Source organism: Erythrolamprus reginae, chromosome 1 (assembly GCF_031021105.1).
Source record: "Erythrolamprus reginae isolate rEryReg1 chromosome 1, rEryReg1.hap1, whole genome shotgun sequence".
Classification (NCBI taxonomy): Eukaryota; Metazoa; Chordata; class Lepidosauria; order Squamata; family Dipsadidae; genus Erythrolamprus; species Erythrolamprus reginae.
The window spans coordinates 222,147,306-222,291,484 of NC_091950.1; positions in this window are offsets into that span (position 1 = coordinate 222,147,306).

The window sequence follows — 144,179 nt, forward strand, 5'->3', positions numbered from 1 at the left end:
CATGAGAAAGGGAAGCTGCTGACGTTCCCGGCGCTGCTGAGTGCCCTCCACAAAAGGCTGGGAAACACAACTTTTTAGGAGTCGCGCATTCTGGGTCCCCCCACGAGGGAGGGGGGGAGCGAGGGACGGACGTTTTGTTTCCTTCTGATTGACCAGCTACGAAGGAAAACATTCTACTCCCTCCCTCCCGAAACCCGCCGGCCCAACTGGGACCAAGTTATCTTGCCAAGCGGGCGGCGAGGGAACCCCGTCGTGTTGGGGATCCTGGAAGTGGACTTGGCGGAGGCTCCCCACGCCGGGGACGGCGCCCCAGAGACGGTTGGCGGTGCCCCTCAGCAGGCGGCCGCTCTTGCCCGTGAAGGTGGTGAGGTACTCCATGAGGAGCTGCCGGGATTACATTTCGGATAATGAACAAAATTTTCTCTGGCTGTTCGGTATCTGAAGTTTTGTTCAGATACCGAAGCAAATTTTTGCCGAAAATTTTGTTCGATATCCGAAATGTACGAGAAAGGAAGCGTTCGAGTACCGAGGTACCACTGTACCACGATCTCAATATCCATTACCTCGAATCAAGCTGATTATTAGCTGCTCTTCTTGCTTCCCCTTTAAATGTTGGGCAGCCACGTCTCTGGATCGGCACAAGCCGATCTCTTCGGCTCCGGTCCTGGGCGTATCCCCGCACCCCCGGGAGGTTGCCTTACCACTTCAGGGGTTGACTTCCCCTTCAAGCTGCAAATCCCTCCGGTTGCAACTGCCGCTATGGCGACCAAAAAGAACCGAAAATGGAGAACGATCCCAAGAGCCCTCGGAGACCACTCCACCATGACGTGACATCAAACCGGAAGTCTCTGAGACTTTCTTAACACTGCAACCCCTAGGGAACATTAGAATACTCCAACACCAAAGAGACTTCTGACAACTGCAATTCCCTGTGGACATTTGATTACTCCAACACCAAGAGACTTTGAAATTCCCAATACTAAGCGGTCACTGAACACTCCAATACTCTTTTTCACTGACACACACACAAACAACAACAAACACACACATACACACACATACACAACTTGAACCAGACCAACCACACACATGGAAGAACAAGCAACAGAAGTCATTGTAATCTGCAATTCATGCTCAATGTACACTCTTCTACCCACTGACCTCCAAAGTCTTCAGAGAGGGGCGGCATACAAATCTAATAAATTACTATTAATTATTATTATTAAATGCACCGTGTAAACTGATCTATCTACTGGAAGAAAAAATAGAAAACCGAGAACAGGAACTGAACACCATTAAACATAACAACAGCAGAAATTACCATGCTACCTCCACACGAAACACTCCCCCAGAAGACAAAAACAGCTGGACACATGTCACCCACAGAAAAAAGTATAAGACAAACACAAAACCTACAACAAAAGCAACTTACCCACATCCAATTCCACTAACTACAAGCAACCACTACCAGGGACTCCCAATAGAAGAAAACAAACAGGCAGCTGATGAAGAAGCATCAACTATAACCCCCAACAAAACGACACCACCAATTACCACCATGACAAAAAATAACACCCCAAACACCCCCAACCAAAAGGAAAAAAGGAGAGTGCTCGTAATTGGGGACTCAATTCTCAGGGGAACTGAACCTGCCATTTACAGGCTGGACAATCAATCCAGGGAGGTATGCTGCCTCCCTGGAGCTAAAATTTCTGACATAACAGAAAAAACAACCAAGATAATAAAACCCACAGACTACTACCCCCTAATAATATTCCATGTGGGAACAAACAACACAGGAAAAGACCTAAAAACAACAATGAGGGACTACGACCAACTGGGCAAGAAAGCCAAAGACATGGGTGCATAGGTAGTTTTTTCATCCATACTACCTACAAGAGGACGGAACCCAACAAGAGAACGAAAAATTCTGCAGTTGAACCACTGGCTAAAAGGTTGGTGTTGCCAAATAAATTTTGGATTTTTTGATCATGGACTACTTGATAGGCAGTAGGACCCAGGCTCTCTTAAATATCGATCCATCTTCAGAATAGTAACAATCTCTGAAAGCTTCCATGTCTGCGGGATATCATGAGTTAACAATATATTATTAAACAGTTTCCCCAGGTACGGCAAAAATACATTAATATAAGTTTTATAAAATTCACCTGTAAACCCATAATCTCTTTTATAATTCCACAAAATTTGTCCCCCATATTTAATTCCTTACATAGTTTGTATAAATAGTTTTATAAACATCTAATTCTCAAAATTCCCAATTTCCTTTTAGTAACAGTAGCAAACCCATATTGATTTCCAAAATCTACCAAAAATATTCAATTATTTTTTGTAGAATATTTTTGAGTCTATCTTCATAAATATTTGCCAAACTAATAGGATGGTAGGATCCAGGCTGTCTTAAATCTCAATCAATCTTCGGGATGGTAACAATCTCTGAAGTCTTCCATGTCTGTGGGATATCATGAGTTAACAATATATTATTAAACAGTTTCCCCAAATGTGGCAACAATTCATTCATATAAGTTTTATAAAATTCTCCTGTAAACCCATTTGGGCCCAGTGCTTTGGCTTGTTTTAACCCTTTAATTACTCTAGCAATTTCATCTTGTGTAATTTCTGCATTCAGTATTTGTTTATCTTATTCACTTACTATTTTCCCAACATTGAAGACTCCTATATTTACCTGTTCCTCTTTATACAAATCCTCATAATATTTTCTCATTATCTTCTCTAGCTGCTCTTTACCATATCTAACCTCTCCACTATGGTCTCTCAATGCTAATATATGTTCTGCCGAGCTCTCTGATAGGAGCCTCCCGAAAATTCAAGGATACAAATTTCAGACACACACACGTTTGAAAATTCAAAACAAAGTTCTTTATCACAAAGCTCAAAATAAACTAAGCACTCTTTTTTATTGCAAAGAGCACTCTTCCCAAAACAACCCGGTAGTCTGTACAATGTCCCTTAAGCAGTCATTAAGTACTTAGCCAGCAGCTGTGGAGAAACTTCACACCCCTTCTTCTTCCAACGAAGGGAGACACACACACACATACACTGCTCTGCTTTAGTTTCAAAGGCGTGAAAAAGCAACAAAGTCCAGCACACAAGATTCCTGATGAAACTGCAAGATATTCTTCCACAATGGCCAAACCCACATGCTGCTATTTATAGCAGCAGCAGCAGCCCTAATTACTGGAGCCCCACCCAAACACAGGTGGCCTCCCTTATTTCCTGTAATATGTTCTTACTTGGTCTCTTCTACGCATAATCCTGCGCTTGCGTGGGTCCAAAATGTCATCATCTGAAGCTATAGAAGATAAGGAAGATTGACTGCCTTGGCTATGTGCCAAGCCCTCCTCTGCCGAGTCACTCCCACCTTCTTCTTTGTCCGAGGAAACTAAACTCTGAACTGATTCTGTTGGCAATAACACAGGCCTGTGACATGTTGTTAGCCAGCACGTGTCCTGAAAGATCTGTCTGCTCAGACGCTGCTGGCAAGAAATCAGATGGACCGTTGAACTTACCTGAACGGTCTTCTCGATGCACTGCAAGGAGAGTCCAGGATGGGCTATTCTCAGTCTGATTGGCTGGGACTGAGTTTAATTTAAATATTTAAATATTAATCAGGCACCGCCCCCCTAGCCCTCCAGTCTAATAAGTACGAAGGAGCAGTAATGCAAAAAAACCAACGATTTATTCATCAGAAAAAACAACTCCCAAGTTCCAACGAGAACAATAACGAAACTGTGACCCTGGTCCCAAAAGAACCGGGCAGGTCTGGACTCTCCTTGCAGTGCATCGAGAAGACCGTTCAGGTAAGTTCAACGGTCCTTCTCCAATGCACTTGTAAGGAGAGTCCAGGATGGGATATACCCAAGTTATGGTCAGAGGGAGGGAGAAGGTTGGACCAGGGGCGCTGAAAAAGAGCAGACCCCTTGCAAGACCCTCCTTCCAAAAGCTGCTTCCGAGGAAGCAAACGAATCAATCTTGTAATGTCTTATAAAGGTGGATGGAGCTGCCCATGTGGCTGCTCGACAAATGTCCTCTAGTGAGGCCTGAGTCCTCCAGGCCGATGACGTGGCCGCACTCCGGGTAGAGTGAGCTGTTATCCCTTGTGGAACTGCAGTGTTCTTAGCGGTGTAAGCCTCAGAAATACAATCCCTCAACCAACGACTGATTGTAGGAGGCGACACTTTCTTCCCCATCGTCCTAGTGGAGAAAGAGACGAAGAGACCCTCGGAAGACCGGAACCCCTGAGTCCGATGTATATAAATTTTTAAGGCACGTCTAACGTCCAGTTTGTGCCACCTCAGTTCAGACGGGTGGCTACCATGGGTGCAGAAGTCTGGCACCACAATGTCTTGTGACCTATGAAAGGAGGTGTTCACCTTTGGAATAAAGGCCGGGTCCAATCTCAGCACAACTCTGTCCGGATAAAATTTACAGAGGTCCTGCCGTATTGACAACGCTGAGATTTCTGAGACTCTCCTGGCAGATGTAATACCCACCAGGAAGGCAGTTTTGATGGATAGAAACCTCAGGGAGATGAGCCTTAAAGGTTCAAAAGGCGGACCTGTCAAGGCATGAAGAACCAAGGACAAGTCCCAGGAAGGAAATCTATGAACCGCCGAGGGCTTCAAGTTGTTCGCTCCTCGCAGAAAGTCTCTGATCCACGGATGCCTCGAGAGGGGCCGACAGTGGTCTTTGACGAGGACCGTTGATAGGGCAGCGACATGGCGTCGAAGAGTATTTGGAGCGAGACCCCTGTCCATACCCGCTTGCAAGAAAGAGAGCACCATCAAAGGAGTGGCTCCCTGTGGGTCCACCTGCCGCTGCTTGCAGAAATCGGAGAACGCCGCCCAAGTCGCCTGGTAGATCCACCTTGTAGACGGTCGGCGAGCCGCTTGCATAGTGTCTATGACCGCGTCTGGCACGAGCTGGCTCTTCAGATGTTCCCGCTCAAGTGCCAGACGGTCAGCTGCCACCAATGAGGCTCCGGGTGACTCATTGCTCCCTGCATGAGGAGTATTCGATGGTCTGGAATTCTCCAGTGGGCCGAAATCGATAGTTCCACCAGATCGGCAAACCAGATGCGCCTCGGCCAATAGGGAGCTAGTAGGAGAACCTCTGCCCGTTCCTCCAATAGTTTCCGGATCACCTGCGGTATCAGCGGAATTGGTGGAAAGGCATAAAGTAGGCCCGACGGCCACTGTTGGTGTAACGCGTTCACTGCCTCCGCTCCCGGGGAGGGAAAGCGGGAAAAGAAACGGGGAAGCTGGGTGTTGTGGACTGTCGCAAACAGGTCCAATATAGGCAGGCCGAACCTCCTGACCAGCTCCTGGAAGATCGTGGGGTCCAGGCGCCACTCCCCGGGATCCAGAGTCTCCCGACTCAGCCAGTCCGCGCATACATTGTCTATCCCCGAGATATGTTCCGCTGAAATAGAGGCTAAATTGGCCTCTGCCCACCGTAATAGGGACTCTGACTCCTCCATTAGGTGACGAGATCGTGTTCCGCCCTGTCTGTTGATATGGGCCCGGGTAGACACATTGTCCGTGAGGACCAGGATGTGATGCCCTCAAACCCAGGGGGCGAAACTCCGGAGGGCCAACGAGACCGCCTTCAACTCCAGGAAGTTGATGTTGAACTGTTGTAAGTCCCAACGGTCCCACAAGCCCTGGGCCAACTGGGAGGCCAGATGGGCCCCCCATCCCGACAAACTGGCGTCTGTCGTCAGCGTGAGATGGTGTTTCGGCAGATAGGAGGAGCCCTTGTCCAAAGCTGGAGAAGTCCACCAGCGAAGTGAATTGCGAACACCGCCCGGGAGCAAAATCCTCCTGTGCAGGTGGCTGGACTTTGTCCTTTGGAAAGGCAGCAGGAACCACTGCAACAGTCTCAAGTGATGCCTGGCCCACGGGACGACGTCTATACAGGATACCAGGGTCCCCAAGACCTTTGACAGGAATGAGAGTCTTGGGAACCGCTGACCGTCCAGATCTCTTACGATCCTCCTGATGGAAGACCTCCTCTCTGGGGAAAGGAACACCATACCCAGGGTGGTATCGATGGTGGTCCCCAAGTGAGCCAGCCTCCTCGTGGGTGTCAAGTGGCTCTTGTCCCAGTTCACTGTGAAGCCATGGCGTTCGAGAGTACTGATGGTCAAGTGTAGATCCCGATGTGCCTGGTCCCTTGTCTTTGCCAGTATAACAATGTCGTCTAGGTACGCCATGAGGCGTACCGACTGCTGCCTCAGAGAAGATGTGAGAACGTCTAAGAGCTTTGTAAAAGTTCTTGGAGTGGACGAAAGCCCAAAAGGCATTGACCTGTATTGAAAGTGGGTTCCACCTAGACAGAACCGGAGGAACCGCCTGTGCGGTGGAAAGATGGGGACGTGTAAGTAAGCCTCTTTGAGGTCGATTGATGTTAAGAAGTCCTTGTGCCTGATAGAGGCGAGGATGGTTCGCAGTGAGTACATCTTGAAACGTCTGTACTTCACATAGATGTTCAATTGACGCAGGTTCAGAATTAGTCTGACCCCTCCGGAAGTTTTGGGAACAAGGAAAACTAGGGAATAAAACCCCTTGCCCCGTTCTTCCAGAGGCACCTCTTCTATGGCCCCTATCTCCAGGAGATGGGAGACCTCTTGGTAAAGGAGGTCCCTCTTTTGAGCATCCAAGGGGACCTGGCATGTGACAAATCGCTGAGGGGGAGGTGAAGGAACTCTAGCCTCAGGCCTTCGGCCACAGTAGCCGCCGCCCAAGCGTCTGAAGATAACATGGCCCATTGTTCTGCGAAGTGGGTGAGCCTGCCCCCCAATGGAATGGAGATGAAGGAGTCATTTGTTTTTCCTAAATCCCCTCCCAGCTCCTCTGAAGGGTCTGCGTCCCTGATAGGACCTGCCGCGGTCTTGAGTAGCTGACCTATCCAATCAAAACGACCCTTGGTTGAAGGATCCCTGGAAGTAAGGCCTCGATGCCTGGGCGGTGCTCGAGGAGGGCCCTGAGCGAAAGGGCTGGTGCCTTTGGTAGGGGGTGAATCATCTTTCCGGCTTTTTGGACCTTGGCATGACTTTCTTTTTGTCCTTATCCTCATCCAAAACATCGTCAAGGACTTCCCCAAATAGTTTGCCGGCCTTAAACGGTGCTGAGGCCAAGCTCCATTTGGACTTGACGTCCGCCTGCCAGCTGCGTAGCCATATGAGCCGGCGAGAGGACACCGACGAAGCCATGGCCCTGCCCGCGAACTTGGCCGCATTGACCGTCGCATCTGCCGAGAATTCGGTGGCTGCTAGAATTTTATTCAGATCCTGCCGAAGGCGTCCATCTTCAGGATCCACCCGTGATTGGAGCTCCTTAATCCAAACGAGAGTTGCCCTGTTAAAAAACGAGGCCGCAGATGAGGCCCGAGTGGCCCAGGCCGCCATCTGGTGGGTCTTACGCACGATATTTTCGGCCCTCTTGTCCTCAGCTCTGAGACCCTCCTGAGACTCAGAGGGGACCAGGGCATTGGAGACTAGGCTGGTGACCGGTTTGTCCACTACTGGGAACGTTAACAGGTCCTCCATTTGCTGGTCAAATGTGTATAATTTGCGGTCCAGGTTGGATGGGCCCTGTGCAGCTGCCGGATTTTCCCAGGGCCTCTGGACAGTCTCCAAGAACAGATGGGAGGAGGGGATGTCCACTGTCTCTTGCTTCGGCAGTACGAAAAGGCCCGCCTTAGGTTGGGACGAATTGGAGTCATCCGGCTGGCCGCCCTCTCCTGCCTGCTCAATAGTGAGTTTGGCCTTATTGAGTAAGACCCTAAACAGTGATGACTTAAAGAGACCTGCGAAGGCAGGTTGTTCCGGAGGGCGTTCATCCCAAGACAGGTCATCCTCACGATCACTGTAGTCATCCCGAACGGAGTCCTCCTCTTCCATAGACCCGGTCATGGACTGTGAGGCTGGAGCAGCCCAGGGTTCTCTGGATCTCGGTGGGGGATGACCCACCATAGCTTGCTGTTGAAGTGCCCCCGTCTCAACGCCTTGGGAAAACACATTCGTGATCAAATCTTGCAGAGCCTGTGGCATGGTCTGCCATGAGTCCTGGGCGTTGCGCAGCCCCGCAGCTGTCGGTGTAAATGTGGAGGACTGTGCTGGGGCATGCTGAGAAGGGATGTAAGACTGAGGTCCCAGGTTGCCAGACCACATGGCCGCTTGTCTGCCCCAAGGAAATCCCTCTGTAGGAGTAGGCAGTACAGGCTTCTCAGGGGACCAGTCCCGTTCCGAAGCCGAGCCTGCTACCCCTGTTGGAATCACGGGGGAGGCTGGCGGGGGTGTGGGGCCAAATCCTTTAGCAGGCAGAGAGGTTTGTTTCTGTGTGGCCTCCAATTGCCTTTCCAGGGCCCTTATCCGTTTTTCTGCCTCTCTGAGCGAGGCGCCCTGAGAGGATTTGGCTTTTTGGCTTTTTTCCTTAGGGGTACTGGGCCTAGCAATGGTGGTGGCCTCCTCCCCTGCGTGGACTGGTGTTTCAGCCATAACTGTATTTTGAAATAAACTCACGGTCAGGCAGAAAGAATGTCCAAAAAGCGAGCCAGAAATCCCTATCGTTGTACTTAAAGCAATGACGAAGTACAGATGAATTACTGAGACTCTACTGCGGCTGCGTATCACCAGGGCAGGAAAGAGTCTGAGGAAGAGCTCATTATCGGCCTGGCCCAGCCTCTGCGCTCTCCTATTAGCTCCAAGGCATTGTAGCCAGACGTTGCCATGACAACCCTCAGTCCTGAGTGACAGCCGCCTCGGCCCTAATAGGAAGAACGGCCGGGCGCAAATAAGCAAGCAGGAAGTGGGCGGGGACTCCTCCTCCACCCTTGCCTGCTGCAGGAGGGTTGGCCCGTCGTCGTTGGCCCATCGTCGCCATGACGACCGCCCCAGCGGTCTCGACGGGAAAAAAAAGGGCCGTTTTAATCAGGCGGGAACTCTTCCATCCGTTCCCGCCTTTATGCCCCCCCCAAGATGGCGACGCTCGGTGTCGGGGAGACAGGTTTGATCCTCCGACTGGCCTTTGACAGACGCTCGGCGTGCCGGGGGGGGGGGCGCGGGGCTCCTTTGGGGCGCAAGGCTTCTTCCATCTTCTAGCGGCATATCCGTCATGGGGAGCAGGCCCCCCATGGCGTCAGCCGACCGCCTCTCCACCGGGCGCTACCGCGGAGGCAGGCAACCCGGGCGCTCCTCTCAGGACCCTCAACGAGCCTCCAGGCTTGAGGACCAGTCAGGAGAGGAGCTGCAGCATAGGGGGTTAATTCCACTGAGGGAATTAACCCACGCTGCCAACATGAAGCCGCCCCTTGGTGCCTGAAAGAAAGGAACAAGAAGAAAAGCATTATAACATATTAAAAAATTACACATAAGATTTATTAAAACCAGAAATTTACCCTATTAAACCAAGTTTAACAGGAGCATCAAACTCAAAATCCCATTACTGTGACTGAGTTTTTTAGACTGGAGGGCTAAGGGGGCGGTGCCTGATTAATATTTAAATATTTAAATTAAACTCAGTCCCAGCCAATCAGGCTGAGAATAACCCATCCTGGACTCTCCTTGCAAGTGCATTGGAGAAGAGACCAGTCACGAATATGCTCTTTCAAAATAATCTATGTTTTACATGGAAATTTCCAGCCATGATCCTGATCTTCAAAGATGCCAAGACTTACTTTGCAAGTTCTCTGGAAGACAGAATGCAAATGCTTCGACAGCTGGGAATAAATCCGGATATAAATCAGCAGGCAATGTCAACAAAGGATGCAACTGGAGCCGAAAGGGGAGAAGCAATAGGAGAAGCGATTCCTCTGTTATCTACAGGAGGTCCTATCAGCCAAGAGAAGGAGGAAAGAATCGTTGCATTAGAAAAGGAACTAGCTTTACTCTGAGAGAAGGGAAAGAAGGAGGAGAGACGTGTCACACGCCAAAAGAAGAAATAAGCACTGTATTGTAGAACTGGTGTTGTTGTTCCCAGCTGATTAGCTTTTTGGGTATTCTTTTCCCTTCAATACTTAATAAAGGGGAAGGAAGGAATAGAGGGGGGTGGAGGGTTACTATTTGTTTCTTAAATGGGCAATTTTTTAGAGCCTACTTGAGGGATAGCAAAGCCATGGGTGCCTCTCGGAGCCAATGGAGATTTTTTCCATTGATTCCCCCCTGGGGGAATGTTGAGGGAGGGGCACTTGGGTGGGGGTTTAAGATTACAAATGAAGAATCTTCCAATATGCTTCGCTTTACAGAGGAGAGAAACATATCTGAAAGGAATGGGTGAAAAGGTTTTGATGTCATTAAATGTGAATGGATTGTCGTCACAGATTAAACATTATAGAATTATGAAACTGGCTAGGGATAAAAAAGTAGATTTCTTATTTTTATCAGAAACACATAAAGGGAGAAAAAGAGAAGATAAATTAACTAAGTGTAAGGACTGGGGAAGGGTATATGAGTTCAGGGGCAATAATAAAAGCAAAGGAGTAGCGATACTAATACACAAAAGAGTTCCCTTTGAATTGATTCAGACTAAAAGGGACAGGGAGGGAAGGAAGTTATTTATTAAAGGAAAAATGAATAATAAGGTAATAACATTAGCAGTAATTTATGCCCCAAATGCAAATACAAAGCAATTCATATTAAATACAAAGCGTAAATTGAATAACTTTGCAGAAGGTACAGTGATTTTGGCAGGTGATTTCAATATTGAATTGATAGCAGGGAAACAGGAAAAAAATAATTTGCCTTTAAATAAATTAGGTATGATGGATCTTCATGCCGAAGCGACAAATAGAGCTACATTTTATTCAGCTAGGCACAATAAGTTTAGCTGCATTGACTATATATTAATGAATAAAACTGGGAATACACATCTTAAAAGAGCTGAAACTGAAAGCATTTGGTTATCAGACCACGCCCCATTATTAGCAGTGATTGTATTTGATTCAAACAATAAACAGGAAGAGAAGAAGATAAATTGAAACTCCAAAAAGAATTGACTGAATATTTTAAAATATATGATACGGGAAATATGAAGCAATCAATAATTTGGGATGCACATAAGGCCTTTATGAGAGGGAATTGTATTAGTACTGAAATCTATATTTTTAAAAAATGTGAGGTAGAAAGGAAAAAGTTAATTAAAGATATTGAGTTAACTCAAGAAAGATTGAAAATTACAAGAAATAGGGAGTGGAATAATTTATTAAAAATAAAAAAAGCAACTGAGACTTATGGATCAACAAATATGGAATAATATGAGATTGATTGTAAAGCAGAAAATTATGGGATGGGGGAATAAATCAATGAAACAAATGGCAAATTATTTTAAAAAAAGAAAAGAAAAATCTTGTATTGTTGTATTAAGGGACAAAAAAGGTGTAATAAAACGTAGTAACGACGAATTGCAAAAAATAATGAAAGAGTTTTATGAAAAGTTATATAAAAAAGATCAGATCATTCTGCAAAAGATAGAGATTAAGGAGAAACTAACTGATGAAGACAAACAAATATTAAACGGGACAATAACAAATGATGAAATTATTAGAGTTATTAATGGGTTGAAATCTGCCAAAGCTCCAGGCCCAGACGGACTTACGGGGGAATACTATAAGACTTTTGTGACTCAATTATTACCTTATTTGGAGAAACTATTTAATAACATACTTCAAACCTTCAATATTCCACAGTCATGGAAGACATCCAAGATCATCACTATCCCAAAACCAGATTGTGATTTGTTAGACCTGGGATCCTATCGCCCCATCAGTTTACTAAAGCAGGATTATAAAATATTTATGAAAATTATAGCAAATAGGATAGAGAGTATCTTACCAAAAATAATTGGTGAAGACCAATATGGATTTGTTAAAGTTTAATGTGTGGTTAAGGCAGTGGTGTAAAGCTGAAGGTTTTGGCTATGTAAGTCATGATGTCAGTCGGTGGTCTAATAGGGAGTTGTTTAAGAGGGATGGTTTGCATCCATCATACAGAGGTGCTCGATGAGGAATTCAGAACTTTTTTGGACAGACATTTAAACTAGGTAAAGGGGACAGAGATGTAACTGATGTGGATGATTCCTGTCCCCGACCAATGAGGATAAATCAGTTTCTGGAAGCTTATGAAAAGGGAGCTGTAAATAGAGTAGATGTAGTTGTTGATGATAAGGGGCAAACTAATAATGAAAATAATGTTCTTCGGGTAATGTGCATGAATGCTCGAAGCTTGAGCAACAAGCTCTGTGAGTTAATGGCCATAATATCTAGAGATAATTTGGATATGGTTGCCATAACTGAGACATGGTTTAAGGATTCTAATGAATGGGAAATATCCATACCAGGATATACACTGTATAGGAAGGATAGAATAGAGAGAAAGGGAGGTGGAGTAGCCATTTATGTTAAAGAAAGTCTAAAAATGAACACTAATTCAAAATACGTGTAAAGATCTGGAGACTCTCTGGATTTGCATGCAAAATAAAGATGGTTCTGTCATTAGAATTGGGGTGATCTATAGGCCTCCAGGGCAATCTGAGGAATATGACAACAAGATGGTGGATGAAATTACCCAAATCGCAGTAAAGGGAAATATTGTGGTTATGGGTGATTTTAACATGCCTGATGTTGACTGGAATATCCCCAGTGCCCTTACATGCAAAAGTAAGAATATAGTAGAGGCCTTTACAGGAGCAGCTCTGGCACAGCTGGTTAAGACACCTACTAGAGGGGAGAATATTCTAGATTTAGTTTTTACGAATGGGAATTGGGTTTCAGAGGTCAAGGTGGGAGAAAATTTAGGTTGCAGTGACCATCTATGTTTGTGGTTTGATGTAAAAACTGATTGTGAGCAATCCTATACTGCAACCAAAGTATTGGATTTCAGAAAAACAAATTTTAATGCAATGGGGGAATATTTAAATAATGAATTAAACGGGAGGGATAAAATGGCAGGAGCGAGCACCCAGTGGACTATATTAAAAAAGGCCATCTTAAAAGCCACAGGACTGTATGTAAGGTAAATAACTAAAGGTAAAAGGAAGAAGAAACCGCTATGGTTTAGCAATGATGTAAGGGCTATAGTCAATGCAAAAAAGGCTGCCTATAGGAGGTATAAAGAGTCTGGAAGTATAGCTGATAGAGAGGTGTATAAAATGAGACAGAAGGAGGCGAAACAGATAATATATGCTGCTAAAGCCTCAAAAGAGGAAGAAATTGCCAAGTCTCCAATGCACTTGCAAGGAGAGTCCAGGATGGGTAATTCTCAGCCTGATTGGCTGGGACTGAGTCTGCGGAGAGGGGCGGCATACAAATCTGATTAATAAATAAAATAAATAAATAATTTAAATATTTAAATATTAATCAGGCACCGCCCCCTTAGCCCTCCAGTCTAAAAAAACTCAGTCGCAGTATGGGACTTAGAGTTTTCTCTCCTGTTAAACTTTGCGTTTAATAGGGTAAATTTGAGTGGTTAAATGAGATATTAATGTTTTTTTGTCTTTCTCTCTTTTGTTTCAGGCACTACATGGGGCGGCTTCTCTTTTGCAGCATAGGTTAGTACCCTCCGAGGGTCTAACCCTCCTAGCTGCAGCTCCTGTGGAGGGGCGCCTCACAGACGGTCCTAGGAGGAGTGCCCGGGTTGCTGGCCTCCGCGGCAGCGCCCGGAGGAAAGGCGGTCGGCTGACGCCGTGGGGGGCCTGCCCCCCAGGGCGGAGATGCCGCATGAAGATTGAGGGTCATGGAAGCCTCAAGAAGCCCCGGGACCCCCCCTCCCGACTTGCCATGCTGTCCATCGGAGAAGGATTCACCTCAGAGAAGCTGCTGACAGGGCGCTGCCATGTTGGAAGGGAGGGGGCATTCGGGCGGGAAGAGGAGCAGTTCCCGCCCGTTTTTTCCTTGGGCTGATTGCTTCGAGCCGCGACCGCAACTGCTTGGCAGTTGCACATGAGGTCGCCATGGAAACGGGGCCCTGCTCTTCAGAGGTATGAGGAAGAGCAGGAGGAACCCCTGTCACTCCCCTCGGCAGGAGGGTGGAGTCGGCAGTTGAGCCGGGACCGCAGTTGCTGGGCAGACGCTCAGGCGGTCACCATGGCAACCAGAGGAGTTGCTTAGCCCACAGCCACTCGATTCGCTGCTTGTCGGAGCCCTGGGGCCTTGTCAATCTAGGCCCCTATCCTGCCCTGGTGACACGCAGGCGCAGACAGGGCTAGTACTCAAACTGTCATTTTGCCTTCGTGATTACTCGGTTGAGAGTTTTCTTGTGGTTTCCAGGCTTCCCTTTTCTGCTCGAAGCGTGAGTGTGCATAAGTAAAGGTTATGGCAGAAACACCAGACCAGGCAGGGGAGGAGGCCACCGCCATTGCTAGGCCCAGCACCCCTAAAGAAAAGGGCCAAAAGGCAAAAACCTCTCAGGGCTCCTGTCTCAGAGAAGCAGAGAAACGGATAAGGGCCCTGGAAAGGCAGTTAGAGGCCTCACAAAAGCAAGCCTCAATACCAGCTAGAGCCTTTGGCCCCACGCCTCTGCCAGCCTCCCCCGTGATTCCAGCAGGGGTAGCAGGCTCGGCTTCTGAAAGGGACTTTTCTCCTGAGAGGCCTACACAGCCTAACCCTACGGAGGCACGTACTTGGGGTAGGCAAGCTACCATGTGGCCTGGCACCTTTCTGCCTCAATCCTGCACTCCTTCTCAACATGGCTCAGCGCAGTCATCTACCTTCACCCCGACAGCAGTGGGTTTGCACACCGCTCAAGACACTTGGCAGAGCATGCCACAGTCTCTGCAAGATCTGATCGCGAATGTGTTTTCCCAAGGAGTTGAGACCGGAGCACATCAACAGCAAGCTCTGGCGGGTCACCCCCCACCGAGATCCAGGGACCCCTGGACTGTCCCAGCCTCTCATTCCATGACTGGGTCTATGGAGGAGGATGATTCCATTCAGGGTGACTACAGCGATCGAGAGGATGACCTGTCGGGAGATGAACACCCCCCGGAACAACCTGCCTTCACAGGTCTCTTTAAATCATCCCTGTTTAGGGTCCTCCTCAATAAGGCCAAGCTCACCATCGAGCAGGCAGGGGAGGGCGGACAACCAGATGCTTCCACTTCATCCCAACCTAAGGCTGGCCTTTTCGTGCTGCCGAAGCAAGAGACAGTGGACATTCCCTCCTCGCATCTGTTCTTGGAAACGGTTCAGAGGCCTTGGGAGAACCCGGCAGCGGCACAGGGCCCGTCTAACCTGGACCGGAAATTGTACTCCTTTGACCAGCAAATGGAGGACCTGCTAACATTCCCGGTGGTGGACAAGCCGGTCACCAGCTTAGTTTCAAACGCCCTGGTCCCCTCCGAGTCTCAGGAGGGTCTAAGGGCTGAGGACAAGAGGGGCGAAAATATTGTGCGCAAGACCCACCAGATGGCGGCCTGGGCCATTCGGGCCTCGTCTGCGGCCTCCTTTTTTAACCGGGCAACTCTCCTCTGGATTAAGGAGCTCCAACCGAGGGTGGATCCTGAAGATGGACGCCTTCGCCAGGATCTAAATAAAATCCTAGCGGCCACCGAATTCTTGGCAGATGCGATGGCTAATGCAGCCAAGTTCGCGGCCAGGGCCATGGCCTCGTCGGTGTCCTCCCGCCGGCTCATATGGCTATGCAGCTGGCAGGCGGACGTCAAGTCCAAATGGAGCTTGGCCTCAGCACCGTTTAAGGGAGGCAAGCTCTTTGGAGAGGTCCTCCGTGACGTGTTGATCGAGGATAAGGACAAGAAGAAAGTCATGCCAAGGTCCAAGAGATCGGAGAGGCGATTCACTCCATATCAAAGGCGCCAGCCCTTTCGCTCGGAGCCCTCCTCGAGCACCGCCCAGGCATCGAGGCCTTACTTCCAGGGCTCCTTCAACCAAGGGTCTTATCGGTCAGATAGGTCAGCTACTCAAGACCGCGGCAGATCCTATCAGGGACGCAGACCCTTCAGAGGAGCTGGGAGGGGCTTCAGGAAGAGCAAATGACTCCCTCGTCCCCTTTCCATTGGGGGACAGGCTGGCACACTTCGCAGAACCATGGGCCAGTTTATCTTCGGACGCTTGGGTGGCGGCCACTGTGGCCGAAGGTCTAAGGATCGAATTCCTTCACCTTACCCCTCAGTGATTTGTCACCTGTCAGCTCCCCTTGGACGCGCAAAAGAGGAACCTTCTTTACCAAGAGGTCTCTCATCTCCTGGAGATAGGGGCCATAGAAGAGGTTCCCCAAAGGAGAACGAGGTACGGGGTTTTATTCTCTGGTTTTCCTTGTACCCAAAACCTCCGGAGGGGTCAGACTGATTCTGAACCTGCGCCAACTGAACATCTACGTAAGGTACAGACGCTTCAAAATGCACTCGCTGAGAACCATCCTCATGTCTATCCGACACATGGACTTCTTGACGTCAATCGACCTCAAAGAGGCTTACTTGCACGTCCCCATCTTTCCACCGCACAGACGGTTTCTTCGGTTCTGTCTGAGCGGAACCCACTTTCAATACAGATCAATGCCTTTTGGGCTTTCGTCCGCTCCCAGAACCTTTACAAAGCTCTTGGATGTTCTCACATCTTCTCTGAGACAGCAGTCGGTACGCCTCATGGCGTACCTAGACGACATTATTATACTGGCAAGGACAAGGGACCAGGCGTCTCGGGATCTGCAATTGACCATCAGCACTCTCGAACGCCATGGTTTCACAGTGAACTGGGACAAGAGTCACTTAACACCCACGGTAAGGCTGGCTCATTTGGGGACCACCATCGATACCACCCGGGGTATGGTGTTCCTCTCCCCAGAGAGACGGTCCTCCATCAGGAGACTCTTGAGGGATCTGGACGGTCAGAGGTTCCCGAGACTTTCCTTCCTGTGAAAGGTCTTGGGGACCCTGGTATCCTGTATAGACATTGTACCGTGGGCCAGGCATCACTTACGGCCATTGCAGTGGTTCCTGCTTCCTTTCCAACGGACAAAGTCAAGCCACCTACACAGGAGGATTTTGTTCCCGAGCGGGGTTTGCAGTTCGCTACGCTGGTGGACTTCTCCGGCGTTGGACAAAGGGTCCTCCTATCTGCCAAAACGCCATCTCACACTGACGACAGACGCCAGTTTGTCGGGATGGGGGGCCCACCTTGCCTCTCAGATGGCCCAGGGCCTATGGGACCGTCGGGACTTACAGGACACCAACATCAACTTCCTGGAGTTGAAGGCGGTCTCGTTGGCCCTCCAGAGTTTCACCCCCAAGGTATGAGGGCGTCATGTCCTGGTCCTCACGGACAATGTTTCTACCCGGGCCCATATCAACAAGCAGGGCGGAACACGATCTCGTCGCCTAATGAAGGAGTCGGAGTCCCTGTTACAGTGGGCGGAGGCCAATTTAGCCTCTATTTCAGCGGAACATATCTCGGGGGTGGACAATGTTTACGCGGACTGGCTGAGTCGGGAGACTCTGGATCCCGGGGAGTGGCACCTGGACCCCACGGTCTTCCAGGAGCTGGTCGGGAGGTTCGGCGAGCCTATACTAGACCTCTTTGCGACCGTCCACAACACCCAGCTCCCCCGCTTCTTCTCCCGCTTTTATTTATTTATTTATTTTATTTATTACTTAGATTTGTATGCCGCCCCTCTCCGAAGACTCGGGGCGGCTCACAACACGTGGAAACAAATCATAAATAATCTGACAATTTAAAATATTAAAGATTTAAAAAAGACCCCATATACTAACAGACATACACACAAGCATATCATATATAAATTAAACATGCCCAGGGGAAGATGTTTCAGTTCCCCCATGCCTGACGGCAAAGGTGGGTTTTAAGGAGTTTACGGAAGGCAGGAAGAGTAGGGGCAGTTCTGATCTCCGGGGGGAGTTGGTTCCAGAGGGCCGGTGCCGCCACAGAGAAGGCTCTTCCCCTGGGGCCCGCCAACCGACATTGTTTAGTTGACAAAGTCCGGGGCGGAGGGAGTGAACGCTTTACACCAACAGTGGCCGGCGGGCCTGCTTTATGCCTTTCCGCCGATCCCACTGATACCGAGAGTAATTCGAAAACTTCTGGAGGAACGAGCGGAGGTCCTTCTTCTAGCTCCTTATTGGCCGAGGCGCATTTGGTTTGCAGACCTGGTGGAACTGTCGATTTCGGCCTACTGGAGAATTCTGGATCATCAAATACTCCTCACGCAGGGGGCAATGAGTCATCCGGAGCCCCATTGGTGGCAGCTGACCGTCTGGCACTTGAGCGGGAACATCTGAGGAGTCATCTCGTGCCGGATGCGGTCATAGACACTATGCAGGCTGCCCATAGACCGTCTACCAGGAGGTTATACCAAAATACTTGGGCGGCGTTCTCCGATTTCTGCAAGCAGAGGCAGGTGGACCCGCAGGGAGCCTCTCCTTTGATGCTGCTCTCCTTCTTACAAGCGGGCCTGGACAGGGGTCTCGTTCCAAATACTCTTCGCCGCCACGTAGCTGCCTTGTCAACTGTCCTCGTCGGTGTTCACTGCCATCCCCTCTCAAGGCATCCATGGATCAGAGACTTTCTGCGTGGGGCGACCAACTTGAAGCCCTTTACGGTGCATAGGTTTCCCTCTTGGGACCTATCATTGGTTCTTCATGCCTTGACAGCTCCGCCGTTTGAGCCTTTAGGACACATCTCCCTGAGGTTTCTGTCCATAAAAACTGCCTTCCTAGTGGCTATTACATCCGCCAGGAGGGTCTCTGAAATTTCAGCGCTGTCAATCAGACAGGACCTTTGCAGATTTTATCCGGACAGAGTGGTGCTGAGATTGGACCCGGCCTTTATTCCAAAGGTGAACACCTCCTTTCATAGGTCACAGGACATTGTTGTGCCGGACTTCTGCACCCATGGCAGCCACCCCTCTGAACTGAGGTGGCACAAGCTGGACGTTAGACGTGCCTTGAAAATTTATATACGTCGAACTCAGGGGTTCAGGTCTTCCGAAGGTCTCTTCGTGTCTTTCTCCACTAGAACGATGGGGAAGAAAGTATCCCCTCAAACTATCAGCCGTTGGTTGAGGGATTGTATTTCAGAGGCTTACACCGCTAAGAACACTACCATTCCGCATGGGATAACGGCTCACTCTACCCGGAGTGCGGCCACATCATCGGCCTGGAGGACACAGGCCTCACTTGAGGACATTTGTCGAGCTGCCACGTGGGCAGCCCCATCCACTTTTATAAGACATTACAGGATTGACTCTTTTGCTTCCTCGGAAGCGGCTTTTGGAAGGAGGGTTTTACAGGGGGTGTGCTCATTTTCGGAGCCCCTGGTCCAACCTTCTCCCTCCCTTTGACTCTAACTTGGGTATATCCATCCTGGACTCTCCTTGCAAGTGCATTGGAGAAGGACCGTTGAACTTACCTGAACGGTCTTCTCGATGCACTGCAAGGAGAGTCCAGACCCACCCGGTTTGTGGGGACCAGGGTCACTTGTTTGTTGATATTCTGGTTGGAGCTTTGGAGTTGCTCCTAGTTTAATAAACCTTAATTTTTTGTATTACTGCTCCTTCGTGCTTTTTAGACTGGAGGGCTAAGGGGGCAGTGCCTGATTAATATTTAAATATTTAAATTAAAACTCAGTCCCAGCCAATCAGGCTGAGAATTACCCATCCTGGACTCTCCTTGCAGTGCATCGAGAAGACCGTTCAGGTAAGTTCAACGGTCCATCTGTAAAGAAGGGGGATAAAACCTTCTTCAGATATATTAGTGATACGAAGAAGAAAAACTGCAGCATCACGAAGCTTAGTACCGGGAATAATACATGCATTGATGGGAATAAGGAGATCGCTGACCATTTCAATAGCTACTTCTGTTCAGTTTTCTCAAAAGACACCTTACAAAATAGTACTATAGAGGGATATAGCATTGCTTCCAGCTGTACAGATTCAGCTCCAGTGATCTTAGAAGCCGATGTCTTAGAAGAACTTGAACGATTAAAGATAAATAAGGCAATGGGTCCAGATGGCATCCACTCCAGAGTTCTTAAAGAACTCAGATCTGTCATTGCCTCCCCCCTGACTGATTTTTTTAACCAATCCCTGTTAACAGGAGATGTTCCTGAGGATTGGAGAATGTCCAGTGTTGTGCCTATCCACAAGAAGGGCAGTAGAGAAGAAGCTGGTAACTACAGGCCAGTTAGCTTGACATCAGTTATAGTTAAAATGATGGAGACTCTACTCAAAAAGAGGATAAATCAGCACCTAAAAAACAATAACTTATTGGACCCAAATCAGCATGGCTTTACTGAAGGCAAATCATGTCAGACTAATCTCATTGATTTCTTTGACTATGTCACAAAGGTGTTGGATCAAGGTGGTGCCGTGGATTTTGCCTATCTGGACTTCAGTAAAGCCTTCAGTAAAGATACGGTTCCACATAAAGAGCTGATAGATAAATTTGTGAAGATTGGACTTAATCCCTGGATAGTTGAGTGGATTTCAAGCTGGCTGAAGCATAGACATCAGAGAGTTATTGTTAATGGCGAGTATTCTGAGCAGAGACAGGTTACAAGCGGTGTGCCACAAGGGTCTGTTCTGGGTCCTATTCTTTTTAATATGTTTGTGAGTGACATAGGGAAAGATTTGGTAGGGAAGGTTTGCCTATTTGCCGATGACTCTAAAGTGTGAAATAGGGTTGATATTCCTGGAGGGGTCTGTAATATGGTAAATGATTTAGCTTTACTAGATAAATGGTCAAAGCAATGGAAACTGCAGTTTAATGTTTCCATATGTAAAATAATGCACTTGGGGAAAAGGAATCCTCAATCTGAGTCTTGCATTGGCAGTTCTGTGTTAGCAAAAACTTCAGAAGAGAAGGATTTAAGGGTAGTGATTTCTGACAGCCTCAAAATGGGTGAGCAGTGTGGTCGGGCAGTAGGAAAAGCAAGTAGGATGCTTGACTGCATAGCTAGAGGTATAACAAGCAGGAAGAGGGAGATTGTGATCCCCTTATATAGAGCGCTGGTGAGACCACATTTGGAATACTGTGTTCAATTCTGGAGACCTCACCTACAAAAAGATATTGACAAAATTGAACGGGTCCAAAGACGGGCTACAAGAATGGTGGAAGGTCTTAAGCATAAAACGTATCAGGAAAGACTTAATGAACTCAATCTGTATAGTCTGGAGGACAGAAGGAAAAGGGGGGACATGATCGAAATATTTAAATATGTTAAAGGGTTAAATAAGGTTCAGGAGGGAAGTGTTTTTAATAGGAAAGTGAACACAAGAACAAGGGGACACAATCTGAAGTTAGTTGGGGGAAAGATCAAAAGCAACGTGAGGAAATATTATTTCACTGAAAGAGTAGTAGATCCTTGGAACAAACTTCCAGCAGACGTGGTTGGTAAATCCACAGTAACTGAATTTAAACATGCCTGGGATAAACATATATCCATCCTAAGATAAAATACAGGAAATAGTATAAGGGCAGACTAGATGGACCATGAGGTCTTTTTCTGCCGTCAGTCTTCCATGTTTCTATGTTTCTATGAAGGAAGATATACGAACCAATTAGAAATGTTGTTAATGTGTTACAACATGCTACCACTACCAAAAAGAAATTATGCATCTTGAAGTTAGATGTGGATAGCTAAGCATTTGATAAAGTTAATTATAATTACCTGTTTCAACTTTGTAAGGAATTAAATATGGGAGAAAATTTCTGTCAAATTATAAAAGAAATCTATAAGGATAATACGGGCCTATATTAGGGTAAATGGAAATAGAACAGACAAAGTTAATATCCAAAATGGAACTAAGCAGGGAAGCCCACTTTCCCCCATCTTGTTTGCAATGGCAATTGAGGTTCTAGCAAATAAAATTAGAAATGATAAGGACTGGAAGGGTTACCGAATTGGAAAACTTGAATTGAAATTAAATCTTTTTGCAGACGATGCCATAATATTGTCTGAAACCCCCATTGAAATGATGCAAAAATTAATGGTTGTACTTAGAAACATAGAAACATAGAAGTCTGACGGCAGAAAAAGACCTCATGGTCCATCTAGTCTGCCCTTATACTATTTTCTGTATTTTATCTTAGGATGGATATATGTTTATCCCAGGCATGTTTAAATTCAGTTCCTGTGGATTTATCTACCACGTCTGCTGGAAGTTTGTTCCAAGGATCTACTACTCTTTCAGTAAAATAATATTTTCTCATGTTGCTTTTGATCTTTCCCCCAACTAACTTCAGATTGTGTCCCCTTGTTCTTGTGTTCACTTTCCTATTAAAAACACTTCCCTCCTGAACCTTATTTAACCCTTTAATATATTTAAATGTTTCGATCATTTCCCCCCCTTTTCCTTCTGTCCTCCAGACTATACAGATTGAGTTCATTAAGTCTTTCCTGATACGTTTTATGCTTAAGACCTTCCACCATTCTTGTAGCCCGTCTTTGGACCCGTTCAATTTTGTCAATATCTTTTTGTAGGTGAGGTCTCCAGAACTGAACACAGTATTCCAAATGTGGTCTCACCAGCATTCTATATAGCGGGATCATAATCTCCCTCTTCCTGCTTGTTATACCTCTAGCTATGCAGCCAAGCATCCTACTTGCTTTCCCTACCGCCTGACTGCACTGTTCACCCATTTTGAGACTGTCAGAAATCATTACCCCTAAATCCTTTTCTTTTGAAGTATTTGCTAACACAGAACTGCCAATACAATACTCAGATTGAGGATTCCTTTTCCCCAAGTGCATTATTTTACATTTGGAAACATTAAACTGCAGTTTCCATTGCTTTGACCATTTATCTAGTAAAGCTAAATCATTTACCATATTACAGACCCCTCCAGGAATATCAACCCTATTGCACACTTTAGAGTCATCGGCAAATAGGCAAACTTTCCCTACCAAACCTTCCCCTATGTCACTCACAAACATATTAAAAAGAATAGGACCCAGAACAGACCCTTGTGGCACACCGCTTGTAACCTGACTCTGCTCAGAATACTCGCCATTAACAATAACTCTCTGATGTCTATGCTTCAGCCAGCTGCAAATCCATTGAACTATCCAGGGATTAAGTCCAATCTTCACTAATTTATCTATCAGCTCTTTATGTGGAACCATATCAAAGGCTTTGCTGAAGTCCAGGTAGGCAATATCCACGGCACCACCTTCATCAAACACCTTTGTGACATAGTCAAAGAAATCAATGAGATTAGTCTGACATGATTTGCCTTCAGTAAAGCCATGCTGATTTGGGTCCAATACGTTATTGTTTTTTAGGTGCTGATTTATCCTCTTTTTGAGTAGAGTCTCCATCATTTTAACTACAACTGATGTTAAGCTAACTGGCCTGTAGTTACCAGCTTCTTCTCTACTGCCCTTCTTGTGAATAGGCACAACACTGGGCATTCTCCAATCCTCAGGAACTTCTCCTGTTAACAAGGATTGGTTAAACAAATCAGTCAGGGGGGTAGTAATGACAGATCTGAGTTCTTTAAGAACTCTGGGGTGGATGCCATCTGGACCCATTGCCTTATTTATCTTTAATCGTTCAAGTTCTTCTAAGACATCGGCTTCTAAGATCACTGGAGCTGAATCCGTACAGCTGGAAGCAATGCTATATCCCTCTATAGTATTATTTTGTACGGTGTCTTTTGAGAAAACTGAACAGAAGTAGCTATTGAAATGGTCAGCGATCTCCTTATTCCCATTAATGCATGTATTATTCCCGGTACTAAGTTTCGTGATGCCGCAGTTTTTCTTCTTCTTATCACTAATATATCTGAAGAAGGTTTTATCCCCCTTCTTTACAGATTTGGCAATTTCTTCCTCTTTTGAGGCTTTAGCAGCATATATTATCTGTTTCGCCTCCTTCTGTCTCATTTTATACACCTCCCTATCAGCTATACTTCCAGACTCTTTATACCTCCTATAGGCAGCCTTTTTTTCATTGACTATAGCCCTTACATCATTGCTAAACCATAGCGGTTTCTTCTTCCTTTTACCTTTAGTTATTTGTCTTACATACAGTCCAGTGGCTTTTAAGATGGCCTTTTTTAATACAGTCCACTGGGTGCTCGCTCCTGCCATTTTATCCCTCCCCTTTAATTCATTTTCTAAATATTCCCCCATTGCATACTTCAGGAATTTAAAGACCAATTAGGTCTCTCAATTAATATTGAGAAATCAGAAATATTTTGTTTGAATCCAGGTCCCAAAGAGCAAATCGAGATACGAAAAATTTCAGGATTGAAATTATGATGTAAAAAAAATGAAATATTTAGGAATTTGGTTATTCAAAAACCCAAACAAAATTGCTGAGGCAAATTACAATTTAATATGGAAAAAAATGCAAAAGCAAATTAAAAAGTGGAAAGATAAAAGTTTGAGAAAAATGGCCAAAATAAGAGCTCTTAAAATGATGATTATTCCAAAAATGATGTACTTATTCCAAGTTTTACCAGGTACCTTCCCAGGAGTAAAACTAAGGGAATGGGACAATAAAATGAACTATTGGATTGAAGGAAATAAAAAACCTAGAACAAGGAAATGATGGCTGATTGCCAGAGAAAAAGATGGACGATGGGGGTGCCCAAATTTAGAATTATATAGAGAAACATTTCAAATAGAAAGATTAATGGAATTACAATCATTGACAGAAAAGAAGTGGGTGAAACTTGAAAGGGAGATTAACAATGTTAAAAATAAAGAGATTTTATTTTAAAAAATGGAGTAAAATAGAAATCAATAGATTATTTATTATTTATTTATTTATTTATTACTTAGATTTGTATGCCGCCCCTCTCCGAAGACTCGGGGCGGCTCACAACACGTGGAAACAAATCATAAATAATCTGACAATTTAAAATATTAAAGATTTTAAAAAGACCCCATATACTAACAGACATACACAAAAGCATACCATATATAAATTAAACATGCCCAGGGGAAGATGTTTCAGTTCCCCCATGCCTGACGGCAAAGGTGGGTTTTAAGGAGTTTACGGAAGGCAGGAAGAGTAGGGGCAGTTCTAATCTCCGGGGGGAGTTGGTTCCAGAGGGCCAGTGCCGCCACAGAGAAGGCTCTTCCCCTGGGGCCCGCCAACCGACATTGTTTAGTTGACGGGACCCGGAGAAGGCCCACTCTGTGGGACCTAATCGGTCGCTGGGATTCGTGCGGCAGGAGGCGGTCTCGGAGATATTCTGGTCCAATGCCATGAAGGGCTTTAAAGGTCATAACCAACACTTTGAATTGTGACCGGAAACTGATCGGCAGCCAATGCAGACTGCGGAGTGATGGTGAAACATGGGCATACCTAGGTAAGCCCATGACTGCTCTAGCAGCTGCATTCTGCACGATCTGAAGTTTCCAAACACTTTTCAAAGGTAGCCCCATGTAGAGAGCATTACAGTAGTCGAACCTCGAGGTGATGAGGGCATGAGTGACTGTGAGCAATGAGTCCCGATCCAAATAGGGCCGCAACTGGTGCACCAGGCAAACCTGGGCAAACGCCCCCCTCGCCACAGCTGAGAGATGTTTTTCTAATGTGAGCTGTGGATCGAGGAGGACGCCCAAGTTGCGGACCCTCTCTGAGGGGGTCAATAATTCCCCCCCCCCAGGGTGATGGATGGACAGATGGAGTTGTCCTTGGGAGGCAAAACCCACAGCCACTCCGTCTTATCCGGGTTGAGCTTGAGTCTGTTGACACCCATCCAGGCCCCAACAGCCTCCAGGCACCGGCACATCACTTCCACCGCTTCGTTGACTGGGCATGGGGTGGAGATGTAAAGCTGGGTATCATCCGCATATTGATGATACCTCACCCCATGTCCTTGGATGATCTCGCCCAGTGGTTTCATGTAGATGTTGAATAGCAGGGGGGAGAGGACCGACCCCTGAGGCACCCCACAAGGGAGAAACCTAGGAGTCGACCTCTGACCCCCCACTAACACCGACTGCGACCGGCCAGAGAGGTAGGAGGAGAACCACTGAAGGACAGTGCCTCCCACCCCCAATCCCTCCAGCCGGTGCAGAAGGATGGTCGATGGTATCGAAAGCCGCTGAGAGGTCAAGAAGCACCAGGACAGAGGATAAACCCCTGTCCCGGGCCCGCCAGAGATCATCCATCAACGCGGTTTCCGTGCTGCAACTGGGCCTGAAACCCGACTGCTGGGGACCTAGATAATCGGCTTCTTCCAAGGACCGCTGGAGCTGGAGTGCCACCACCTTCTCGACAACCTTCCCCATAAAGGGAAGGTTGGAGACTGGACGATAGTTGTTAAGCACAGCTGGGTCCAGGGAGGGCTTCTTGAGGAGGGGGCGCACGAGTGCTTCTTTATAGAGTGATGGAAAAACTCCCCTCCCCAAGGAAGCGTTGGCAATCTCCTGGGCCCAGCTCCGCGTCACCTCCCTGCTGGCCGAAACCAACCAGGAGGGACACGGATCCAGTAAACAGGTGGCAGAACTCACAGCTCCAATGGCCTTGTCCACTTCATCAGGTGTCACCAGATCAAACTCTTCCCAGACAGGTGGTCAAGTACGTGCCCCAGTCACCTCGACTGACTCGTTGTCAGTCGACTCTGTTTCACAATTGGAGTCAAGGTCGGCCCGGATCCGAGCGACTTTATCAGCGAAAAACGTGTTAAAATCCTCGGCACTACTCTGCAAGGGCTCCCCAACTCCCCCCCGGTTAAGAAGGGAGCGGGTCACCCTAAACAGAGTGGCCGGGCGGGATTCCGCTGATGCAATCAAGGCGGCATGGTACACGCATCTTGCCGCCTTGAGCGCCACTTTGTAAGTCTTAATAAAAGTTCTTACAAGTGTTCGGTCGGATTCAGACCTACTCTTCCTCCATCGCTTCTCTAGACGTCTCTTCTGGCGTTTCAACTCCCGGAGCTCCTCGTTGAACCATGGAGCTCTACGGGGTCTAGCGCCTCGGAGAGGTCGCAAAGGCGCAATCCGGTCAAGAGCCTCCGCTGCGGCCTTGTTCCAGGCTTCCGCAAGAGACTCTGCCGAACTGTGGACAAGTGCCTCTGGTATAACCCCAAGCACCGTCTGAAAGCCCTCTGGGTCCATGAGGCGTCTGGGGCGGAACATCTTAATTGGTTCTGCCTCCCTGCGGGGAAGGATTGGAGCCAGGAAGTCAAGCCGTAGTAGGAAATGGTCTGACCATGACAAAGGCAACGCATCTAAGCCCCTTAGTCTCAGACCATTACTCAGTTGCTTGGAAAGGAATACCATGTCAGGTGCGTGCCCTCCCTCGTGAGTCGGACCCTGTACTACTTGAGTCAGGTCCATGGCTGTCATGGTGGCCATGAACTCCTGTGCCAACCCAGAGGTTTCGCCGAGTGACGGCAGGTTGAAGTCCCCCAGGACAATAAGTCCGGGGAACTCCACCGCCAACCCGGCTACCTCCTCGAGTAGCACAGGCAGGGCTTTTGACACGCAGCTGGGAGGCAGGTACGTGAGAAATAAGCCCACCTGAACCGCTAAGTCCAACTTCAGCAAGAGAGACTCGCAACCCGCAATTTCCGGAGCAATGAGTCCACGCAGGCAAAGGCTCTCCCTGGCTATAATAGCCACTCCTCCCCCCCTTCCCTGGGGTCAAGGTTGATGCCATATCTGAAACCCGGCTGGGCAGATTTCAGAGAGAGGAACACCTCCCTCCGGGCCCAGCCAGGTTTCAGTAATACATGCCAGGTCGGCCTCCTCATCCAGGATCAAATCCCGGATGAGGAGAGCTTTATTTACCACCGACCTGGCATTAAGCAGCAGCAACCTGAGCCCAGGGCCAGAGTTACACTCATCACCAGTACCCAAGATTGGGCTCACAGAGCCAGAACAAGGGACCGTTATTAAGCAACGATCCCTTGTTCCCCTGGAACGGCTAACTCTGTGGCCCCCGCCATATCTGCCTCTCCCCAGCAACACTGGAATATTCCGACCCTCTGCCACCCCAGAGATCAGTGCCCCTTCCTCTCCTGTCTCCCGAGCGTCAGGTGGGCCAAAACTCCCATTCATACTATTATCAATCAACTCATCCATACCATAACCCCACCCACCCCCACCAACCCAGTTATACCAATCATTCCATTCATACCCACAAGTATACTTATCCCAGTCATCCATTACTTAACACCCCAATTATATTAAAAAACAATTAGATTAATAACAGTATAAAATAGCAATTGATAAAAATTTAAAACACAATAACATTAAAATTATACTTATATAAATATAGGATAAAAATTATAAATTAGTAAAAATTGATTTTCTTTTGATGGTATAAAATCAGATCTTAAAACATTTTATAATCATCAGTAATCAAACAGTCAGTCCAGGTGCGGTGTTCCTCGGTCTCCATGGTCTAAGGTCTTAATCTAGTTCAGTTCAAGGAGTCTTGATGTTAAACCTCCTCTCTTTCTGGTTGTCTTTTAAAATCAGACCACAAGGGGGCATAGTTCTTCAATCCATCCACAATCCACATTTCAGAGGAGCAGCGGACCCACCATACTCCTCACTGCTCGCACCGGAACCGGAAATGATAGAAGCTTGCCTCCAAACACACGTCCAAAGAAAAGCACATTGTTAGTACTGTATGTATAACTAGTTGGGCTTTCCAATATATAACCTAAGCCAGCAATGTATGGTTAAAGGAGTTAGCACACTACTGCTTTAAAAGCTGGTATTGCAGTCAGCTATAAGAGTGAGTCAGCAGTGTCTCTCTTTCTCCAATCCTTTGAAAGCAGCTCTAGATATTTGGTCAAAATGGCAAGGGAAATTAGCCAATAGGAATTCAAAATTATCAACGTTGCACGTTTTGAATATAAATAATGATGTTAATCTAGGTAGAGTTATAAAGGAATTAAATGATAAAGGCATAATGAGAATAGAACAATTATGTGAGACAGATGGAAGAGTTAATAGAATTCGCCTCGAATGGTGGTTAGGCCAACAAAAATGGTTGCAGATTAATGCAATATGCAAATATTTGAATAAAACTGAGATTAAAAAAGCATTTCTGAGAGAAGAAAACGGTCTAGAGAAAATATTGAAAGAAAAGATTAATGATTCAAAAGGACAGGCTAGTAAGATTTATAGCATGTTACTACAAGTGGAAGAGGAAGTGATTAAAGGCCTAACAAGATACTGGCAAAATGAATTACAGATCAATGAAAACGAGATGGAAGAAGTAGTAGAAAATATATATAAGATAAAGAACACAAGAATTAGAGAGATGAGAAGGAAAATTTTACATAAATGGTACTTTACGCCAGTAAAACTAGAACACTTCCAGAGGAAAGGAAAAGGAAATTGCTGGCATGGTTGGCAAATAAAAGGAGTTTTTATGCATATGCTCTGGGAATGTGTTGAAGTTCAAAAATTTTGGAAGGAAGTACAGAATGAAATTAACAATATGCTAAACATTAATTGGATAATCACGAAAGAATTAGCAACACTAGTTAAACATGGGGAATTTAAATTGTAAATTATTAAATAAATAAATAAATAAATAAATAAATAACAAAAATTTAAAGAAATCAAAACAGCAGCTTTGGAAAGCGCTCAAGCAGTAGTGGTATTAGGGTGGAAGGACAGCAATAAATGGACAATCCAGAATTGGTACTGGTACATGGTGGACCACATCCACTTCGAAATTATGGAAATAAGATTAAATAACATTGATGAAAATAAATTGGAGAAGCTGATGGCACGATGGAATAAGGTGAGAGATTATATCTTAAGTAGAATATATGACGACAATGTGAAAAATAAACTCCAATCACTTTTTGTATGTAAAGAAATGTAAACCGGAGCCAAGGAAGAAATTGAAATTTATTGTAAATAATTTAACCCCCTAAATGGTGGAGGGTTTTTTTGCTGTTGGGCACTTTTTCTTTAAGATTTTTTTGTTTGTTTGTTGTAATAAAAATGTAATAAAAAAAATTATATATATAAAAAAAGTACTTAGCCAGCAGCTGTGGAGAAACTTCACACCCCTTCTTCCAACGAAGGGAGACACACACAAACACACACACTGCTCTGCTTTAGTTTCAAAGGCGTGAAAAAGCAACAAAGTCCAGCACACAAGATTCCTGACGAAACTGCAACAGATATTCTTCCACAAGGGCCAAACCCACATGCTGCTATTTATAGCAGCAGCAGCCCTAATTACTGGAGCTTCACCCAAACACAGGTGGCCTCCCTTATTTCCTGTAATATGTTCTTACTTCGTCTCTTCTACGCATAATCCTGTGCTTGCGTGGGTCCAAAATGTCATCATCTGAAGCTATAGAAGATAAGGAAGATTGACTGCCTTGGCTATGTGCCAAGCCCTCCTCTGCCGAGTCACTCCCACCTTCTTCTTTGTCTGAGGAAACTAAACTCTGAACTGATTTTGTTGGCCTGTGACATGTTGAATTTTCCCCTGCATCCACCTCCCCATTCCCTGGGGCAGGAGCTGGGCAGAGCCAACCACAACAATATACATGACTTTTCTTTCCTCTTCTTCAAATATCTTGCCATTTGTTGCATTGATTTTGTCCCCCAGCGCAATATTTTTTATTGCATTGTCATTCTTATCTTATTCCATTGGATCTCATCATACACCTTCAATTGTTTCCTTTTCCATCCCTACTCTCAGTTAATCCCTACTCTCAGTTAATCTCAGCTGCTCTTGTATCAAATCTATTTCCCTCTCTTTCTCTATCCTACCTCTTTCTGATATCTAGTTCCATACATATACATTGTCCCCTCATATAAGCCTTACATGCATCCCAAACAATTGATTTTTGAATATCGCCTACATCATTAATCCTAAAATATTCACATTACTCTGTCTGCAATTTATCTTTATCTTATTCACTAGAAGTTACAACTGCATTATATCTCCAAATTCTTTGATTACATTTCTGATCTATTTCCAATTCTGCCAGTAGTGGGCATGATCTGACAACCAAATACTTTTTATATCTACTTTTTAAACTTGTATATTGCCCACCCTATTCATTAATATATAGTCAATGCGACTAAATGTATGATATCTTGCTGAATAGTAAGTGCCCCTTTTTGGTATATCTCCATGGAGATCCACCATATTAAGTCTATTTAAATGTAACATCCTGCTATTTCCGATCCCATTTTTTAATTGCATATTGAAATGTCCTGCCAAAAACGTTGTGCCCTCCATAAAGTTATCCAACTTCCTCTTTGTATTTATTATAAATTGTTTTGTTTTCGCATTTGTGGCATAAATTGCCACCACTGTCAATTTGTTTTGATTAATTTTCCCTTTCACAAACAACCACCTCCCTTCTCTATCTTTCTGAACTCTAACCTCCTCAAATACAGTGATCCCTCAATTTTCGCGGGGGTTACGTTCCAAGACCTCCCGCGAAAATCGATTATCTGTGGTATAGTGGTGCGGAAGTAAAAACACCATCTGCGCATGCGCGCCTTTTTTCCATGGCCGCGCATGCGCACATGGTGGAGGCGGGGAGCGACGAGAGTGCGGAAGCCGACAGATTGCTTTTAATGCCGGCTGCCCCCGCCCCCCAGCACCCGCCATTCGCCGCTCGCCCGCCCGGCCACTCGCTCGCCGCTCCCCCATTCACCCGCCCAGCCGCCGTTTGCCGCTCGCCTGTCCGCCGTTTGCCGCTTGCCCTTTCGCCCGCCGTTTGCCGCTCGCCTGTCCACTGTTTGCCGCTATCACCACCTTCCCCACCCAGAGTCGAAGTCCCGGGGATGGCAAGGAGGGAGAGAGGGAGGGAGCGACGCGGGTTAAGCCCTCCACGGCCTCTTTAACACTTGGGCAGAAGTCGCACTCCTCCTCCGGGTGATGGAAAAGACGCGGGTACTCGGGAGCCCAGGCGCCCCGCTCGAAGTGGAGGAAAGCAGGCGGTTCCCGGGGAGAGAAAGCAGACACTGGGCTTAGAGGCGCCCATCCCCGAAGATACGCAAGCTCTCCCCCACCACACAAACACACACCCCGCCCGGCCAAACTCTCCCTCCTGCCGCCCCTTGCCAGCCGAGCGCCTCTTCGGCTCCGGTTACCTTTCCCCATGGGGCGGGACAACCCCGTCACCGGGCAAGTGGTTCCTGTTCGGCTCAATTGATTTCTGGAAGGAGAAGGAGAAGGAAGATCAATGAGCACACGAGCAATGCAGTTAGCGTTGATCGGTGAAAAACGTCCATAGCTAGGTAGTACCTTTATAGAAATTAACCTAGATCAGTCATATTTTTATTAGCTATATAAATATGACATTTACCTAATATCACCTAACTCCCAAAACTTTCCAATGGTTCCCAAACTTGGCAACATAAAGACTTGTGGACTCCAACTCCCAGAATTCTGCAACAAGAGGGGGAGAGATAGAGAAAGAGAGAGAAGGAAAGAAAGAGATGAGAGAGGGAGGAAGAGAGTGTGAGAGAGGAAGAAGCAAGATAGAGAAAGAGAGAGAGAAAGAAAGATGAGAAAGGAAGGAAGACAGTGAGAGAGAGGAAGAAAGAGAGAGAGAGAAGAGTGGAAGGAAGAGAGAGAGAAATGATAGAAAAAAGGGGAGAAAAAAAGAGAAATGAGAAAATTATTGAAGCAGAGAATGACAGGAAAGAAAGAAAGAGACAGAGAAGTGGCTCTTGGTGATGACGTATGACGTCATCGGGTGGGAAAAACCGTGGTATAGCAAAAAAACCGTGGAGTATTTTTTAATTAATATTTTTTGAAAAACCGTGGTATAGCATTTTGCGATAATCGAGACCGCGAAAATTGAGGGATCACTGTAGAACCCTCTGATGAATAAGAATCAACGTACCTCTACTATTTGCATTCCTCAAGTTTCATATACCCATTTCCAATTTCTATTATTAACCAATTTATCCCTTCCTTCCCGTCTTTTATGTGTTTCTGTCAAAATCATAATATCCACCTTGTTTTGCTTAGCCATTGTCAATATCCTGTAGCGTTTCAAATCCGATCCCAAACCATTCACATTTAAAACCATTATAGTACACTCACTCATAATATACAAGAATAACCCTTTCCCCCTCTTGTTTTGCTCTTGGTTTACTTATTTCCCCCTTACTCACTCAAATCACACACCCCATGCTCAACCCGCCAAAGAAGGGGAGGACAAGAAAAATCATTGTCCAATCATGAAGCACTTCTACTGATTACATTTCTAAGCTGCTGAGCTCCACTTGCAACCACTTTTAATATAATTAGACAAAAAAAATCCCCTACCATCCTCCTTTATTTAACCATTGAATAATACCTTATTTTACTTTTTTCCCATGTCCCTCCAACAAGAATAAAAATTAACAATAGTTTCCGGAAACATCTCCAAGAGGGGGCAGCAGAGTCAGTTTCAACTCTTCACTTCTTCGCTTTCCTCTCATGCTGGGCTCTTGTTCTTCTCTGCTCCCTTCTAATGGCCTCCACCTGGACCATCAACTTCTTCAGCTGCTCCTCCCTTTGTTTTTCCTCCTTGTCTGGGGTACTGCGACCACTGGAATAATCTTCTCCTTCTTCTGCTTCTTGTGGCTCTCCAACTGCTCCACTCTCTCCTCATTCTGCTCCTTGTGGCTCTCCATCTGCTCCGCTTTCTGCAAACTCAATACCCAGTTGGTTCAATAGTGCCTTTCCCTCCTCCAATGATCGTGCTCTAAACATCTTATTTTCCTGGAACACCAAAATGTCAGCTGGAAAACCCCAGGTAAACTTTTTTCCACTTTGATATAGACGGCTTGAAATTGGGCGTAAAGCAGCTCTCACTCTCAAAGTTTCCCAGGAGAGATCTCTAAGAACTCTTATCTCATTTCCATTTTGATTAAAGCCGGCACAACTTTTAAATTACTTATAGATCATTTCAGCTCTCTTCTCACTGGACAAGGCCATAAAAATGTCTCTTTGCCTCTCCCGGTTTCTACGTGGAATGCTCCAATTAATGCACTCTATGTCATCAAAAACAATTTGAGCGCCCTGCTCAACCAAGAAGTGCTCCTACTAATTTCAGACCTGGAGCAAAATCTGGTCTAAAACCACGCAGATGTAAATTTCTTCTCTTTTGACGATCCTCCAAATTGGCAATCCTATAATTATATTGCTTACAAATCTCAGCTTGGCTTTTAACTTGTTGCTCTAAGTTCTGAATTTTTTCAGCTGACTCACCTGCTCCTTTTAAAACTATTTTAATATCTAGGGAAAGATTTTCCAACACATCTTCCACTCACTGGAATCTTTGTTCAAAACCACCAACAATCTGAAGTAATTTACCCAGTTTCGTTTCAATTTTTCTGAGGCTAGGGTCAGCCCCTTCAGACATTTTATTAAGATTTATTTTACTCACTTCGTGATAGATTCTCTTCGAACTTCTGTAATTGCTCTACGGGTCTGTTTATCTTCAAAATAAATTTATGATCTTTTGAGGGAGATTTTCCACTTTTTTCAATTACTCATATTGGAGCTCACATAGGTGCATCTAGAAATGTCTGTGACGCACGCATAATCCATTTCATCTGTTTCTTTACAGAGTCTGCACATCTGTTGATTTTTCAATTCTGGCTTTGATAGCATTTGTTCTAATTGCCTGTTCTTGTGCAACCAGTATTAGTCCTTCTGTATCCTTTTTGAGTGTTCCACTTGTAAGCCTTGGCCAGGTCTTTTCTTTATCCACTTTGTCTTCAATCTTCTCCAAGAATTGGCCATGCAATACTTTGTTCCACCAGCTGTCCATATGACATTGAGTTACAGTTTTTCTGTACTGGTCCTTATTTATTTATTTGTTTGCTTGCTTGCTTGCATTGAAAAGGACCTTGCAGGTCATCAAGTCCCACCTCCTGCTCAAGCAGGAAACCCTACACCACCCCAACCAGATGGCAGTCCAATTTTCTTTTGAATGTGTCAATTGATGGGGTGTTCACAACTGCTGCTGGCAGGCTATTCCGCTGGTTGATCACTCTCACCGTCAGAAAGTTCTTCCTTATTTCCAGGCTGAATCTCTCCTTGGTCAGTTTCCATCCTTTGCTCCTGGTCTGGCCCTTTGGTGCCCTGGAAAATAGTGTGACCCCCTCCTCTCTGTGGCAACTCCTCAAATATCTGTATACTGCTATCATGTCTCCTCTGGCCCTCCTTTTTGCTAAACTATCCATGCCCAATTCCAGTAACCTCTCTTTGTATGTTTTGGTTTCCAGTCCCCTTATAATTTTAGTTGCTCTTTTCTGTACTTTCTCTACAGTTTCAATGTCCTTTTTGTAGTGGGGTGACCAAAATTTAATGCAGTACTCTAGGTGTGGTCTGACTAGGGCATTGTAGAGTGGTATTAATAACTCCTTAGTCTTGGAGTGTATCTCTCTGTTGATGCAGCTTAAGATTGTGTTGACTTTTTTAGCCGCCACTGCACATTGCTGGCTCAGTTGGTTATCCCCCAAAACTCCAAGATCTCCCTCTTTTTTTTAAAAAAAAAAAGATCTTTATTAAATTTTATTACAAATATAACAGAAAGAAATAACAAACAGAGTAAAGAGAAGTCAATAATGCATATGGGTTCATATTCATAACAAGTAAAGTCATAGTCATATTAGTATTATTGAAAAGCATATAATATATAATATATATAAAATATAATAGTTGTATTAATATTATTGACAATAAAGAAGAAAGGGAAAGAGAAGAAAAAGCAAAAACGTGAAGGGAAGGAAACAATAAAAAAGATAGAAGGAAAAAAGAGGGGAAAAGGAAAGAAGATAACGGAGAGGAAAGGAATAAGAAGGAAAGAAGGGGGAAGGTTGGGTCCATCTAGCCATTGGCTAGGATCATGAATATTTACGATGTCTGTTGCCATGATGATGTTTGAATACTATTTCCCATCTTGTAGGTTTTGTTTCTGTTTTATGTTGGGGATTGCTTGTTCTAATCGTTGAATGCTGTAGGTAGAATGTACAGATTATTTGTAACAGTTTTTTGTACTTAATTATCTTTTGTCTTTTGATGGAAGTTGTTTAGTTGAAATGTTGTGTTTTATAGTATTAATAAATGTTTTCTTTTGATTTAGCTATTTGTACTACTTGTCCCAGACTTGGTAGAAGTCTGTGTCATCTTTATCTTGTAACTCCAAAGTTAATTTGGCCATTTCAGCATGTTCCATAGTTTTACTCAGTAAGTTTAGTATAGTGGGAGTTCCTTTTTGCTTCCAGTGTTGCGCGTAGATTATCCTTGCGGCCGTTATAATATGCAATATAATATAGAAATCATTTTTGTGAAGATTTTGTTGGGAGATTCCTAATAGAAATACTTCCGGTTTTAACTGTACATTTAAATTAGTAACCAGGTCTAGGATGTTTTTAACATTTTTCCAATAGCTCTGGGCAATTTCGCAAGTCCACCAGAGGTGGTAATAGGTCCCTATTTTTGCATACATTTCCAACATAACGGGGAGGCATTGGGGTATATTTTCATAATTCTGTCCAGTGGCAAGTGCCATCTGTAGAACATTTTATATTGATTATATTTATTTATTTATTTATTTATTTATTTATTGGATTTGTATGCCGCCCCTCTCCGAAGACTCTGGGATTTTCTTTTTGTGTAACTGCCAATGTATATTTATAATTTACTGTCCATATTTTCTCCCATTCATTTAAGTATATTGTATAGCCAAAATTTTGACCCCATGCTACCATTGAAGTCTTAACTGTTTCCTCCATGTTGTCTTGTTGTAACAAATAATTGTAAATTTTGGATATCACTTTTTTTGTGGGACTGAATATAATCTTATCTAGTATATTATTATTTTGAAACCCAAATTTATTTTTATATACTGATTGAATTTGTGCATATTGGTACCAATCCAGCTTGATTCCGGTTTCAGATAATTTTTGTTTTGGAATTAGTTTGTTATTTCCTCCTAATAAGTACTCATATGTAGTTGGTTTGCTAAGTGGTAGAACGTTTGAGTATGTAGCAAGTTCAATAGGGGATATCCATTTAGGAATCGAGTGATAATGGTTTTTCCTTATATTTTGCCAAGTATCAAATAGTGCCCGCCAGATATAATGATGTTTGAAATATTTAGGTGTTTTGTGCGCCTCTGTTAATAGAAAGGCGTGCCATCTGGACAAGAGGTCGTACCCTTCCAATGTTAATAAATGTTGGTTATTAAGTCGTATCCATTCCTTTGCTAAATTGAAAATTACTGCCCTATAATATAATTCCAAGTTTGGAAGGCCAAATCCACCTCTTGTGCGATGGTCTTGTAGTGATTTGATTTTTATTCTTGCTTTTTTCTTGGCCCAAATAAATTTTCAAAATTTCTTATGAAGATTGTCAAAAAAAGATTTATTTAGTTTAATTGGAGCAGTTTGAAATAGATACATAAAGCGTGGTAGTATGTTTGTTTTAATTGCTGCTATTTTCCCCATTAATGAAAGTGGAAGTTTAGACCATTTATTAAATTCTTTGTCTATGTCGTTGGCAAGTTTATCATAATTGTCCTTTTTGATTGTGGTACATTTGGCAGTGATCCATAATCCTAAATATTTTATTTTCTTTGTAGTTTTAAGTTTAATTAATTCTTCAAGTTTGTTTATTTGGTTTGGAGTCATGTTTTCCGTTATTATCTTTGTTTTTTCTTTGTTAATGTTTAAGCCAGTGACCTTCCCAAATCTATCAAGTTCTTCAATTAGGTTTATTATTGATTTTCACGGGTCTTGTGTTATAAAAATCATGTCGTCAGCGAAAGCTTGGACTTTAAAGTGTTCTTTTTTACTTTTCATGCCCTGAATTCCCCTGTTTGCTCTTACACTATTGAGTAGGATTTCTAATCCGGTTATAAAAATTAATGGAGCTAAGTGTCAAGCGAACCAAAAGCATCTGAGAGAATAAATGAACCGCCACATCTGATTCCTTTAGCGTAAAGTCACATTTATTAACAAAGCCAATTTGGATTCAGCATGCCTCATTCCAACTTAAGGTCCCTTAAGATCACATCCAGGTCAAAAGCTCATCTCCTATCCCCACACCCACAAGGGCAATCATGAGGACAAATTCAATGCAGGGATTTTTAATTCCTTCCTGTGTTCAGTTACTCTGGATTCTGCGTGAAGGAATGTGTGCTATATGGCATAATCTCTCACTCCCCTGTGTGTTTTTATTTTTCTTACTACCCAAACTGGGTCAGGCCAGCCTTTGAATTCACATATTAACCTTGGGCATCCTTGTCTTACACCTCTCCCTATGCTTATTTTATTTGTCATATCACTGTTGACCAGTATCTTGGCATTTCGAATGTAATATATAGCTCTAATTAATTCTACAAAATTCTTGCCAAATTGCATATATTCCAACTGGGTGATGTAAAATTGCCAGTATCTCACAGCTAAAATGGCGACATTAAAAGAAGACAATTATACAAGTTTGATAAATCAAATTAAAGCAGACCTAAAAAATTGGCAAAATTTACAAATTGATTCTAATAGGTAGAATCAATTTGATCAAAATGAGTGTCCTGCCCAAGCTCCTCTTCCTTTTCCAGACAATTCCAATAAATCCAGGTAATTTTTTAAAAAAAGAATTAGATAAAGTAATATTAAAGTATGTATGGTTAGGTAAAAAATCAAGAATCAAATTAAAGGCACTGCAAGATGTGAAGGAAAGAGGAGGTTTGGGTCTACCAAATTTTAAATTATATTACTACGCAACATCACTGGTATGGATCAAAGAGTGGATCACATTAGAAAATAAACGTACAGTGGTACCTCGTGATACAAACCCCTCGTCATACGAACTTTTTGAGATATGAACCCGGGGCTTAAGATTTCTTTGCCTCATCTTAAAAACACTTTCTGTCTTATGAACCTGAGCCTGGGTTGGTGGGCTCTCTTACTGCACATGCGCTCTTACTGACAGAGGGATTCCCCTGCCTTGTGACTGCCCCGATTGGATTTTCCATTCATTTCCCCGCCCGCCTAGATTCCCCGCCTCGTGACTCCAGCCAAAGCACCTGATCCAGATGACCCCCTTCCTCATCCATCTGCACGGTGGGAGGTGAAGCATTGGAGGGGGATGTCAGGCCAGCCCTCCTGCCTCCCCCCTGAGCCAAAAACCCAAAGCCTCGCTGCCGCAGCCACCACCAGAGGCTTAAGCCTCCCGATCCTCCCTGCCCCTCGTGTGTGGCCAGCAAAACTGCCTCCCGAGTGCTCTTGCCTGGCGGGAGGTGAAGCGCTGGAGTGGGGGGTGTCAGTCTGACCCTTCTGCCTCCCCCCCAGAGCCAAAAGCCCAAAGGTCCCCACCACAGCACCTGCTGCAGGAGACTTAAGTCTACCGATCCTCCTCGCCCGTGGCCGGCAAAACTGCCTCCCGAGCGCTCTTGCCTGGTGGGATGGGGGGTGTCCTGATACCCACCCCTCAGCACTTTGCCTCCCTCCGGGCAAGAGCGCTGTTCTGCCGGCCATGGGCGAGGGGCGGGGAAGCCTCCTGGGGCAGAGACATTTGGGTTTTGGCTGGAGGGGAGGCAGGAGGTCTGGCCTGACACCCCCCACCCCAGCGCTTCACCTCCCCTCCCAGCAAAAAAGGCAAAGCTGGGCAGCTCCCCAGCCACCGAAGGAGGCTGAACCCCGCCCCTCTGTCCCACCCATCGCCCGTATCCGGCAGAAGCTGCCACCCAAGTGCTCTTGCCCAGCAGGAGGCAAAGCGCTGGAGTGGGGGGTGTCCAACACCCTCCACCCCAGTGCTTCCCCTCCCGCCGGGCAAGAGCGCTCGGGCGGCAGCTTCTGCTGGACACGGGCAAGGGGCTAGGAGGATCGGGAGGATTAAGTCTCCTACAGTGGCTGCTGTGGTGGAGACCTTTGCATTTTTGGCTGGGGGAGGTGAAGCACTGGGGTGGGGGTGTCAGGACAGCCCTCCTGCCTCCCCCCCAGCCCAAAACCCAAATGTCTCTGCCACAGCAGCCACTGCAGGAGGCTTCCCTTCCCCTCACCCATGGCCGGAAGGACTGCCTTCCAAGTGCTCTTGCCCGGCGGGAGGCGAAGCACTGGGGTGGGGGGTGTCAGGAAACCTCCCACCCCAGTGCTTTGCCTCCCGCCGGGCAAGAGCGCTCTTCTGCCGGTCATGGGTGAGCGGCAGGGAAGCCTCCTGTGGGCAGAGACATTTGGGTTTTGGCTGGAGGGGAGGCAGGAGGTTCAGCCTGACACCCCCCACCCCAGCGCTTCACCTCCCCTCCCAGCAAAAAAGGCAAAGCTGGGCAGCTCCCCAGCCACCGAAGGAGGCTTAACCCCGCCCCTCTGTCCCACCCATCGCCCGTATCTGGCAGAAGCTGCCACCCGAGTGCTCTTGCCCAGAAGGAGGCAAAGCGCTGGAGTGGGGGGTGTCTGACACCCTCCACCCCAGTGCTTCCCCTCCCGCCAGCCAAGAGCACTGGGGAAGCACTTCTGCCGGACACGGGCAATGAACGGGACAGAGGGGCGGGGAGAATCAGGAGGCTTAAGCCTCCTTTGGTGGCTGGGGGCTGCCCAGCTTTGTGTTTTTGGCTGGGGGGAGGTGGAGGACCGGCCTGGCACACCCCCACCCCAGCACTTCACCTCCTGCCAGGCAAGAGAGCTCGGGAGGCAGCTTCTGCCAGCTTTTCTTCCTTAGGTGGACTGCCTCTTAGGAAAGAAAAGGAAGGAAGGAAAAGGAAAGAAAGAAAAAAAGAAAGAAAGAAAGAAGTTAGGAAGGAAGGAAAGCAGAAAGATGGTAGGAAGGAAGGCAGGCAGGCAGACAGAGAAAGAAAATGGGCAGAGAAGAAGGAAGAAAGATTTAAAGAAGGAAAGAGATAGAAAGAAAATGCCAGACCGTAAATTGCCTGCGATTTTGACGAGGGAAAGAGAAGGCGAAAGTGGAGAGAGAATCAGGTCACCCGGGCGACTGACTTTGCATTGCAGAGCTTTGCATGGAGATAGAGAAAGGGGGGGAAACACACAGCCACTTTGTCAGTTCCAAAGACTGATTTGATGTCCTTGATTGTCATTCGAGGGAACTCCCTTCCCAGACCCCCCCCCTCTCCGTCTTCCCGGAGCAGTCCGGAGTAGTAGAAAGCAGGAGGAGGAGGTGTGTGGATTCTGCCTGGGTCGGCAATCATGGGAGCCTCTAAATCGAAAGTGACCGCGAGGAGGGCTGGGTGCTGGCCAAGCCAAGCTTCCCAGCTGGCTGCTGTGGAGGTGAGGGGGGCACGGCATCAGGAGCTTCTCCCCGAGGTTCTCCCCACCGATCAGGAGGGCAAAGACACCGTGGGGAGAAACTCCTGACACCCCCCTCGCCACCACTGCAGCTTCTGCTGGCTGGGAAGCTTGGCTTTGTACAAAGCTTGGGGGGCAGGAGGGGCATCCGAACCTGGAGAATTGACACCTCCCCCAGCGCTTCATCGCAGAAAACTTTCAAGGAGGGTGGAAGCGCCACCGGTTGACAAGCCGCAAGGCAGCTTCCCTCATGTGTCAATGCACCCACGAGGCTCCCTCCCCCTCCACCTGCCCCCCCCCAACAAGGATCTGAATGCCGGCAGCAATGAGGCAAAAGGGGTGAATTTGGGGCTTGCATGCATTAATCGCTTTTCCATTGATTCCTATGGGAAACATTGTTTTGTCTTACGAACTTTTCACCTTACGAACCTCCTCCTGGAACCAATTAAGTTCATAAGATGAGGTATCACTGTATATTGACAATAGAAGGCCACGATTTATTATTAGGCTGGCACTTCTATCTCTGGTATGGAAGAGATAAAACCCATACATATTTTAAAAAGCATATATTAAGAAATTCCCTTATCCAAACATGGAAAATAATAAAAAACAACAACAATATATTAAGGTACCAGAATGGGTCTCGCCAATAGAATTAACATACCATACAAACTTAATCAGGCCCCATAATACAATTAGATATAAAGAATTATTGGATCAGCAAATGAATATAAAAACAAAGGAAGAATTGGAGCAAAATGATAAGAAACTAGACATACCTACAATTAAAAGATGCATACCAAAAAGACAAAAGGGAATATGGATTTCGGATAGGAAGAGGTGAATTGGACAGGACACTATTTAAAAATGATGAAAAATTAATTGGCAAAATATACAAATTTTTGATACGTTATGAAACAGAAGTGGAAATCGTAAAAGAGAGTATGATAAGCTGGGGAATGAATTTTGGCTACACAATTGAATTAGAAAAATGGGAAAAATTATGGACTAATAATTGGCGGGTGACAAAATCGACGGCATTCAAGGAAAACCAATTAAAAATGTTTTACAGGTGGCACCTATCACCTGAAAGACTATCAAAAATGTTCCCAAAAACTTCCCCATTATGCTGGAAGTGCAAAAAAGAAAGAGGCACGTTCTACCACCAATGGTGGACATGCGTACAAGCAAAAAATTTCTGGAATAAAATAACAAACTGGTTAAAAGAAATAGTAAAAGAAGAAATTGAAAAAAAACCAGAATTGTATTTATTGGGTATTTTTAATTAAAAAAATAGAAAAAGAGGTAAGATATTTAATTATACACATACTAACAGCTGCCAGCATAGTATATGCCCAACAATGGAAAATAGAGAAACCACCGGAAGAAAATATAGTAATTAAAAAAATATTGGACTATGCGGAGATGGATTCATAGTTTGATTCATAGTCCATCTTTGAGAGTGTACATCAGTCAATTTTCTCCATTTCAGTAGTATTGGGTTATGGTCTCCCCTTGTATTTGGTAAGATTTGTATTTCTGTGGTTTTATTGATAAGGTCAGGTGTGGCCCAGGCCATGTCGATACGGGACCAGAAGTTGTGCGGGTGGGAAAAATAAGTATATTCTCGAGATTCAGGATTGTAGTAGCGCCATATGTCTTGTAAGGCAAATTTGGTAGTTAACTGTTCAAAGGTTACTGAGAGATGGTTCTTAAGTTTGGTTTTATTTAAGCCCTTGTAGTCTATTGTTTTATTAGATATTGCATTAAAATTGCCTATTATTATCATATTTTCTAAGTTTAGTTCAGATATTTTTTTATGAAGGTTTGTGAAAAAGGTGGATTGTTTTATTGATGGGGCCTATATTGCTTTTACATTTATTTGTCTTGCTTCCATGGAAATTTGCACAATTAGTATTTGGCCATTATTGTCAGCATAAATTAAACGGGGAGTAAGTTCAGGGTTGACATAGATGGCAATTCCTCTTTTTTTAACACTGGCTAAAGATGAAAAAACTTCTCTAAGCCTGGGACAAGATAGAGTATTGACATCTTGAGTTCGAATGTGCGTTTCTTGAAGATATATTATGTTGGCTTTTTTTTTGAGTAATTTATGAAATATTTTTTTCTTTTTGGTGGGTGCATTAAGACCATTGATGTTTATGGAAAATAGCGTTGTTTCTTGGTGTCGTAGTTTTGTTTTTTGTATCTTATCTTTTATCCCTCCTCGCCTCTGCTTGTGCTCTCGTTGTTGGGCCGTCTCTCTCATATTCCTTTCTTTTATCGGCCTGCCTTATGTCTTTGTCGGATAAGTAGTCCTTGGGACTGAGTTCTTCAGGGGTAGGTTTTTTCTTAGGGTCTTGGTCAGTAGGGTAGTGCTCTTCAATGATTTTAATCACGTGGTGGTAAAAATCCTTCGCTTCATCAGGTGTGGTGATCTTGTGTTTTTTGTCGGTTATGGAAATGAGCATGCCTTTGGGAACCAGCCATTGAAATGGTATCTTGTTTTTGTTCAGTTTGATGGCAAGCATCTGGTAGGGCTTACCTTTCTCTCGAACATGGCGCAGGACTTGATGGAGAGTTACAATTTCTTTGCCTTTGTAGGTTACCAGGGTTTTTTTGGATAGTTTGTAGACTTCATCTCTGATGGTACGTCTTATGAACCTAATGTGTATTTCCCTTGGTAGCCAGTTTCTCTTTGCATAACCTGACGAGATTCTATAAATCTCATCAATTTGGTGTATCATTTCATCAGTTGATTTGTTAGTAATGGTTGCCAGGATCTCGGCCATGATTTGTGGTAAGTCTTCATCATTGGATTCCATGACATTTTGGAATCTCAGGAAGAAGGCTGATTATTCGAGCTCTAAATTAATTATCACCTCTTCCAAGTTTTTATTTATATATTCAGTTCTTGATTCTGCAAACTGGAGGTGAGCTTCCATTCTTTCATTAGTTTCTTCTATTTTCTATATTTTTTCTCATTTTGGGTTAAGATCTCGTCGACTGTTCCCATCTTATCATCAAGACTTCCCACTCGTTCATCAATCCACTTAATGTCCTCTTTCATAGTACCCATGGTCCCAGTCATAACCTCATAGTTTCTATCAATGGATTCCTGCATACGGATCATCATTTCCTGCAAGGAGACCAGGGTGGTTGTGGATGTCTGGTCGGCTGGAATTTTATCATTAGGAGGGTTTGGTGAGTTGGGAGGATTGTCTGAACTATGTTGTGTAGTTGGAGTAACTCCAAGATCTCTCTCACAGTCACTGCTGTTAAGTGTGGTTTCTCCCAACTTGTATGTGTGTCTTAGGTTTTTCTTACTTAGGTGTAAGATTTTGCTTTTTTCAACATTAAATTTCATTTTGTTAGTTTTGTTAGTTTGAGCCCACAGTACTAATCTATCTAGATCTTTCTGTATTTTGAGCCTATCTTCTGGAGTATTGGCTACCCCAGCCAGCTTGGTGTCATCTGCAAATTTGATTAGTTCCCCCTCTATTCTCTCATCTAGGTCATTGATGAATATGTTGAAGAGCACTTGGCTCGGGACTGAACCCTGAGGTACCCCACTGCCTACTTCCTTCCATGTGGATTTGGAACCGTTGAGGACTATTTGTTGGGTGCTATCCCACTTTTTTCAAATTTGTATAGTAGGTTGTGGTCTACTTTATCAAAAGTTTTGCTAAAGTCCAAGTATATTAGGTCTATTGCATTACGCTGGTCTACTGATTTGGTTATGGTTTTGAAAAATGGTTTTAGATTGTTTTGGCATGATTTATTTCGGACAAACCATTGTTGGCTGTTGGTTATTATTTTGTTTGTTTCTAGGTAGTGGCAGAGCTGTGTTTTGATTATTTTTTCTAATATTTTTCCAGGTATAGATGTCAGACTGATTGGTCTGTAGTTGTCTGGGTCTGTTTTTTCCCTTTTTTGTAGATGGGGACTACGTCAGCTCATTTCCAAACATCTGGTAGTTCTACTATATTCCATGATTTTTGGATGGTAAGGAGTAGTGGTTCTGCAATGATATCTGCCAGTTCTTTTAGGACTCGGGTGTAGTCCATCTGGTCCGTATAATTTGTACTCATTGAGTACTCTCAGGTGGTCTCTAACTATGATTTTAGTTATGTTGAGTTCTGTTCCAAAACTGTTTATTGTGGCTGTGATACTGGTTTGTTGGTTGGTAGTTTCCTTTGGTGTAAAGACTGATGCAAACTACGTATTGAGCAGCTCTGCTTTGTCTCTGTTTTCTACGATTTCTTTGCCATCTTCTCTTTTTAGTGTACCAACCGTTTCTTTGATTTTGATGCTGGTTTTTTGTTAGATTTCCTGTTTTTCTTTTTCATAGGGATTGTGTTGTTTTGGGCTTTTATGTTTTTCAGGGCCTCCCAAGCTTCCTGTGTGGGTTTATCTTTTAGGTAAATACTTGGTTTGCTTCACCTTGAGATGCTTCCTATTGTTGACCTCTATCACCGCTGACTCTTTGCTCCCCTTCACATAGTCAACTAATGCATGCTTCTCTTCTTCCAGTGTCTGCCTCACTTGCAAAAGTCCTCTGCCATCTATTTTCCTTGGTAAATATAGCCTGTCAACATCACTGCGGGAGAGTAGTGCATGATGGATCATCATTAATTTTCTGATTTTCCTGTCCAAGTTGTCTAGCTCTGTTTGAGTCCAGTTCACTATGCCAACTGTGTACCTAATGAAAGGTATGGTGGAAGTATTTACAGCCTTGATAGTATTGCCACCATTCAGTTTGCTTTTCAAAACTTTTCTGATTCTCTGGATGTACTCTTTGCTGATCACAGTTTTCACATGACCATGCTTGATATTATCCAGTTGCAAGATGCCCAAGTATCTGTAGGCTTCTGGCTGGTGGTACTTGATGGTTTGACCATTCGGAATTTCAATGCCCTCACTTTCTGTGATTTTCCCCTTTTTCAATGTCACTGTGGCACACTTATCCAGACCAAACTCCATGCTGATGTAATTGCTGAAGATTCACACAGTATTGGTTAGTGACTGCATCTCAGTTTCTGATTTTCCATACAACTTCAGGTCATCCATATACAGCAGGTGTGAAATTTTATGTGAATTCCTAGTAATTAGGTAACCTAGGTTTGTTTTCTGTAGGATGAGTGACAGTGGGATTATAGCAATGAGAAATAGCAATGGGGACAAAGAGTCACCTTGGAAGATTCCTCTCCTGATGTTGATCAGTCCATAGCTTTCATTCCCGACAAAAAGCTCAGTCTTCCAGTATTTCATCGCCTTTTCTATGAATTTCCTGATGTTTTCATTGATTCCAATGATTTCCAGGCATTTTATGATCCAGCTGTGTGGAAATGAGTCAAAGGCTTTCTTGTAGTCAATCCAGGTCATGTATAGGTTTGTTTTCTTGCTCTTACAGTTCTCCAAAATCATTTTATCAATTAGGAGCTGGTCTTTCATACTTCTGCTTCATCTTATATTGCCCTTTTGCTCCATTGGCATGATGTTATTTTCTTCTAGGTAGTCCTGAATTCTATCAGCTATGATACCTGTCAGCAGTTTGAGCATGGTCAGCAGATATGTTATCGGCCTGCAGTTTCCTGATATGGCTCCTTTCGCTGCGTCTTTCAATATTAAGTATGTTCTGCCTGTTGTTAACCATTCACTGATATTTCCTGTCTGCAACATTTTGGTGAACAATTCGGCCATTTTTGCCTACAGGCTGGTCAGGTATTTGAGCCAGAAACCATGCACCTGATCAATGCCAGGGGATGTCCAGTTCTTTGCAATCTTTTGTTATTTCCAGCTGCTGCATTTTGCTCTTTGAGAATTTCTTCTCTAGATTCTTCTCAAGAGTCTCTTTCCCTCCATCATTTTCTCATTTCTCTCTCTTTCTCCCTTTCTCTCTCTCATTCCCTCCCCCTCTAACTTCCCCCCCTCTCTTTTTCCATCTCTGTTTCCTCCCCCCTTCTGTGTATGTGTACACTCTTGAACCATTTCCAAAAACAGGTGAGGGCTGGGTTTTTTCTTCTTTGGGTGCTTTTTACCATATGATTTAAATCAAGTGTCACTTCTCTCTCTCTTTTGTTTCTCTCTTTTTCCTCTCATTCTCTGCCTACATAATTTTCTCATTTCTCTCATTTCTCCCCTTTTTTCTCTGATTTCTCTTTCATTCTCTCCCTTTCATTTCTGTTTTTCTCTTCTCTCTCCCTCTCTTTTTCCTTCTCTCCCCTTCTCTCTCTCATTTGTTTGTTCTTCCTCGCCCTCCATCATTTTCTCATTGTTCTCTTTCTCCTTTTGTCTCGCTTACATTCCCTCCCCCTCTCATTACCCCCCTCTCTTTGCCTCTCATCTCTCTGCCTCCATCTCTGTCTCTCTGGAGACCAGCCAGCAGCCTACCCCACTTCTTCTGAGCTTATCTTATCCACGCAGAATTGCACTACTTTTGGTTTTACAGCTGGCTGAGCAGGATCAGCTTCCAGGTGGCTGCATGGGGCCTCCGAATGGCAGGGACAAGGCAAGCGCACCACTGAATTAGCCGATTCTGGCGGAGACAGTGGTGGTGGTGGGGGCCTGGGGTGTGGATATGACATTTCCGACACTGATGTTCTTCGAAGGGAAGCCGCCTCAGCAGTTGCTGCCGCCGCTTTCTTCGCTGGGACCGGCTAACTCAGCAGTGCACCCCCCTTGTCTCTGCCACCCAGAGGACCCATGTAGCCACCTGGAATGCGACACTTTGCTGCTGGGTGTGGAGTAGAGCCTCCAAGAGCACCTCACGAGGAGGATTCCTTGCATGCAGCTGCAAAGAAGCGGGCAGGGCATCCCCTAGCCGCATGCCCTAGGCACATCCAGATGGTGGAGGAAGCCTGCGGTGTGGCCCTGATTGTCCAGCAGAAGGGGGCTCGGCTCCATCAGCTCCCACCCCAAACTCCCGCCTTCAGGGGCATCCCCAGGTTTGAGGTGCTGGCCTTCCACCAAGGGCTGCCAGGCGGCCTCAACAACATTCGGTGTATAAGACATACCCAGTTTTTGATGCAGCTTTGAAGTAAAAAGGTGCATCTTATATACCAAAAAATACGGTAATCACAGATTTTGAATATTATTTAATTTTTTGACAGCATCTGCTACCTTGCTTATTTTAAACTAAAAATTATTAAAACCCCTTTCATCCAAAATGTTGCTTATGTATCTCTGGTAATAATCAGTAGCGGGAAATAAGGCAATTAATTTCAACACATGTTTAAAGACACATTTTTTATATGCAACATTTGCAACTTATGCAACTTAAGTAAAATGTTATTTAAGGAAAGAGGGTAAATAAAGTTACAACTCTCATCTGTTGCAGTTAAATATATATTTATAATATACACTGTCAACTTTGAAAATTCATAAATTCTCTTCGCTTAATGACTGCCTTGACCATTCAAGGGCAATAAAAAAGTAACTTTCCTACCAGTCCTCCCATTTACAACTGTTCCAGCATTCCCATAATCAACTGATTGACATGTAGGCACTTTGAAACCAGCAGGTGTTTATACCATTGCAGTGTCCAATGGTCATGTAATCATTATTTGTACATTTCACAGCCAGTTTATGATAAACAGACTCAATGGAGAAGCAGTCATGGTCAGATAACAACCCATGGTGGCTTGCTTATGGCAATAGTGAAATTGCAGATTTGAGACTTTCACAGTCATACCAAACACAGTAACTGTGTTTCTTGGTGATAGAGTTGCTGGTCCCAATTATGGTCATTAAATGAGGAATACCTACTGTATATGTTACCACATTTTCTCCAATTAGATCAAATGTTGTCTTATAGCAAAATGAGTATTGTATAATATCTTTAAGATTTATCTTTGTTTCTCAGCCAATATAACATGCAGTATCTAAATAAATGGTTTAGCAAACTGGCCATATGAATATTACTGTATTAAAACACACTAAATGTGAAAATTTAATATTTTAGGCAAATACCTATAATTTTAGCCACTCTGTCAAGTCTGTGCTGAAGTTGGGGGGGGGGATTATCAGCTCACCGCACTAGCAGTAGAAGGCCTGAAAATTATGGGAATTTGGGAGAGGTGATTTTCATGACAGAGCAGATACAGCCACAAACCATTCTTTTGGGCAGTTCAAGGTCATCCTTTGTCCACCACCTGGGCAGAAGTGGTAGTAGGAATTTCTATGCTGGCACAACCTTGGTGGGCAACGAAACAGGTTTGAGGGCGTGGAACAAGAGATGTGAATTTTCAAATGGAAAAGAAGGAGCAAGCTGTGGTGGAACCAGCAGAGGATGACTTAGCTGGAGGATTCCAGATCCTGTAGGCTCCACCCCCGGAATTTGCAGCTGCCAAAGAGGCCATGGAGAGAGAGAGTCAGATGGGGCTAGGCCCAAACAGCCAGTTCCTGAGCCCCTTTTTCAGCCACATGGGGCCTAGGCCAGCAGAAGCAGCAGGGAGGGGGTCAGGTCGGAGAGGTCCCATTGCTGGCTGTCGCCCCACAAGCACACCCATGCCATCTGCTACCCACTAGCCCAGGAGGCCAAACCTCAGTTCCACACTGTTAGTACTATTTACAAAACAGTTGGGGTTGTAATATATAAACAAGATAACAATGAATGCTTGTATGTATTGAAGTACCATAGCTTTAAGAGGTAGTGTTGCAAATTATTATTATTATTATTATTATTATTATTATTATTATTATTAATTAGATTTGTATGCTGCCCCTCTCCGTAGACTCAGGGCGGCTCACAGCAATAGTAAAAAAACAATATACAATAACAAATCTAATAATTAAAAAACTAAAAAACCCTTATTTAAAAGCAAGACATACACACAAACATACCATGCATAAACTATATAGGGGAGATGTCTCAATGGGTTTTAAGAAGTTTACGGCAAGGAGGATGGGGGCAATCCTAATCTCCGGAGGGAGCTGGTTCCAAAGGGTTGGGGCCACCACAGAAAAGGCTCTTCCCCTGGGTCTCGCCAGACGACATTGTTTAGTTGACGGGACCCGGAGAAGGCCAACTCTGTGGGACCTAACTGATTGCTGGGATTTGTGCGGCAGAAGGCGGTCCCGGAGATATTCTGGTCCGATGCCATGAAGGGCTTTATAGGTCATAACCAACACTTTGAATTGTGACCAGAAACTGATCGGCAACCAATGCAGACCCCAACAGCCTCCAGACACCGGCACATCACTTCCACTGCTTCGTTGACTGGACATGGGGTGGAGATGTACAACTGGGTATCATCAGCATACTGATGATACCTCACCCCATGCCCTTGGATGATCTTGCCCAGTGGTTTCATGTAGATATTGAATAGCAGGGGGGAGAGGACCGACCCCTGAGGCACCCCACAATGGAGTAACCTAGAGGTCGACCTCTGACCCCCCCCCCACTAACACCGACTGCGACCAACCAGAGAGGTAGGAGGAGAACCACTGAAGAACAGTGCCTCCCACTCCCAACCCCTCCAGCTGGCATAGAAGGATACCATGGTCGATGGTATCGAATGCTGCTAAGAGGTCGAGAAGCACCAAGACAGAGGACAAGCCCCTGTCCCGGGCCCACCAGAGATCATCCATCAATGCAACCAAAACAGTTTCCATGCTGTAGCCAGGCCTGAAACCCAACTGTTGAGGGCCTAGATAATCGGCTTCTTCCAAGCACCATTGGAGCTGAAGCGCCACCACCTTCTCAACAACCTTTCCCATAAAGGGAAGGTTGGACACTGGCCGATAGTTATTAAGAATGGCTGGGTCCAGGGAAGGCTTCTTGAGGAGGGGGCGCACAAGTGCCTCCTTGTAGGGAGCCGGAAAGGACTCCCTCCCCAAAGAAGCATTGACAATCTCCTGGACCCAGCTCTGTGTCACCTCCCTGCTGGTGGCAATCAAATTGTCATAAGAGGGAGCTAGAAAGTATGATTCTCTCTCTCTCTGCTTTCTCTGTTTATTCTGCTGAGTCACTGTGACTGATGTAGTAAGCTCTGTGTGTTAAATGATAGTTTGATATATTTGTAAGCTGTAATGCATGTCTGATATGTACAAAGACAGGTTTGTACTATTTATTATTGTACTGTCAGATATTGACTGATTTGAATGTGTATAACCAGACTGTTTAATTTGACTGTGCTATTTCTAAAGTAAACACTATTTTATACACGTTAATATATCTGTCTTGTATGACTGAATATCTCCTGGATATCTGCTGGAATCCCACATTTTCCTCAAGTGTTCTGCACACTTCTTAACACATGCCATATTTGATGGCAATTCAAAGAAGCTGTCCTATTTCCTCCATCGAGTGTGGGCCTATATCGATAAATACAGGGGCCGCTACTAGACAGGTAGATACCTGATTGACAAGATAACCAAAGGGATGAATAAGGGAGAAGCAGCTGGATGGGTTGCAAAAATCCATGATGAAGCGACTCCCAAGCTAAATGACATGGACCACTTCATCCAATTGATGAGGGTTAGATTCTGAAATGAGGCCCAGCAGGTAGATGCTGAAAAACAGATCCAAAAATTTAAGCAAGCAGGGTGCCCAGTGAAGGAATTAGTATGGGAGTTTAGAAGAGCAGCACTGAAAGTGCAGGACTGGCCCGAATGGCTTTTGGTGCACACGTTCCGAGATGCACTGGATCTGGAATTGAAAGAAGTGTGTGAAATCAGGGGGATCCCATACCCAGTCCAAGATTGGTATTCCATCACCATCATTCTAGACCATGTGGTCAAAAGCCAAAAGAAACCCCCCATCAACCGGCCAACCGGAAGGCAGTTGGGTCATAGGGTTCCACCTAGGCCCACAGCAATCCCGCACTTCAAGCCAACAGGGAGTGTAAAGTACTATAGGTGAGGTCAAGCTAGCCACCAAGCCAATGAATGCCTGCTGACAGCCCCCATCCCTCAGCCATAGGCCAAGCCAACTTCTGCTTCCAGGAAGAGGGGATCAAAGTCTCTGGAATTGGGATGGCTGGCCCTGTAATCGGAAGAGCACCCTCACCCTCTGGATGATTACAAGACATCACCTATGGGGGAATCAGCAACCTGCTGGGAAGAAGATGTCAGTGATGAAGACAACCCAACGGTGAGTGACACTGTTTGCCCTTTCCTTATTAAAACAAAGATTATGGTGCCCAAAATGGGGAAAGAAGGAAAGGTGGATGCCGTAGTAGTTATTTTATTGATTGATTGATTGATTGATTGTATTTCTATGCAACCCCTCTCCGAAGACTCGGGGTGGCTTACAATACATAAAAAAACAATAAATTACAATAGCATTAATCCAATTAAATTAAAAATTAAATAGCTATCTAAAATCCCAAATATTAAAATCAATCATACCCATTTGTACAACGATCATACAAACATTTGTTAAACAGAGGCCAAGATCTAATTAGCCCAAGCCTGATGACATAAATGAGTCTTAAGACTCTTTAAAAATGGCAAAGGCAGTACGAAACTCTGGGGGAACTGATTCCAGAAGGCTGGGGCCACCACAGAGAAGGCTCTTCCCCTAAGCCTCGCCAAATGACAGGACCTGGAGAAGGCAAACTCTGTGGGACTGAACTGGTCACTGGGATTCATGTGGCAGTAGGCGGTCCTTCAAGTAATCTGGTCCAATGCCATAAAGGGCTTTATAGGTCATAACCAACACTTTGAATTGAGTCCAGAAACGAATTGGCAGCCAATGCAAATTGCGGAGTATTGGAGAGATATGGGCATGTCTGGGCAGGCCGATGACAGCTTGCATGGCTGCATTCTGCACAATTTGCAGTTTCCAAACACTCATCAAAGGTAGCCCCATGTAGAGAGCATTACAGTAGTCGAACCTCGAGGTGATAAGGGCATGAGTGACTGGGAGTAAAGATTTCCTGTCCAAATAGGGCCGCAACTGGTGCACTAGGCATACCTGGGCAAATGCTCCCCTTGCCACAGCTGACATATGATGTTCTAAGGTCAGCTGTGGATCAAGGAGGATGCCCAAGTTGGCGACCCCCTCTGAGGGGGTCAAAGGCTTATAAATGAAAAAATTGAAAATAGCTTTGATTATTGCACATAATATAGGTGAGATATTAGATAATGTTTATGATTAGTTTTGGATGACATTTTTTTCTTTTCTTCTTTGCTCTTTTTGCTCTCTTTTTTATTCTGATTGTTTGAATTATAAATTGCTTATTTGATTTATGATGATAAACAAAGTGGAAGGAGGGGGGGAAAGAAAAGGGAGGAGAGTTATAATAATAGGAGTAGGATTAAGTTATAATAATAGGAGTAGGACCCTCCAAACATTGACGAGTATTTAGAAGACAAGTTCGATATATTTCTATAAATATATCCCTAAAACCAGAACTGTTCCTCCTAGGAATAATAAGTCCAACTTCACCAGGAGAGACTCACAACCCGCAATCTCTGAAGCAATGAGTCTCCACAGGCAAAGACTCTCCCTGGCTATAATGGCCACTCCCCCACCTTCCCTGGGGTCGAGGCTGATGCCATACCTGAAGCTCAGCTGGGCAAATTTCAGAGAGAGGAACTCCTCCCTCTGGGCCCAACCAGGTTTCAGTCACACAAGCCAGGTCAGCCTCCTCATCCAGGATCAAATCCCGGATGAGGAGAGCTTTATTTACCACCGACCTGGCATTCAGTAGCAACAGCTTGAGCCCAGGCCCAGAGTTACACTAATCACCAGCAATGTTCCCTCTAATTTTTTTTTCGGTGTGGACGGAAAAGTATAGTGTCTGAGCGGTGGTCCCTTTGGGACTGGGCGGCATAGAAGTATAAACAAACAAACAAACAAACAAACAAATAAACAAGAAGGGGGGGCGGAGGCACCATGGGGAGGCGGGGGTGGCCACGGCTCCCTTTCCTTCCACCCTTGTCTACTGCCAGTGCCTCCCTGCCCTGCCCCCCCCCCACGGGCTGGCAGGGGGATGGGGAGCGCGCGCGGCACCTCTGCACTTTCGGCGCTCCTCACCCCCAACTCCAATGCCTGGCTCCTTGCGCGCCCCTGGAAAAGGATGCGCGGGAGGTATTTTGGGGTGTGCGCGTGCCCACATGTGCAGCTTACAAAGAACAGTGGTCACCAGTACCCTGGGTTGAACTCATGGAGCCAGAAGAAGGGATTGTTATTTTTAAAAAAATATTTTTTATTGTTTTTCGAAAAAAGACAGACAAAGACAAACAACATTAAACATTTAAGGAGCTACCATTGCTCCGCTTGTCATAGAAGTCTAACTAATACAGGAAAAAAAACCCCTAACTATAGTCAGATCAATACAGAAATGTCACACGTACACATTAACATTCTTGTTAAGTTTAACTCTATATTCTTTATGTTAATTAAATTTCTTTATCTATAAAATATCATATACTTATTCAAAAAATAAAATATAAGAAATATAAAAAAATAGCACTTCTAACTTTATCATACTATAGGAAAAAAGAAAAAAAGAACAAAAATTCTACATTTATATTTTTTTAAACTATTTCACTCTATCTTATAAATCCAAATAGTTATAAATTCTTACTTATTTAATTTTTAATACTATTTTTAAAATTCCACCATAAATATACTTTATCCCATATTTTATAAAATTCTGTTTCAGCTTGATTGTTCAAACGTTTTGTCATCATGTCTAGTTCTGCACATTCTATAATTTTTTTAAATACCTCTACATCTTTTGGTATTTCCTATTCTTTCCATTTCTGCGCAAATGTAATTCGTGCCGCAACCAATATATGTATTATTAAATAATAAATTTCTTTTTTATACTTTATATTTGAAATGCCCAATAGGAAGAATTCAGGAGATTTTTTTATTAATCTTCTCCTTTGTTATTTCATTTATCCATTTCTCAACTTTGTTCCAAAATTTTTTAGCCTCAGAGCATGTCCACCATGCATGATAGTATGTGCCAATTTCTTTTTTACATTTCCAACAAACAGGTGACACTGTCAGAAACATTTTGGAAATTCTATATGGTGGGAGGTGCCATCTATAAAACATCTTAATTTGATTTTCTTTAAAAGAAATTGATTTTGTTATTTTCCAGTTATACAGCCATATCTTTTCCCATGATTCTAAATTTATCTCCTTGCCAAAATTTTTTGCACCAGCTGATCATGTTGTCTTTCAATATCCAACCTATCGTTCTATGATTTAGTATTTATATACATTTCCAATTAACTTTACTTGATTTTGAAATAATAATTTACTTAATACATTATTTTCTTTTCTGAAAATATAAGTCTTTATATCCATTTGATATGTGGAACTAATCTGTATATATTTCCACCAATCTAAGTCGATACCTAATTCTTGTAACTCTTGTTTTGTTCTTAGTTTTAATTGATTATCCAATAAATCTCTATATTTCCAAATCTTACCTTCTTTTATAATATTCGGATGTGTGATAGCTTCAATAGGTGAAATCGATTCTGGCATTACTAAAAAATGGTTTTTCTTTATTTCAATCCATACATCAATCAATGCTTTTCTAATAATATTGTTTTTAAAATATGAGTGTGTTTTTAACTTTTCATACCATATAAAAGCATGCCAACCCACCATTAAATCATGACCTTCTAAGTTAAGTAACCTTTGATTTTCTAAGGTCAACCACTCTTTTATCCATGTTAGGGGGGTTTAGGACATTTAGCCTCCACCAGTTGGATGAAGCTCTTTCCTCCGCAGCAGCTGATCGGCCACTGCCTTCTCTCCCTCACCCAAAGGCCCCTAGCTCTTGGCCCCAGCCCTTTGGTCACAAAAATCCAAATTCAGCCATAGCCTTTTGGCCACATGGGATACTTCGCCACCATCCAATCAGAACTGTTGTTACGAAATGCTACTTTTGGAAGGAAAGAATGGGACAGTTTGCTCTTTCAAACACAAACACACACATTGAATGATAGAGATGGAAGGGACCACAACAGGTGGCCATCTAGTCTGACCCCTCTTCTCATTCAGGAGACTTGCAGAATGATAGAGAGGGAAGGGGCTTCAGAGACCATCTAGTCCAACCCTCTTCGCAAGCAGGAGAATTGGTCTTCTGGTCAAAATTGCTAAATTGGCTGGTGGAACTCCTTGCCTCACAACAAGCTAATCCTTTAAAAGCTAATTTGGGAACCAATCAGAGCAGTCCTCTCAAAAGAGGTTTGGACGAGACTGCTAGGTAGCAAAGGACAGAAGTGAAGGCTGGTTGCTGTCTGGGGCCCCTTTATGACCTGCTCCTCATGGTAATCTCTGGAATTTTTACGATGTGTGGAGCATTTATGACAAAAGAAAGTGTCAAGAGAGGCAGAAATTTGGAGGCCCCAGATGTGTAGTAGGGGGCCACCCCCACCCTCCACCCATACACATTTAACAAGAGTTGGAAGGGATCTTGGTGGTCATCCAGTCCCACCCTGTCCTTCCGCCCATACACATTTGACAAATTCTGACCTGTTAAATTGGCCGGCGGAACACACTGCAACTTGGTCCTCTCTCAAACTCCCTTTGCATTTCTCTCTCTCTCTCTCTCTCCAGGGTCCCTTCCAACACTTGTTAATTTGTTTGGGAATCTGTAGATGTCACTGACTTGAGAAGAGGGTTGGACTAGATGACCTCTGTGGTCCCTTCCATCTCTCTGATTCTGTAGAAATCTGCTTGAGAAGGGGGTTGGACTAGATAGTCTCTATGATTCTAGATGACCTCCTTAAGTTCCCATCCAATTGTGTAGGGGTCATCTGCTTGAGAAGGGGGTTGGATTACATGACCTCTGTGGTCTGTTCCATCTGTCTGATTCTGTAGAAATCTGCTTGGGAAGGGGGTTGGACTAGATGATCTCTATGGTTCTAGATAACCTCCTTAAGGTCCCATCCAATTCTGTAAGGGTCACCTGCTTGAGAAGGGGGTTGGACTAGATGCCCCCTAGTTTGTTTTGTCATAACCGCTTGTTCCCTTTGCATCTGCCTCGAGGCATCGTAAAAATTCCACAGATAATGAGGAGCAGGTCATAAAGGGGCCCCACACAGCAACCAACCTTCACTTCTCTCGTTTGCTAAGTGAATGCTACCTACTCCCAACTAAATGTGACCAGGTATGCCAATTTGTAGAATGATAACTCTTATATTTTTCTCATTTTTTGTTAATTCCTGTTTCTTTGAAGATGAGCAGCTTTTTGGTGATTTTAATTCCATATCTATTGATGGGATAACTATCGGAGTTTAGCTTTGTTGAAAACAAAAGTTCATCACTGCTGATAATGTGTGTGTGTGTGTGTGTGTGTGTGTGTGTGTGTGTGTGTGTGTGAAAGAGCTCCCAAAGCTCCCCCTCCCACTTCTGGGAACCCTCAAGACGAATGAAGGAGGGGTGAAAAGAGGCATGGGGGGGGGGCGGGGGGCTTTGTGGGAAAAAAACTTGGGGAGGCTAATGATCCTTTCCTGTTTGAAGAGAGAGAGAGAGAGAGGTCTGTTCATACTCTGGGCATCTAGACAATCCCATGCCTTCTTCTGCATTCATGTGGAGAGTCCCCAAAGTCCCCACACACACTAGCAAAGTCAATTACCAGAAGACCAATTCTCCTGCTTGCGAAGAGGGTTGGACTAGATGGTTTCTGAGGTCTCCTCTCTCTCTATCATTCTGTTTGATTCTCCAGCTTAAGCTGGGGGTCAGACTAGATGGCCTCTAAGGTCCCCTCCATCTCTCTCATTCTATTTCATTCTCCTGCTTGAGCTGGGGTTCAGACTAGATGGCCTCTGTGGTCCCCTCCATTTTTCCTGCTTGAGCTGGGGGTCAGACTAGATGTCCACTGAGGCCCCTTCCCTCTCTATCATTAAATCTCCTGAATGAGAAGGGAGGTCAGACTAGATGGCCACCGAGGTCCCTTCCCTCTCTATCCTTCTGTAAGTCTCCTGAATGAGAAGGGGGGTCAGACTAGATGGCCACCAAGGTCCCTTCCCTCTCTATCATTCTGTAAGTCTCCTGAATGAGAAGAGGGGTCAGACTAGATGGTCACCAAGGTCCCTTCCATCTCTATCATTCAATGTGTGTGTTTGTGTTTGAAAGAGCAAACTGTCCCATTCTTTCCTTCCAAAAGTAGCACTTTGTAACAACAGTTCTGATTGGATGGTGGCGAAGTGTCCCATGTGGCCAAAAGGCTATGGCTGAATTTGGTTTTTTGTGACCAAAGGGCTGGGGCCAAGAGCTAGGGGCCTTTGGGCGAGGGAGAGAAGCCAGCGGCCGATCAGCTGCTGCGGAGGAAAGAGCTTCATCCAACTGGCAGAGGCAAAAAGTCCCATCCCCATGTTAGGGCGGTGGCATAATAATATAATTTCCAGTTTGGGAGGCTGAGGCCTCCTCTTTCTTTGCAATCTTCTAATGAATTTTGTTTTATTCTTGGTTTTTTACCTTGCCATATAATTTTTTTTATTATCTTATTTATTTCTGCGAAAAATTTTGATCCAGGGTTTATTGGGATAACTTGAAAAAGGAACAAAATTTTGGGGAGAATATTCATTTTAATTGTGGAGATTCTTCCTACCAGTGATAATTGCAAGTTGCTCCAAACTTCTAAATCTTTTTTAATCTGACCTAATAATTTTAAGTAATTATCATTTTTTATGGATATGGCTTTGGAAGTTATCCATATCCCTAAATATTTGACTTTTTTTGTGATTTTCATATTTGATAAATCTTCTAGATATTTTCTCTGTGTCTCTGTCATATTTTTTTGTTAATATCTGTGTCTTTTCTTTGTTTATTTTCAATCCTGCGACATTCCCATATTCTTCAATTAAATTTATTAACCTTAAGATGGATACTGTAGGGTCTTCTAAAATGAAGACCACATCATCAGCAAATGCTTATGTTTTGTAAGACTCTTTTTTAATCTAGTTCTTGTGAAGCCGGTGGTTGTTTCTTCTTCACTTCCTGTATTTCTTCCCCTCCTCCACCTGTGGCCCCCATCATGTCTTCACTACTCTTTGGTTCAATCCGGAGTTGGTCAATCCTGTCCAAACCGCTACGTGCTAAGAAAGATCTTGTTTGCTCCACATTTTCTATTTTCACTTTCGTTGATTGCCAAGTTAGAGTCAGGCCTTTTGGTACCAACCATCTAAAAACAATATTCTTTTTGATTAAGATACTTGTAAAAAAGTAGTATTCTCTTCTGCTTTCTCTCACTCTTTTCGGAACTTGTTTCAAAATCGTGATTTCTTTTCCATTACATTGGAAAGTCTCGTTTCTTGTCAGTCTCAATATCTCATCTTTGATTATTCTTCTTGAAAACTTAATGTGAACTTCTGTAAACTTCATCAATTTCTCTTATCAATTCCGCTGGATCCGCTTGCATAATTCCTCCTATTACTTCCGCCATTTTTGCGGATAGATTTTTGTCTCTTTCTTCTTCAATGTTTTGAAATCTCAGGCCATGTGATGCGGATTGGAGTTCGAGGTTGGTTATTGCTATGTCAAAGCCTCTACAGGCATCGTAGTTGTGATCTTCATATTCTTCCACTTTCTGTCCCATAGCCTGATTTTTTTCTTCCATTACTTTTATTCTCTTTTCACTTTCTTGTAGATTTTGTTGTATCACTTTTATGTTCCCGTCCATTTCAGCCACATTTCGTTTTACTTCTGTTATTTCAGTTCACCAATTTCTTTTTTGATCTCGTTTTTCATCTCTTTCATCTCTTGCCTCATTTCTTGCTTCATTTCTTCCAGGTACGTTTTCATTTCCTCTTTGTTGGTTTCAAGTTGAATTTTTGTCTGAGTTTGTGTCTTCTGCATAAGATCTTGAATACCTGCTAATGCATCCTGGATGGACTGGAAATTTGAGTCTGCAGGTGGCTTTTCTTTCTCTTTTTCTTTCTCCTTCGCCAACATTGTAGTTATGGTCCTTTGTTGTAATGGAGATGATGTTGGAGAAACTTTAGGTGTGGGAGTTGGGGTTGGAGTTGAAGTAGCTGTTTGTTTTCGGGTTGTTGTTATTGTCACCGAAGTCACGCTTTGTGCCCTGTAAGAACTTTTCGTATCTCAAAATTTCTACCTTGTTTTGCAATTACTTAAATCAATCTCTCATTTATTCACAATTAAGAAAAGAGAAAAAATTTAAATTTAAATACAGGCAATAGAAAGTAAAATTTAGAAGGAAAAAATGAATATATGAAATGTCAATTCAATTTTATTAATACTTAAGAGGGAGGGAGCAAGGTGGAAAATAGATGTAATTAATTAAAGAAAAAAAACAAAGGTAAAGAAGAAAAGAATAAGGGAAGTCCAATCTTTTAAAATCCAAAGCTTATGGGGAGGGAACTAGGTGGAAAAGGGGGAAAAAATAAAGCTTCTAGCACATCCTAGTTTGGTTAATTAATAAAAAGAAAGGCAGACTATAATAATAATGGAAAAGGAAAGAGAGAGAAAAGAAAGAGGAAAATTATTAAAAATTATTTAAAAATTATTAGAGAATTATTTAATTAAAAAAGGAGGAAAATGAAAAAGTAAAAATTAAAATTAAAAAAGAAAAAGGGAATCTCAAAAATCAAAAAACCCAAAGATCCTAATAAGTCCAAATAGTCCAAATATAAAAAATGTAACTTGAAACTGTTATGCTTTAATGTGAATGTCCAAAAAAGAAAACTCCAAAGCCAATATCAAATGTAATGTCTATAATATCCAAATTGAAATAAGAAATAAATCTATTTCTTCTTATTGTCTAAAAAGAGGAGAAAAGAAAAAAAAAGATCCTTACGCCTATGGTGTCTGGTTATAAAAATATATATTTTCTTAAACACAAATTCCGAATAAAAATAGAAAATAGAATAAAAAGTCCAAAATTTATTCCAGATAATTAAAAGTTCAATAAAAATTCATTCAAATAAGGTGGTTCAATCCATTTAATTCAGTTCATTCAGTTTATTTATTCATGTGTTCTTTTCATTTAAATAGTCCAATTACCAATCGAATCTTTTATTTCTATTTAAAAAAAAGAATAAGTATAAAAAAATAAGTAGCAAAGAAAAAGAATACAATATAATTTTAAAATTCAAGAAAAAGAAAAAAAATGGAAAAAGTACGAGGTTGTTTTACTGTCAAAATTAACAAAGACAAGTAGTTCCGGCCGTTTTGCTTCTTAGCATATGGATATCACTTAGTTAGTTTGCTTTGTTTATGTTCGCCTTTCAATCTGGGATCTTCTCTTTTCAAGTTCTAATCGTTGAAATACCAAAGGATTATCTTAAAGTGCTATCGATCTTCTTTTTCTGCTGATCTGATTCTCTGTAGACTTCTTATTTCTGTTTTTTAACTTCCTTCTTGTGGCTGCCGCTATGGCCACGCCCCGGCAGCTGCCTGGGTGCAGTTCTCCAACGACATAGCTGCGGGGCTTTCCCTACCCTCCGAGACTGTGGCAACCCATCCCGGGAGATCCGGGAGACCCTCTGTCCTGGGTTGACCCCTCCAGGTGTCAACACCATGCAAATTGTGCCTGACAAGGGGGATGCAAAGACGGAGCTGTTATAAAGCAGCGATCCCTCCTTCCCCTGAAATGGCTAGCTCCATGGCTCCCACCATATCTGCCTCTCCCCAGCAAGACCGGAATATTCTGCCCCTCTGTCACCCCCGAGATAGTTGCCCCTCCCCTCCTGCCTCTCCAGCATCAGGTGTGCCAAGTATTTCATTCATACCATATGCATTCACCTCCTCCATAACATAATCCCACTCACCCCACCCACCCCAGCCATCCCATCCACCCCCATTCAATCCACCCCATTCATTCCAATAATCATAAATCCATCACTAACAAACCCCCCAGTAGTTAATTAAAAATATAATTAATTGAAACACTAGTAAAATAATCCCCTTCACTCTATCAGTCACAGGCATATATAATTAACCCCTCTAAAATTAGCTAAAAACAATAAACATAAAACATAAAAACATAGACAAAAATAGTATAGGAAATCATTAAATTGGCTGATAGTTCTTGGTTTAGTTCTAACAAAGTCCAATGCCAATGGACAATTAATCAGCAGTTCTTAAAAACAATCAACAGCAAGATGGTGCCAAGCTCCATGCCAGCTGAGTTCTAAAAGTTCTAGCAGAGTCCAGCATAGGAGTCCAAGTAACCAAATGTCTGAATCTCTGGGCAAGAATAACCACTGCAATGCTGGCCGCTGCCACCGACCAACACCCCCAGTCCATGTCCATATGGTTTGGCTGTTTTTACCTCGGACTTCTCTATCTTCGTGTCCCTCTGGGCTCCTATCAGTCGCTCCAGTCACCCCCCAATGTCCGCTGCTCTTCTCAGGCGGCATCTCCAGTTCTACACGCAATTCTCTGCACTCCACATTTTTGTAGCCTCACAATAATCACTCCGGATTCAGTCTTGTAATCAACCCCCGTTCCAATGGACCCACCAATGCCAGGCACCCCCACCATTCGGCACCACAGCATCTCAGGACCATCTGGTTCAGTGGCGAAGATCCGGTTGTCTTGCTCAGTTCTCAGTTCTCTCCTGATGTTATATCCACTCAGAAAGCAGCGGATGGCAAGCAATGGCAAGCAAGCAGGCAAACGACAGGCAGCTCTGTTTTAGTTGACAGCCACCATTTTCCGAGCCCCAGCTGATCTCTGCAGCGAGAATAGTTGGGCAAGATGCCACGGAGCAGCAGGGCATCAGGCTCTTCCCGAGTTGGGTGGGAGGGATGCCTTCCTCCAGAGGTTCTAATCCCCCCCTCGTCTTCTCAAGTGCGGATACAAAAGGAACAGGCAACAGGGACATGCCACGGGTGACAGGCGGCTCCATTTTACAAGCAACAGCAAGCAAGCAGGCAAACGACAGGCGGCTCTGTTTTAGTTGACAGCCACCATTTTCCGAGCCCCAGCTGATCTCCACGGCAAGAATAGTTGGGCAAGATGCCACGGAGCAGCAGGGCATCGGGCTCTTCCCGAGTTGGGTGGGAGGGATGCCTTCCTCTGCAGGTTCTAATCCCCCCCCTCGTCTTCTCAAGTGTGGATACAAAAGGAGCAGGCAACAGGGACATGCCGCGGGTGACAGGCGGCTCCGTTTTACCTTGCGATCGCCATTTTCCAAACCCCAGCTGACTAGATTGTAAACTCCGTGGCGAAAAAAAGGAGGCAAAAATACCACAAAGGAGCAGCATATCAGGTTCTTTTTGGTCAGCAAATGCTCACTTTTTCCAGACTGCAAGTAATTTGCTTAATTAAGTCCACAATTTCCTATATTTTTTTATGTTAAATGCCGTAGTCTGGTGGAGCAGCAATTCCTCTCTCCTCCTTTCTGTCCACCGGAACTGGAACATTGGACTTAATCCCTGGATAGTTCAGTGGATTTGCAGTACCAACTACTTATCCATCTGCATGTGTTGTAGTCTACCCCGTTTTTTTCTAATTTGTGAATTAGGAGATTGTGATCTACTTTATCAAAAACTTTGCTGAAGTCCAAGTATATGAGATCGACTATGTTGCGTCGGTCTACTGATTTGGTTATGGTGTTGAAAAATGATATGAGATTGGTTTGACATTGATTTCTTTCTGACAAACCCATGTGGGCTGTTGGATATTATCTTCTTTGTTTCTAGGTAATGGCAATGTTGTTTTTTAAAATTATTTTCTCCAGTATTTTTCTAAGTATAGAAGTCAGACTGATTGGTCTGTAGTTACCTGGGTCAGTCTTTTTATGTTTCTTGTGGATGGGACTACATCAGCTCATTTCCAGTCTTCCGGTAAATCTCCTGTGGTCCAGGATTTTTGGTAGATGAGGAGAAGTGGTTCCGTGATGTTGTCTGCCAGTTCTTTTAGGACTCTGGGGTGTAGTCCATGTGGTCTTGGCGATTTGTACTCGTTGAGCTCCCACAAGTGGTCCCTTATTGTGTTTTTATTTATGTTGAGTTCAGTTCCGGGGCTGTTTATTGCAGTTGAGATGCAGGTTGGTTGGTTGGTTGGTGGTTCCTTTTTGTGTGAAGACTGATGAAAAATAGGTGAAGACTTTACTGTCTTCATTTTTTAGTGTAGTGACTGTTTCCTTGATTTTCTTGTTGTTTACGTGCTGGAAGAAGCTTTTTTTGTTGTCATTGACTTTCATTGCTAGGTATTGTTCATGTTGGGCCTTTGCTGTTCTTATTTTTTGTTTTCAGATTCTTGCTGTTTGTTGAAATTCCGCCTTGGTTGTGTGTCCTTCTTTCCATGTTTTATATTTGGCTTTTTTTTCTTTTACGTTAGCTGTGAGGTCTTTGTTCAGCCATGCTGGTTTCTTTTTAGTTTTCCTGTTTTTCTTTTTCATAGGGATTACATTGTGTTGGGCATCTATGATTGTATTTTTGAGGACCTCCCAGGGCCGCTGGAGGTAGAGGCTGGGTGAGGCTGGGCTGCATCAGGTTTTCCACAAGAAAAGCTCTTACAAAAACATTCCAATGTTATTAAATGTCTTTATTTTTCCATCTTATTTTGTGTTAAAAATAAAAATAAATTAACAAATTCATAAGAAATAAATAAATAAATAAGTAATAACATAATAATAATAATAATAATAATAATAATAATATAGAAGATTAAAGAAACCACATATAGTTTGCTGACTAGAGAAATGTAATTATTATTATTCAATTTCAAATGTCTGTATTAACAGTTCTTTAACTTTCTGAACATGAATGGAACATTGAACATAAACTGTTTTGAACATGGCTTCTTTTGCCTACTTCTTGCTGCTAGAGATCTGGCAGCGCTTACTCTCGTATAGCCGAGGCAATTTGGCTTAAGGGAGGAAGCAGTTGAGACCCTCAGTAGGGCTTGAAGATGCTCATCAGTAAGTCTGGACCTGTACTTGGACTTATTGAAGTTCAAGGTAGAGAAGAGCTTTTCGCACAAGTATGTGCTCCCAAAAAGGCACATGGTCCACTTGAACATTCGGGAAAGCTCAGGGAAGCTGGGGGAAATTCTCTCAAAAATTGCTCAAGCTTGTCTGCTTTTCCAGTCACCTCCCTGAACTTGGCTTTGAGTTCAGAGTTGCACTGCAGGTCAATGAGCACCATTTGAAGCACAGGAAAGGCATCTTGCACAGCAAAGGAGAAGGGGTCCGCAAAAATTTGAAATGTGGCTCTGTGCAAATCTGTGATCAAATTCCTCCTGTAGCTTTAAAATGGCATCCACCTACTCCTCACCACTGAATGGTGTGCCTGCATCCATGAGTGCCTTGCATGCTGGGAAATGGCAAAGGTTTGTCTGAGAAAGCTGGGCTTTCCATAACATAAGTTTTGAAGAGAATGCTCTCACATTGTCACAGACAGCACTGACAAGTTGGCCCTGGCGTTGTAACTTCTTGTTCAGTACATTAAGCTCATGTATTGATATCAACAAAAAAAGATAAGTCCATAAGCCATTTTGGATTACTTAGCACAGGAACAGCAACCCAATCTTTCTCTATGAAGGTTTTCATTTCTGCTCTCAACTCAAAAACCCTCTTCAATGTTTTCCCTGCTGAGCCAACGTACCTCGGTGAAGTAGAGCACATCCCCATATTCTGACTCCATTTCCTCTAAAACAGCATGAAACCTTCTGTGCTTTAAGTCCCTGGATCTGATACTCTTCAGCACCTGTAGTTGTGTAATGACGTTTCAAATTGTATTCTTTGTGCACTACAATTTTCTCTGTGCAAATTATACACGTCGGGATGCCCCTGTGCTCAACAAAGAAATATTGCACTTCCCACTTTTCCTGAAATTGTCTGTGCTCATCACCAACCTTTCTCTTCACTGCAGACTTTGCAAAAGACAGGTTTGGGACTGTGCAATATATATAATTCCACTTGGTGTCACTGTTTCAGTGTTTAGCAGCTAAACTTAGCTGATGCGTCTTTTCCGCTTTTTTTCTGTCTCGCTGAGTAGCAATTTCTGTGGTCGCCTCCACTTCTGAGCCCGGGTAATGGCACAAGTTTGCAATAAGCCTGGCTGATGTCCCGCTTCTGAGAGCAATATACCCCATCATGATTGGTAGGTTCATTCACCTGTGCACACAACACTGAAAAGTACTATTTGTATCAAACTTGGGCTGCACTAACATTAAACTTTGATATTGAGGTGGGGGTCACAAACTATTGTCCCTTGGGCCGCAGTTGGCCCACAGACCACGAGTTTGAGACCCCTGGTTTAGAACTTCTTTTCAGGGGATATTTTCCAGGTTGTCTCTGAGCTTGTTGAAATCCACTTTTCTGAAGTCTGGGATTGTAGTGGTGTTGGGTTCAGCAGTTAGTGATTGTATTATATTGAATTTTAGGATGACATGATCACTCTCACCCAACCTCCCTTCTACTTCGATTCCCTCTAACATTTCTTCCCTATTTGTTAGTATTAGGTCTAGTATTGCAGTCCCTCTGGTTCCCGTTTCCACTTTTTGGGCTAGAAAGTTATCAGCGAGATTGATGAGAAATCTATTAGACTTTCCGCTTGGTGCTGAGTTGGTTTTCCAGTTGAGATCGGGGTAGTTAAAGTCCCCCATTATTGTTGTGTTGTGCTTATTTTGGTGGCCTGTAGCATACTCCCATTGTAGTGGTGCACTTTTTTTCTTTTATGTTAATCCATATGCTTTCTAGAGGGTTATCTTCTTTTGTTGGATATAGCTCTGTGACAGTGCAGTGATCTTTTATGTATAGTGCAACTCCACCTCCTTTCTTGTTTCACCTGTTTTTCTTGAAGAGATTACAACCCTTTATCTGTGTGTTCCAGTCATGTGTTTTGTCCCACCAGGTTTCTGTTATTCCAGTTAGATCATATTCACCCTCGTGCATTAGTAATTCCAGTTCATCCTGTTTGTTCCCCAGGCTTTGTGCATTTGTGTACAGGCATTTTAGTTGTTTGTGTCCGATTCTGGGTGGACATTTTTTATCCTCTGATTGATTTGTAGGTTTCACTTATTCTTCTCCCTTATTTTGTTCATTGTTCAGTCTCTTAGTTTGGTCATCTGCCCCTCTCGGTTCTAGTTTAAAGTTCTCTTGATGAGAAGGGATAATCGATTTCCTAGGAGGTTTTTCCCAGCTCTAGTGTGTTGTAGCCTGTCTCTTGCTAGAAGCCCTCCTTGGAGATATTGTAGGCCGTGATTGAGGGAACCAAAGTTCTTGTAGTTTGTTTGTGGGATTTTGTGTTCTTTGGACGGATGTTGTTCTCTTGTGGGTAGAATGGAAGAAAAAACAACCTGTGCACCTATGTTTTTGACTGTGTTGCCCAAGTGTTCATAGTCTTTCATTATTTGATTCATGTCTTTTCCTGTGTTGTTTGTTCCCACATGGATCACCAGTAGGGGGTAATATTCAGTGGGCTTTAATATTTTGGTAAGGTTTTGTGTTATGTCAGTGATTTTGTCTCCAGGGAGGCAGCACACCTCTCTGGTTTGATTGTCCGGTCTGCAGATGATAGGTTCAGTTCCCCTGAGAATTGAGTCACCAATCACCAGCACTCTCCTTTTCCTTTTGATGGGGTTGGTGTGGGGGGTCTTTTTCTTTGTTGTGGTGGTGTCAGTTGGTGCTGTTTTATTGTGCTTTCTTTCTGGTGATTCTTTGTCAATTATCTGTGCATTATCTTCTGTTAGGAGTCCTAGGTATTTGTTGCTTGTAGGCAGTGGGGTTGGATAGCGGTTTTGTATTTGGTTTTTATTTCTTGGTTTTTATTTCTCTGTATTAGCAAAAACTTCAGAAGAGAAGGATTTAGGCGTAGTGATTCTTGACAGTCTCAAAATGGGTGAACAGTGTGGTCAGGTGCTAGGGAAATCAAGTAGAATGCTTGGCTGCATAGCTAGAGGTGTAATAAGCAGGAAGAGGGAGATTGTGATCCCGCTGTACAGAGTGCTAGTGAGACCACATTTGGAATACTGTGTTCAATTCTGGAGACCTCACCTATAAAAAATATTGATAAAATATGGCTACAAAAATGGTGGAAGGTCTTAAGCATAAAACTTATCAGGAAAGACTTAATGAACTCAATCTGTTTTAGTCTGGAGGACAGAAGGGAAAGGTGGGACATGATCGTAACATTTAAATATTTTAAAGGGTTCAATAAGGTTCAGGAGGGAAGTGTTTTTAATAGGAAAGTGAACACAAAGGCAAGGGGGCACAATCTGAGGTTAGTTGGGGGAAAGATCAGAACCAACATGAGAAAATATTATTTTACTGAAACAGTAGTAGATACTTGGAACAAACTTCCAGCAGACGTGGTGGGCAAATCCACAGTAACTGAATTTTAACATGCCAGGAATAAACATATATCCATCCTAAGATAAAATACAGGAAATAATATAAGGGCAGACTAGATGGACCATGAGGTCTTTATCTGCCGTCAATCCTCTATGTTTCTATGTTTCTATGTATGTCTGTGGTGTAACATCCTGGGTTTTGGTTTGGCTGTGAGTTCATGGTCTGGTCATGTGTTTATGTTGTATGTCTGTTTGCTTTGTGTGCATGTCAGAGTGGGGTGCAGCAGTTGGAGGTGCTGCTGTGGTTTGGCATCTGGATGATTGAGAGGAATTGATATTCTCTATTATTTTTTCAAATTTGTTGCTGAATTTTATTTATTTTTATTAAGCCTAATAAATAATGCCAATTTACATTATCGAATGCAAAAAACATAGTCATAGCATACATATGGCTGACTAGGAGAAGACCTGGAACACAAATTGTGAAATCACGAAATCATTGGCATTTAAAGAAAACTATTATAAGATGTTTTATAGATGGTACCTGGCACCATCAAAATTAGTGAAAATTTACCCAAATTTAAATTCAAAATGTTGGAAATACAACAAAGAATTAGGCACCTTCTTCCATTTGTGGTGGACATGCCCCAAAGCTAAGGATTCTGGAAAATAATACATAAATGGTTATTGGAAACAGAAACAGAAATAGAATTCACCCCAGAAAGTATGCTGCTAGGAATTAGGGGGGAAAATATATTACACATATAACGACAGCCACGAAAATATCACATGCAGAATTTTGGAAAAATAAAGTGATTCCACCAAAATATAATATTATAGAAAAAATTTACCGATGCGCTGAAATGGAAAGGATGACAATGGAGATTAAGGAAGCAAGTAATTCGGAATATTATGAGATTTGGAATAATTGGTAGAAATAGATTGAAAATAGAAACAAAGAACTGTGTTAAAATGTGAAAAGGTCTATGAAAAATGTGAGACATACAAACATGTAATGTGATATATATAAATATTAGGACGTAATGTAAGTGATATAAGGAGCATATGTCTGTATAAAATGATAGTGATGTTTGATGTTTTTAAAACTGAAAAATGAATAAATAAAACTTTTTACACACACACATATACATACATATACTATTTATACACACACACACAGTATACATACATACATACATACATACATACATATATATATATATGTCACATGGGGTTTTTTTTGCTGAATTTGAAAATTAAGGGAGACTAGGATAGATCTATTTCAGCCTTATTTTGGCCTCATCAGCTAGCCAGACCCACTGGGACTTGAATGTGCAACCTTTGCCTTGTAAGGCAGAGAATTATCCTCTAGGCTACAGTATCCAATCCCTTCAGCTCTGCACCAGGGAAAGGTTACATATTTTTGTGTCAAATCACCCTGGTGTATTGAAGGAACATCACAGCTCCTTTTTTGCCTCTCGGCCCAACCCAGGGCCATTTCCAAGGCAGTTAATTTTATTGATAGCTGACAATTCTATCTGTATGTGTCACATGTTTTGGTTTTTTTTGCTGAATTTGAAAATTAAGGGAGACTAGGCTGAAGTTGCAAGCTTTGTGCTGCTGTAAATATAGTTTATTTGCAACTGCCATTTGTTCCTTATAAATAGTGGTGGGGTGGAGATTTGGTTTGAATGTAGCAAATAGATTGGGTGGCTATGTTTTAATGATTTGATTGGTTGGTGGAATCACATTTAGTTGAAGGATTGACATGGTGATGATTATGATATGTTTTTTTGTTTAGGGCTGGTTTCCAAATTTCTGGTAGGCGGGACGCGTCATCACGTTTATTCATACTGAGGGGGTGTTTTTCTATATGGTTTCCAGGATTATTCTTTTATATACGTGTTCTGTTTTGGAAAGTAATTTAGTTTTTTCGAAGTCAATTTCATATCCTGCTTTTTTAATGTGCCGGAAAAGGGAGGAAGTTTTTTCTTCTTTTTTGACTGCATTTTTATGTTCTGCAATGCGTGCGTTTATTCTTCGATTGGTTTGTCCAATGTATGCGGCTGCACATGTTTTGCATGGTATTTCATAGATTCCTTGGTTTTCGAGTTTGATTTTGCCTTTTGGGTTTCTTAGGATGTTGGATATTTTCTGGTTAGTGACAAATGAAGTTTTGATATTATGTTTGTGGAGAATTTTACTAATTTTGCCTGTGGTGCCTTTAATGTAAGGGAGGAGGGTGATACCATTATCCTGTTCTTTGTCTTGATTTTTGGGGGGGTGTCTCTTTTTTGATTAGGTTTGTAATTGTTTTTCCTTCAAATCCATTAGAAATTAATACATCTTTGAGTTTGTTCAATTCAGTTTTTAAGTGCTCATGGTCAGCTAACCCTAACCCTTTTCCAGCACATTAAAAGAAACAGGACAAATCTGAACCCAAACCCAAACTCTGGCTTAGATATGTAGATGATACCTTCGTAATTTGGCCACATGGGAAAGAAAAACTGGACCGCTTCCTCAAACATCTCAGCACTCTGCACCCCAAAATATAATTCACCATGGAAATAGAAACCAACAACAAACTCCCCTTCCTGCATGTCCTAATCTACAAAAAACCCAATGGCTCCCTAGGACATACCGTCTACCAGAAGAAGACACACACCAACCGCTACTTGAACGCAAAATCCCACCACTACCCTGCACAAATCAATTCCATAGCCAAGACCCTCATTTCCAGAACCAAACGCCTAGCCGACAAAGATCACCTGGAACCTGAATTACAGTGTCTGACAAATGTATTAATTTCCAATGGATTCCAAAGAGAGGCAATCACCAACTTAATCCAAAAAGAGACACCGCCCAAGAACCAAGACATAGAACAGGACAATGGCATCACCCTCCTCCCTTCCATTAAAGGCACCACAGATAAAATCAGCAAAATTCTCCGCAAACACAACATCAAGACAGCCTTTGATACAGATAAAAAAATAACCAACATCCTAAGAAACCCCAAAGACAATATCCAGCTAGAAAACCAGGGAGTTTATCAAATACCATGTAAAATCTGCCCAGTCACATATATTGGACAAACTAACAGGAGAGTAAATGCACGTGTTGCAGAATATAAGAATGCATTAAGGAAAAAAGAAAAAACCTCCTCCCTTTTCCAACACTTCAAAACTACAGGACATGAAATTGATTTTGACAGTACCAAATTAATTTCCAAAACAGAACACTACAGCAAAAGAATAATCATGGAAGCCATCGAGATAGAAAAACATCCCCAAAATATGAACAAGCGGGATGATACCTCCCGCTTACCAGACATCTGGAAACCAGCCCTCAAATGTATCCCAGCCATAGAAACTGAAACCAGACTCAGAACACACATTGCAAAACAATCAAGTAGCCTACAAGCTCCAACTACTCAGGATATCACGCCTAATCTACAACCATTAACTAATCAGCATACCTCAGTTACATCAACGACCCCAGGTGTTACCCCACTGACTCACCAGGAAGTTTCTACACAGCAGGCAATTGCTGAGCCATCAAACCTCATCCAGCGACCTGTATTTATAGAAGGAGGGCAGCTCAGGTCTCGCTGTGTTCGCCCTAGAACAAGGACAGAAGCACCAACCTGAAGATGACAAGTGGGACCTCGTCGAAACGTCGCCAGAAATTTCCAAATCCTACATGGGAAGAAACCCGAATATACCAAGACCATCATACCTGTACCCGTCAAAATCTACAAAAACACACACACACACACACACACACACACACACACACACACACACACATATATATATATATATATATATATATATATATATATATATATATATATATATATGTTTTCGTAAATTTTCACGGGTATATGTATGTAGATTGTTCTGAGTTCGGGTTTTGCCCTGTGTAATGTTTTGCATGTCTATGCGACGTTTCGGCGAAATCACATTCACCATCTTCAGGCTGAAGTTCCAATCTTTGTGTTGTTGTAAATGTAAAAATCCATTTACAACAACACAAAGATTGGAACTTCAGCCTGAAGATGGTGAATGTGATTTCGCCGAAATGTCGCATAGACATGCAAAACATTACACAGGGCAAAACCCGAACTCAGAACAATCTACATATATATATATATATATATATATATATATATATATATATATATATATATATATATATATCACATGTTTAAGCTGAATTTGAAAATTAAGGGAGACTAGGATAGATCTATTTCGGCCTTATTTTGGCCTCATCAGCTAGCCATACCCACTGGGACTTGAACCTGCAACCTTTGCCTTGTAAGGCAGAGATTTATCCTCTAGGCTACAGTATCCAATCCCTTCAGCTCTGTACCAGGGAAGGGTTACATTTTGTGTTGAATCACCCTGGTATATTGAGGGAACATCACAGCTCCTTTTTTGCCTCTCGGCCCAACCCAGGGCCATTTCCAAGGCAGTTAATTTTATTGATAGCCGACAATTCTATCTGTATGTGTCACATGTTTAAGCTGAATTTGAAAATTAAGGGAGACTAGGATAGATCTATTTCGGCCTTATTTTGGCCTCATCAGCTAGCCATACCCACTGGGACTTGAACCTGCAACCTTTGCCTTGTAAGGCAGAGAATTATCATCTAGGCTACAGTATCCAATCCCTTCAGCTCTGTACCAGGGAAGGGTTACATTTTGTGTCGAATCACCCTGGTATATTGAAGGAACATCACAGCTCCTTTTTTGCCTCTCGGCCCAACCCAGGGCCATTTCCAAGGCAGTTAATTTTATTGAAAGCCGACAATTCTATCTGTATGTGTCACATGTTTAAGCTGAATTTGAAAATTAAGGGAGACTAGGATAGATCTATTTCGGCCTTATTTTGGCCTCATCAGCTAGCCATACCCACTGGGACTTGAACCTGAAACCTTTGCCTTGTAAGGCAGAGAATTATCCTCTAGGCTACAGTATCCAATCCCTTCAGCTCTGTACCAGGGAAGGGTTACATTTTGTGTCGAATCACCCTGGTATATTGAAGGAACATCACAGCTCCTTTTTTGCCTCTCGGCCCAACCCAGGGCCATTTCCAAGGCAGTTAATTTTATTGATAGCCGACAATTCTATCTGTATGTGTCACATGTTTAAGCTGAATTTGAAAATTAAGGGAGACTAGTATAGATCTATTTCGGCCTTATTTTGGCCTCATCAGCTAGCCATACCCACTGGGACTTGAACCTGCAACCTTTGCCTTGTAAGGCAGAGAATTATCCTCTAGGCTACAGTATCCAATCCCTTCAGCTCTGTACTATATATATATATATATATATATATATATATATATATATATATATATATATATATATATTACACCAACCAATCAGATCACTAAAACATAATCACCCAATCTATTTGCTACATTCAAACCAAATCTCCACCCCCACACTATATACTAGGAAGAAATGACAGTTGCAAACATTCCATTTTACAACAACACGAAGCTTGGAACTTCAGCCTGATGATGGTGAATGTGATTTCACCGAAACGTCGCATAGACATGCAAAACATTACACAGGGCAAAACCCGAACTCAGAACAATCTACATACATATACCCGTGAAAATTTACGAAAACATATATATATATATATATATATATATATATATATATATATATATATATATATATATGTAGATTGTTCTGAGTTCGGGTTTTGCCCTGTGTAATGTTTTATATATATATATTCTCCCTTAATTTTTTTTTTAAAAAAATTCAATTAAAAACATTTGATACATACAGAATATAGTTGTCGGCTATGAATAAATTAACTGCCTTGAAATGGTCCTGGGTTGGGCCTACAGGCAAAAAGGAGCTGTGAAGTTCCTTCAATATACCAGGGTGATCCGACATAAAAAACATATAGCCCATCCCTGGTACAGAGCTGGAGGGATCAGGCCTGGTGGCTCAACTGTTAATTCTCTGCCTTACAAGGCAGAAGCTGCCAGATCAAATCCCAGTAAGGAAGGGTGTGGCTAGCTGATGAGGCCAGAACAAGGCCAAAATGGTACCATCCTAGTCTCCCTTAATTTTTTTTAAAAAAAATTCAGCTAAAAACATTTGATATATATATGTGTGTGTGTGTGTGTGTGTGTGTATGTCACATGTTGTTTTTTTTTGCTGAATTTGAAAATTAAGGGAGACTAGGATAGATCTATTTTGGCCTTATTTTGGCCTCATCAGCTAGCCATACCCACTGGGACTTGAATCTGCAGCGTTTTGCATGTCTATGCGACGTTTCGGCGAAATCACATTCACCATCTTCAGGCTGAAGTTCCAATCTTTGTGTTGTTGTAAATGGAATATATATATAATGCCACAGTTCTTTTATAATTAAAACTAAATTAAGTATTTTACAAAATGAAATTAAGTAGAATAGTGATGACACTTAAACAAGTTAGATTACTATATATAATTTTGTTGACATAAGGCTTATTAATACATTGCAGAGATGTTGAGGGAATTCTGCCATATTTGTACAGATGCCAACCAAATCATGTCACTTGTATTGTGGCTAATAAATTCATTTAGATTTATAAGCATTGTTTACAAAACCTGTATGCCTGTTGAAAGTGAAACAGCATCTGTTCCTTCTTACAGCTAATTACAAATGAGCTTTGTGTATTTGTCAGTATGACTGGTTGATACATTTTGTAGGGAACATTAACAAATTGATTTACATAGTAGGAAAGTAATCAAAAGAATAAACTGAACAGCAAGTATTTAAACAACTTGCTTTTGAACAACAAACTTGCAACATTTTAAATGTGCCTATGCAATTTAAATGTTACCTTAAATATGTGTGTATTTCACTTATTAGCAAAATTTGTATATTGACCCCAGTCACATGAATTTGGATTGTACATATGTTTTCTGGAAGTACAATATGAAAAGAGGGGGGAAATATAGAAAAAAATTCCATAAAATGGCAAGGCACCTTGTGTATTTTATGTATTACTTAGACACATACTTGTGCTGTGATACCTTGTCTTATGAACTTAATTGGTTCCGAGGCAAGGTTTGTAAGGTGAAACAATGTTTCCCATAGTAATCAATGAAAAAGCGATTAATGTGTTTAAGCCCTAAACTCACCCCTTTTGCCAGCTGAAGCGCCCATTTTTGCACTGGTGGGATTCCTCTGAGGCTCCCCTCCATGGGAAACCCCACCTCTGGGGTTCATCATACAAACCCCACCTCTGGGGTTCATCATACAAACTTTTCAAGGTACAAACACGGAGTTTAAGATTTTTTTGCCTCTTCTTCCAAACTATTTTCACCTTACAAACCCAAGCCGCTGCCACTGGGATGCCCTGCCTCCAGACTTCTGTTGCTAGTGAAGCGCCCATTTTTGCACTGCTGGGATTTCCCTGAGGCTCCCCTCCTTGGGAAACCCCACCTCTGGACTTTCATGTTTTTGTGATGCTGCAGGGAAATCCCAGCAGAGCAAAAACGGGTGCTTCACTGGCAACAAAAGTCCGGAGGTGGGGTTTCCCAGTGCGGGGAGCCTTAGTGAAATTGCAGCATCGCAAAAACACGGAAGTCCTTGAAACCCCACCTCCGGACTTCCATGTTTTTGTGATGCTGTGATTTCGCTGAGGCTCCCCTCGCTGAGAAACCTCATCTCCGGACTTCCATTGCCAGCAAAGCACCCATTTTTGCACTGCTGGGATTCCCCTGCAGCATCACAAAAACATGAAAGTCCAGAGGTGGTGTTTCCCAAGGAGGGGAGCCTCAGGGAAATCCCAGTGCAAAAATGGGCGCTTCACTAGCAACAGAAGTCTGGAGGCAGGGCATCCCAGTGGCAGCGGCTTGGGTTTGTAAGGTGAAAATAGTTTGGAAGAAGAGGCAAAAAAATCTTAAACTCCGTGTTTGTACCTTGAAAAGTTTGTATGATGAGGGGTTTGTAAGACGAGGTATCACTGTATCTTGTATCTATCATTCTCGCTGGTTCTTGTTCTCATCCCATTGGATTGCCTGTTAATTTGTGCACTTGCAATTAAGTATCTTTTAAGAAACAATTATTTATCCTACTCTTTTTTTAAAAGGCTCATCATTCAACAACTTACAAGGTAGGCTGGGAACTTCAGGTGACATCCTTTATGTATCCATTATTACTAAATAATTTTTCTGATGATTATTGTAATCTGTTTTATTAAAAATAAGTTTTTTTAAAAAAAATCCAACTATCAATTGTCAATACTTTCTTTTTACCTGTTTTATGTGTTACCTGCATTTTAATAATAGAATAATTAATTACACAATGAATATTTGGTTTAATGTAATTGGATGACACATAATTGCTACTTGAGGAAAAATACATTTTCTGTATATAGCCGTAGGTTTAACATCAAATTAATGTGAGGCAGGATATACAGTATCCAAAGGACTGTAATATTTTAAAGTATAAATAGTGTTATTATTAAAAAACAGAATTAAATTTACAATTATATTATATTTCAAGTTATACAATTGAAATGCAACTGAGATGAGTTATGACTAACAAGTACTAGCAGTTTGTGAGATGATATTCATCTTTATATTTCTGTTACATAAATATGCTTATTTGCAGCACCTCTGACACAGTGTCCTTTATCTTAAGGAAACAGTTACCATATTTTTCAGTGTATAAGACACACCGGTGTATAAGATGCACCTAGACTGGTTTCGAAAAAGAACCAAAAGCATGTCACAGAAACAAAACATCTTATTAGAACAAATTCTTAGTTTAAAAATAGTTTAAAAAATCATATATTTAGGCATTTGGATTTCTTCAAATTGTAGTACTATAAGAAAGATTATTTTGATAAAGTAACCCAAGAGGTACAAAGTGGTCAAAACTAAATTTATCCCTGATGGGAAGGATCACGGCGATCAAATCGAACGTTCTCCTATGGTTCTTATACTTATTTCAAGTAGCTCCCATAAATCTAAATAAATCCTTTTTTGAAAATTTACATAAGGCAATTTGCAAATTCGTTTGGTTTAAAAAAAGGGAAGAATGAAACTAAAGAATTTACAAGATCATCGATCTAGAGGAGGCTTCAACCTCCTGAACTTCTATTTGTATTACCAAGCCGCTATTCTAGGAAAGATTAAAGACTGGATAACCCTTGAAAATACAAGATTACTGACTCTGGAGGGCCATGACTTACTGTCTGGATGGCACTCATTTCTAATGATGGACTTAAACAAAACCCCAAATTACTTCAAACATCACCACGTAAGAAAGGCTCTAATAACAATATGGCATAGCATTAAAAAAAAATCACAACATTTCTACCCTGAAATGGATATCATCCAATGAATCATTTACTTACCCTAATCTCTTCTCCCTGTTGAAAACATTAACCTATTCACAACTATTGGATGACAATGACAATATACTTTCAAAACAACAACTTCACCAAAATGGAATAATACTAGACTAGTTAACTTACATACAGATAAATTCCAAATACAAAGAACATAAAAATAAATTTGGCTTTCAAAATAAAAATCCCTTAGATTCAATCTTATTTGGCCCAAACCTAAAAATGATTTCCAAAATATATAACTATCTGTTAATGCAAGACACCATCGAAGAACAAGTTAAGGGTTGTATGGTTGGGTACACAATAAATCTGATAGAATGGGGAAAAATCTGGACAATTAACTACAAAACGACACTTACAACATCTTATAAAGAAAACCTATTTAAAATGACATACAGGTGTTACTTACACCCAGCCAGACCCTCAAAAATGTACCCTAGTTTATCTCCTATCTGCTGGAAATGCAAAAAATTACAAGGAAATTACTATCATTTATGGTGGACTTGCATATATGCCAAAAAATTCTGGCAGGAGATCAAAAGTATTATTGACCAAGTCATATTGATAACAATATTACCCAAGCCAGAATTATTTCTTTTAGGCATTTTCAGGCAAAACATCACACAAGAAGACAGATGCCTCACCATACAAATATTAACAGCTGCTAGAATCATATATGCACAATTCTGGAAACAGGAAAATATCCCTACCACAGTAAATATTATTATAAAAAGCATGGAGTGTGCTGAAATGTCTAAAATGACAATGGAACTACAAAACAAAAATGACTCAGACTTCTACAAGGTTTGGGAGAAATGGTACCAATGGTTATTTAATAAAAAGTACAAGACAATCATTGAAAAGAAAAAAAAGAATTGTATTAAGTCTCTTCACAATTCCATTTGACAATAGACAACAAAAATTGAATAAGATTCAATACCGTTTGCATACAACTCAAATTTTAAAGTAGACGTTGGTTACATGATGTACATAAATTATCTGAATCTATTCCTATTTATATTGACATGTAAATACTGATTATCTCATATTGCAAACAATTATACAACTACTTCCCTGTTCTTATCATATACACCTATTGCAAAATCAAAATGAATAAGTCGTAAACTCCAAACTGCCTGCTACCTCGCAGGCTCCCCCCTTTCCCTTTCCCCTTTATCCCAATCTTACCCACCTCAGCATCTACCAACTTCTCATTTTTATCCTCTATACTCTGTTATCAGCTCCCATCTTCTCGTTTTCTTCCTATAACTGTAATAGATACTCAAATTTATAAAAGATTCAATATGATGTATATCAATTGAATTTATGTTTATATAGAGATTTCTATTTGTTACGTATACCTCTCCCTCACATCTTTTTTTCTTCCCCTCTCCCACTTCCCCCATATTTAAAACTCAATAAACTATTTTTTTAAAAAGATACACCTAGATTTGAGGGGAGGAAAACAAGGAAGAAGGTTTTCTGAACCAAATGGTGTAGTATTAAATAGTAATGGTAATAGTAACCTCTCCAGCCACGAGGGGGTGGGTTTGTGGCTCCTGGTGTTTTCTGTGGGAAATGCCTCCTTCCTTCCTTCCTTCCTTCCTTCCTTCCTTCCTTCCTTCCTTCCCTCCCTCCCTCCTTCCTCTCCCTTGTTCTTTCCTTCCATCATTTTCTTATTTTTCTTTCTCCTTTTCTCTCTCTCACATTCCCCCCTCTCACTCCCCCCCTCTCTTTTTACCTCTCATCTCTCTGCCTCCATCTCTTTCTCTCTGGGAACCAGCCAGCAGCCTACTCCACTTCTTCTAAGCTTACCCTCCAGTTTCACACAGAACAGTAATGCTTCCTGATTTTACAGCCGACCAAGCAGGATCAACTCCACTCCTGCGCTCCGTGTTCCAATGTCTCTCTCTGCCCGGGCCCTACCCCATGGCTCTGGTTGTAGCCATTTCTACTGGGACTCCCAGGATGTACCGAGGGGATGCCCTGTTCAGTTCTCCACAGCTGCATGCAGGGAATCCTCCTTGCGAGGGGCTCATGGAAGCTCTGCTCTGCATCAAGCATCGCATTCTAGGCAGCTGCCCAGGGCCTCCAGCTGGCAGGGACAAGGTGGGCGCACTGCTGAGTTAGCCAGTCCTGGCGTAGACAGTGGCAGCAGCGGCGGGGGCCTGGGGCATGGACTTGACATTCCCAGGGCTGCTGCTCCTTGAAGGGAAACCGCCAGAGCCACCTCAGCAGTTGCAGCCTCCGCTGCCTCCGCTGGGGCTAGCTAACTCAGTGACGCACCCACCTTGCCCCTGCTACCTGGAAGCCCCGGACAGCCACTGGAATGCGACACTTTGCTGCTGGGGCTTAACCTGGTGTGGAGCGGAGCCTCTGGGAGCCCCTCACAAGGAGGATTCCCTGCATGCAGCTGCAGAGAAGCAGGCAGGGTGTCCCCTTGGTGCATCCAGCCGGTGGAGGAGGCCCATGGTTCAGCCCTGTTCGTCCAGCAGGAGGGGGCTCAGCTCCATCAGCCCCCACCCCAATCTCCCACCTTTGGGGGCATCCCCAGGGCCACCGGCCTCCTGCTGCTGGCTGCTGGGCACCCTCGGCAATATTCGGTGTATAAGATGTAATAATAATTTAATAATAATAATTTATTAGTTTTGTATGCCACCCCTCTCTGCAGACTCAGGGCGGCTCACAACAATAGTCACAATATAACAATGTAACAATTCTAATATTTTAAAAACATTTAAAATACCCATCATTAAAACCATACAACACAAACATACCATACATAAAACTATATAAGCCTTGGAAAAATATCTCAATTCCGCCATGCCTGGCGATACAGATGGGTCTTAAGTAATTTATGAAAGACAAGGAGGGTGGGGGCAGTTCTAATCTCTGGGGGGAGTTGATTCCAGAGGGCCAGGGCCACCACAGAAAAGGCTCCTCCCCTGGGGCCTGCTAGACAACATTGTTTAGTCAACAGGACCCGGAGAAGGCCAACTCTGTTGGACCTTATCGGCCGCTGGGATTCGTGCAGCAGAAGACTGTTCCGGAGATATTCTGGTCCGATGCCATGCAGGGCTTTATATGTCATTACTAACACTTTGATTTGCGACCGGAAACTAATTGGCAGCCAGTGCACGCCACGGAGTGTTGGAGAGGTGTGGGCGAATCTAGGTAACCCACGAGAGCTCTGGCGGCTGCATTCTACACAATCTGAAGTTTCCGGACACTTTTCAAAGGTAGCCCCATGTAGAGAGCATTGCAGTAGTCAAACCTCGAGGTGATGAGGGCATGAGTGACTGTGAGCAATGACTCCCTGTCCAAATGGGGCCGCAACTATCTAGGTCAAGGGTCCCCAAACTTGGCAACTTTAAGACTTGTGGACTTCAACTCCCAGCTGGCTGGAGAATTCTGGGAGTTGAAGTCCACAAGTCTTAAAGTTGCCAGGTTTGGGGACCCTTGATCTAGGTCCTCAGCAGTCTGGATTCAGGCCCGGCTACAGCATGGAAACTACTTTGGTCGCATTGACGGATGATCTCTGGCAGGCCTGGGACAGAGGCTTGTCCTCTGTCCTGGTGCTTCTTGACCTCTCAGCAGCTTTTGATACAATCGACCATGGTATCCTTCTGCTCCATCTGGAGGGGTTGGGAGTGGGAGGCACTGTTCTTCAGTGGTTCTCCTACTACCTCTCCAGTCGGTCGCAGTTGGTGTTAGTGGGGGGTCAGAGGTCGACTTCTAGGTCTCTCCCTTGTGGGGTGCCTCAGGGGTCGTTCCTCTCCCTCCTGCTATTTAATATCTACATGAAACTGCTGGGTGAGATCATCCAAAGGCATGGGGTGAGGTATCATCAATACGCCGATGATACCCAGTTATACATCTCTACCCCATGTCCAGTCATCGAAGCAATGGAAGTGATGTGCCGGTGCCTGGAGGCTCTTGGGGCCTGGATGGGTGTCAACAAACTCAAACTCAACCCAGAAAAGACGGAGTGGCTGTGGCTCTTCCTCCCAAGGACAATTCCATCTGTCCGTCCATTACCCTGGGGAGGGGAACTACTGACCCCCTCAGAGAGGATTCGCAACTTGGACATCCTCCTCCATCCACAGCTGACATTGGAACATCATCTTTCGGCTGTGGCGAGGGGGGCGTTTGCCCAGGTGATGGATGATCTCACCCAGCGGTTTCATGTAGATATTAAATAGCAGCGGGGAGAGGACCAACCCCTGAGGCACCTCAAAAGGGAGAGACCTAGAGGTCGACCTCTGACTGTCCACTAACACTGACTGCGACCGACCAGAGAGGTAGTAGTACCACTGAAGAACAGTGCCTCCCACTCCCAACCCCTCTAGCCAATGCAGAAGGATACTATGGTTGATGGTATCGAAAGCCACTGAGAGGTCAAAAAGTAGGACAGAGAACAAGCCCTTATAGACTGAGTGAGCATGTAAGAATAAAACTGAACAAAACAGTGATTAATTTGACTCTGATTAAATTGCAAATATTAATTAATGAACTCTTTTTTTTCAGTGAGTATTATAAATATTGTTTTCTTGTATATTAGAATGTACTTAAGGAAAATTGGTTTACATAAGAACTTTTACACTGCACAGTTACAAAGAACCATATGAATTTGGAACTTGTGATTTACAACTGAATTTTGGTTTAGACTAAATACTTTGAATGAACTTGGTGACTCAGAATTGAATCCTAATTTGGACTAAACTTTCTGAATGAATTGAAATGATATAATTTGATTATATGTATCTATTAGATAGTAATGGTAAGATAAGTAATGATCTGTTAGTAATTTGTCATTAAGGTTGATATTTGACAATTAATTACCAAGTTACTTAATGGGAATTGAATTGACTTATTAATATAGAATTTACTAAAGGTCTAATTATTTTCCTTCCCCCACTTCTATTTTGGGTAATTTATTAATCTGTTTAGTTTATTAGTTATATGTGATAATTTTATATTTATATATAAAAGAAAAGTAAAATAATTTAAGAAAAAGAAAAAAAATAAGAATTTTAGAGAGGTAAGAATATGGCAACTTCCTCAACCATAGCTAAGATAATTAAGAAGCCGACACTGATGATGTCATCGCCAACAGGGCAAAAAACTACTACTGTTGCTGCTACAGTCTAGTGTGCCAGATGCACCTACATTGCAGACATTACAAAACTCCCTGGACAAAATACAATAATTTATTATAAAATAACAAGAATCTATAAATAAAACTCAAGAAACCATCAACAAAACCATCAAGAAACCAGGTAAAAATTTGAAGAAGGAATGCAAGAGAAGGTGATCAGACATGAGACGGATATAAAGAATTTAGAAGGAATAACAGAAGATACAAAAATAAGGGTAAATGGAACAGAAGGAAAACTCAAAATAATTAATAAAGATTTGGAAGCGGTCATTGCCTATTTAGAATTCAAAAAAGCTTCCTTCTATTTAAGATTACAAAATATCCCTGAGGTGAAAGGAGAAAATATATTTACAACAGTATTGGAATTGCTATCAGAAGAGCTGACAATAGATGAAGAGTATTTGAATAAATATATAGATGAAGTTTACATGATAGAAACTATGCAAAAAGACACCAACTGCCCAGGGAGGCTCATATTCGATTTACAAAAAAAACATTGAGAAATGAAATATATAAAAACACAAGAGGAAGATCATTAGTATATGAGGGAAAAGAGATAATAGTACTAAAACAAATTCTGAAAAGAATTCATGAGAAGAGAAGATATTTACATTATTTAACTGCAAAATTGATCAGAGGCAAAATACAATTTAGGTGACTAGTGCCGGAGGGGTTAATGATTGCATGGAAAGGGAAGAAAATGACAATTGAGACAACTGAACAAGCAGACAAATTTATTGAAAAATACCTAGATAACACTACACAGTCAGGATCACCAAGCTTAGAAGAGAAAGAAATGGAAGAGGAAATAGAGGAAGGACAAACAGAACCAAAAAAGACAGAGCAGGAACGTTTCGTGAACCAAGAGTGAAATAATGAGATTACAACAGGCAAAACTCAATAAAATTATTTTCATTAAACATAAATGGAATTAATTCACAAGAAAAGAGGCCAAGTTTTCAAGAAATTATATAAACAAAATGCCAATATTATCTGCATGCAGGAAGTCCATATCAAAAAAAAAAAGGCGATGCTAAATTTTTAGAAAAACCAAAATTAGGTAAACTCTTTACACCTCTAGCAAAGAAAAAAAAAGAGGGATCGACTTCTAGTTTGACGCCTCGCTGAAGCAGAGCAGTTTCCAACATCTCCCGGGGCTGTTATCTGCATTTCAGTGTTTTTCGGTAGCTGGGGAAGCAATCGTCACCTGGAGGGATGGCGATTTGAAGGGGAACTCCTACAGCACCTTTGGTGGAAAGGCAATCCCCGGAGGGCAAGGAGAAACCCCAGACTGAGCCTGAAGAAACCGACACTATTGTCCGTCCTGAAGCATGGCAGTCTGACTTCTGAGAGGAAGCCAAGCGTGACAGTGGAATGAGGTGTGTTTGCTTTAAGGAAGGACTTGGTTGGAGCGATTTTGTTATCGATAGGTGGATCAAAGAAGTTGCCCAATTGCATTGTTTGGCATTGCCAGAGGGAGAAGAGTGGAGACTCCAAAGACGAAGAGGTGGCCATTAAAACTCTGGGATCGGAAGGAGTGGAAAGATCGATACAACAACATTGATCACTAAGATCAGAGATCTCTAAAGGAAAGTGGCATGAGTAGATCATAAGAACAGAAAGAACAATCGGTGTGGATTTTGTTGTGGATTCTGCGATAGAGGGCTTGAAGGTTCTGTGGAAAATGAGGAAGGAGTGTGAAAGTAGAACAGGAAGAAACAGCTGGGTAAAGTCGGGTGCATGACTCAGTATACCGGAGGCCAACCTTAAAAACTGTTTTTTCTACTTACCCCATATAATCTTTATTCTACTTGAACTTTATCTATTTGACTGTCTTGACTCTTTTGTTAACCTTTAAGCCTTTTAACTCCCTTTTCTCACTAGCTCATTAGAGGGACCTAAGACTCTTCGTTTCTTTCTTCTAATATCTCCTTTCAAGAGGAGAGTCATTATCCAACTTGAAAGGTAACTTTATATTGACTATTCTCAACAGTGACAATTATTTAACTATTTGATTCTTCTGAAGCTTACAAACTATACAATACACAGAATAAGTTTTGTTTCACTCACTTAATAGAACAATATACCTAGATTTATACTCCTGTATATTGGTATCTATACATACACATTTCTTCTTTTTGATTTTGCTTGACAAGAATTCTATCTCACTTTATTTCTATTTACAATTAATACAAAGAAAATGTTTTCAACTGTTTGATTTTCTTATACGCCTTATGCTAAGGCATATAATATATGACTACCAACTATTAATTTTTAATTATAGATTATAGAAACATTGACTATTTATAGAAACATTGATTATTTATTAGTTATTAAGGTATAGTATTTACTCAAACTATATTTTTCACTGATTTCCTTCTGCTTTCCCTGACCAACTCAGATCAAATATTTTCTAAACTTCTCTAAAATCTATTTCTATAGTTATTTATATATCTCACAGCATTATTAGTAAACTAAACTTATTCAATAGGAATAGATTATATTACTGAAAAGCAAATTAAGATATTTCTGGTTAAGTGGTGTACCTCTTGGAAATTATACTCAAACTACCCTAGCAAAAGCAACTTAAAAAGGCCCAACTACCCCCTTGCCAGTGACGCCATCGACCCAATACACAACAGAGAAACACACACCCAAACCAGCAAGCACCACAGATTTCACTAGCATCACTTCAAGATATGGTGATCAAAATGCAGCAGTCAATTGATAGAAATTACAAAGCAATGAAAGGAAATCTAGGGGAAATGAAAGAGGATATAAAAAGAATGGATGAAAGGGTAGGCAAGCTAGATGAAAGGGTAGGCAAACTGGATGACAAGTTTGAGCTAATTCAAGGCACACTAACCAAAAATGAACAAAAAATAAATGAAATAGAAGAAAAGACTGATAAGATTGAAGCCAGAACTAATATTTCATAAAACAGAAATATAAATAGTAACAAAAACCTTGAAGACACAGTTATTAACCTTGAGCTTGAGAAAGCTCAAGGGGTTTTTTTACGCTTCCAAAATGTTCTGGAAAACTTAGAAGAAACTCTCCCTGAATTTATTATACTTGCAAATTATTGCAGGTATAACAAATTCAACCCCATAGAGAGCCCTGAGGGAAATTGATGAAATGTATCAAGTCTGAACAAGCTATGCCCGCAGACATAAACTTCCAAGGGGAGTCCATGTTCACTTTACTAAAAAGATAGCAAGAGACGAAGTATATAATCTGGCAAGAGACGACACAGTATCATATAGAGAAAAAGAAATGATGGTCCTTAAACAAATTCCGAGACATGTGAGGGGAAAAAAGAAAACCCTATCAATTTCTAACAGCTAGACTGAATAAACACAGAATATCATTTTGTTGGTTAATACCGGAGGGAATTCTCATTACATTCCTTGAAAAAAAGTACAGGATCAACTCTCTACAGGAGGCTAGAGAATTCTTCAACCTGCACATCAAAGAAATAGAAGATCTAGACTCAAAGGAACAACCAGAGAGAGAAGGAATCAGCCATGATGAATAACTTCCCTCCCAATCAGAGATAGCCCAGAATCAAGAGACAAAACAACTTGAAGATGATGGAAGACAAGGCACAACAACAAGATCCCAAACTGGGGCAAAGAAAGGAAACTAAAGGAAAAGGAAAATACCACAAGACAAACCCAAATGAAGAAACAAGACTAATATCAGTAAATATCAATGGACTGAACTCTCCAGTGAAGAGGTAAAAAATATTTCACAAACTTATTAAACATAACCCAGTTATTACATGCTTACAAGAAATTCATATTAAAAAAGATCAAAGGTATCTCCTACAATGTCCAAACTTAGGTGCATGTTTTGTCAGCTCAGCCCCAATAAAAAAAAGGGGGTAGTGACTTATATTAAATCATGGGTGAACCCTAAACTAATTTATAATGATGAAGGTGGTAGATATCTTATAACTCAAATTACTATAGGATGTAAATCTGCAATTATTGTAAACATTTACGCCCCAAATACGAATCAATTAGCTTTCTTTACTAAAATTCATAAATCAATATTAGATACAAAAAGTGAAAAATTATTACTAATTGGAGATTTTAACTGAATTACAGATAGAAACCTAGACTATAAGGGCCAAAACAAAAGGAAAATGATAAAACTCCTACCAGAATCTTTCAATGCAATGGTGAACGAATTCCAACTGAAGGATGTCTGGCGTATCCAACACCCAATACTAAAGCCTATACTTTTTTTTCACATTTGCAAAAATTCTATTAGGGAATTGATATGGCATGGGCCAACCCTGACTTCCAATCCCAACTTTTAGAAGCTGAAATCCTTTGCAATACATAGCCCACTCCAACTAAAATGGAGAAATCAAGACAGTCCCACATGCAAAAGATGGTCAATCAACCAAATAATTATTAAAGAAAAACTTCATCAACATGATAAAAAAAGACTTAGAAATATTCTTCCAAAATAACTATAACAACTATCCAAAACATGTGGGACACCACAAAAGCATATATAAGAGGACTATCAATTGCCTATTCTGCAAAATGGAATAAAGAAAAACACATAAAAATAGAAAATTTCACTCGGGATTTACACAAACTAGAAATCAAATTACAAGAAACTCTAAATATATTGAAACACAAAATAATCTTGTTGACACAAGAAGAATTAGCAAAAAAACATATAGGGAATGAGACAAACACATTTGCAAACAAACAAGGAATGTGGTTGGCTCATAAAATTGCGAAACAACAGCTAGATAGAAACATAGATCTCTTAATAGACTCTAAAGGAGAAACACAATATGCGAATAAAAACAAGAAAGAGGTAGCCTATAAATACTACACTGAATTATATAATCAATAAGACACAGGGGAAGATTCAATTAAGGACTATTTGATCCAAAGCAAACTACCAAGTGTTCTGGTTTCTGGAAGAAGTTTAGTAATTACAAATAACTCTCATTAAATGCATCTTTTCATGAAATAAGCAACTCTGTTTATTTCTCTGGTCTCTTGCACTTCAACACATTCCAGACATCAATCAGTCCGTTATCTCTCTTCTAGCCGCATTTCTCACACTCCTTTTTCTGCTTCACTTGGACAAGATTTATTTCCTAAATACATAGCTTTAAAAAAGACAGCAGCACTGACTAAATACAATACAAAATACTTTGGCTTACTTTAGCGTGGTGAAAACACCTCCATATTTCCTTTCATCAACGTTGAAACTCCACCCTTCTTCTCCACTAGCCCCCTGATGTTCCAATTACCTCACTACAATATTTAACCCATTCCTCTCCTTAATATCTTTTTCCAGACCTTTGCTCTCTACGTTTCTGAATTCTTCTGAATTTAGGATTAACCCAGTGAGCATGTGATTCTCCCTCGCTAGATCCTGAACTCATAGCCCCATCCTGTGGCTGGCCTCCCACCTGTTCTACTACCTGTAACCCCGGGCCCCCCACTACTTCATAAACACTATCTGAATCCGAGTCCTCAATATCTTCATCATCCTCCAACTGATCAGGAGTCTGTGAAAAGGGACGGCATACAAATCCAATAATAATAATAATAATAATAATAATAATAATAATAATAATAATAATAATGTACAACACCGAGTATATCAGACAAAGAAAAAAAATTGTTAAACCAAAAGATTACCCTAACTGAATTAAGAAGCACAATAAATAAATTTTTTTAAAAAACCCAATAAGACTCCTGGTCCAGATGGTATACCTTTTGGACTATACAAAAAGATCCAAAACCCACTTGATCTGATCATGGTTGATCTGTTTAATGAAACTTTGGAACATGGAACCATACCTGAAACTTGAAAAGAAGGCTACATAACTCTCATTCTGAAAGATATCCAAAATAAGAATAAAATACAGAACTACAGACCCATCTCACTTTTAAATACGGATTACAAAATCTTTGCAGCCATCCTTGCAGAAAGACTTTAAAAAATATTAAACAAATTCATCCATCGTGACCAAAATGGTTTCCTACCAAATTGCCATATTAGAAACAACATGAGAACCTTACTGAATGCTCTAGAATTTTACAATACCCATATTGACAAGCAAACTGCTTTTATTTTTATTGATGCGCAGAAAGTGTTTGATAATCTTAATTGGCATTTCTTTACTAAACACTTAGAAGTGATGGACTTTGGAAATAACTTTACCAGAATAATCAAAAATATTTATACATACCAGACTGCAAACATTATTATAAACAGGGACCTCACAGACAAGATAACAATCAAAAAAGCTGTCCGACAAGGATGCCCATTAGCCCCAATAATTTATATCCTCGCATTAGAAACACTATTGAGAAATATAAGAAACAATCCAATGAATAGAGGACCAAGGATCCTTTGCGGATAATATGGCATTATTGAGGACCCCCTAACCACGGCCCATAGTTTAATAAAAGAAATTGAGAAATTCGGTGAAGTCGCAGGCAAGGAAAAATTAAGATAATAACCAAAAACATGACCCCCATTCAAAACTCAAAACTACAAGAGTTGCTTGGCATTAATATAACTCGCAAAATCAAATATCTAGGAATTATGATATCACAAAGACTTAGTTCACTGAAAAAAGACAATTATGACCCCTAGTTCAAATAAACAATTAAGGACCTAGACTCATGGTCCAAAATACAACTATCGTTCATAGGGAAAATATCCGCAATTAAAATGAAAATTTCAAATCCCCACAAATGGTCCAGACTTGATATGATAGAGTTAGAAAAAGATATAACAGCAGTGGAAATTGAACCTAACATATGGGCAGACCATAATCCCATAAGAGTAACAATTAAAGCAGAACAGAAAAAATAGAAATGGATGGATAATGAATTCAAAAGTAATAGAAGAAACAGAATATAAATAATTAATGGGAAAAGAGTTAGCCTTCTTTTTAACAGTGAATTGGAATAATGATACCTCCACTCAGAATATATGGGATACAACATAAGCATTTATAAGAGAATTAACAATAGCATATACAGCTAAGAAAAATAGGCATAGGCGTGAACAAATGAAAGAATTCCAGAGTAGAATAGAAGAATTGGAAATTAAAATGGAAAATGATCTTAGTGATATGAGAATTAAAGAAGAAAAAGAATTACTTAGACACAAAATGAATTTGGTAATACAAGAAGAGATAGCCACTAAAATAAAAAATAACAAAACAAAATTACTTTGAACAAGCCAGCAAACCTGGTATATGGCTTGCATATAAATTTAAAAAAGAAAAAGAGAAAAAGTATATATAACATTTAGAAGATAAATCAGGAATTAGAAGATTTGAGATGGAAGAAAAGAAACAAATAATAATGGAATACTTTCAGGAATTATATAAAAGAGACGAAATTGAGAAATGAGATATACAGGTATATTTAGATCAAGCTAACATTCTGGAAATATCAGAAACAAATAAAAACAGAATGGAAGAGGATATAACAATGATAGAATTAGAAAAAGCAATCAAAAAACAAAAAAATAATAAAATCCCTGGTCCAGACCAATTTTCCCTCTAAATTTTTTTTGGTGTAGGCGGAAAATTATAGTGTCTGAGTGGCACATTTTCATGCCTGAGCACAGATGTCATCCAAGACAACTTGTTGTGTAATTATTTGGGGCTCGGTGCTGGAGCAGAATAAGGTCCCTTCCCGCTATGTTATTCTGTTATTTTATATTTCAATTAATATCATTATCCTCTTACAAATCCAGATAGGCCATCATGTCTACTCCTCCTTCTTATACATTCTTCTTAGAAGAAACTAAAAACTTTTCTACAACCTTTTCCTAATTAATAGGGGGGGATTTCCCTTCTTTTTTATTAAAAGAAATTAATAATAAAACAAAACCAAAATCTATTATTATTATTAAAACTAAAAAAACAGCAAAACCAAAAACACAATTATAAATACATCCATGCTTTAAAATCTTCATTACTTAAATATTTATCATAGTGCTATAGTAATCTGATAATACTATGAAAATCTATCTGAACACCAATGCATCACTTAATATATTTCCATATTTACTTTTCTATAATTTCATTCAATATTTCCAACCTCAATTAATTTTCAGGCACTTAGCATTTACTATTATTAACTTTCATCAATCTTCTACATTGCCAAGTATATTTTAAATTCATAAGGCAAAATCATAAAATCATACAGTACATATGAGTACTTATTTATCCTATGTATCTTCCATTAATTTTACCTATGTAATACCAGGAGGGCGGCTCCCTACTTCTCTGACCCTTCTCTCAAAAACCCTGACTCTCAGAACAAAGGGAGCGGAGGGAGCTGCCCTCCTGGGCTTGGGGGTGCCGAGGAGAGGTGACTCCGGACCCCCAGCTGGACATCCCCCCAAGGGCTTCGTCGGTGGTGGCTTCCCTCTCTCTCAGCCCCCCTCCCCACCCTTGCTTGTCTTTCATTCTGCATTTGTCATTCATTCTGAGAGCCAGGGTTTTTGAAGGGAGGATCAGAGAAGCAGGGAGCCACCCTCCTGGGCTTGTGGTTGCCGAGGAGGGGCGACTCCAGACCCCCAGTTGGACATACCCCCAAGCAGTGTTCCCTCTAATTTTTTTTGGGGGGGTGGAAAAGTATAGTGTCTGAGCGGAAGTCCCTTCGGGACTGGGCGGCACAGAAATATTAAATGAATGAATAAATAAATGAATAAATAAATAAATAAAGAGAATTTCAAAATAAAATACTATACTGTGTGTCTATAACAGTGAGCTCATAATAGGACAACTCTGTCAATATCAAAATGCCACTTAAATAGTTGAGTTAGTTTCAAACTAGATTTTGATTTTCTTTCTCTCTTCCTTACTCCCATTCTTTTTCTTTCTGTTTTCCTTCCTCTCTTTTTTCTATCTGTTTCTCTCTCTTCCTCTCTCTCTCCTTCCCTCTCACTCTTTCCCTCTTGGCTTCTGGGCAGGTTTGGAAAACTCTGAGTTGATGATGATTTTTAAGTGAGCGATTGCTCACTGCTCAGCTTAGAGGGAACTATGCCCCCAAGCACTTCGTCGGCCATGGCTTCCCTCTGTCTCAGCCCCTCTCCCCACCCAGCTGGCTTGTCTTTCGTTCTGAGCTTGTCTTTCGTTCTGAGAGCCAGGGTTTTTGAGGGGAGGAAGCAGGGAGCCTTCTTCCTGGGCTTGAGGATGCTGATGAGGGGTGACTCCAGACCCCCAGCTGGACATCCCCCCAAGGGCTTCATCAGCAGTGGCTTCCTCTCTCTCAGTCCCCCTCCCCACCCTCACTTGTCTTTCGTTCTGAGTTTGTCTTTCGTTCTGAGAGCTGGGGCTTTTGGGGGTAGGGTCAGAGAAGCAGGGAGCTGCCCTCCTGGGCTTGCAGGTGCTGAGGAGGGGTGACTCCGGACCCCCAGCTGGACATCCCCCCAAGCACTTCATTGGCGGTGGCTTCCCTCTCTCTCAGCTCCCCTCCCTCCCCACCCGGCTGGCTTGTCTTCAGAGAGCCAGCAGCCGGAAATAGAGCATAGGTACCAGCTTTGGGATTTCTGAGGGGAGGGTCCACCCATGAGGCTCTCTCTGGGCAGCCTGTGCTGTCTTCCCCCCTCCTCCACCCACCCCCAAACAAGGATCCAAATGCCGGCAGTAATGAGGCAAAAGGGGTGAATTTTGGGATTGCATGCATTATTTGCTTTTACATTGATTCCTATGGGAAACATTGTTTCTTATTTATTTATTTATTTATTTATTTATTTATTTATTTATTTATTTATTTATTTATTTATTTATTAGATTTGTATGCCGCCCCTTTCCGTGGACTCGGGGCGGCTCACAACACAATAAAACAATTCATGACAAATCTAATAATATACAATTTAAAATTTAAAATAGTTAAAAAAAACCATTTTTAAACAGACATACCTACAAACATACCATACCTAAATTAAATAGGCCCGGGGGAGATATCTCAATTCCCCCATGCCTGATGACAAAGGTGGGTTTTGAGGAGTTTACGAAAGGCAAGGAGGGCAGGGGCAGTTCTAATCTCTGGGGGGAGCTGGTTCCAGAGAGTTGGGGCTGCCACAGAGAAGGCTCTTCCCCTGGGGCCCGCCAACCGACATTGTTTAGTTGTCGAGACCCGGAGAAGGCCGACTCTGTGGGACCTAATCGGTCACTGAGATTCGTGCAGCAGAAGGCGGTCTCGGATATATTCTGGTCCGATGCCATGAAGGGCTTTATAGGTCATAACCAACACTTTGAATTGTGACCGGAAATTGATAGGCAACCAATGCAGACTGCGGAGTGTTGGTGTAACATGGGCATATTTAGGAAAGCCCATGATTGCTCTCACAGCTGGGTATCATCAGCGTACTGATACCTCACCCCATGCCCTTGGATGATCTCACCCAGTGGTTTCATTTAGATATTGAATAGCAGGGAGGAGAGGACGGACCCCTGAGGCACCCCACGAGAGACCTCAGAGTCGACCTCTGACCCCCCACTAACACTGACTGCGACCGACCGGAGAGGTAGGAGGAGAACCACTGAAGAACAGTGCCTCCCACTCCCAATCCCTCCAGCCAGCACAGAAGGATACCATGGTCGATGGTATCGAAAGCCGCTGAGAGGTGGGGGGGCGGAGCCAACTGTGGAACTGAACGGTCAGTGTGGAGCAGAGCTCCGTCAAACACCACCGTTTTATAGGTATTCAATGGTCCTACGGGACCACAGACCCTGCGAAAAAGGGTCTGTCGGAAAGGGGGTGCCGTTAGTTCGATTTCGTGGCGGAAGCCTGATCAATGGAACGGAATATCCCCTGCAAGATTGAGTGCCTGTAAGCTAGGAGCGACATGGCGGCCTAGAATGTTCCCAGCTGGAGGAAATTAAATTGATACTAGCGAGGCGACCGAGACGGCGGAGCTGACTAATAACATATCGGAATTGGATACATCATGAGATTATCGTCTATAAGTGAGTCTTTCCATGGGGGCAACGTCTCTTAAACTAAAACTAAAACTATAAACAATTAAGACCTGACAAGGAGGAGGGAGGAGTTGCCATCTTCCTCCCCCCGGCTGGTGGCGACCTAACGCTCGAGTCAAAATAAATACTTAAAAGACAACAACATCGCGCAAAGCTTTTACCGAGAAGACCTGACGTCTCACGTGGAAACCTAAACTATAAAAAAGTACTCTTTTTCCCCCCTGAAGCTTCAATAGAGGACCCGATTGAATAGCGCGATTTCTTTCCTTTCCTTTTCTGCTTTTGTTGCTGCGTCACACTCGGCTGGGCTTAGGAAGACAACTTGATACTTTTTGAACTTCTCCCGTCCTGCCTAGTTTGAGGGGGAGGCGGAAGCCTGGAGGTGGCGGTTCGGAAGGTTTTGGTGATTCGGGGTGATTGTTGGCTGCTGTTGAAGGGGGAGCGGAGGAGGCACCCGACAAGATCTGATTAGCCGGTTTTTGTGAGGAGAGGCGCGTTGCCGGAGGAGCTGCCTTGCACAAGTGGCAGAAATACAGCTCGGAGACTTCTCATTTTGACAGAAAGGCAGACGACCCTGATTTGACTAAGACTTAACTAAGATCTAGCTATTATGCTGGTGGAGGCTACGGAAAGGAGAGGGAACGGCTTGCAAGATCCCAGCATAACCTCGACAGACTTTGCGAAGCTGCGTGAGTTTGACTAGGTGTGGATTGCTCTCGGTGAAAAGAAGAAACATGGAGCAGCTCTAAATGATCCTAAGTGTTAAGCCACTCACCACTCTATCTGTCCTCCACTATTAACTTGCCACATCAAGGAAATTTGATTTAACTTTACAGATCCTGACATGAAGAAACCGAGAAAGGGTCTGATCCACTGAACCATCTATATAAATCTATTGGCTGTAAAGTTTCTTTCATCTTTGCTTACTACTGTCAGAATATATGTACCTATACTAACTGATATTTATACACTATTTATAACCTATTAATTAATTTAAAGTATTACTAGATTACCCTACTATAATAAGATATTAATTGATATGTATTCAATACCTATTTATAAATACTAACTTATCAGTAGATTAATAATTGATCAGTAGACTATTAGGATATTTTACTATAACTGTTACAATATGATATTTTCCCTACTAACTATTAGACATTAAGTTTAATTTTCTTATTACTATCAACTTCCAGAAATATTAGTCATCAGAATTATTATAGAATTTTAGAAATGAATTTTACTAATTTCATTCATTTCATTTCATTTATTGAATTTATATGCCGCCCCTCTCCGAAAACTCGGGGCGGCTAACAACAGTCATAAACAATATACAGTAAAAATCCAATACTAAAAACTAACTTAAAACCCCCTAATGTATAAAACCAACATACGTACAAACATACCATACATACAGTTGTATCAGCCTAGGGGGAGAAGAAGTCTTAATTCCCCCATGCCTGGCGGCAGAGGTGGGTTTTGAGTAGCTTACGAAAGGCAAGGAGGGTAGGGGCAGTTCTAATCTCTGGGGGGAGTTGGTTCCAGAGGGCCGGGGCCGCCACAGAGAAGGCTCTTCTCCTGGGTCCCGCCAAGTGGCATTGTTTCGTTGACGGGACCCGGAGAAGACCCACTCTGTGGGACCTAACTGGCCGCTGGGATTCGTGCGGCAGAAGGCGGTTCCTGAGATAATCTGGTCCGGTGCCATGAAGGGCTTTATAGGTCATAACCAACACTTTGAATTGTGACCGGAAACTGATCGGCAACCAATGCAGACTGCGGAGTGTTGGTGTAACATGGGCATATTTGGGAAAGCCCATGATTGCTCTCGCAGCTGCATTCTGCACGATCTGAAGTTTCCGAACACTTTTCAAAGGTAGCCACATGTAGAGAGCGTTACAGTAGTCGAGCCTCGAGGTGATGAGGGCATGAGTGACTGTGAGCAGTGACTCCCGGTCCAAATAGGGTCGCAACTGATGCACCAGGCGAACCTGGGCAAACGCCCCCCTCGCCACAGCTGAAAGATGTTTCTCTAATGTGAGCTGTGGATCGAGGAGGACGCCCAAGTTGCGAACCCTCTCTGAGGGGGTCAATCTTTCTCCCCCCAGGGTGATGGACGGACAGATGGAATTGTCCTTGGGAGGCAAGACCCACAGCCACTCCGTCTTGTCTGGATTGAGTTTGAGTTTGTTGACACCCATCCAGGCCCCAACAGCCTCCAGGCACCGGCACATCACTTCCGCTGCTTCGTTGACTGGACATGGGGTGGAGATGTATAACTGGGTATCATCGGCATATTGATGATACCTCACCCCATGCCCTTGGATGATCTCACCCAGCGGTTTCATCTAGATGTTAAATAGCAGGGGGGAGAGGACCGACCCCTGAGGCACCCCACAAGGGAGAAACCTAGAGGTCGACCTCTGACCCCCCACTAACACCGACTGCGACCGACCGGAGAGGTAGGAGGAGAACCACTGGAGAACAGTGCCTCCCACTCCCAACCCCTCCAGCCGGCGCAGAAGGATACCATGGTCGATGGTATCGAAAGCCGCTGAGAGGTCAAGAAGCACCAGGACAGAGGACAAGCCCCTGTCCCGGGCCCGCCAGAGATCATCCATCAACGTGACCAAAGCAGTTTCCGTGCTGTATCCGGGCCTGAAACCCGACTGCTGGGGACCTAGATAATCGGCTTCTTCCAAGGACCGCTGGAGCTGGAGTGCCACCACCTTCTCGACAACCTTCCCCATGAAGGGAAGGTTGGAGACTGGACGGTAGTTATTGAGTACGGCTGGGTCCAGGGAAGGCTTCTTGAGGAGGGGGCGCACGAGCGCTTCTTTATAGAGTGTTGGAAAGACTCCCCTCCCCAAGGAAGCGTTGGTAATCTCCTGGGCCCAGCTCCGTGTCACCTCTCGGCTGGCCGAAACCAACCAAGAGGGACACGGATCCAGTGAACAGGTGGCAGAACTCACAGCTCCAATGGCCTTGTCCACTTCATCAGGTGTCACCAAGTCAAACTCCTCCCAGACAGATGGACAAAGACGTTTAGCCCCAGTCACCTCGACTGACTCGTTGTCAGTCGACTCTGTTTTACAATTGGAGTCGAGATCGGCCCGGATCCGAGCGATTTTATCAGCGAAAAACGTGTTAAAGTCCTCGGCACTACTCTGTAAGGGCTCCCCAACTCCCCCCTGATTAAGAAGGGAGCGGGTCACCCTAAACAGAGCGGCCGGGCGGGATTCCGCTGATGCAATCAAGGCGGAATGATATGCGCATCTTGCCGCCTTGAGCGCCACTTTGTAAGTCTTAATAAAAGCTCTTACAAGCGTTCGATCGGATTCGGACTTACTCTTCCTCCATCGCTTCTCTAGACGTCTCTTCTGGCACTTCAACTCCCGGAGCTCCTCGTTGAACCATGGAGCTCTACGGGGTCTAGCGCCACGGAGAGGTCGCAACGGCGCAATTCGGTCAAGTGCCTCCGCTGCCGCCTTGTTCCAGGCCTCAGCCAGAGACTCTGCCGGACTGCGGACGAGTGTATCTGGAAGAACCCCAAGTGCCTTCTGAAAGCCTTCTGGATCCATCAGGCCTCTGGGGCGGAACATCTTAATTGGTTCCGCCTCCCTGCGGGGGAGGATTGGAGCCAGGAAGTCAAGCCGCAGTAGAAAATGGTCTTGATTAGCTTGATTAGCTTTTACTTATAACTCTGTCTTTACAATCTACCTAACTGTTTAATTCAGTATCACTACTTATAACATTATACAACACGTTTTAAAGTTATTAAGATTTTAAGGAATTTTGAATGAATTATGCATTTTTCCTTCTGACGGTTCACCATTTTTAGAAAACTTATGAAATATCCCCATTTACATATATACATTATTATTGTAAAATTTGATTAATTCTCTCTGTTGGGAAGAACTATCTACAAAACCGATAACCATTGAACGTAATCGAAGCCGAGATATTGTATACCCCTTTAATAACTTTTGATATTTGTCTATATATATTTGTCTATAGTATAACCTATTGGAATTATATACCTATCTAATCTCCCAGATATAAGTCTTACTTTCACCCTGCCTTTTCAAACTACTCTTCTTACTTCTATATGACAGTAGCCCAGAGGATCTTTGCTACTAATTATTAGAACTGCTATCTCTTTACTTGAGTACTAAATTTATTACTTAAGCATACTATCTCCATCTAACTCTGGAAGGGACCATTAGAGATCTATACAAGTGGGCTAGTTGGTGGAACATTGTCAAAATGACAAGCCTTTCTAACTTGTCTAAACTAGGATCGGGGAAGAGGTCAATCAACCAATCCACCTCAGCCATACCTAGCCCCTCTACCCAGAGATCACTGGAGGATATGCTACCCAGAGAAAGGTCTAATTCTTATAAAGATTTACAAACTATGCTGCTGCAAATGCAGGAATTAATGCTCAAGAATCATGAAGATATCAAAAAAGAAATAGGGGAAGTGAGAAATGATACATCTGAGTTAAAAGAGAGGATGCAAAATATGGATAAAAGGCACGAGGCTTTCCAGCAACAGATGCTAAAACAAGAACAAAAAATTCAGGATTTGGAAGATAGGATAGACCAGGATCATAGACAAATGGAGAACCTGACTGAAAAATTAGTTCAAGCCAATAAGGAACTAGAAAATACCGTAATCCAACTTGAGAGCGAAAAGGCCAATCACTTCCTTAGATTCCAAAACCTTAGGGAGGAGAAAAGTGAGGATTTACCAGACATTATGGCAGACATTTTGACAAAGGTGCTGGGCGTCGAAAAAGACACAATGTTAAATGAAATCGACGAAATATATAGAATTAACACCAATTACGCCAGACACCACAACCTCCCCAAGGAAGTCAATATTAAATTAGTTAAAAAATCAGTCAGGGACGAAATACTCCATAGAGCTCGTGAAGACCCAATAGAATACAAAGGGAGGCAGCTGTTTATCCTAAAGCAAGTTCCGAAACATGTAAGAGACTTACGTAAGCCATATACTTTTCTATCTGCTAAACTGAGTAGGCATAACATAAATTTCAGATGGCTAGTCCCAGAGGGAATGCTAGTGACCTGGCAAGATAAAAAAAATAAAAAATAAAAATAGACTCGATTGATAAAGCCGAAGAATTCTTTGAAAAAAACTTTACCAGCGATCAGATGGCTAATACAAAAAATTATAAGGAAACAAGGAACCCTCTGCCAATTACGGATCAAATAACAGACCAGATTCCAAATAGAACAGAAGGAATATTGGCTATTGATAATATAACCACTGGAAATAATGGCTACGCAGGCATACCAAAAGAGACTAGAAGTACTAGGGCAACTAGACCCAAATACAGATAACTTGAATTTGGTACAAAAAACGACTAACTGGGGAATTGAGTTATATTCAATCAATATAAATGGCTTGAACGCGCCAAAAAAAAGAAATCAAATTCTAAATAAAATTGCTAAACTGAACCTAGATATTATCGCAATGCAAGAAGTACACATTAAAAATAAATTTGAGCATCTTCTAAAAAGAAATAAATTAGGGAATTTATTCTCATCTTTAGCACTGGAAAAAAAGAGAGGTGTAATTTGCTATATTAACCCTATTATACAAGTTAATAAAGCCTTTTTTGATTTAGTTAAAGAATTAAAACTTAAAGATAGTTGGAGAGATAGAAATCCTAATTATAAAAAAATCATTTTCTATTCAGACAGACATCAATCTTGGTCAAGACTAGATATGGTCTGGACCTCAATAGAACTTAATATCAAAATTCAATCAGTAGAGATAGAACCCAACTTTATCTCAGACCATAATGCGCTAAAAGTAATATGGAAAGGAACAAAACAATGTTCTAGATGGACGCTTCAAAAATCTATTCTTAATCAGGAAAATTTCAAACAGAAACTTCAAAGGGAAATGAATTTCTTCTTTCAAGAAAATACCAAAGAACAAACAAGTGTTCAATACGTATGGGACACTGCCAAAGCCGTAACTAGGGGAATTGCTATTTCATACATGGCTAAAGAATATAAACTAAAAAAGCGGAAATTGGATAAATTAGAAGAAGAATATAAACTACTAGAAGAAAATTTACAAAAATGCCCCCAAAAGAAAGAAAGAAAACAAAAAATGTCCCAGATAAAACATGAATTAAACTTAATAGATCAACAAAATCTAGCACAACAAATTAAAAGCATCAATCAATATAATTTTGAAAATGCCAATAAACCTAGCAAATCGTTAGCTAACAAACTCAAAAAACAAAGAGAAAAGAAACTCATAAACTGTCTTAAAACAGAAAATGGGGAATTATGCCACGACTTGGAAATGAAAAAACAAATAGCTAGGGATTTCTATAGCAATCTTTATGACAATCATGAAAATACACCTAATAACTGACAAGATCAAAAAATACAAGAAATTCTAGATCAGGCCAATCTCCCCAAAATACCAAAAGAAACGAAAGACATATTAAATAAGGCAATTACTACTACAGAATTAAAAGAATCAATCAAAAGTCAGAAAAATAATAAAGCTCCTGGCCCCGATGGCCTTCCAACTGAATTCTATAAAGATCTTCCCATTGAAATGGAAAAGGCTCTGTTAGAAACGCTGAATGAGGCCCTAGACAAAGGCATAATTCCAACATCCTGGACAGAAGCTAACTTAGCACTATTAGCAAAAAAGGATACGGACCCAACAGAAATAGCTAATTATCGACCTATCTCTCTTTTAAACGCAGTTTACAAAATTTTCAGTTCTATCTTAGCCAGTAGAATTAAAGGCTTTCTAAACCAATTCATACATTTGGATCAAAATGGCTTCCTTCCAGGGAGACAGTTAAAGAATAACATCAGAATAATATTGGATACCCTGGAATACTATGAAACCCACAGTGAAAAACAAGTGGCATTAATATTCCTTGACGCCCAGAAGGCTTTCGATAATGTGTCCTGGAAATTTATACTTAAACAACTTGAATATATGGAATTTGGCCCTAAATTCATAAACGCAATAAAAGCTATATACTCTTATCAATCAGCTTACATTATCCTCAATGGAGATATTTCAACAAAAATCTCCTTACATAAAGGAACTAGACAAGGTTGCCCACTGTCCCCATTACTCTTCATCTTAACACTAGAAGTCCTAACAAGGATCATAAGAAAAAAGGAAGATATAAAAGGCCTAAAGTGTAAAAATAAAATTCATAAACTACAAGCATTTGCGGACGACCTTGTTTTCATTTTAGAGGACCCCCTAGAATCAGGACCTAAATTACTTGCCATCCCACGGTAGCAGGACTTAAAATAAATAAAACCAAAACTCAAATCTTAACCAAAAACATAAGAGAATCACAGAAAGCCATTCTAAAGGCCAAACTAGACATCCAGATAGTTAAAAAAATCAAATACCTTGGCATTAATTTGACGAATAAAGTGTCCAGCTTAAAAGAAAATAACTATAACAAACTAATAGACAAAATACAATCTGATTTGACGAAATGGAAGAAACTACAACTCTCATTATTAGGCAGAATAGCGGCTATAAAACTTAACATCTTGCCCAAAATAATATTCCTATTCCAAACAATTCCAATCCAATTGAAACAAGTTTTTTTTATAAAACTGAATAAAATTACTAGTAATTTCATTTGGCAGAACAAGCGTCCGAGAATTCGCCTAAAATATTTACAAGATAGAAAAGAAGAGGGAGGCTTGGCACTCCCAATCTGGAAAGATTATTATATCGCTGCATCCCTATCATGGATGAGAGAATGGATGAGCTTATCCAATATCAGATTACTTAGTCCAGAAGGTCATGACCTTCATTTAGGATGGCACTATTATCTCTGGGATGAAAAGCCTAAGACTCACAAATATTTTATCAACCATCTGATTAGGAAATCTCTAATATATACCTGGAAAAAAATTAAGTTAAAACTTTACAAAGGAATCCCACTATGGTACGCTCCATTAGAAGCATATGTTCATCCTAATTTTCATTTTAAAAAACAATATAATAAGGTACAAGGACATAATAAATTCTAATGGTGAAATCAGATCAAGAACAGAACTAGAAAATCTCGGTCAAAAAACGGAATGGTGGGAATACTTACAGATACAAACTAAATTTAATAAGGACAAAAGTAAACCAGGAATAGTTAAAAACGTTCCATTAGACGGACTTCCGGTCTGGAGGAGACCGCAGCGGGATCTCTTCGGCAGCGCTCTGCTCCGAGATTCCTTCTACCCCTCCGAAGGTCGCCAATTGCGATCGGATCGGGCTCGGATGGCCCGATCCCAGAACAGGGGGCTCCCCTCTGTCCGAGGAGCCGTCGCTGAAGCTCCGGAGGCAGCGGTTCGCCCCGCAGCTTCGGAGAAGGGAGAACCGATCTTCCTTCCTTAGGAAGATTCGGCCAGTGCATTCTCCCCACACCCAGCGGGAAGCAAGAAAAAGCTGAAGAAAGTGAAATTATTGCAATCTATCTGACTGAAAAGGAATACAATAGATAAAAAGACCTAAGGTAAAAAACTCTTTTTTTGTTTCATGTTCAAAAACAGAAGATTTGATCACAGTGAAAGTTTCAAGTGAAAGTTTTTCTTTTGGACAATTTGTATTCATCCGCAAATAACAGCCGAATCTAATTTTTTCACTTTCGTTTTTTCCATCTTGAACTTGAACTTTGGAACTTAAAAAATATTTTCCTTACTCTATGGATTAATAAAATAATTTAAATTTGATATGACTATAAAGAAAATCTAAATTGCTAAAGGAAATCTGTAATGATGATTGGAATTCATATTTTTTAGATCGTTAAAATCATAGTGTTCCGGGCTTAAACTCTGACAGCGGAGGAACACAGCCTTGCTGCCTTTCTTCTCACCTTGCTGATTTTTTTTTAAAATACAATAACGAAATAAAGCAATAATTAGAAAATAAATGGAAAATAAAAGGAACTGAAATATTAAATTACAAAGAGTTTATTCAGCCTTTCTTTTGGATTATTTACTTCTGGATTAACATATTTGGATTACTTGCTGATCGTTTTTGGATTATTTGCTGAGAATTTCCCAACATCTGCCTTGCTGTACGAAATTTAACCTGACTCCATCTTAGGATTTGCCTCTTTACTTCTGTCTTGAATTTGGAAAATAAACTTACTTTATTCTAAGCAAACGAAAACTTTTAATTTGACTTTGCCTTTGAATTTGAAATTGGAACTAAATACAACTTTATCCCTTGACACTTGGATTTACAACCCTTACTTCCCAGCACAACTATTCGACTTATAAGAAGAACATAAGTATATAATACTGATATTTTGTCTTTTAGAATAACTATTTTCCTCCCTGGTCTTTTTTAGATTCCTTTCTTTTTTTCTTTTGTGCACTGTTATTTTTAAAAGAAAATTGATTTGAAACATATGCGTTGTTAATAAACCTTGGTTTCCTGCTCTTTTTCAGAGGAATTAAAATACCACCTCCTTCCTTTCTCTTTCCCCTAGAATAATTTCCTCCACTCTTTTTCCTAATTTTCTCTTCTTCCCTCTCTCCCCCTCCTTTTTCTCTCCCATAATTTGCTCTTTCTATGCTCCTTTCTACCTTTTATGAATAGTTATTTTTTTATTTATTCTGTCCTCTTTTCAGACTACTTCTTTCTAGCTCTTATTTCTTTCTTATTTTTAAAAGTTCTACACCTGGTTTTTTTTTGGTATTGCCTATCTAAAGTTTTAAAAATAACAATATATTTTGAATTTTGTTAGTAATTGGATTGATATATATAGCTATATTTGAAGGGAAATTGTTAACAAGGTAAATTGAACAGGTTTGGAATTTATAGGAATTCTTTTCCTTTTACTACATATAAATTGAAAGTAATTTTAAATTTTAAATAGTGGATTCAAATTTGATAATGTCAAATACCTCAACCTTTGTTAAAACGGATAAAAAAACAAACTACAGCAGCAATTCCTTCCCCACAAGGGTCACGGCATCCTTCCCCGTCGCACCAGGTGTTAACTATGTCTACCAAGGAGAAAGACAAAGACAAAACAATGCAGTCCAACTTTGCAACAATACAAGAAACTTTAAATACATTGAAAGACTTTATGTTTAAATCTCAAGAAGATGCAACCCAACAACGAGAGGCTATAAAAGAGGATGCAACACAACAAAGAGAAGCTATAAAATCAGAGTTGGCAGAATTTAAAACGGAGATGGCTGAATTGAAAGTTGACATGGGAGAGATGAAAGACCAGATAAAGGAGATGCAACAAACACTACAAGAAAGTGATGACCGAGTTAAAAAAGTTGAAGAGAAGTCTGATAAAACTGAAAAAAGAATGGACTACCTTGAAGGTAGAGCTGATGCAAGATATAGAAGATATGATGAATCAATCACTCAGTTGGAGATGCAACGTGCTTCGTATGGGCTACGATTTCAGAATATAAAAGAGGAAAAAGATGAAGATTTAAAAATGACTATGGCTGAAACTAATGGAGGAATACTCCAAGAGGATCCCACAGCACTACTGAAAGAAATCGATGAAGTTTACAGAACTTCGAATAGCTACATTCGTCGCCACAATCTTCCGAGAGAGATACACATCAAGTTCACAAGAAAAGCTTTGCGAGATGACATACTCCACTGGTCAAGAAACTCCAAACTCCAACATCAAGGAATTGAAATAAAAATATTAAAACAAGTTCCAAGAAGTGTCAGAGAAAGTAGAAGAGACTATCACTTCCTAACCAGAATTCTGATTAAAGAAAATATAACTTTCCGTTGGCTCATCCCACAAGGCCTATCTCTGACTTGGCGTTCTACAAGATACAAACTGGAAAATATAGATCAAGCCATGTACTTCTTTGAAAACAGTGGTATCAGCCATCTGGACCATACAGTTAAACAACAAGCGGTCCAACAACAACCAGTACAACAGCAACCAGGGGAAAAACCAGCAATCCAACAAGAAGAAGACCTGGGGGCTACTGCTCAGATAATTGAGCAGGACCAAGGTGCCAGAAGAGTTCAACCTCAGCGAGAAACCAAAAAACCTACTAAATGACAATAAGTAAAGACTTAAAAATCTTTTCTGTAAATGTTAATGGACTTAATGAACCAAGGAAAAGGAAACAAATCTTTTCTAAAATCAGAAATCAAAATGCTCAAATTGCAATATTACAAGAAGTGCATATTAAAAAAAACAACCAAAAATTACTGTTGAATCCCAAAATTGGAAAAATGTATGCTGCATTAGCAGATCAAAAAAAGAGAGGAGTAGTGATGTATGTTGAGAATTCTATAAATTCCAAACAAATATTTAAGGATAATGAGGGTAGAATATTGATTGTACAAGTTGATATTGAACCTAGACCTCTAGTTATTGTTTCTATCTATGCCCCTAATGAAGATCAAATGACATTTTACAAAAATCTACACCAAACAATAATAGAACTAGCTATTGAAAATGTATTAATAATTGGTTATTTTAATGCTATTGCGAATAGACAACTAGACCATTCAGGGGGGGGAGGTAACAATAAAAGGAAAAAAGTAAAAAAAAACAAGAAGGAATTTACTACCTAGTACTTTTCAAAAAATGAAAGCGGAACTATTATTAAATGATATCTGGAGGGAAAGATACCCTCACAAGAGACAATATACCTTCTACTCCAACCCCCACAAAATTTGGACAAGAATAGACATGGTATGGGCACCAAAAATGGTTGCAGAACAAATAAAAGAGGTCGAGATAGATGTCAATACATGGGCTGATCACAATCTAATAGTGGTTTCTATGAGAATGAATAATAAACAGAACAACTGGCGGATGAATAGAAACATTTTAAATGATAAGAAATATAAGGATTGGATTGAAAAAGAATTAAAAATATTTTTTGAAATTAATAAAAACTCAGACACCACTCCACAAAATTTATGGGATACAGTTAAAGCCTATATAAGAGGATTAACAATATCCTACACAGCAAAATATAACAAGGAAAACAAATTAAAGTATGTACAATTAATAAATGAATTAAAACAACTAGAATTTTTATCGCAGCAACATATTAAGAATAGAGATTTAAAAACAGAAATAAATGTAATTAAACATAAAATTAGAATCATAGAACAAAATCAGATAACTGAAAAAATTAAAAGAGCAAAGCAACACTATTTTGAACATGCAAACAAACCAGGCAGATGGCTAGCATATAAACTTAGAAAACAGAGGCAATCAAAATTAATTAAAAAACTAGAAGACAAAGATGGTATAATAAAATATGATACAGAAGGAAAGGCAGCCATTGTGTATAATTTTTATAAAGATCTATATGCAAAAGATAATATTAGCGAAGATGAAGTTTTTAACTATCTACAATCTTCAAAATTACCACAAATAACAGAGGACCAACAGGCCACTATGGATGGACCAATAACAATGGAAGAACTCCTAATAATAATCAAAAAACAGAAAAATAATAAGGCCACGGGTCCAGACGCCATACCGGCAGAATGGTATAAAATAGAAAATGAAACAATAAGAAATAACATGTTAGAAATCTTCAATCAATGTAGACTCGAGGGTAAAATTCCTAAATCTTGGTCAGAATCACTAACAACTTTAATACACAAACCGGGCACAGAGCCAGAAAAAATTAAAAATTACAGGCCTATATCATTATTAAATGTAGATTACAAGATATTTATTGCTATTTATGCAGACAGACTTAAAAGAGTCATAAATGGAATAATACACCAAGATCAAAATGGGTTTCTACCAGGGAGACAAATTAAAAATAACATCAGAACAGTTATAAACACACTAGAGTACTATGAACAACATCCAGGTAATACAGCATCCTTAATGTTCTTAGATGCCCAAAAGGCCTTTGATAACGTCAATTGGATATTTATAAAAATGCAATTAAATAAAATGAGATTTGGCCCAAAATTTGTTAATTTAATAGATACTATCTATTCAAAACAAACAACTAATATAATATTGAACAATAACCAACTACCAATACTTGAGATAAATAAGGGAGTTCGTCAAGGTTGCCCTATTTCACCATTGCTATTCATTATGATTCTTGAAACTCTATTAATTAAAATAAGAGCAGATCCTAAAATAAAAGGTCTAACTGTAGGAGATGAAACTTATAAAGTTCAAGCCTTTGCAGATGACTTAACATTTATAATTGAAGAACCGATAACAACAGTTCCCACATTACTATTGAACAATATGGAAAGGTAGCAGGTTTAAAGATAGACAAAAGTAAAACACATTTTCTAACTAAAAATATGAGCAAAACACAAGAAACCAAATTAGAAAGCATCTCCGGAATAAAGATTGTTAAAAAAGTAAAATACTTAGGAATAAATCTAACAGCGAAAACAATAACATTAAAAATTGATAACTATACAAAATTACTAACAGAAATTAAAAAAGATTTAGCAATGTGGAATAACCTGAAAATATCATTTCTAGGAAGAGTTGCAACAATTAAGATGAATATTTTACCCAAGGTCTTATTTCTCTTCCAGGTAATTCCAATAAATCCAGGGGGAATCTTTTTTAAAACTTTGACAAATCTAGTTAAAAAATTTATATGGCAAGGGAAAAAAGCAAGGATAAAAATAAATTGTCTAGAAGATATTAAAGAAAGAGGAGGATTTGGCCTTCCAAATTGGAAATTATACTATCAGGCTGCCGCATTAACATGGATTAGAGATTGGATAACTCTAGAGAATAAAAGAATATTAAATCTAGAAGGACATGATCTTATGCTTGGATGGCACGCATTTATATGGTACGACAAGGAAAAAAACCACTCATATTTTAAAAGACATACATTAAGGAAGTATCTATTAGAGGTTTGGAAAGACATAAGGAAAAATCATTTTCTAAATATCCCAGAATGGCTTGCCCCCCTAGAAGCAATAACACATCCGAAGTCTATAAAAGACAAGAAAATATTTTTTAGATACAAAGAATTACTAAATGACCAGATGAAGTTAAAATCTAGGATTAAATTACAAGAAGAAGGGATAACAATAGACTGGTGGCATTACGCCCAGATTCGATCTAGATACCAGAAGGATAAAACTCTTTATATTTTTAATAAAAGTAAAAATTTGCTAAGTAATCTAATCACTACCAATCCAACAAAAATGATAGGTAAAATATATAAATTCCTCATTGCTCACAAAAATATAGAGTTGACCTTAAAAGATACTATGATAAGATGGTGCAGAAATATTGGCAAGGAAATAGACATAGACACATGGGAGAAAGTTTGGATCAAAAACTGGAAAATGACTAAATCAGTCTCATTAAAAGAAAATCAAATTAAAATGTTCTACAGGTGGCATCTCCCACCAAATAGGATAGCAAAAATGTTTCCCAAAACATCCCCACTATGTTGGAAATGTAAGAATGAAATAGGAACCTACTACCATCAATGGTGGACATGTGGTAAAGCTAAAATATACTGGAAGATGATAGAGAAAATAATAAAAGAAATAGTAAAGCAGGATATAGAAAACACCCCGGAATTTTACCTATTAGGAATTGCCAACCAGACTTATAAGAAAGAAATTCTTTATTTAATTATACACATACTAACTGCGGCTAGAATAATATATGCGCAAAATTGGAAGGGGGAAGAAATCCCCAAGGAAGAAGAAGTTATAGCCAAAATATTAGATTGCGCTGAAATGGATATGATGACAAGACGATTAAATGATCAAGAAGATACTAAATTCTATGAAACATGGAACAATGTTTATAAATGGATAGACAAGAAAAACTAAGATATACAAATCTATTTTTAAAAAAAATATGTTTATTGATTATATACAAATATATACAAAGAAACAATACAAAACAGTGTTGACAAGACAAGGTGTTCATATCATAAGAATCTGATCATATACAAATCTATTTTTAGTTAATCTTTTGTATTTGTTTTTACCTAGGTGATAACAATGTTAATATTAGTTTAAATGTATTCTTTGATGATTATGGTATAGTAGTTTATGTATAAGCAACATATTAAGAATTTTGGTTTATATACGTATAGTAGTTAAAATTAGATTAAATGTATTTGATGATTATGGTATATTAGTTTATGTATAAGCAACATATTAAGAATTTTAGTTTATATATGCATAGTATTTAAGATTTTGAAAATTCTAACCCAAATTTACTAGACTTTTTAATATTCAACATATATTCAATTATGTATTCTTTTTCTGTATTTGAATCTATACTTTCAAGAGAAGCGGGGGAAATGCACCCCCACTTTATGTTTAATGTTTGTATGTGTGTCTGTTTATTTTAAGAAAAATTAATAAAAAATATTAATTAAAAAAAACAAAAAAAAACCCTAAAAAAAAACAACAACGTTCCATTAGACAAATTATGCACAGGACCCCAGGAACAATTAATTAAAAAATTCTATTGCTATTTAAATTTTAACGAATTGGATAATACTAATACAAAAATTAATGTAAAACAGTGGAATCAGGACCTTAAAAAAGAGATCAAAGAAGATGAATGGCAATTCCTCTGGAGCAGAAATTATAAACTGACCATAGCCACGTCTTACAAAGAGAACTTAGTTAAAATGTTTTACAGGTGGCACATTACCCCGATAAAACTAACAAAACTAAACAACAAACTTTCACCATATTGCTGGAAGTGTCACCAAGAACTAGGCACCTATTTTCACCTATGGTGGCAATGCATAAAAGCACAGAATTATTGGAAAATAATTGGACTCTGGATTGATGAAATACTAAATCTGAAAATAGAAAAAAAAACCTGAATGTTTCCTTTTGGGCATTCTTAGACAAAACTTGCCTAAAACCCAAATACACTTAATTGTCCATTTAACTACAGCAGCCAGACAAACCTTCACTCAGTGGTGGAAAAACGAGGATATACCTCCGAAAGACGCAATAATTTAAAAAATTAAATACTGTGCAGAGATGACGAAATTAACTATACTAGTTAGGAATGAAACAGTGTCCTCATTTAATAACTGTTGGGATCCCTTTTACAGTTGGTTAGAAAAAGAGAGAGAATACCACGCTACATGATTGAAATGATGGTTACAAACTCGACCAGATACAAATCTGGTATATAGCTTTCTTATATTTTTTCTATAGTAATAAGAGACTTTAGATATATACAGATAGATTACTTACTACTAATTTCTATAATCTCTATAATTAGATTAATTCAACGCTTGCACCTACCTACCCAGACGACTAACCTGAACCAAGGGAATGAGCTAATAAATTAGGAATTGGTTCCCGTTTTCAATATAGCTTCCCCGGACATTCGCCAACCCCTTTACTCTTTCTATCTCTTCTATTTACTTTGTCTTTTCTACTCTTTTCTACCTTTTCCCCTCCTTTTTCTATTCCTTTTTTCTCACTCTTCCACGCCTTTTCTACATTCTTTAAATTGTTACACCATGCTAGGATTTAACTGTTTTCTGTTTTGATCAACTTTTATGTTTTGTATATTTGTAAATAAAAATTTTAAATATATATATATATAAAAAGAAAGCTGCTGAGAGGTCAAGAAGCACCAGTACAGAGGATAAACCCCTGTCCCGGGCCTGCCAGAGATCATCCATCAACGCGACCAAAGCAGTTTCCGTGCTGTAACCGGGCCTGTAACCCGACTACTGGGGACCTAGATAATCGGCTTCTTCCAAGGACCGCTGGAGCTGGAGCGTCACCACCTTCTCAACAACCTTCCCCATAAAGGGAAGGTTGGAGACTGGACGGTAGTTATTAAGTACGGCCGGGTCCAGGGAAGGCTTCTTGAGGAGGGGGCGCACACGCGCCTCTTTATAGGTTGTTGGAAAAGACCCCCTCCCCAAGGAAGCGTTGAAAATCTCCTGGAGCCAGCTCCGTGTCACCTCCCTGCTGGCCGAAACCAGCCAGGAGGGACACGGATCCAGTAAGCAGGTGGCGGAACTCACAGCTCCAATGGCCTTGTCCACTTCATCAGGTGTCACCATATCAAACTCTTCCCAGACAGGTGGACAAGTACGGGCCCCAGTAACCTCGACTGACTCATTGTCAGTTGACTTATGTTTTACAATTAGAGTCGAGGGACACCCGGATCTGAGCGATTTTATCAGCGAAAAATGTGTTAAAATCCTCGGCACTACTCTGTAAGGGCTCCCCAACTTCCCCCTGATTAAGAAGGGAGTGGGTCACCCTAAACAGAGCAGCTGGGCGGGATTCCGCTGATGCAATCAAGGCGGCATGATACACACATCTTGCCGTCTTGAGCACCACTTTGTAAGTCTTAATAAAAGCTCTTACAAGTGTTCGATCGGATTCAGACTTACTCTTCCTCCATCGCTTCTCTAGACATCTCTTCTGGCATTTCAACTCCCGGACCTCCTCATTGAACCATGGAGCTCTATGGGGTCTAGTGCCACGGAGAGGTCGCAAAGGCGCAATCCGATCAAGAGCCTCCGCTGCAGCCTTGTTCCAGGTCTCCGCAAGAGACTCCGCCGAACTGTGGATGAGTGTATCTGGAATAACCCCAAGCACCGTCTGAAAGCCCTCTGGGTCCATCAGGCATCTGGGGTGGAACAACTTAATCGGTTCCGCCTCCCTGCGGGGAAGGATTGGAGCCAGGAAGTCAAGCCGTAGTAGAAAATGGTCCGACCATGACAAAGGCAATGCTTCTAAGCCCCTTAGTCTCAGACAATTACTCAATTGCTCAGAGAGGAATACCATGTTGGGTGCGTGCCCTCCCTCGTGAGTTGGACCCTGTACTACTTGAGTCAGGTCCATGGCTGTCATGGTGGCCATGAACTCCTGTGCCAGTCCAGAGGCTTCGCCGAGTGACGGCAGGTTGAAGTCCCCCAAGACAATAAGTCCGGGTAACTCCACCGCCAAACCGGCTACCTCCTCAAGAAGCACAGGCAGGACTTTTGACACGCAGCTGGGAGGCAGGTACGTGAGAAACAAGCCCTAAGTCCAACTTCATCAAGAGAGACTCGCAACCCGCAATCTCTGGAGCAATGAGTCTATGTAGGCAAAGGCTCTCCCTGGCTATAATAGCCACTCCTCCCCCCCTTCCCTGGGGTCGAGGTTGATGCCATATCTGAAACCCGTCTGGGCAAATTTCAGAGAGAGGAACTCCTCCCTCTGGGGCCAGCCAGGTTTCAGTAATACATGCCAGGTCCTGGATGAGGAGAGCTTTATTTACCACCGACCTGGCATTGAGCAGCAGCAACCTGAATTACACTCATCACCAGTGCCCAAGATTGAGTTCACGGAGCCAGAACTTTTCATCTTACGAACCTGGCCCTGGAATGAATTAAGTTTGTAAGATGAGGTACCACTGTCTTCCCCCCTCCTCCAACCACTTCCAAACAAGGATCCGAATGCCGGCAGTAATAATAATAATAATAATAATAATAATAATAATAATAATAATAATAATAATAATAATAATAATAATAATAATTATTATTATTATTATTATTATTATTATTATTTATTGCATTTGTATGCCGCCCCTCTCCGTAGACTCGGGGTGGCTAACAACAATAAGAAACATAACATGTACAATCCAATAATAAAAAACAACTAAACCCCCTATTATAAAACCAAACATACACACAAACATACCATGCATAACTTGTAATGGGCTAGGGGGAAGGGCTATCTCAACTCCCTCATGCCTGGTGGTATAAATGAGTCTCAAGTAGTTTACGAAAGACAAGGAGGGTGGGGGCAGTTCTAATCTCCGGGGGGAGTTGGTTCCAGAGGGCCGGGGCCGCCACAGAGAAGGCTCTTCCCCTGGGGCCCACCAAATGACATTGTTTAGTCGACGGGACCCGGAGAAGGCCAACTCTGTGGGACCTTATCGGTCGCTGGGATTCGTGCGGTAGAAGGTAATTCCAGAGGTAATCTGGTCCAATGCCATGTAGGGCTTTAAAGGTCATGACCAACATGGGCGAATTTTGGGATTGCATGCATTATTCGCTTTTACATTGATTCCTATGGGAAACATTGCTTCTTCTTACGAACCTTTCATCTTACGAACCTGGCCCTGGAACGAATTAAGTTTGTAAGATGAGGTACCACTGTACATCATAAAATAAAATGAAATTACTTTGAAATGATTAACATTAAGATTACTTTAAAAAGCACAAATTTGGTTATAACCCTTTGCCACTGGCAGCATGTGCAATTTTTCAGAGCCCGACTAACCTGTAACTGCTCCACCTTTGCACGAATGTACGCTCACGCTGGCGTGCCGCCTGTAGGTGGCGGCTCAAAATTGTGTGGCCCAACTGGCTTTCCCTTGTTCGAGCCTTAGCCTGTACCATACTTAGCTGGGTCGATGTGTCTACGTCTGTATACCGTATGCCCAAACCTTCTGCCATGTGGGCTGCTCGTTGCATTCTGTAGCTGTTATCTGATGTTCCGGTACTCCTGTCAGAAAAAGAATAATACTCCTACGTGGTTACTGTTCTATCGGGCTCTCTGGTAGACTCCTCCCAAAAATTCGCAGGTACAAATTTCAAACACACACACGTTTGAAAATTCAAAACAATGTTCTTTATAATGAAAATTCACTTAACCTAAGCCTTCTTTTGGTATAGCAGAGAGCACTCATCTCCAAACAAACTGGTAATTTGTACAAGTCCCTTATCAGTTCTGTGATACTTAGCTTGCAGCTGTGAGGCAATTCACAGTCCTTCTTCTTTCACAAAGTGAAACACACTTTGCTCTGGTTTAGTTTCAAAGCGGGGGGAAATCAGCACACAAAAGGTCAAAGTCAGTAAAGCAGTCACAAAACACAACGATAAGATAATCCTCCACAATGGCCAAACCCACAGGCTGCTATTTATAGCAGCCTCACTAATTACCACAGCCCCACCCAACCACAAGTGGCCTCATTTTCTTTGATAATAATCTCTCAGTTGTTGTTGCCTATGCATCGCTCTCTGCATGCGTGGCTGTATCATTAACTCTTGTTCTGAATCCAAGGAGGAGCTAGATAATTGATCTCCTTCTGAGCTGTCTGCCACACTCTCCTCCTCGCTGTCACTCATGTCTTCTTGGTCAGAGGAGCCTTCATTAGCAGATTCCACTGGGGGCAAAACAGGCCTGCAGCATGTGGATGTCTCCCCCACATCCACAGTCCTTGGGGCAGGAGCTGGGCCAGAGTTAACCACAACAGTTACCAAGGGCCTTTTGAAGAAGAGCCCAGCACCTTCACCTGTCATAGTGCTCCCCCTCCCACGCAGCATGTGCTATGTGGGGGGCCGTTATCTGTGAGGTGGCAGATTTAATTCTTGCCAGGAAGCTTAATTCCTGTGCCCTAGCCACTTACTCATAAAGAACCATATTCCAGGAAGGGTAATAATGCTGCAATGGTAGCTGTTTCCGTCCTCGTGCTGTGACTGACACCTGAGTGCTTGGGAGGTTACTCCCCATGCAAACTACTCAGCGATTACTATGTGCAACGCAGGAAGAATGGAAGACTTGCTGCCAAGTAAAACAGTGGAGGACTTTATTGATTAGTAAGTCGTCCAGTAATATATCCTAACCCTCCAATGATACTGATTGTGTAAGAAAAATGTTATCACCGCAAGTTGTCCGTAATTGCTTTATTGCAAATTGAGTGTTAGCTGTGACTAATCCATCTATTCCAAAGTCATCATGGGTGAAAATGAGCATAATCCCTTAAGAATGTGCTGAATACTATATTGCAATGTCTGTAGAATAGCATAGTCACTTTATTGTGTATTGATAGATCACTTGAAAACAACAATTTGATCCCAATTCAAGAATTGATTGAAAACAAGGATGATGTGATGAATACGTACAGGGGGGCTTCCGGTGCTGACCTAATAACTGTCTGTAGGGCACGGATCCATGCCCCGCATACTGCTGGCGCCACCATGATGATCGTCGAGGGGTGCAGATCTACACCCTGCGTGCTGCCAGCGCCGGCCCAATGATTGTCTGGGGGGGGCAAATCCATGCCCTGCATGCTGCTGGTGCCGGCATGATGACCATCTGGTGAGGTGGATCCACGCCCTTACCATTTGGAATCTGAAGGGATACCTATTGTGAAAGCACATTACAATGCCAATTCATGTATTTTAAAACTTGAGCTAGCGAAAGCACTGGTTCCAGTCTGTAAAGACAGTGCTCGATGAATGGTTCTGATCACTCTTCCCCAGCATGACTATTGTATTTGCTGTAGTTGGGTATATTTGGCACTCATTATCTTAAACAAAATTAAACCCTTCGTAAACTGATCATTAGCTTTAAGAGCATTCAAATAATTGAAAAGAGACTATGATTTCTGTGGACATATGAAATATTTAATTAATTGTTGGTTGAATGAGAATTGCCTCCCTAATGGCCTCTACTGCGTTAATGAAGCCCTTCAAAGTTGCCTACAAGCCGCAGATCATGATGGCCCCATTCTTGGGTGAACAGACCAGCATAAATTCAAGTAAATGGCGAATGCTGAATAGCCTCTTAAAGTCATCAGGCCAAGGAACCAGAAGACCTGCTTATAAGAGCAATATATACTCCAGAGATTGTCAACACTTCCCCCACAAACCTCAGGACATTTGAAGTACTCAAGACAGTGCTTCCAGAGCCTCTAAATTAAATACATATGGTTTTAAAACATTTAGAATGTCTGAAATTTGAGGGGTAAGCTTATGAGAGATTAGCTCCTTGTGTTTATTTATGGCATCTGAAACAAAACATGAGGGTATATAATAATTCTCAGAATTTAAAAGGTTACCAAGTGCTGTTATAGACATAAATATTCAAGCCTATTCAGAAATGATTTGCTCTTTGATCTAGTAAAGTGTTTCTCAATAGATGAGGCTGTATGAATATCCCTGGTATCCCTGGTAGAAATAACTGATTATTAACATCTTTACATTTTAAAATCTTACTACAAACAATACACCCTCCTTGCCTTTCCTAAGCTGCTTAAAATCCACCTCTGCTGTCAGGCATGGGGGAATTGAGACCCTCTTCCCCCTAGGCCTTTACAATTCTATGCATGGTATGTATGTATGTATGTTTGATTTTTTATATTAATGGGCTTTTAATTATTTCTAACATCAGACTACTATTGTACACTGCTTTATTGTTGCTGTTAGCTGCCCCGAGTCTCCGGAGAGGGGCGGCATACAAATCCAATAAATAAATAAATTTAATAACAATGCTTGGATGGGGCAAAACATGCTCAAACTAAGCCCTTCCAAGTTGAAATAGTTTTTCATCAATAACATTAAAAGAGTCCAGTAATAATGAGTCCAGTCATATTTCTGGATACGACTACACTACCTGAATGGGTAGACCTCAACATAGAGCACTTTTCAGATTAAAAGCTTCTAGTTAACAGAAGGCAGAATTAGAGGAGCAGAAATCTTCAAACTTGGCAGACTTTAATACCTCTCTCAGAATTCTCCAGCCAGCAAAGTCATAGTGTTGCCAAGCTTGGGGGACCCACATATGTCACACTATTGCAGAGTAAATGTGGGGCAGCCTATGGAAGTGATCCAAAGATTCCAGTGAATACTCATACTGGCTTTCTATTAGCTTCCGAATCCCATTCAAAATATTGCTAATACGATTTTGTATGGTATGGCCTACAGGGGACTGCGGCACATACCGAGACCCACATTTGCAATGCTGCAATTTTGCGGAGGCTTCCCTCACTGGGAAACCCCACCTCTGAACTTCCATTGCCAGTAAAGCACCCATTTTTGCGATACTGGGATCCCCCTGCTGGGATTCCCGTGCAGCATCGCAAAAATGCGGATGTCCGGAGGTGGGGTTTACCATGGAGGGTGTCACACTGTGGGTTGACAGCCTCCATAGACATCTAGAAACATCCAGTAGTTAAATAGTTAACTCTTGTTTGTTATTGTAGCTCCTCCCTTTCTATGATGTATTCCTGCTTTCCTCACTTCCTTTTCTATACAGGAAGAGAAGGCAGACCACCATCTTCCTTTCTAGTCTTTACAATGTGAAGATGCATTTCATGCCTGCTCCAGGCATTATTATTTTTTTATACTTTTCTAATAAAGATAACTTCGTTTAGAAGGTCTCCTCACAGCTCATTTCTATCGCCTCCGTGGTTAGTCTCATTTCAGCTCACACGGGCTGATCCCACATGAGTCTTTTCCACGACATGGTAGAATCGGGCGGTTATTCACTAATCTGAGCTGCTGAGCCCATCCTAATGCCGGCTAAACAGAAAAAGAATAAACTCTTTTCCCAGAGCTTCATAGATGAAATTTCTGAAGATCAGCTAGCCAATCTCAAATCTCTCATCCATGCTTCGGAAGAGAAAAGAAACCTCGTCATGACTGAGCATCAATTGCTGCAAGCTCCTGAACTGGCTGCTTCTCATCAAACCGTAAGTTTGCTTTCTTACATGGTTCAGAAGGGGAAGGAAACGATCATGGGGCACTCCGTTGAAAGTTTCTCTGGGCTCCAAAGTGAGGAATTAGAGGAAGAAGACACCCTTATCCGCTCCCAATCCCCGAGCGTTCAATCATCAAGCCTTCCTTTAAAGGCATCTGCTAAAACAAAGCATGTTGATGATAATGTGTCACAAGCTTCTAACAAAAGCAGACAATCCCTCTCAGATCTGGACAGAGTAGAGGGCACAATTTCAAAGTTGGAGAACAAAATTCAAGATTTACAATCGTTGTGCATTCACATTGACAGTCTAGGCGAAACAAAAACTTCGCAGCAAAAGGCTTCATATGAATGTTATTTAGAAGAGCTAACTGCTTCTAGAAAGGAGTTGAGAGAGTTAAGAAAATTGCAATATAAGCTTTTAACGGAACAAATAGGGCTTGTTTCCATTTCTAAGCTCGAGCATGCGCAGACTGAAAATATCAAGAGCATTGGAATGTCTTTGTCTCCCGAGGTTCAATCCAAGCATGCGCCAACTATCTCTCATTCCTACCCTGCTGTGTGACAATCAGATAACTTTTTGCTGGAATGCGAAAGGGGGGCCACTTTTGCCCAAGCAGCTGCAGAAACTTACAGGGCAGCAGTGGCTTCTAGTGGATGGCATGGCTACAAATCTAAGCCAGTACCTGAAGTTAAAGATTTTCCACAAATCTTTTAAAAGAGAAAGAGAGAGGCAAACTGAACATGTTTTTAATTAACCTGTTGTTAAGCCAAAGATCTCACAGGCATCCCAGGCTGCCCAGATGCACCAGAACAGACCTCCACAAGTTCCAGCAAGCTCTGTACAGCAACAGAGACCACCGGTCCTGACACCTCATCTCCCACAGCCAGCCCAGCCTCTTCAACCCCCATACTTGCCACCGGTTATTGTACCTCAAGTGCAACAGCCAGCAGCATTGCCAGCTGCATCTACAAGGCAAGCTATCACCTCAGCAACTCTGAAAGGTGAGTCCAAGTTGAAAAGCAATGGGCACAATTATAAGTTTTGGCTTCATCAGACAAGGCTGCTCTTACTCACTCATCAAGTAGATCATATGGCCTTTAATCCTCCAGTAAAGCAGTGGACTGAAGAAGAAAGAGAAGCAGACATTAGGGTGACACTTCTCATTCTTATGTCTCTCGATTCTGACCTTTCAGTGAGGTACTCACCTGACATTACTGCTGCAGAACTGTTAGAGTCACTTGATGCGTTGTTCAGGCCTATTTTGGAAGAAGGCAATTTCCTTCTGATATCTCAATTCCATAGTGCTAAATTAAAGTCTGGGGATGAAATTGCTCCACATCTGTCTAAGTTGTTAGCAATGCACAAAGACTTAATGGAGCGTGGCTATAATCTGGACTTTTTGCAAGTCAATGCAGCCATCATAAATTCCCTTGACCCTGAATGGAAGGAGGCAGTTTTTAAATTCAACAGCTTCCCATTGGCCCAAAGAACTACACAGAGACTCTGTAACATGTTAATTGAAGAAGAAGGCTTTCTGCACACTAGACTCAGACCAATGTCAGCTGCATACAAACCTACCTTGGCCAAGAGCTATCAACAGAAATGTTACACTTCGAGATACACACGCCAGAAACAACCCAAGAAAGATGACACTCAAAAATCTCAATCCAGTGATTTACAAAGTGTTCAATCTGGTGAATCTGAATCTCCTTCATACCCCACTCAACCCAAAGGAGCGCATGGAAAAGGATCCAGAGGACGAGGCTCAGGAGGTTCCAAGTCAACTCCACGAGACCCAAAAGGTGAGAAACGTGTTTATGTTAACACTCTCCTCCTCAACACTGTTCCTGACAAGAGTCCATAGTTCGACATTCGTCACTTATGGACATTGGACAGCAGAGCAGCAGTGCACATTGCATACCAGAAGGAATTCTTCACTGAGCTCCACAAGACTGACATCAAAGAGGTGATTGGAGTAGCAGCATATCTCTGCAAAGTGGAAGGAGAAGGAACTGTGTACGTGAAAGAACTGGACAGACACATCTCACATGTTTTCTATGTTCCAAGTGCCAAGAACAACATACTCAGCATGTACTGCCTGAATGAAGACTTAGGGACTACAGTAACCCAAGAACTGTCTGAAGCTTACATCATGAGGGATTGCAAAATCCTTGCCACTGGTATCCCTATCAGAGGTGTTTATTACTTAAAATCTAAACCTCCCCCAAAAGGTGATGTAAGTATAAAAGTTCCAAAGGGAGAAGGCACAGTTCCAGAGAGAAAACCTGCTGCCACTATAGCTCCAAAGGCTCATAAAGCCAATGAAGTCCAAGAGGTTCCTAATGCTATTTCTAATGTTAAACCTGTATTAACAAACAAATCTTTTCATTCCAGGTGTATTCATAGATGGCACCGTCGCTTGGGCCATGCATCTTATCCAGTTTTAGCAAAGATGCCTGAGTTTGTGAATGGTTTTAAAATTGATGGTGATTGCAAAATTCATCTTGATTGTAAGGTGTGCAACACAGCAAAATCAAAGGTGACTCCGGTTGCAAAGCATGCCCTTAGATTGTCCACACGCATTTTCGAATTGGTCCACACCGACGTTGTCGGTCCATTTCGGCCTACTAAAGGTAACAGTAAGTATTTCTTGACTATTGTTGACAGTTACTCACAATATGGTTTTGTGTTTCTAATGAAACAAAAATCTGAGGCTTTTCAGGTCTTTAAAGACTTTGCTGCAGAGGTACTTACGCAATACGATGTCTGGATCAAACGAATTCAAAGTGACCGTGGTGGAGAATTTATGTCCCAGCAGTTCCAAGGATGGATGAAAAGAAATGGAATCCATCAACAAACATCCGCACCTTCATCTCCTGCCCTTAATGGAATTTCAGAGAGAAGGAATGGCGTTTTACAGACTATGTTTCATTGTCTCCTAGAGGATGCTGACATTGACTTTTCATACTGGGGTGAAGCATTAAGGTATGCTAATTACATTGTTAACAGAACTTGGAGTAGCATTATACAAGTGACTCCTTATTACTTGCTTCATGCAAAGAAGCCTGATGTTCAAAACATCCACATTTTTGGCTGTTATGCCACTGTTAACATTCCACTTGACCAAAGAAGAAAAGGAGACCCAGTGTCACAAAGAATGAGATTCATCGGCTTTGATGAAAGCTCTAAATACTACAAATTTGCTGACACTTATCATAGAGCTGTTGTTTCTAATTCAGCTAAATTTGAGGAAGATACTAATTGGTCCAGTATACATAGTAATGATACTTCAGTTTATTTTCCTAAGGATGATGTTGAAGGTGCGGCAAAACCTGACTCTCAGGCAGCTGTTCCAGATGATCCTGATAATGTTTCAGTTACTTACATTGCTGAAGCTGAATATGTTGGAGCTCATTCACAGCATATTGATATCCGGTATAGAAATACCAGAGAGAGTGTGAAAGAAGGATTCGTGAAAATACAGTATGTGCCTACTACTGAAGAAATCGCTGATCTGCTGAATAAGCCATTGCCAGCTGACCAACACAAATACCTCTCCAAGAAAATGTGCCTTATGTGAACTGATGTCCCTGATGTCCCTTATGTCTCTGATGACTGCCAAAGAAGGGGTGTCACGCTGTGGGTTGACAGCCTCCGTAGACATCTAGAAACATCCAGTAGTTAAATAGTTAACTCTTGTTTGTTATTGTAGCTCCTCCCTTTCTATGATGTATCCCTGCTTTCCTCACTTCCTTTTCTATACAGGAAGAGAACGCAGACCACCATCTTCCTTTCTAGTCTTTACAATGTGAAGACGCATTTCATGCCTGCTCCAGGCATTATTATTTTTTTATACTTTTCTAATAAAGATAACTTCGTTTAGAAGGTCTCCTCGCAGCTCATTTCCATCGCCTCCGTGGTTAGTCTCATTTCAGCTCATGCGGGTTGATCCCACATGAGTCTTTTCCACAACAGAGGGGAGCCTCAGGGGAATCCCAGCAGTGCATAAACGGGTGCTTCGGTTGGCAAAAGGGGTGAATTCTCTACTGCACTTGGAAGGAGAGTCCAACATGGGTAATTTACCAATCCTATTGGTAGAGACTGAGTTAAAAATTTACATATTAATCAAGTACCGCCCCCTTGTAGTCCCCAGAGCTCAGTTTTAAAAACTCAGTCCAGGCTTAAAGATTACTGAGTTTATTGCTCTAGAGTAAGGGGTATTTGTACCTTTTTAATGTTTTTCTTTTTTTGTCTTACAGGTTGCTGAAGACAGAATGAATGGGGTCTCTGCCCTCCGCGGGCAACACCCTCACTGATCCCTCCTCAGGGGATCTCTTCCCTCTGTGGGAATTGCCCTGAAGAGGAGCAACTCAGCCTGGGGTCACTGGCCTCCATGGCCATACTAGGGCTGCGAGTCGACGGTGGGGGGTCTGCCCCCTCCCACTGGGAGACTCAGAGGGAAGCCGGGATTCCCCTGAAGAAATTCCTGAAGAAATACAGCGCAGCGCCTCTCAGCTGTTGAGCGGCTGCCAGGTATGCCGCCGGCGCTGGCACCGCAGCCACTGTGGCCAGTTGGGGGAAAGGGAAAGAAACAACAGCAGACTACAGGACATTAGTGCCCCCCCCCGAACAGCGGCAAGCCACGGAATGCCGAGATCCAGCAGGGGAGTCACCATTTTGTGCGTTAACCTCCAAGCACCGAAATCACTCTGGAATGCGCAAAAATGCTATTCTGGCAGCTGATGAGCCTGAAAGGGTCGCAGAGCCCTAGTATTTATTTATTTATTTATTAGATTTGTATGCCGCCCCTCTCCGTAGACTCGTATGCCTGCGCAGGCAGCAAGGAAGCCCGGGCACCATTTTGCAAAGCCTGATGAGGCAATCTGGATGGTTTTTGCCAGAGGTCCTTCAATCTTGTAAATTTAACTGTGAGTAGAATGGAGGACCAGCCCGAGGGTGACAAGGTGGCCTACTCCCCTACAGTGTCCAAGGACAAGGGCAAGGGTAAGGCCAAGGAAAAAACTAAGGCCTCCCACTCCTCTACTTCTGCCTCCTCCCTGAAGGAAGCTGAAAAGCGCATTAAAGCCTTAGAGCAGAAGTTGGAGGCCACCCTCCACACTTCTCCTGCAGTGATGCCACTGCCCCCTGTTCTGGTTTCTGGTAGAAATTCAGCAAGTACAAATAACTTTTATCAAACACATTATTTCATAAACAAAGAAACTCCATTTTATTCTCTTCTCTTCCGGCTATACACACATTTCATACTGGCGTATCTCTCCTGGCTCCGTTATCTTTCCTAATTGCATTCCTTACATTCTCCTGCTCTGCTAGACAAGATTTATTTCATAAAAGCATGATCACTAAAAAACAGCAGATGGACAGTTAATCACACAGAATACTTGGCTTACTTGGAGAGCGGCATAAAAAATCAACATCTTTTTGTTCGGCAATGTTGAAACTCCACCCTTCTTCTTCACTAGTCCCATGACGTGCCAATTACCTCACTCAATTATTTAACCCATTCATCTCCTTAATATTTATTTATTTTATTTATTTATTTATTGGATTTGTATGCCGCCCCTCTCCGCAGACTTGGGGCGGCTAACAACAGTAATAAAACAGTATATAACAATAATCCAATACTAAAAACAGTTAAAAACCCATTATATAAAAACCAATCATACATACAGACATACCATGCATAAAATTGTAAAGGCCTACGGGGAAAGTGTATCTCAATTCCCCCATGCCTGGCGGCAGAGGTGGGTTTTAAGCAGCTTATGAAAGGCAAGGAGGGTGGGGGCAATTCTAATCTCTGGGGGGGAGTTGGTTCCAGAAGGCCGGGGCCGCCACAGAGAAGGCTCTTCCCCTGGGTCCCGCCAAGCGACATTGTTTGGTTGACGGGACCCGGAGAAGACCCACTCTGTGGGACCTAACTGGTCACTGGGATTCGTGCAGAAGAAGGCGGTCCCTGAGATAATCTGGTCCGGTGCCATGAAGGGCTTTATAGGTCATAACCAACACTTTGAATTGTGACCGGAAACTGATCAGCAACCAATGCAGACTGTGGAGTGTTGGTGTAACATGGGCATATTTGGGAAAGCCAATGATTGCTCTCGCAGCTGCATTCTGCACAATCTGAAGTTTCTGAACACTTTTCAAAGGTAGCCCCATGTAGAGAGCGTTACAGTAGTCGAGCCTCGAGGTGATGAGGGCATGAGTGACTGTGAGCAGTGACTCCCGGTCCAAATAGGGTTGCAACTGGTGCACCAGGCAAACCTGGGCGAATTCCCCCTTGCCATAGCTGAAAGGTGTTTCTCTAGTGTGAGCTGTGGATTGAGGAGGACGCCCAAGTTGGGGACCCTCTCTGAGTGGGTCAATGATTCTCACCCCAGGGTAATGGATGGACAGATGAAATTGTCCTTGTGAGGCAGAACCCACAGCCACTCCATCTTGTCTGGGTTGAGTTTGAGTTTGTTGACACCCATCCAGGCCCCAACAGCCTCCAGGCACCGGCACATCACTTCCACTGCTTCGTTGACTGGACATAGGGTGGAGATGTATAACTGGGTATCATCGGCATATTGATGATACCTCACCCCATGCCCTTGGATGATCTCACCCAGTGGTTTCATGTAGATATTAAATAGCAGGGGGGGAGAGGACTGACCCCTGAGGTACTCCACAAGGGAGAGACCTAGAGGTCGACTTCTGACCCCCCACTAACACCGACTGCGACCGACCGGAGAGGTAGGATGAGAATCACTGAAGAACAGTGCCTCCCACTCCCAACCCCTCCAGCCAGCACAGAAGGATACCATGGTCGATGGTATCGAAAGCTGCTGAGAGGTCAAGAAGCACCAGGACAGAGGACAAGCCCCTGTCCCGGGCCCGCCAGAGATCATCCATCAGCGCGACCAAAGCAGTTTCTGTGCTGTAACCGGGCCTGAATCCAGACTGTTGAGGACCTAGATAATCAGCTTCTTCCAAGGACCATTGGAGTTGAAGTGCCACCACCTTCTCAACAACCTTCCCCATAAAGAGAAGGTTGGAGACTGGACGGTAGTTATTGAGCATGGCTGGGTCAAAGGAAGGCTTCTTGAGGAGGGGGCGCACGAGTGCTTTCTTATAAGGAGTCGGAAAGGACCCCCTCCCCAAGGAGGTGTTGACAATCTCCTGGACCCAGCTCCATGTCACCTCCCAACTGGCTGAAACCACGGATCCAGTAGACAAGTGGTGGAACTTACAGCTCCAATGGCCTTGTCCACTTCATCAGGTGTCACCAAGTCAAACTCCCCCCAGATAGATGGACAAAGACGTTTAGCCCCAGTCACCTTGACTGACTCGTTGTTAGTCGACTCTGTTTTACAATTGGAGTCGAGGTCCGCTCTGATCCGAGCGATTTTATCAGCGAAAAACGTGTTAAAATCCTTGGCACTACTCTGTAAGGGCTCCCCAACTCCCCCCTGGTTAAGAAGGGAGTGGGTTACCCTAAACAGAGCAGCCGGGCGGGATTCCGCTGATGCAATGAAGGCGGCATGATACGCGCATCTTGCTGCCTTGAGCGCCACTTTGTAAGTCTCAATATGAGCTCTTACAAGTGTTCGATCGGATTCGGACTTACTCTTCCTCCATCGCTTCTCTAGACATTTCTTCTGGCGTTTCAACTCCCGGAGCTCCTCATTGAACCATGGAGCTCTACAGGGTCTAGTGCCGCAGAGAGGTCGAAGCGGCGCAATTCGGTCAAGGGCCTCTGCTGCAGCCTTGTTCCAGGCCTCAGCCAGAGACTCTGCCGAACTGTGGACGAGTGTATCTGGAAGAACCCCAAGTGCCTTCTGAAAACCTTCTGGATCCACCGGTTGTTCTTCCATATCTCCTTCCAGACCTTTGCTCGCTACGTTTCTGAATTCTTCTGAATTTAGGATTAATCCAGCGTGCCTCTAATTCTCCCTCACTAGATCCTGACCTCATAGCCCCATCCTGTGGCTGGCCTCCCACGTGTTCTACTACCTGTAACCCCGGGCCCCCCACTACTTCATAAACACTATCTGAATCTGAGTCCTCAATATCTTCATCATCCTCCAACTGATCAAGAGTATGTATAACACCCCCGAGACAGTTAACACATTCAGACCCAATGACTGCTCAATTGACCTTTGGGCCTACAGGGGTCATCGCTGAAGGGGACTGGTCACCTGACACGCAACTTCTACCCCTGCCTCAGATCATGCCTTCACCTGGCACATCCTGTATCAGACCTCGGTCGGCAGGCCACTCGGTTTGAAGTCTGCAAGGCCCTTCACCTATGTTTACCCCTACAGCCACTGGGCTTAGGGCACAGCCAGACCATATTCCATCTTCAGAGATCTTCGTTGAAGGGATTAAACGTCCTTGGCAGCACCCTGCAGCAGCGCAAGGCCCTTCTAATATTGAGAGAAAAATTTACATCTTCGATGAGGAGGTGGAGAAACTCCTAGAATTTCCACCCATTGACCAACCGGTGGTGACACTAGTCTCCAGTGCTTTGGTACCTTCAGAAACAGGCGATAGGCTCAAGCCGGAGGATAGAAAAGCGCATCAAATGTCCAGCTGGGGTTTCAGGGCGGCTGCTGTGGCCTTCAATAGGGCATCAATAATGTGGATACAAGAGATGCAATCTTGACTTGGGCCTGATGACAGTTGCCTGTGCCAGGACCTGAGCAAGCTGCTGGCAACGGTGGAATTCTCTGGGGATGCCACCCTCCATGCGGCAAAGTTCTCAACTAGAAGCATGGCAACGACGTTGTCCTCATGCCGCCTTCTGTGATTGAAGAACTGGCAGGCAGACTTGAAATCAAAATGGCGGCTGGCCTCGGCCCCCTTTCAGGGTTCCATGCTCTTTGGGGAGATACTGGAAAAGGTCTTCATAGAGGACAAGGACAAGAGGAAAGTGCTCCATAAAGCCAACAGACGACAGGACCGCAGGTCTACTCCATACACAAGATGCCAGTCCTTTCGTTGGGAGCCTACCTTGGGTGCTGGCCAAAACCCAAAGATCTTTCCCACAGGGCCAGTATAATCAGTCTTCCTTCAGAAACGATCAGGGATCGTTCCAGGACAGGTCAAGAGGTTACCAACAGTCGAGGCGTCCCTTTCGGGGCGGCAGTCAGAGAGGTTTTAAATGCACCAAATGACTCTGCTATGCTTCAGCATATAGGAGGCAAACTCCAACACTTCAGTGCCTCTGGCGGCTCACATCCTCCGACAAATGGACATTGGCCACCTTATCACAAGGACTCCAACTGGAATTTCTCCATCCACCACCCAATGGTTTCCTACATTGCCCAGTGACACAAGATCCACAAAAGAGACTACAATTACATCAAGAAATTGCTCACCTGTTAGACATTCAAGCCATAGAGCAGGTGCCCTGTAAAGATGAGGGCACAGGCTTTTCCTCGGTGATCTTCATCATACCCAAGGCTTACAGAAGGTTCAGAATACATTCCCTCCGAACAATCCTAGCATCAATTCGGTCTCGGGACTTTTTAATGTTCATAGATTTGAAGGAAGCCTACCTACATATTCCCATCTACCCAGCCCATCAGAGGTTTCTCCATTTCTGTTCAGAGGGGATTCACTACCAGGGCCATGCCATTTGGCCTTTCATCGGCACCCCGGACCTTTACAAAACTTTTAGACATATTGACTGCCAACCTCCGATCTCAATCCATCCGGTTGATGGCCTACTTGGACGACATAATTATATTGTCCAGGTCCCCATCAAGGGCATGGGAAGACCTGGCATAACCATACAGACACTGGAGACTCAAGGTTTTACCATCAACACGGAAAAAAGTCAATTTTCTCCCACTACCAGCCTATTACACCTGGGGTACATCATAAACATGCTTTCAGGCACTGTATCGCTCTCTCCAGAGACAGAGAGCAACTTCCACCAATTGATTTCCAGCATTCATCACCAAAGGCGGGTCCCTCTGTCCTTGCTCTCCAAAACACTGGGGACATCACATCTGGATTCTTCAGTGGTTTCTACTTCCCGCGCAGAAGACCAAAGTAAGTCATTCTCACAAGAGGGTGCACGTACCTCGAGAGGTCAGAGAGTCCTTGAGGTGGTGGACATCCCAAGCATTAAGCAGGGGCTCTCTCTTCCACATACAAGATCGTGTCATCCTTACAATGGATGCCAGCCTTTTGGGATGTGGCACTCACATTGGACCTCACATGACCCAAGGTCTCTGGTCTGCAGAAGACCTATCAATATCAACTTCCTTAAACTCAGGGCAGTGTTGCTGGCCCTACAATAATTTCCTCATCTCATTCAGGGCAGACATGTGTTGGTGTTAACAGACAATGTCGCGACCAGGGCCCACTTGAATCACCAGGGGGGCACGAGGTCACACCGTCTCATGAAGGTAACTACCAACCTTTTCGAATGGGCCGAATCTCACCCAGCATCATTGACAGCAGAGCATATTGCCGGAACCAGCAAAAAAACAACAACAACAAATAATCCAGATTCCACTGGTGGACCTCTTTGTGAGCCAACGAAATGCTCAGCTTCCGAGATTCTACACATGCTTTCCAGAACCGGGAGCAGAAGGGGTCAACGCTCTACTATCCCCTTGGCCCCCCGGATTACTATATGCCTTCCCTCCAACGAGCCCCATACAAAGAGTAGTGGACAAAATTCTGCAGGAACAGGCGGAAGTGCTGATGGTGGCATCGCACTGGCCACGACGCTCGTGGTTCTCAGACCTGGTTGCACTATCAGTATCCCCTCCGTGGAGAATCCCGGATCAGGACATTTCCCTCAGCCAGGGGATCCTACGATATCCAGATCCCCAGTGGCTTCAATTGACTATCTGGCACTTGAGAGGAGCAGACTGAGACACCATCAATTACCAGAGAAGGTCATTACCACGATGCAGGCCACACGATGTCCATCAAACTCCAAAATATACCAGGTGACGTAGGTGGTTTTTGTGAATTTTGTGGAAAACATCAACTCAACCCTAAAGAGGCATCGGTGATTCCTGTCTTGGAATTCCTACAAGCAGGGATGGAGTGAGGCTTGGCCCCTAATACTTTGAGAAGACAAGTGGTGGCCCTTTCAACCATGATACAGGTATCAGAGGCACGCTCGTTATCCTACCATCCATGGGTGAGGGATTTCATATGAGGCACCTCTAACAAACATTCCCCACCAGTTTGTAGGTTTCCATCGTGGGATCTTTCTCTAGTACTCAGGGCACTGACGGTACCTCCATTCGAGCCCCTGAGATCAATTTCACGTCATTTGCCATCTATTAAGGCAGCATTCCTCGTGGCAATAACATCAGCACGCCGAGTGTCTGAACTATCGGTGCTATCTGTTCGCCAGGATCTTTGTGTTTTCCATCCGGATAAAGTTGTTTTAAGACTGGATCCCACCTTTATACCAAAGGTGAATACTACTTTCCAAAGGAAACAGGAGCTAATACATCTGGATTTCTGCACGCATGGTAACCATCCGACGGAACTAAGATGGCACAAGGTTGATGTCAGACGAGCACTGAAGATTTACATTAGGACATGACCTTCTCCCTCCCATGGGCCTTAATCTTTGGTATATCCCATGTTGGACTCTCCTTCCAAGTGCAGTGGAGAAGACCCGTTGTATGGTCTTCTCGATGCACTGTCCAAACTCACCTGGCACTGTTATGGTTCAGGGACGCTGGAGTTTTGGGTTCAGTTAAGTTATATGGTAGTTGACAATAAAATGTGGTTATCCTTCTTAATTGTCTTCGTTTTTAAAACTGAGCTCATGGGGACTACAAGGGGGCGGTACTTGATGTAAAAATGTAAATTTTTAACTCAGTCTCTACCAATAGGATCGGTAAATTACCCATTTTGGACTCTCCTTCCAGTGCATCGAGAAGACCGTTCAGGTAGGAACAACGGGTCTTTAGGGCTTGCATGCATTAATCGCTTTTCCATTGATTCCTATGGGAAACATTGTTTCATCTTACGAACTTTTCACCTTATGAACCTCATCCCGGAACCAATTAAGTTCATAAGACAAAGTATCACTGTAGTTTTAAATGTATGTTTAACATTAAGATTACATTTATTAGTAAATGCATATATTATTATCAAGACGGAGTTTGAAAAAGTACTAGTTTTGATGGAAATATCTATAAGTAAAATTAATGAAATATGTTAATGGAGGATAAGATGAACTTGATATGTATTATGGATGGTTAAACATATATGTGAATCTATCAGGTGATTGAATGAGATTTAAATACAGATTAAATATAGAAAGTTACAAGTACTATATAAGAAATGTAAATTTGGAGTGTTAACTGTTAAATTGGGCTTGAAAAAATAGTTTAAAAACTTGGGGAGTACCAAATATACATTACTAAAGGGAAGATAGGGGAAGTTTGAAATTGGTTTGTTTGTTTGTTTGTTTTTTCTTTTAGTTTTAGTATTAACAGATTACATAGGGGTATTTAGTTTTTAATAAAATGTATAACGAGGCACTTTGGCTGAGTGTTTAATAAGTTAGAAATATTATTTTTACTAATTATCTGAAGAAATATTAATGATGAAATTTAGTCACATGACAATTATTTCAACTGGATGACAAAACTAGAAAGCAGGGGGAAAGAATGAATATTTACCAACAAAATATTTGTATTAAAATAGATGGTGTACTGCATTGATGAATATATATATATAGAGAGAGAAAAATTCTAACCAGAGATAAGATTACTAGGATGTTTTCATTTAGTCCATAGTGTAAATTATTGACTTAATAGAGAAGTTAAATAATTTAAAGAAAGGACTGTACCCAATTAATAGTTCCCAGCAATTGTTTTAACTGAACTAAAGCAATAGGAGTCTTCATTTGTAATTGTAGGATAACTGGTGCAGCATAAGATTGAGACATCTTGTGTCCTAGGTACAAGTAAATATAGCTTATACAGTGATCCCTCGATTATCGCGAGGGTTCCGTTCCAAGACCCCTCGCGATAATTGATTTTTCGTGATGTAGGGTTGCGGAAGTAAAAACACCATCTGCGCATGCGCGCCCTTTTTCCATGGATGCGCATGCGCAGATGGTGGAGTTTGCGTGGGCGGCGGGGAAACCCGGATCTTCGTCTGCTCGCTGCTGCTGCGGCCGCCCAGCAGCTGATCTGCTCGGCGGCAGCAGCGAGGAGCCGAATCAGGCTTTCCCCTTTGCGTGGGTGGCAGGGAAACCCGGATCTTCGTCTGCTCGCTGCTGCTGCGGCCGCCCAGCAGCTGATCTGCTCGGCGGCAGCAGCGAGGAGCCGAATCGGGCTTTCCCCTTTGTGTGGGTGGTGGGGAAACCCGGCTCTTTGTCTGCTCGCTGCTGCTGCGGCCGCCCAGCAGCTGATCTGCTCGGCGGCAGCAGCAAGGAGCCAAATCGGGCTTTCCCCTTTGCGTGGGCGGCGGGGAAACCCCGATCATCGTCTGCTCGCTGCTGCTGCAGCAGCAGCAGCGAGCAGACGAAGATCGGGGTTTCCCCACCGCCCACGCAAAGGGGAAACCCCGGCTCCTCGCTGATGCCCATGCTCGCCCGCCCGCCCGCCCGCCACCCGCCGCCCGCCAGCAAGAGGGGGAGAGATAGAGAAAGAGAGAGAAGGAAAGAAAGAGATGAGAGAGGGAGGAAGAGAGTGTGAGAGAGGAAGAAGCAAGATAGAGAAAGAGAGAGAGAAAGAAAGATGAGAAAGGAAGGAAGAGAGTGACGTCATCGGGTGGGAAAAATCGCGATATAGCGTTTCGCGAAGATCGAGATCGCGAAAATCGAGGGATCACTGTAACTGATTTTTTTCCTCTGGTGTAACATTTAATCCATAGGAGAGAAGATTACAGTGTTCCTTCGATTTTCGTGGATTCGAACTTCGCGAAAAGTCTATACCACGTTTTTAAAAAAATATTAATTAAAAAATACTTCACGGTTTTTTTCCTATACCATGGTTTTTCCCGCCCGATGATGTCATATGTCATTGCCAAACTTTCGTCTGCCTTTAATAAATATTTTTAAAATAAATTTAAATAAATAAACATGATGAGTAATAATGTAAATGGTTGCTAAAGGAATGGGAAATGGGAAATTGTAATTTAGGGGTTTAAAGTGTTAAGGGAAGGCTTGTGATACTGTTCATAGCCAAAAATAGTGTATTTACTTCCGCATCTCTACTTCGCAGAAATTCAACTTTCGCGGACGGTCTCGGAACGCATCCCCTGCATAAATCGAGGGAACACTGTACACCAAATAAAACTTCCAATTAGGTAAACTACTAGAAGCCGCTATTAGGATATCATCCATATAATTATATACAAGCACTTGAGGATGAGTAATGCAAAAATTTGTTAGAACTTGAGCCATGTAAATTTGACATAGACCGGAATGTTAAGCATGCCTTGTGGCAAAACTCTCCATTGATATCACTGTGGAGGTTGAGAATTATTTAAAACTTGTACTGGAAAAGCAAATTTCTCTTTATCTTTGTTTAAAGGTATGGTAAAAAGTAATCTTTCAAATCAACTATCATTAATTGTTAATCATTAGGAATCAAATGTGCTTTGCATTCTTCCTTACAATTTTCCTGTTTACCACTGGTGTACATTTTTCTTGGGTTTTGTTATTTTGCCTCATAGCTGTAGCTAACAAATTATTTTTATAACTAGGATAACCTAGTTATATCTAAAATATATCTTGATATATTTTAATCATTTCAGCCAATTCATCATCTTTGCCTAACTCTCTGATAAGCTGTTTTGTATTCAGAAGTAGCTTTTTCTTTAATGAAGTCAGTATATGCTTCATTAGGTTTCTGTTGATTGCTCAAAAAGGTTTCTGCTGGCTTATCAGCAGAAGGCATTTTATAAAAATCTTTAAAGGCACATTCCGAATAAATTTGCAAAGTTGGTGCAGGGAGAACAATTTTTACATCTACATTAACTGCACAAACATCAACAGAAATTTAGTAATTTCATGAGAATCACCTTGATCTTTTTCTAATTCTTCCTCTAGCATTTTTTGTATCAAACCAGTATTTTTTTTACTACAGGAGAAGATACAGGAGATGATATTAGAATCTTAGGAGGGACAATTTGCAAAGTACTATACAACAGAATGAAAAAAGGAGGGAAATCTCTAATAAATTCTACCATCACCTGATTTAATGAACTAACCTTATTAACAGCATAACAACATTGATGCCAGCATTGGAGTATTTCCTTTAAAAAAAAATTTTTATTGAATATAAACATTTTAAAAAGACATTTAAGACATTAAAATACAGACTTTAAACAAAATCATACAAAAACAAACAACCCCCCCCCCAAGCAAACAAAAACAATACATTAAATCTTTGTAACCCTTTTGAGGTAAATTGTGTTGCTATCGTATTTCCATGTATTTACATATAAGTTAAACCGTATTCACGTTACAGTTTTCAACTATCAAACTGTTTAACTATTAATATCACCTTTTATCATATGGATTACTTCTATTCTTTATATATCTTAATTCTCCATTTTCTAGAATTCATTTTCCCTATATTTATACTTGTAACCACTGTATCTTCTAAGCTGCGCGCGTGCACCCCAAACACCCCCCCATGCACCCTTTTCCAAGGGCACACAAGGAGCTGCGGCTGCCCCTGCCCCTTCACCACCTTCGGCCCCCTCGCATCCCTGGCTTCTCGCCACTGCCCCCCACCCGCCTGATCCGCCTCTCTATCTCCTCCGCTTCCCACCTTGGGACGCAGCTCCTCCTGCAACGGTGGTGGCGGCTGTGGCATCTCGTCCTCCTCATCCGGCTGCTAGCCACTCTGAGCGCTTTGGGAACACCCACCCCGCCCCTCTCGCAGTCCCTTCACCAAGAGCGCTTTCGTCTTGAGCTGTCAATAAAGGGGGCTGCGGGGGGGGGCAGGTGTTCTCACAGCAGAAGCCAACGAAGGTTTTTCTTATTTTGAATGTTCTGGGCGGGCTGGCAGGGGGGTGGGGAGAAAGAGAGAGAAAGAAAGAAAGCAAGAGAGAGAGAAAAAGAGAGAACAGAGAAAGGAAGAGAGAGAGAGCAAGAGAGAGAGAGAGAGAGATGAGAGAGGAAGGAAGAGTGAGAGAGAGAGAAATGATAGAAAAAAGGGGACAAAAAAAGAGGAATGATAAAATGATTGAGGCAGAAAATGACAGGAAAGAGAGAGAAACAGAGAGAGAAGGGACTCTTGATTTAAAGCACATGGTAAAAGCACTTAAATAATAACAGAGAAAAAAAACCCAGCTCTCACCTGTTTTTATTAATAGTTATGTTTTTGGTTTTGCTGGTTGTTTTAGTTTTAATAGCAATTGATTTTGGTTTTTTTTAATTATTAATTTCTTTTAATAAAAAAGAAGGGATTTTTTTCTTATTTATTTATTTATTTATTTTTCTATGCCGCCCAGTCCCAAGGGGACTGCCGCTCAGACACTATACTTTTCCGCCCACACCGAAAAAAAATTAGAGGGAACATTGCTTGTAACTATATACACTTTATGTATCCTCCTTTCTCTTTGATTTTTTCCCCTCTATCCATTGATAAAACATGTTCCAAACTTCATAAAATTCTGAGTCTTCTTTATCATTTAGTTCATATATCAGTTTATCTAATTCTTTACCCTAGTATTTCTCTAATAATAAATTTGGCACCTTGTCCTGTTTGCCAGCATTGGAGTATTTCCACTGCTATACATGGCTCTGAATGAAATGTCTTGCTTATCCTTTAGAGATCCACTTTCAGGATACCAAGGACATTGCTTTCCTACCTCATTTACTAGGTTCCTAAACTGAGTATCAGAAACAAACCTGCTGATTTTCTGTACTAAGTACTTAAGTTACTGAATGTGCTTTTCCTACACATGAGATAAAATACAACCCATACTTATCACTAAATGGGGTCCTTAGAGGATGAGACATACCTTTGGGGTCTGTTCCAGATTTGTTTTGTGACAATTTCTTTTATTTTTCCACTCCAAACACATATGCAGAATGACTTACCAGCAATTCTAAATTATATTACAATAATTCATATTTTCAGATTCAGTATTCATAATTACATTTGACATCTGGACAAAAATAATTACTCAAATTTCTTATATGCATTTAAAAAGCTGTTAACTAATACACTTTTTACGCTGCTTTCTTTCTAATCACATCTAATTCATTTAGGCCATGGTGCTTCAATCATCTCCATATATATTTAATATTGATTTCATGTATATTTCTTAACCCTAATTTTATAATAGATGCTCTTTAACAAAGAAAAGAAAAAAAGCAAATATTCCCATTCATATCAACTACATTTTAAATTTTATCTGGCAATTGCAGGGATCAAGATTATATCAGTTCAAGGGGGGGGGGTGTTTCCAAATAATTTATCACATTTGTCTCAATTAACCCAATTAATAATAATTCCTTTTGATAGATAAAAGAAAAGAAAAAAACAGAAAAAGAAAAAGGATGTCTTTTTCCTTTCCTTTCCTTTCATATATCCCTTATGAATCCAATATAACCATCATGTCCCACTCATTTTGTGATACAAAAAGCCCAATAAAATCCTCCTATCCTAATCTATTTTATATCACTGTAAACCCAGTGGAATCATTTTGCCCTACTCTAATTATATCACTGTAAACCCAGTGGAATCATCATGCCCTAATCTATTTTATGACACTGTGGATCCAGTAGAACCTACTCTATTTTATAGGATCATAAACCCAATAAAGTCCTCAGACCCTAAGCTAATTTAAATCACTGTAAACCCAGTGGAATCATTATGCCCTGCTCTGTTTGTATCACTGTAAACCCAATAGAATCAACATACCCTACTCTAGTTATATTACTGTAAAACCAGTGGAATCATCATGCCCTATTCTATTTATATCACTGTAAAATCAGTGGGATCATAATTTCCTACTCTATTTATATTACTGTAAACCCAGTGGAATCAGAAGCTTTAAGAACGTGGTGGAGGGAGCCTGCTGGTGTCAGCTGCAAAGCCAAAGGACGCCCAAAACATCTGAAAACTCCGAGGCACTTGGGGCGGTGACCAGTGGGAGTGGCTGCTGTCTTGGGGGGGGCGCCCAGCAGAAGCTTTAAGAACGTGCTGGAGGGAGCCTGCTGGTGTCAGCTGCAAAGCCAAAGGACGCCCGAAATGCCTGAAAACACCGAGGCAGTTAGGGCGGTGGCCAGTGGGAGTGGCTGCTGTCTTGGAGGGGGGCGCCCAGCAGAAGCTTTAAGAACGTGGTGGAGGGAGCCTGCTGGTGGGAGCCTGCTGGTGTCAGCTGCAAAGCCAAAGGACGCCCGAAACGCCTGAAAACACTGAGGCACTTAGGGCGGTGGCCAGTGGGAGTGGCTGCTGTCTTGGGGGGCCGCCCAGCAGAAGCTTTAAGAACGTGGTGGAGGGAGCCTGCTGGTGTCAGCTGCAAAGCCAAAGGATGCCCGAAATGCCTGAAAACACCGAGGCACTTGGGGCAGTGGCCAGTGGGAGTGGCTACTGTCTTGGGGGTCGCCCAGCAGAAGCTTTAAGAACGTGGAGCTACAAAGGGGCGATGGAGATAGAGATGTCATCGAGTGGGACTGAGGACTACTGGAGATTGCCCAAGGCACCTGATGGAAATTGGAGCCCCCAGAGAGGAAGAACTTGGGACATTCTCAATCGAGGCAAAGAGACAGAATTTTTACAGTACTGGTCACTGATCTTGACCAGTCCTAGAAAAACCAAACTGTATTTAGACCCAGATACTGATATCCGAGGCTTTCAGAACTTTTACAACTTTGAGAACTAATCAGCCAAACCAACTTGGAGTCTGGCATCCTCTTGCTGCTGCCTTTTGCCCTTTATTTTTGCTACTTCCCCTTTTTAAGAACTATTAGCAAATTACTTCTATACTATTCCTGTTTATGTGTTATATGTTTTTATATTTACTGTTTTTTAATTAACTGATTTTAAGGGATAAATTATTGATGCTATTAGTGTTTTTAAGTAATCTATTTTTTAAATTAATTATTAGGATTTTTAGCAATGGATTTTTATGGGAATGAAATTAATGGGGGTGGGTGGGAGGGGGATAGTAAATGGAATGGGTTTGGTGGGTGGGATTACAGTATGTATGAATTGAATGGTTATGATTTAAATGATACCCTTGGCACACCTGATGCTGGAGAGGCAGGAGGGGAGCGGGCACCTATCTCTGGGGTGGCGGAGGGTCAAAATATTCCGGTCTTGCTGGGGAGAGGCAGATATGGTGGGAGCCTTGGAGCTAGCCATTCCAGGGGAAGGAGAGATCCCTTCTTCCGGCTCCTTGAACTCAACCCAAGATACTGGTGACGAGTGTAATTCTGGCCCTGGGCTCAAGTTGCTGCTGCTCAATGCCAGGTCGGTGGTAAATAAAGCACTCCTCATCCGGGATTTGATCCTGGATGAGGAGGCCGACCTGGCTTGTGTGACCAAAACCTGGCTGGGCCCGGAGGGAGGAGTTCCTCTCTTGGAAATCTGTCCAGCTGGGTTTCGGGTATGGCACCAACCTCGACCCCAGGGAAGGGGAGGATTATAGCCAGGGAGAGTCTTTGCTTGCGTAGGCTCATTGCTCCAGAGGTTGCATGTTGCGAGTCCCTTCTGGTGAAGTTGGACTTAGGGGTTCAGGTGGGCTTGTTACTCACATATCTGCCTCCCAGTTGCATGTCAACAGTCCTGCCTGTGCTGCTTGAGGAGGTGGCCGGGTTGGCGGTGGAGTTCCCCGGACTTATTGTCCTAGGGGACTTCAATCTGCCATCACTCGGCGGTTCCTCTGGACTGGCACAGGAGTTCATGGCCACCATGACAGCCATGGACCTGACTCAAGTAGTTCAGGGTCCGACTCATGGGGGTGGGCATGCGCCCGATATGATATTCCTCTCTGAGCAATTGAGTAATGGTCTGAGACTAAGGGGCTTAGAAGTGTTGCCTTTGTCATGGTCAGATCATTTCCTACTGCGGCTTAACTTCCTGGCTCCAATCCTTTCCCGCAGGGAGGTGGAACCGATTAAGTTGTTCCGCCCCAGACGCCTGATGGATCCAGAAGGTTTTCAGAGGGCGCTTGGGGTTATTCCAGATACACTCGTTCACAGTTCGGCAGAGTCTCTTGCTGAGGCCTGGAATAAGGCTGCAGTAGGGGCTCTTGACCGGATTGCGCCTTTGCGACCTCTCCGCGGCACTAGACCCTGTAGAGCTCCATGGTACAACGAGGAGCTCCGGGAGTTGAAGCGCCAGAAAAGATGTCTAGAGAAGCGATGGAGGAAGAGTAATTCTGAATCCGATCGAACACTTGTAAGAGCTCATATTAAGACTTACAAAGTGGCTCTCAAGGCGGCAAGATGCGCGTATCATGCCGCTTTGATTGCATCAGCGGAATCCCTCCCGGCTGCTCTGTTTAGGGTAACCCGCTCCCTTCTTAATCAGGGGGGAGTTGGGGAGCCCTTGCAGAGCAGTGCTGAGGATTTTAACACATTTTTCGCGGATAAAATTGCTCGGATCCGGGCCGACCTCGACTCCAATTGTAAAACAGAGTCGACTGACAACGAGTCAGTCGAGGTGACTGGGGCTAAACGTCTTTGTCCATCTGTCTGGGCGGAGTTTGCCTTGGTGTCACCTGATGAAGTGGACAAGGCCATTGGAACTGTGAGTTCTGCCACCTGTTTACTGGATCCGTGTCCCTCTTGGCTGGTTTCGGCCAGTCAGGAGGTGACACGGAGCTGGGTCCAGGAGATTGTCAACGCCTCCTTGGGGAGGGGGTTCTTTCCGGCCCTTTATAAGGAGGCACTTGTGTGCCCCCTTCTCAAGAAGCCTTCCCTGGACCCAGCCATGCTTAATAACTACCGTCCAGTCTCCAACCTTCCCTTTATGGAAAAGGTGGTTGAGAAGGTGGTGGCTCTTCAACTCCAACGGTCCTTGGAAGAAGCCGATTATCTAGGTCCTCAACAGTCTGGATACAGGCTCGGCTACAGCACGGAAACTGCTTTGGTCATGTTGATGGATGATCTCTGGCGGGCCCGGGACAGGGGCTTGTCCTCTGTCCTGGCGCTCCTTGACCTCTCAGCGGCTTTCGATACCATCGACCATGGTATCCTTCTGCACCGGCTGGAGGGGTTGGGAGTGGGAGGCACTGTTCTCCAGTAGTTCTCCTCCTACCTCTCTGGTTGGCCGCAGTCGGTGTTAGTGGGGGGTCAGAGGTCGACCTCGAGGTCTCTCCCTTGTGGTGTGCCTCAGGGGTTGGTCCTCTCCCCCCTGCTATTTAATATCTACATGAAACCGCTGGCCGAGATCATCCAAGGACATGGGGTGATGTATCATCAATATGCCGATGATACCCAGTTATACATCTCCACCCCATGTCCAGTCAACGAAGCAGTGGAAGTGATGTGCCGGTGCCTGGAGGCTGTTGGGGCCTGGATGGGTGTCAACAAACTCAAACTCAATCCAGACAAGATGGAGTGGCTGTGGGTCTTGCCTCCCAAGGACAATTCTATCTGTCCATCCATTACCCTGGTGGGGGAATTATTGACCCCCTCAGAGAGGGTCTGCAACTTGGGCATCCTCCTTGACCCACAGCTCACATTAGAGAAACATCTTTCAGCTATGGCGAGGGGGGCGTTTGCCCAGGTTCGCCTGGTGCGCCGGTTGCGGCCCTATTTGGACCGGGAGTCATTGCTCACAGTCACTCATGCCCTCATCACCTCGAGGCTCGACTACTGTAATGCTCTCTACATGGGGCTACCTTTGAAAAGTGTTCGGAAACTTCAGATTGTGCAGAATGCAGCTGCGAGAGCAATTATGGGCTTCTCTAAGTATGCCCATATCACTCCAACACTCTGCAATCTGCATTGGTTGCCGATCAGTTTCTGGTCACAATTCAAAGTGTTGGTTATGACCTATAAAGCCCTTCATGGCACCGGACCAGAATATCTCCGGGACCGCCTTCTGCCGCACAAATCCCAGTGACCGGTTCGGTCCCACAGAGTTGGCCTTCTCCGGGTCCCGTCGACTAAACAATGCCGTCTGGCGGGACCCAGGGGAAGAGCCTTCTCTGTGGCTGCTCCGACCCTCTGGAACCAGCTCCCCCCTGAGATTAGGATTGCCCCCACCCTCCTTGCCTTTCGCAAACTCCTAAAAAACCCACCTCTGCCGTCAGGCATGGGGGAACTGAAACATCTCCCCCTTGCCGATGTTGTTTTGGTGTTAGATTGATTGTGTGCTTGTTTTTTAATATTCTGGGGTTGTTTTTTTATGAATTTTTAGCTTAAATTATAATTGGATTGGTGGGTATTGGATTTGTTATTATGTATTGTTTTTACCTTGTTGTGAGCCGCCCCAAGTTTGTGGAGAGGGGCGGCATATAAATCCAATAAATCAAATCAAAATCAATCAATCATCATGTCCTACTCTAATTATATCACTGTAAAGCCAGTGGAATCATTGTGCCCTGTTCTAAATAAATCACTGTAAACCCAGTGGAATCATCATGCCCTAGTCTATTTTATATCACTGTGAATCCAGTAGAACCTGCTCTATTTTATGGGACAATAAACCAAAAATATCTTCTAATCTAATTTAAATCGCTGTAAACCCAGTGGAATCATCACGCCCTACTCTGTTTATATCAATATAAAACTAGTGAAATCATCATTCCCTACACTATTTTAATCACTGTAATCATCATACCTACAGTGATTTTCAACCTTTTTTGAGCCGTGGCACATTTTTTACATTTACAAAATCCTGGGGCACATTGAGTGGGGGGGGGGGCTAAAAAAGTTTGGACAAAAATTCTCTTTCTCTCTCTCTTCCTCTCTTTTGCTCTATTTCTCTCTCCATCCCTCTTTATTTCTCTCTTCCTTCCTTCCTTCCTCTCTTTTTTGCTCTCCTTCTCCCTCCCTCCCTCTCTTTCTCTCTCTTTCATGGTTTCTTTTTCTCTCTGCCTTCCTTTCTCTGTCTTTCTTTCTCTCTCTCTCTCTCTTGCTTTCTTTCTCTTTCTCTCTCTCTTTCTCTCTCTTGCTTTCTCTCTCTCTCTTATTTTTTCTCTCTCTTTCTCTCTCTCTTGCTATCTTTCTTTCTCTTTTTTAAAATAATATTTTTATTGATTTTTAACAAGTTTAATATACACACAACATAAAACAGTGCATAGTGAAATGTGCACACCACCCCAACACACACACATACACCACCACCAAATCGGGGGTGTTTCTTATATAACCCACTTTGATCCAAGAGCAATATATCTATTTACATATTATAGAGTCATTCCAATGTATTTCTTGTTGCTTGGTCACAGATTCTACTCATCATATATTGTCTTACCTTGTCCCACCATCCCATCAGTTGTCTCAATTCAGTTTCATTATCCAAATTTATCCTTTTATCCATAATTTCAAATTGAATATGGTCCACCATGTACCTATACCAATTTTGCATTGTCCATTTTGTTGCATCCTTTCAACCCAAAACTATTGCCACCTGAGCGCTTTCTATTGCTGCTTGTTTTATTTCTCTAAATTCTCCCATCACATTGCTTTTAACTAATACTGCAATTTCCTTAGTGATTGTCCATTCTATATTTAACATTCTATTAATGTCCTCTTGCACTTTTTGCCAAAATTCCTGCACTATCGGGCATTCCCAAAACATATGCATAAACACTCCTTTATCTTGACACCCGTGCCAACAAATACCCCTGACATTCTGCTGAAAGAGTGCGAGTTGAACAGGAGTATAATACCACTTATGTAATATTTTCCTTCTCATTTCCCTAATTCTTGTATTCTTAATTTTCCTTATATTTTCTTTTTTTTTTAATTATCTGTATTAAATTTTCCATAAAAAAGACCAACAAGACAAAAATACATTTAACATCAATTTGGGGTTGCAATTACCCCACTTATTTTAGAAGTTTTTCTAATACAGAAAAAGAATTCACTAATAACTTATAAAATCAATATAATAATTCAGATGAAAAGAAGAATTTTTGTTTTTATATAATTATTATCTATAAGTTTAACAAAATAGAACTAATATCTGTACATACTTTCGAATCATTTAAATTTTGTTTTTTCCCTTTTATTTAACCATATATACCATTTGTTCCAAATATCATAAAATTCTGATTGTCATCATATCCATTTCGGCACACTCTATAATTTTTCTTATTACCTCATCTTCCTTGGGAATGTCTCCTCCCTTCCAATTTTGTGCGAATACTATCCTAGCAACTGTCAGGATATGAATAATTAAGAAAAAATATCCTTTTTATATTTTTGGTTCGTTATACCTAGTAAAAAAAATTATGGCGTTTTCTTTATGTCCTGTAAAGTAATTTCTTTTATCCACTTTTCTATTGTAGTCCAATATGACTTAGTTTTGTGGCAAGTCCACCACTGGTGATAGAAAGAACCTATTTCTCGCTTACATTTCCAACAATTTGGAGACATTTTAGGAAACATCTTTGCTATTCTATTTGGTGGCAAATGGCACCTATAAAACATCTTAATTTGATTTTCTTTTAATGCGACCGATTTTGTCATTTTCCAATTAAATGTCCAGACTTCCTCCCACGTTTGTAAATCAATATCTCTTCCTAGATTTTTGCACCAACTTATCATATTATCTTTCAAAGTCTGATCTATGTTTTTATATCCTATCATATATTTATATGCCTTCCCTATTAGTTTGCTCTGATTTGTAATTAACAAATTACTTAGGAAGTTTTTACTCTTCCTAAATGAATATATTTTGGTGTCTTTTTGATGTCTAGATTGTATCTGAATATATTGCCACCAGTCTATTATTATTCCTTAGTCCTGTAATTTTTGTCTTGATTTTAATTTCATTTGGTCATCTATTAGGTCTTTGTATTTTAGTATCTTCCTTTCCTGCACTAAGTTAGGGTGGCAAATCGCATCTAATGGAGAAATCCATTCTGGAATCGTTAGAAAATGATCTTTGTTTATATCTTTCCAAACTTCTAATAAATATTTTCTTATTATGTGTTTCTTAAAATAAGAATGTGTTTTATCCTTTTCATATCAAATAAAGGCATAAGATCATAACCTTCCAATTTTAATGTTCTTCTGTTTTCTAGTGTTACCCAATCTTTAATCCAAAATAGGGCTGCAGCCTGTTAATACGTCTTCCAATTTGGTAATGCAAATCCTCCTCTTTCTTTTATGTTTTCTAATGCACTTAATTTTATTCTTGCTTTCTTCCCTTGCCATATAAATTTCCTAACTCTCATTGTTAGGTCCTTAAAAAGCTTCCCTCCTGGATTTATCGGTAGTACCTGGAATAAAAACAATATCTTAGGCAATATATTCATCTTAATTGTTGAAATTCTCCCTATGAAAGATAGTTTCAAATTATTCCATATTTCTAAATCTTTTTTAATTTCACCAATAAGTTTCATATAGTTGTCATTTTTTAAAGATATAGTTTTGGATGTGATCCAAATTCCTAGGTACTTCACTTTTTTAACTATCTTCATATCTGTAATACATTCTAATTGTCTTTTCTGTGTTTCTGTCATATTTTTGATGACTAATTGCATCTTATTTCTGTTTATTATTAAGCCCGCTACATTACCATATTCTTCTATCATTTCTATCAAAGTTGGTATTGTTATTATGGGATTTTCAATTATAAAAGTCAAATCATCAGCGAAGGCTTTCACTTTATAAGTTTCTTTTCCTATAGTTAATCCTTGAATTTTATTATTTGCTCTTATCTTTATCAATAAAACTTCCAAAGTTAAAATAAATAATAAAGGTGAGAGAGGACAACCCTGTCTCACACCTTTAAAAATTTCAAACTTTTCCAGTTGCTCATTATTTAATATAATTTTTGCTGTCCGATTTGAATATATCGCATTTATTACATTTACATTTACATATTTTGTTCCAAAACTCATTTTATTTAATTGCATTTTAATAAATGTCCAATGTACATTATCAAAAGCTTTTTTAGCATCTAGGAACATTAATGACATTTGTCTTCCTGGGTGTTGTTCATAAAATTCTAAAGTATTTATAATCATTCTTAAATTATTTTTTATTTGTCTGCCTGGTAGAAAACCATTTTGATCTTCATGAATCTTCTCGTCCAAATTTTTTTGAGTCTTGATGTATAAATTGAAGTAAAAATTTTATAGTCAACATTTAATAAAGATATAGGTCTATAATTTTGTATCTTATCTTTGTCCGAGTCTGTTTTATGTATCAATGTTATTAAAGATTCCGACCAGGATTTTGGAATTTTCCCATCCATTATGATCCAGTTAAATATTTCTAACATATTTGTCATTGTGACTTCACTTTCAATTTTGTACCATTCTGCCAGTATAGCATCTGGCCCAGTAGCTTTGTTATTTTTTTTATTTTTTAATGTTGTTTTTAGTTCAGTTATTGTAAATGGGCTATTTAAACTTATCTGCTGTTCTTCTGATAATTGAGGTAAATCTAAAGAGTTTAAATATTTAAAGATCTCCTCTTCTTTTATTTCCTCTTTTTAATATACAGTGTTCCCTCGATTTTCGCGGGTTCGAACTTCGCGAAAAGCCTATACCACGGTTTTTCAAAAATATTAATTAAAAAATACTTTGCGGTTTTTCCCCCTATACCACGGTTTTTCCTGCCCGATGACATCATATGTCATTGCCAAACTTTCGTCCACATTTAATAAATATTT